We start from the raw sequence: 139,500 nt of genomic DNA on the forward strand, positions 1-139,500 counted from the left end.
AAAAAATAAATAAACCTGGGGCTGGAGCAATAGCACAGCAGGTAGGGAGTTTGCCTTGCATGCAGCCAACCCTGGTTTGATTCCCAGCATCCCACATGGTCCCCCCAGCACCGCCAGGAGTGATTCCTGAGTGCAAAGCCAGGAGTAACCCCTGTGAATCGCCGGGTGTGACCCAAAAAGAAAAAAAAAACTTTAAAAATAAATAAATAAATAAATAAATAAACCTGGGCTTATCTTCCAAGTCCAACAGACACAACTATGGGCAAGAGGTCAAAATATCTTGCTTTTCCATAGATCTTACTTATGTATTTATTTATTGTGGTACTAGGGATCAAACCCAGGGCCTTATCCATTCAAGGCAAGTGATCTATCATTGACCTACACTGCCAGTCTTTATAACCTAATTGCAAAGTGACATCACACAATTATTTTATTTTATTTTATTTATTTATTTATTTTTGCTTTTTAGGTCACACCCGATAATGCACAGGGGTTACTCCTGGTTTGCACTCAGAAATTACTCCTGGAGGTGCTCAGGGGACCTTATGGGATGCTGGGAATCAAACCTGGCTTGGCCGCGTGCAAGGTAAACTCCCTACCCACTGTGCTATCGCTCCAGCCCCATCATTACACAAATTAACCTTAGTACAGACAAGGTTCAGAGTCTGAATATAAGAAAATGGGGTCATTAGGGACCATTTTGGAAGCTGGCTACCACAGTGACCAGGGAAGACTTCATTAAGAGAATTATCTTGGGAGTGAACCTTTGAAGGAAGTGAGGAAATTAGGATATCGGAGGGAAGAGAGGGAAGATGGTTCTGTAGGGCTGGAACAGCATGAACGCATCCACGTTCCTGGTATATCTGCAAGACCCTAGGGCCAAAAGATGGAACAGAATGAAGGAGAGAGTTAGAGCTGAAGACATTTAAGAGGCCACGGGAAGGGGCTGCTCTCATCCTTACCCTGAGTAAATAATCTTGAGCAGAGATGGGAGGTGACCTGAGTTAGGATTTAGTAGAATACCTCTGGTTTTTTTCCTTGAGAAAAGACCAAATAGAGGAAGGGCAGAAAGACAAGTTACATGCTAAGAGACCGTGGTACAAAGGGTGAGGGAGAGATGATGGTGGTCTGGATCTGAAAATGTTTTATTGTTTAGTTATTTGTTGGGTTTGGGGCTACTCCTGACTGTGTTCAGGGATTCCTTCTGGCAGTAAGAGGGATATGTGGATTAAACTGGGGTCTGCTGCATGTAAGGTAAGAGCCTTGACACCTACACTTGTACCTGGAATCCCATATCCTTCAGGCCCCTGATTCTGAAATTGTTTGAAAGGTAGATCACAGGGAATTTGAGATGGGCTGGCTGTAGGATGTAGAGAAAGTTAGCCCCAGGGTTTTTTTGTCCAAAAATATTCTCCCCAGGACAGGACACAGATAGTGCCACTGAATGCAAAGGAAAGATGCTCATTCATTTCGCAGTGAGTATTGGGGGCTTAAGGCTTGCATCTGCTAGCGATTTCTGTCAAAAAGAATGCAAGCAAAAAAAGATAAGTCATCTTAGCATAGACTAGTGTGATGCTTTAGGGAGAGAATTTTTTAGTAAAAAATGGAAATAGAAATCAGATTCCTGGGATATTTCCCCCCAGGAACTGTTCAGATAGGTGACAGCTGACTAAAACACAAGTTTTGGGGCCAGAGTCATAGTACAATGGGTAGAGATCTTGCCTTGCACGCTGCCAAGCCGGGTTTGGTCCCCAGCACAACATCTGGTTCCCTGAGCCCCACTCAGAGTGATCTTTGAGAGCAGAGCCAGGAGTAAGCCCTGAGTCACCAGGTGTGGCCTAAGAACAAAGATTAAAATGAAAATAAAACAAAGCATAAGTCACTCTGGGTCAGTTACTGGAAATAAATTCATTGATAGAGGACTTGTCTCCTGACAAAGAGGTAGCAGAAAGCATTGTTTTTATTATATTTTGCTCTATTAATTTCTTTGACAAAGGAGAAGGAGGAGGAGGAGAAGGAAGATGATGATGATGATGAGGAGGAGGAGAAGAATGAGGAGAAGGAGGAGAAAGAAGAGGATAAGAAAGAGGAAGAGGATGAAAAGGAAGAAAAGGAGGATGAGGAAGAAGAGGAAGAAGAGGAGGAGAAGGAGAAGAAGAAGGAAGAAGAGGAGGAGGAGGAAAGGAAGAAAAAAGAAAGAAAGAAAGAAAGAAAGAAAGAAGGAGGGAGGGAGGGGAGAAAGAAAGAAGGGAGGGAGGGAGGAAGGGAGGAAAGAAAGAAGGAAGGAAGGAAGGAAGGAAGGAAGGAAGGAAGGAAGGAAAGAAGGAAGGAAGGAAGGAAAGAGAGAGAGAGAGAGAGAGAGATTAACGGCCATAGACCATGGGCCCAGTAAATGCTCAATGGCAAAAGTACCTCTGATGAAGCACAAGGCCAATGAAGCCATGAGCTTGATCCCTGAGACTGCCCACTTACGTGTGGTCCCTGCAGCTCTGTAGTTTGGGAGCCCCCACTGCAGCAAATGTATGTTTCATTGCTGATGTGCCTCAGTGTACCTCAGCCAAGTGTGTGCAAGGATCAGAGCCATGGTACAATGGGTAGGGTGCTGACCTTGCATGCAGCTGACCTGGGTTTAAACCCCTGCACCACATAGAGTCCCCCAAGCCCCACTTGGAATAACCCCAGAGCACAGAGCCAGGAGTAAACCCTGAGCACTGCTGGATGTGGCCCCCAAACAAAAACAAAACAAAAATGAAAATAAAGGGTTGAGTCCCCTTCTTAAAAAAAAAAAATAAAAAATTAAATGTGGGACCCTGCCAGGGAACACCGGAACCAACAACATGTGAGCACTGTGGCCAGGAGTTCAACAGCCAGCCAGTGAGTATGTGAGCACCACAACTGGGATGAGGGCGAATTCCAGCGAACACCACAAAGAAGTGTGTGTGAATGCATTCTCCTGCCTCATCACAGCAGCAACAAAAAGAGAAGGAAAGGAGAAAAATAATTAAGGTCCTACTGAATTTCCATTGTCATCGACCAGCACAGCCTTGCAGTGAGGATGATGCTAGACCAGCTCCCAGATGCTCTTTGTGTTTTCTGCCCTCCAACAAGACATAATTGAAAAGGACCAAAGACAGCAAATTTCACACAGTTGTATGCCTGCTGGCCAAGGGCTTTATACAAAAGCCACCGTGTCCTCAGTTCTGGAACATTCCATCAGTGCTCCATTCCCACCACAAAGTCCAGACACAGACTGCCAGGTCTTGCCCAACAGCTCAGTAGTGGGGACACTGTTGATCAGTTTTCCCTAGAAGTATGTAATTCTTAATCACGTTGATTTTCTGCTACTGTGTACTGACTCCCCACCTCTTGTCCTCAACAGCCGCAAGGCATCCTCTCCCAGCTTCTGAGAATTCTGGTGCGGAGAACTTGTTTGCAGGAGTTCTTCTGGGGCCCAGGCTCGAATTGTACCTGGATCGACCCCGTGAATTTGAAGACTTATCCGGGCGGGCATCTACCAACATGGCTCAGTCGTCTCCAGGGACCTCATTGTTTTTCCAGCTCTTGTGTGGAAGCCTCAGACCCTCCTGGTGTGTGCATATCCTTCCCCCGCAGCAGAAGAGGGATTTATAGTGCCTCGGCACTGCACACTATCTCACACGCCAAGTCACATACCATCATGTCTACTTTATTCCGTTTCTTTGAATCGAGTCAGTGAGTCTTGCCCACACTCAAGGGAAGCAAGCTAGACTCTGCTCTAGAGGGATGAGTGTCATAGGTGGAGTAAAGAACTTTTTCTCAGGGCTGGAGTGATAGCATAGCGGGTAGGGCGTTTGCCTTGCACGCGGCCGACCCGGGTTCAATTCCCAGCATCCCATATGGTCCCCTGAACACCGCCAGGAGTAATTCCTGAGTACAGAGCCAGGAATAACTCCTCAGCATCGCCAGGTGTAACCCCCCCCCCCCAAAAAAAAAGAACTTTTTCTGCCTGCTGAATTAGGCTTATTATTGGGGGTCCTACAAACTAGCCAAAGATAGAAACATAGAAAAATATAATTTTTTAACACAGACAGAGCTCATGAACTTGGGTTTATATCATCTTAACAAGTGACAGGAGGGGCCAGAGCAATAGTACAGCGGGTAGGGAATTTGCTGACCCCGGTTCAATTCCTGGCATCCCATATGTTTCCCTGAGTACCATTAGGAGTGATTTTTCAGCACAGAGATGAGAGTAAACCCCGAGCACTGCTGGGTGTGACCCAAAAACCAAAAACCGAAAAAGGAAAGAAAAAAAAAAAAGACAAGAAACTTGTAGTTAGTGACAAAGCTGGGGCCAGAGAGATAGTACAGGGATCAGGGGATTTGTCTTGCATGTAGCTGACCAGGTTCAATCATCAGCACAGCAGATGGTCCTTACCAGGAGTAAACCCTGCACACAGCTGTGTGTGGCAAAGAAATTAGCACTGTACTGTAGCACTGTCTTCCCGTTGTTCATCAATTTGCTCGAGTGGGCCCAGTAATGTCTTCGTTGTGAGACTTGCTGTTACTGTGTTTGGCATATTGAATACGTCACAGGGAGCTTGCCAGGCTTTGCCGTGTGGGCGAGATACTCTCGATAGCTTGCCAGGCTCTCTGAGAGGGGCGGAGGAATCGAACCCAGCTCGGCTGGGCCAGCTGCAAGCAAGGCAAACGCCCTACTGCTGTGCTATCACTCCAGCCCCCTCCCCCCCAAAAAAAAGAAATTAAAAGCAAAGAAATTAAAAAAAAAAAAGCCAAGGCCAAAACAAAAAACAAAGCAAAGAAACAAAGAAGCAATGTAAACATGATAAGGCCAGGCTTCCCAGAATGGCAAAGAGTAGGAAAGGGAGCTGGTGGGGACCTGGTGAGGGAGAAGGGTTATTCCAGCGCAATTTGCTAGATAAGTCTCTCTCGGGGCTGTCTTCGCTGTGAAGAGACTCTTGTGAATCAGCTTTCAGGGAAATAGTGGGGGAAGACAGAGAGCTTATTATTTATTATATTTTTGATTCTTGGCTACACTGAGCGGTGCTTGGGGGCCATTCCCAGAGCTCAGACAAACAGGAAGTGCCAGAGATGGAACCCAGACTTCGGCATGCAAAGCCTGTGCCCCCGCCCACTGAGCCATCTTCCTGGCCCCATGGCAGGGAGCTCTCATTTATTTATGTATATCTGAATGTGTTTCATCTACTGTTTCCTCATATCTGGGGGCTGTTTACAGCGTATTTGAGGCAGCATATTCTGACCTTCTACAGTATCAAAGACTTGGTGGACGTGTTTTAAAACGGTTACACTTGCCTACTGTCCTAAGACAACTGTCCCCCCACCTTCCGATGTCTCTGGTCACTCCTTTTCAATTCTTTTCTTACCACTTATTTCTATGCTTTCCTCTTGCATTTTCTTTGGAGGAGTTGATGAGGGTGCTGGGCTGGGTCACACCTGGAGGTAATGAGGGGCTACTTTTGGCTCTGTCCTCAAGCAAGGGTCACCCCTGGAGGCACACAAAGGACCTTAAATGGTTCCAGGTATTAAACTATGGTCCTTCCTTCCTTCTTTCCTTCCTTCCTTCCTTCCTTCCTTCCTCCCTCCCTCCCTCCCTCCCTTCCTTCCTCCTTTTTTTCTCCTTCCTTCCTTCCTTCCTTCCTCCCTCCCTCCCTCCCTTCCTTCCTCCTTTTTTTCTCCTTCCTTCCTTCCTTCCTTCCTTCCTTCCTTCCTTTCTTCTTTTCCTCCTTCCTCCTTTCCTTTCTCCTTCCTTCCTTCTTTCCTTCCTTCGATGAACAATGGGAGGACAGTGCTACAGTGCTAAGGTAGTTAACAATATTTGATTACATTTAATATTCAAACACCAATCACATCACCACTACACCTTCCCACCACCATATTTGGGATGTTTTCATCCCAGCCCCAATCCCTGTCCCAAAGCACAACTGAAATAATATGTTTTATTGTCTGTTATGAAAAAGCGCTGAAAATGCTGCAAAAAAGAATCCATAGAGGAAACAGTGTGAAGATTGTTCTATTTTGGCAGGGGCCATCAAGACATTCTTTAGGATATCAGTAACATGTTGTTAAAGGTTTAGTGATGTGAGCTTTCGTATATATATATATATATATATATCTGAAAATATGTATATATGCACACATAATATATATTTTCCTCTATGATTGGTTGCCTACTATTCGACCCCCATCAAATGTGGTGTGGTACTCTTGGAGAATAGGTAGGGAATGTATTAGGATGTGTTGCATTTGCAGCCGCACAGTCCAGAAATACGTTCACTTGTGGGTGAGGTTTGGCGTGTGGGGAGCGGCCTTGTGCATGGCAGAGGTTGGGTTCTGGAGGTCTTCAGCTGCGGGGTTGGGTCCCTTGGGGTGGAGAGGGCTCTCACCCGCCCCACTCTGGGGCGCCCGAGTGAAACAGCCTGATGCAGAGTCCAGTCTGGGCATGCCTATGGCCCAGAGTGCAGATTATTGAACCAGGGACCACTGCATGCAAGGCAAGAGCGCTGCCCACTGTGCTGTATCTCCAGCCCAAAATTAATTTTCTTTGGTTTTTAGTTTTGGGGGCCTCGCTCTGTTAGTGGAGCTCAGGGAACTGGGATCCTGAGGATCAGACAAACCCAGGCGGGCTGCTTACAAGGCAAGTGCCTGACCCTCTGTATTATGGCTCAGCTTCTTCATTAAACTCCCTCCCTCATTGTGGTGGATGTTGCTGAGTGACCCAGGTTGCAACCTCACCTAGCTCTGCAGCACCCATATTTTTTTAGCCATGGTATTCACTGGGTGTCTCACGTTAACCTGTGGTGCTCACCAGGGGTGGTACTTCCTGTTGGAGGGCTTGTCATATTTTTTTTTAATTGCAGGGCTTGCTGGGGGTCACATCCCTTTTGTTTTGCTTTTTGGGTTTTTTTTTTCTTTTTGGTTTTGGTGTTGATTTTGGATGTTTGGAGGGCCACACCTGACTCTGAACTCAGGAATTATTTTTGGCAGTGCTCCGGGGACTACATGGGATGCGGAAGATAGAACCCAGGTTAGCCAGTGCAAGGCAAAACCTCCATGCTATCTCCCCAGCCCCCATCCATCTATTGTACTTTTTCTCTTGGAAATGACATCTCAATCTTGTTAGGAGAGAAAGCTAAACTGATGCCTGTTCATTCCTTTTGCTCACCTTCCACTTTCAGTCAGTCACTTCTTTGTGGACTTGCTGAAGTCCCGCAAATCTCCCTCTTTTTGTTCCATCTGCACTGCTACCACTTAGTGTAGCTCTCATTATGTTCTGCCTAAAATACCACAATAGCCTCCCTAGGTAGGCAGACAATGGCCCAAGGATTACCACTTTTTTTTTTTTATCCCCAGAGCAGCTGAAATGTGTCATTTGCCGTGGCAAAAGCAACTTTGCAAATGTGACTAAGTTAAGGATACTGAAAAAAGTTCTCCCGATTTATCCTTCAGGATGCTCTTTATAAGAGAGAGACAGAAGCCAGCCCTCTGATTGGCAGGAGAAGTAGGGATACACAATGCTTTTTGATGTTAAAGGGGCCACAGCCCAAAGAATGCAGGCATCTCCAGATGAAAGAAAAGACAAGGAAACAGGGGCTAGAGTGATAGCACAGCGGGTAGGGCGTTTGCCTTGCACGAAGCCAACCCGGGTTCCATTCCCAGCATCCCACATGGTCCCCTGAGCACCGCCAGGAGTAATTCCTGAGTACATGAACCTGGAGTAATCCCTGTGCATCGCCCGCCGGGTGTGACCCAAAAAGCAAAAAAAAAAAAAAAAGGACAAGGAGATGAGGGGGGGCGGGGCTAGAGCGATAGCACAGCGAGTAGGGCATTTGCCTTGCACGTGGCCGACCCGGGTTAGATCCCCAGCATCCCATATAGTTCCCTGAGTACCACCAGGGGTAATTCCTGAGTACAGAGCCACGAGTATCCTCTATGCATCACTGGGTGTGACCCAAAAAGGCAAAAAATAAAAAATAAAATAAGACAAGGAAACATATTTTCCGTTTGGACCCCCAAGAGAAACTGGTTCTGCAACCCTCTGAAGTTCAGTCCAGTGAATCCGACCTTGGGCTTCCCACCTCCAGAGCCCTAAGGTTGTGCAGTTGTGTTGTTATTTAAGCCATCAGGTGTGTGTCGAATTACGGCTGCAACAGGCACTAAATACCCTCCTCCTGTCTGGCTCCTGCCTGCTCTCCGCACCATCCCAGACACATCCGTTTAGTGATTTATTTTGATTTGGGGGCTACACACTTGGCGGTGCTCAGGGCTTACTCCTGGCTCTGTGCTTAGGGATCACTCCTAGAGGGCCTCAGGAGACCATATGGAGCACCAGGGGTCAAATCCGTTGGCCTCCTGCAAGGCAAGTGCTCTACCCACTGCACGACTGCTCTGACCCCAGCCACGTCGGGGTTAAGTACTGCCAGGACCTTTCCTGCAGCCTCTGCATCAGTTTCCAGCTTCCAACATGGTCCCCTCACCTGGACCCAGCACTTCCCACTCCAACCGGAGCCTCTTCTCCTCCAGCCCTCCTCTCCTTGTCTCAATATCCATGCAGGCCCAGCCCCATTCTGGGGTCAGTCCCCCTGTGGCCACTAACCTGGCATTTCCCAATGGCACTTCCTGGCCCACACGTTATGGTCACGACTTATCAATTCATAGCTACTATCCTGTTTGCCTGGCCCCCAGGAACCACGAATCCATACATGAATGGGGGAGGGGAAGGGAATCCAGGAGTCTTAGTGGCAGGGGTCTGGAGTGAGGATCTCCAGCATTTCCCTCCCCCTGGAGAAAACTGGGGAAGCAAAGCCCCACCCCCCTCCTCTAGGATGGCTGGAGCCAGCTCCGCCCCCCCACCCCCAGCCCGAGTGTGAATTGCCCTCATTTCCCTTCCTGCTTGGGCCTGGTGGGGAAGACGTGGGGAAGGGGCGCCAGGCGCTCCTGCTACAATTAACTGGGCCTTTCATTCTCCCTCTACAAAGCCCAGAGAGCAAATCAAAGGGAGATAAAAGTGCACGTCCCACAAAGGACAGGGAGCCCAGAGGGAAGGAAGGGAGGGTGGTGGGAGAGACCCAGGCAGAGGCAGAGGGAAAGTCCTGGGGCCCAAACAAAAGCCCCAAACCAGCCGATCCCGAGGATCAGAGCACAGGAGACACAGGACAGGAAGAGAGGAGCCACGTGGACACCAGGCAGCCTCCTAGCTGGGGAGGAAGAGAAATGGAAGAAGATAAAATACCAACGTGAATGGCCAGGGCGGGGAGGGGTCCCACATGGACCGGGCATAAAAGCATGAAAAGATCCTGTCAAGTCATGAGAACCAGGAGCAGAGGAGCCAAGAGGAAGGCCACAGCAGGGGGGGAGGCGGGATTTAGGCCTGTGCAAGGCTCAGCACCCGGGGGTGGGGGTGGGGGGTGGCCACTGGGTCCAAAGGGAAGAGCGGATTGTCCAGGGCCTACAGCAGATGGATCAATGCTGTCGTTAGGTCTCGAGGGTTTGACTATCAGACACACATAAACCAAGGAAATGAACAAACAGAAACTGGGGGGCTGGAGCATTCTGAGAGGCGCCTCCTGTGTGTGGTCAACCCGTAGGGGGGGGGGGTGCAGCTGGACTTCCGGTCCTCCTGGAAGCCTGTGCGCTGACTTCCTGCTCCCCGGAGAGGGCCAAATCAGGAGTGCAGTCTCCCGTGGGAACCCAGGGCCAGATGTTCCAGACGTGCCCGAGGAGGGTTCGGTGCTGACGCTGTGTCTTACACAACCTCCCCTGCAGAGTCTGAGCAGATGGCCTGGCTCTCTGTGTCTGTGTCAGCAAGAAAACCGAGGGGCTCACCTCCTAGAAACAGGTTTGCGTCCATCTGGATCAGTGTTGGTCACCAGATGAGCTCAGACCGAGAAGGGACGGTACTTCCAAACAAGGAGTGACCACTTGTTTGGTTTTCAGAGCTTTCGGAGTTCTAGCATTAAACGGATGCGGTGTGCTACCACCTCCCAGCAGCACGATTTGCTTTGGGAAATCCCGGTAGGAAGGTAAATTGAATCCCACCTTGCAGATAATCAGCAAAAACCAGAACTCAAAACCCCAAAGGCCCATTGATGTTTAAGCAGGAAGATGGGGTCCAAGGGAGTTTTGGGATGGGGTGAGCCCTTGGGGGGTCACAGCCCTCCCCAGTGTGAGGTTTGAGACCCCAGTTCCATGAGGGTGCTGAGTTCCCTAGTGGTCTTTTCTACAGGACACATTCTGTGTTTTTGTTTGTTTATGGGCCTGGGATTTTGGCCACATCTTGTAGTGATGGGGAGGAGGGTGGAAGGAGAAAAAGTGTTCCTCGCCCCTGCTTCCAGCTCTGTGTCATTCCTTTTGTTTTGTTTTGTTTTGTTATGTTTGGGGGCCACCAGGTGATGCTCAGGGGCTACTCCTATCTCTGTATTCAGGAATTATTCCTGGCAGTGCTCAGGCAACTATATAGAATGCAGAACCCAGGCCAGCGGAGTGCAAGCCAAACACCCTACCCACTGTACATTACTTGAAACCTTGCTCGGTCTTCTTCTTCTTTTTTTTTTTTTTTTTTTTTTTTTTGCTTTTTGGGTCACACCCGGCGATACACAGGGGTTACTCCTGGCTCGTCCATTCAGCAATTACTCCTGGCGATGCTCAGGGGACCATATGGGATGCTGGGAACGGAACCCGGGTTGGCTGCGTGCAAGGCAAATGCCCTACCTGGTGTGCTATCGCTCCAGCTCCTTGCTCGGGCGGTTTTGGTGATGCTTGGGGACCACGCGGGGCTGGGGGTTTAACCCTGGTCTTCTGCATTCAGAGCCCTTTAAGCCCTTTCCCAGACCAAACTTCTTTGGTTTTATAACAGCTCCTGATCCTTCCAATGGTTGGTTATATATTTTTATATACTCTTAAAACTCTTTCTAAAAAAATCCTTTTAATCTGTTGGCCTTCCAGTTCTGTTTTACTTGGTCATTCCTTATCTCTGTTTCATCCCCTGCATAACTTTCTGTGTGATTCTTTGATCTCTCATTTTTATTGTTGTTGTTGCTGCTTTGTGTGAGGCTGAGAAGAGAGCCCCCGGGCTTGGAGGCAGGGGCGGGACCCAGTCCCTGGCCTCTCCCTCAGGGTCACTGTGCTTTGTACTTGAGAAAGTTTCTTTCCCTGAGAATTCTGGGTGTGTGGAGTCCTGGACATGGAAGGTCAAGTTTGAACTGAGAATTGATCCTGGGACTTTTGAAGTCTCAGGGAAACACGTGGTCCCAAAGCAGGAAACTGATCTAAGTTATGGTAGAGATCGACTTCTGGGCAAATATTTCTTTGTTCTGGGAGAGCAGCGAAGACTTTGTGGCCTTCCCTATCCCACCTCCAGACGCTCACCATTCTTTCCCTGTTCTAGAAGGATCCCGGGAAGGATGCAACAACCCGCATTCAGGCCATCTCCCGTGACTGCTTTGACTCTTCTCTATGGACAGAGGAGGCTAAAATCCCGGGAGCTGCACAGAGGGGAACGGAAACCATTGCTCATCAACAGGGTGTGGAGAGAAAGCTGCTGGCCGGGACCCAGCTGGGAGAGTCTCCCAGCCTGGCATAGATGCCCTTTCACAGCCGGGCTGAGGAACGGGGCGATGGCTCCAAGGATGCAGATGTGCCAGTATGGGCAAAGTCCTGAAATCAATCCCAACACTCCATGACCCCTCAAGGACCACCGAGTACTATCCCTGAGCCCCAGACGGTCAGGCCCACCTGGGGGGGGATCTTGAAGTCTCCTGATGGGGGTAATGTCAGTCTGAATACCCCTGACTTTGGGAAATATATTGAATGTGGCGAGGCTGGTGGAATCGTCGGCTCAGATCTAGATCAAGGCCAAGTGCATCACTTTGTGTGTATGTGGGGAGGGGGGGGGCAGACCTCCTACCAGTTTCCTAGGGGGAGTCCTGAGAGAAAGGGGGACCAGGAGAAGCAGATCGAAGAGTGTTTGGATCTTCTGTAAGGGCCTGGATATCCTCACTGTCACCGCAGGAGGAGAAGCATGGGCTACGAATGAACCCTCAGATTCTGTACTTGGGCACTTGCCTGCACCCCCAAGCCCCCCTTCCGGCATCCCTGCACTCTTCTTGGATGTGATCTTTGGCGGTCCTAGCATATTTCATCTCAGCAGCGTGCAGCTGGGAGTGTCCTCACAGAGCACCAGGCAGGAGAGAGGCCCTCGACGGATGCCCAGGTCAGGGCAGGTGAAACAAGGAGGACCCCCCAGGGAGCAGTGGTCCTGGCCCCCCAGCCTCAGGGCTGACAGGCTGAAGAGCTGTGGGCTGCACTGAGGTTATTTTTAGTTCAGCCCTTCGTTGCACACTGCTTTTTATATTGTTTTAATAATGTTTTTATTTCTTTTAATTTACTTTCTCATTTTTATAGACTGCTATATAATTTTCTCTTTCCTGTTTTCTATCTATTTGCCCTTAATAAACGGATGCTGGGACCCAGGCCTCAGGAGAGCAGTGAGGCAACCCGGGCCCCAGAAAACAAGTCTGCAACTCTGCTCCCCAAAACCAAACCTCAGACAATAGGATTTGCTTCCATAGATGGCCCCTTTGAACCCAGGCGAGGATGGTGACACTTTCCCTGCATTTATAATAAGAAAGTACACCCTCATCACCCAGATACAGAGCGGTCTGGAACAAACAACACCCCCGCCCCCCCCCCCCCAATCCCAAACTTCCCCCACCTTGCTCCAGGCCCAGAGTAACCATGTCAATCTATGTGCAGGACAGTTTCTGCCACAGGGATGCACACGTGCACTTACAATCTGCTCGCTGGGCTCAAGAGAGTAGAGTAGGCAGGTGCGTGCTTGCCTTGCACACAACTGACCTAGGTTCTATCCCCAAAACCCCAAACGGTTCCCGGAGCCCCAGCAGGAGTGTGATTCCTGAGTGCCGAGCCAGGAGGAAACCCTGAGCACCGTCAGGTATAGCCCCCAAACAAAGATTCTGATAGCTAAGGTCAAATTGTCCACCAAAAATGCTAAACCAAGTTCATTGCTCTTCTGCCCACACCCTCACCAGCCCAGCTGAGCATTCCAGACTGGTAGATCCCTTTCCATCCCGTTCCCAGGCGGTTTAGACAAAGGAAGTGGGGTCAGTGCTGATGACCCTTGTCTGTGAATCACTAGTAGATTCTGGAAGATTCTGGGAGAGGCCCTGTCCATGATCAGACTAGGCGACGGTTCTCCAGCTCCCAAAGCTCATGTCCAAGGCTGCCCTTCCTCCCTGCAGGAGCAGAAGTGCACTGCGCAGGCCAGGCACCCCCACGTATGCTTTGGGAGCAAGAAGGTGCTGTCTTGTTCATGTGGACACCCAGTGGGAGTCAGGCCTGCCACAGCCCTGAGGGCACAAGAGGGAGAAGGCAGGGCCCAAGTGCCCTGGGAGCTTTCCTTAGCAGACCCTCAGTGGGACAAGCAGAGGATGTGGGGAGGCCAGGAGTGCGGTCACAGATTTCAGGCTGCCCCTGGTGGAGCTGACCAAGAGAATTCATTCGGCAGGCAAGAGTGGCCCATGGGTGTGGCTATCCGGTAGGCAGAGCTGAAGAAGGGGGGAGGGGACACAGAGAGATACAGGCCCAGGGGTGCCCAGAGCTGGGCACCTGCTGGCTCAGAGAGCAGCTGCCCAAGGGGAGAATCAGCCCCTCCGGGCCCTCTTGCACCTGAGTACACTGAGCTGAAATTCTTTGTAGGTTTTTTGTTTGTTTGTTTGTTTGTTTGCCGGTACTCAGGGTTTACTCCTGGCTCTCCGATCAGGGATGACTCCTGGCAGGGCTCAGGGGACAGCCTGGGGTATGGGAGGGAGACAAAGATAGGTGAAACAAACAGGAAAAAACCCAGTTAGATTACTTGGCAGTTTAAGGCCCATGTCACCTCTCTGCTCCCTTGCCGGCCCCCAGCCCTGTCCCCGGGAGATGTTAGCAGTTGCTGCTCCTCTGAGGTAGGGCTGGTTTTTGGGGGGTGACCAACTGCTGGTCACCTGTAGGTGAGACATAAGCAGATGCCTGGTTTGAGTTTCGGGAAAAACTTGTTCTTCAAATATTATTATTATTATTATTATTATTATTATTATTATTATTTTGTCTTTGTTTGGAGCCATACCTGGTGATGCTCAGGGGCTATTCCTGGCTTGGTACTCAGGGGTCACTTCTAACAGTTCTCAGGGAACCAGGGATTGAACCTAAATCACTTGCACACAAAGCGTTTGCTCATCCCTTTGAGCCAAGTCACCAGTTACGACTCTTGAGATAAAATTATATATATGTATGTGTGTGTGTGTGTGTGTGTGTAATATATGTGTGTGTGTTTATATATGTTCTATACGTGTGTGTTTGTGTGTTTTGAGGCCACATCCATCAGCTCCTGGATGTTCCTGGCTCTATGCTCAGGAATGACTCCTGAGGGTGTTTGGGGTCCATAGTGAGGGGACCAGTGTGGGGTTGGCTGCATGCAAGGCTAGTGCCTTACCTCCTGTACTATCTCTCAGGCCCAAGAACCTTTGCTTTTTGCTAAATGGGACCATCTCTTTAGCAAATGGCACCTCACATACGGATGCACTTCGTAGAGCTGTGGCACTCATTCTTTTTATGAGAGACCAAGGCCAAGATAAAAAATCACATCCCACATTACCTCTGCACTACCACACCAAAACCAACCCAGCTGTTCACAGCTGCAGACTTGTCTTGTGAGGAAGAAAACCAGGAGAAACCATCTTCCCATGCCCCCAGAACCTGAGCCTCCTGCCTGGGCTCAGGGGCCCCAGGGAGTCCCAACTGGGCCCCCAAGAAGGGCTGTAGACTGTTCATCAGAGAGGCTGGATCGAGGCCCCTGGGCTGAGCGCCAAGGAAGTGCAAAAAGACAGTCCCAGCCTAATGGTCCCTCTGCCCCTGCCCTCCCTGGGGACCCCAGTGTAGGGCTCGGGTCTCCCTCCCGCTGCTGCAGTGGAAGTGAACCTGCTACCGTGCCCCTCCCCGCCCCCCCCCCCCCTCCTCCCGGGATCCTGGAGCCACGAGACTCCATCTCCGGAGCTTTTCCAGACAGACTCCAGGGATTCAGGCAACCTGGAAAATCAAGAGCCGACTCCAGGGACGGCGCAGAATGAAACCCGAGTCTCCAGCCCGTCCTTCCCCCCGCCTGCCGGGCGAGGATCTGCTAATCCCTAGTTAATCCGAACTAATTGTTCCTCCTCCTTGCAGGGCCCCTTAGCTGCTCCTCCTGGGCCCGCCTGCCAAGCCTCCTCCCTCCACTTCTCCTTTCGCTCTTCTGGATTCATCTGTCTGCCTCCATCCACATCTCGGGAACACTGCATCTCTTTCTTAGCCAGACTTCCCTTCTGGGCACATGGACACGGGCACCCTAATACACTGTTAACCTCCAGATTCATTTCCTGTTGCAGTTATAACCCATGACCACAAATTCAGTGTCTCATTCGCCCCACAAATGTATTACCTTTTATTTTTATTTATTTATTTTTTGAGGGGTGCGCACCTGGTGATGCTGAGGAGTTACTCTTGGCTGTGCTCAGGGATGTCAGAATCCCTGACATAAGGATGTCAGGGTTCAAACCTGGGTCTGCCACATGCAAGGCAAACACCCTACCTGCTCTAGTATCACTGCAGTGCCTGTATTACCATTTAGTTCTGGAAAGCAGAAACCAAAGACAAGCTGGAAAATCCACAGCCTGAAATTAAGGTTATGGGGTAAAGCACCAGCCCTGCAGGCTTGAGGCTGGGGTGCAGCGGCTGGCACTGCCCTGAAGGCTGAGCGCAATCCGCAGCACTGTAACTCAGTGAGCACCAACACCCCAGCACAGTGCACAGCCCTCTAGAAGCACCACAAATCAAGTGTGCGTCCCTGCTGGTCGTCACAACAACAAAGAGACAGAAGGATAATGCGCTCAACCTCAGGGCTGGATGGATGATAGCGTACAGCGTAGGGCACTTGCCTTGTGCAAGGCTCACCCAGTTTGATCCTCAGCATCCCATATGGTCCTCTGAGCCATGCAAGGAGTTAGTTCCAACCTCTGAGCACTGCTGGGTATGACCTAAAAACAAACAAACAAACAAACAAACAAACAAAAAACAAACAAAAAAGAACACAGGTGGGGGAAACTGACGTTGGAGGCAGGATTGGTGACAATATTATATTAATATTGCAAACTCTCCACCTGTTGCACTACCTCTCCAGGCCCTGTTACTTATTTTTTGTTTGTTTGGGAGCCAAACTTGATGTTGCTCAGGGTTTACTGCTGGCTCTGTGCTCAGGGGTCACTCCTGATGATGCTCAGGGAACTATATGGGGTCTAAACCTCAATTTGTCAATAGCTTTGTAAATCACAGTTCACTAATTTTTTTTTAATTGCAAAACTAAATCTATTCAAAGAGTTGTCGAGGTTACATTTCTTTTGGAGACTTTGGGGGTTGGAGGAAATCGACTTCCTGGCCTTTGTCAGTTTTCAGACCACCTGGACCTTGCCGTCTTCAACCTCTGCACCCTGCATTGTGGCTCGGCCCCTGAATCTCTTTCTCCTTCTTAGAGAAATTCTTGTGGAGCCATAGAACAGTGGGTGGTTGCACGTAGCCAACCAGGACAGATCCCCGGCACCCTATTTGGTCCCCAGAGCACCGTCACGAGTGATCCCTGAGCTCAGAGCCAGGAGTAAACCCTGAGCACTGCTGGGTATGGCCCCTAAATTTAAAAAATAAAAAAAAAAAACACTAAAATACCTTTTAAAAAAATTCTTGTGATTGGGGCGAAGCCATGGTACAACAGGTAGGATGCTTGCCTTGCACGTGGCCAAGTGGGGTTTGATCTCCAACACCTCGTATGGTCCTATTGGCCCCAGCAGGAACGATCCCCGAATGCAGAGTAAGCCCGAAGCATAGCTGGATGTGACCGGAAAACAAATAAAAAAAAAAAATTCTTGGCTCACATTGGACCCACCTTTGTCATCAAGACTGTCCCCATTTTAGGATCCTTCTTTCTGCTATCAAGTCTCTTTTGACACATAGGTAATGAATTCATCTTTCCAAGGATTTGGGGTGTGACCATCTTTTATTTGCGTTCGTTTTGAGTCCCACCCAGGGCTATTTAAGGGTTTACTCCTGGCTTGGTGCTGGGGGGAGAGGGAGCAGTTTGTGGCTCCCATCCATTGTTCACCATTGGGGGGTGGGGGGGCAGGTGCAGGGTGTTGGGCCACACCCAGTTGTGCTCAAGGCTTCCTTCTAGCTCTGCACTTAGGAATCACTCCCGGCATCTCAGGAGACAATATGGGATGCTGGGGATCAGACCCAGGTTGGACACATGCAAGGCAAATGCCCAACAATTCTATTGCTGAACTCCCTGTCCCTGCCCCATGGTTCTTCTATAAGGGCCCGTCGTTGGCTTTAGCCACACTCACTACATTTCTCTCTTTAATAATTTACTGAACAGGGTCTTGTTGATTTTCTTTTGTTCTTGAGCCATACCTGGTGATGCTCAGGGGTTGGTTATTTCTGGCTCTGCACTCAATTACTCCTGGCTATGCTCAAGGCTTAATTCTGGCTCTGCATTTAGGAATCACTCCTGGCAACTCAGGGGACCAAAAAGGGTGCCCAGGTCAGCCTGTTTGCACAAAGCAAACTCTCTACCTGTTGCACTACCTCTCCAGACCCTGTTGCTTATTTTACGTTGGTTTGGGGGCCAAACCTGATACTGCTCAGGGTTTTTACTCCTGATGATGCTCAGGGGACTATGTGGGGTTCTCAGGATTGAATCAGATTGTCTGAATGTATCAAATGTAACCGAATGTAACCTGCCCACACGCAGAGTCTGGCAAACTCCCCGTGGCTTACCCAATATGCCAAATACCAGTAACAATGATGGGTCTCATTCTCCTAAAGAGCCTTGAATATAGCACTTTCTTAAAAATCTCAGGGCTAGGATGAAGGAGACGTTACTGGGGCCTGCTCGAGGCAATCGACGAATAACAGGATGGTCGTAATTCGTATTTCATCTGAATGTAAAACAACTGCTTTATCCCCTGATCCATGAACAGCTTTTTATAGTTTAGCCTCTGGATGTTTTCTCCCCACCAAGTGCCTTTATACACTGTTTAGACAGTACAGAGTGAAGAAGTCTGGGAGAGAGACATAGTACTTCAGGTAGGGCACTAGCCTTGCAGATGGCTGACCTGGATTCAATCCCTGGCACCCCGTATGGTCCTCTGAGCTCTGCCAGGAGTAATGGCAGGGGCAGGAATAATCCCTGAGCACTGCAGGATGTGGCCCCAAACTCAGTAGCAATGATTTTTAAATAATAATAAAAATAAAATAAAATAAAGAAGACAATAGGTTGTAAAATACCTGCTAGTTTGGGGGGCTGGAGTGATAGCACAGCGGATAGGGCGTTGCCTTGCACGCGGCCGACCCAGATTCGATTCCCAGCATCCCATATGGTCCCCTGAACTACCGCTAGGAGTAATTCCTGAGTGCAGAGCCAGGAGTAACCCCTGTGCATCGCCAGGTGTGACCCAAAAACTAGCAAACTAGCTTGCTAGTTCGGAGCAAACTAGAAAAAGAGCTCGGTTGCAAAAATATGGTAGCTTTTGTGGAAAAGGACCAAGGTCAGAAACAAGAACTGAGAGCCAGGAGGCAAAGCAAGAAAGAATTATCCTTGCGCCTGTCTGGATTTCAGAACTGCTATGGACCACCTCCCCACCCCCTTTCCTCTTTGCAGGAGGGGTTGGGGTCGCACCTAGTGGTGCTCAGGGCTTACTCCTGGCTCTGTGCTCAGGGATCACTCCTGCAGGGCAAGAGTCCTCCCTGCTGTACTATCTCTCCAGCCCCATTTGGGAGTAATTGCTTATATCAAGGGGCTGCAGGGCCCTCTCCAGTAGATACAGCATGGGTATTTCCTCAAGGACCCATGTTGCCGCTCTCTGCAGCTATTCCCTGCCCAGAAAGCCTCTTCCACACAGACCCTCTACCTCCTGTTTGTCTGACTCCCGCTCACCCTTATTCTCACATGCTACCGTGACTCTCTTGTTAGCATTTGTCCCCCTCACACGCTGACACGTTGCTTTCTTCTGCCCTCAAACACTCAAACATGCCGCTCCATGAGCTCCTCTGGCTTGTCTTACTCAGCCCCAACAGTGCTCAGCCTGAGCCCTGCCAGCTCTCCTTGTGTGAGCTCGCCACTCCCTCACAGCCCGTTCTCCTCTTTTATCTTTATATTTGGGGGGGGGGGCAGGGGTCCCAAGCACACCTCAGGGAGCCCCATAAGCCACCTCCAACCAGGCCAGATAGTTCAAAGCTGAGGTCAGAGATGCTGGGGGCCACAGGGAGGGTCACACCCAGCTGTACCAGCTGTGCTGGCGGGCTGAGCATGTGGTGGCAGGAACTGAATTCGGTTCCCTGATGACTGAGCATCTCTCCTCTTCCACCTCCCCCCAGCTGACCAGTCTTGCTGAATTTTTCCCAGTTTCTTTTCAGTCCTTCTGCTCACAACTTGCTTTCTGCTAGAATACTTCCTTTCTCCCTGATGGAGGAAAGCACCACATCCTTTAAGAAAGTGCAACCTTTCACAACACATCAGTGATCTCTTATAGAAGGGCTTAGTGGCCCCTTCACCCAGCAATCTTCACCCTGTTTCCTCTAAGGATAATTTTTTTTTTGTAGCATTTTCAGCGGTTTTTCATAACAAACAATACAAAATATATTATTTCAGTTCTGCTTTGGGGTAGGGATTGGGGTTCGGGATGGAAACACCCAAAATATGGTGGTGGGAAGGTGTCATGGTGGTGGGATTGGTGTTTGAATGTTAAATGTAATGAAATATTGTGAACTACTTTATAGAATATATATATATATATGTGAAAGTGCAGTTCAGGACTGGAGTGATAGTACAGCTGGTTGGGTGTGTGCTTGCCTTGCAAGCAACCGACCCAGGTTCGATTCCCAGCACCCCAAGAGTAATCCCTGAGTGCAGACCCAGGAGTAAGCTCTGAGCACAGCAGGGTGTGGCCCCAAAATAAAACAAAACAAAACGGAAGAAAGTGCAGCCCCCTGAATTGGGGCCCTCCCGAGAATGTCCGAGGACCCCAATAGAGTCTTTGCCTCCAGGTGTTTCTGCCCGGCCACAGCCCGCCCACGAGCTGGCCATGCCAGGCAGTCTGGGCAAGCAGAGGCCAGCCTCATAGCCAGGGAGCTGAGTGGTGACTGAGCCTGGGTCACTCACGCTGTCTCCTCGCCCTGCTGAGGCAGGTGGGGGTGAGGGGGCTCACTCACTCTCAGTCCCCACAGACAGTAGTGTGTCCACTGCGTGAGGCAGCCCTGGGACACTGACCATGACCTGCCTTGTAGACAAAGGAGCAAGGCACTTGCACCCAGCAACAGCCTCAAGGGGTGCTACCCTGCCCCTTGCCGGGCCAGAAGGACTGTGGGTGTTTCCAATGGGACCCACACCTCCGCCATTCCTGGGGCCTAAAGAAACGCACCCCGGTCTGCATTGCTCTCACTCTGTAACACAATGCAGGCCAAACAGCGGGTGCCGGAGCCAGGGACCGACTCTGAAAGTGGGGAGAAGGAGGAGGAGAGGCAGCAGTCAGGGGTCCCTCGCTTGCTTGTAGATTTCAGATGCTCCCCTAGACGCACAACCCTCCCCGCCACCCCTACAGAAAAGGCCCTTTCTCAGAACAAAAGGCCTGTCACGGAAAGTACTTATTTCACAGCAATAACAGCAAAACACACAAGGTACAAAAAAAAAAAAAAACATTTTTCTCAAATTTTTTTTCCAATTCAATTCAATAAATATTTTCCTGGGGGAAAAAATAAATAAATAAAAAAGCAGAGATATATAAAGAAATAGAAAGATGTGGATTTTTTTTTCCCGCTTGTTTTTGATTGAAAAGCCTATCGGCACAACCAGGAGAACAGCGTTGCCCCAGTGAGCCAGTGCACAATGGGGAAGCATTTTTAAAATAGAAAAAAGAACACAAATATAGAAATACGCCCAGGTAATTGTGCAACACGGTGCCACCTCGATGCTGGCATGGGGGAGGGGGGCACGCAGCACCTTGGCTGCTCCTCTGCCTCTTTTGGGGGGTGGCACGGGGTGGGGGGGGTCTTCCACGTGATAGGAACACACATGAATGGCCATCCAGTCAGATGACCTTCCCTGGCAAAATGAAGTGCACAAGAGAACCTAGGGGACAAATGTGTGTCCCCAGAGCAAGCTTTGGGTCAGGAAGAAAACTCCAGTTTTGTCATCAGTGAAGATCACGAAGATGCTCTGGGTCCCAGGGGTCTGAGGTCTCTGTTCCCACCCTGGGCTCTGGGGCTCTGTCTCCACCCTCACCAATGAAGAAGGGACCCAGTCTTAGCCCCCTCAGACACTTCCTGTCAAACTGTTCCCAGGCTTCCTCATTTGCCTCTTCTCCTTCTCCTTTGCATCTCCCAAAGTCCAAAGACTCTTCCTATAATTAAACCTGGCGGGACCAGGGAGCAAGAGGCCCACCCCCAGGGCCTTTGGAACTGGGTTGGGCGATTAGGTCATAATTGATCTTTATTGTTGCAGCTGAAGATTACTTAGGCTGCTCCCGGAGGAGCTTGTGTCAGTGTGGGCCCCACCCCCACCGCGGCCTTCCAAGTCCTGGCCGTGCTGGGCACTAGTGGCTGGGCTCTGGATGCTCCCTCCGAGGGTCCCAGTGGTCGTGCTTCTGTCCTTCCCCCTCCCCCGCCTCTTTTCTTGCCTTTCTCGCTTTCCTTTTCGTTGCCTTTTGTGCTGGCCACCTCGGCTCTGGGCCTCCTCCCTGCTGGGTCCTCCCCGGGATGAGGGACGGAAGCCCTGCGTCAGCCAGCGCGGCTGGGCTCGAGAGCTTTCCCAGGCATGCCCTGGAAAGGAAACGGGGACGGAGGAATGAGGCTCCCTAAAAATACACTCGGATCTCCCAGTGGACAGACTAGTGGGAGGGTGGACAGCAGGACCATGAGCGGCGCTGGCCACGCAGTCCCCCCTCGGTCCCCGAGGTGCTGAGGCTCCTGTTGGGAGAAAGAAGCCTTGGCAGAGCACGGGAGAGAGAACATTCTTCCTCCCGCCGCAGTCTCCGAGGGCCGGCCCGGGGCCGTGGAGATTAATTATATTATTATTTGTGTTAATCAGATGTTTTATTTTTATAGAGAAGTCTAGAACATTTTTGCTGCTTTCATTTGCTCATCGCATGACCTCATCTGTCCCGGGCGTTGAGGCAGGGCCGAGAGGCGCCTGGGACCACAGCGGCTCATCTCTGGCCAGCGCCAGGGCTGACCCCGGCCCTGCTGCCCGCCTCTTCGCCTTGTGCATTCCATGGGACCATCTGCGTCTCCCCGGGGAAGGCCGTCCCTTCCGGCTGTGGGGGTGCAGTTCCCCAAGAAGGCTCCCTGAAGAGACGTCTCCCTGACGCGGGATTCAGGGCCCCCTCTCCAGGCTGCCCACAACACGCTGCCCCTCCAGAGCAGTACCCCCGAGGCTGGTGAGCAGTCCTGCCCCCTCTGTGTGCCGGAACACCCCTTCGTGTTTCCAGGAAGCCTGAGCGTTCCCCTCTTACTCTTCCTTCTCAGAGGAGGTGATGAGATCAGACACGCTACCACCGGGCCCCAGATCACACGGGCACAGCCCAGGGGAGGCCACGCCCGGTCTCAGCCACCACCCTGACCCCCGCCAAGTGACAAACACTGACCCATGTGGTGGCTTGTCCTCTCAGAGGCCTGAGGAGGCACCTCGGGGGTCTCCAAACCCTCTCGGTCCCCACCCCCCATCTTACATGGCCCTTAGACGCAACAGACACAGAGGAAGCCCTGGAGAGCCGGCGGTCCTCGGGCACAGGCTTGGTTGGGTCCATTGCCATCTGAGGTGATTTGGGGCTGGTGCCAGGCCATCATCTGGCCATCACCCCTGTGGAGAGGGGCCTCTTCTTATGGTTGAACTTGGCTCCTTCTCGGGGGTCTGCGTCCTTTATGGAGACGCCTGGCGGTGCAGTGGGTTCTGGGCAGTGCCACAGTGGGCCCTCAGAGACCGTTGGGGTAGGTGGGACGGGGGGCACCGTAGAGGCTGCTGGTGTCTGGGTGTGAAAACTCCCACAGCGGCTGATTGCCCACATTCCTGAGCCCTTACACTTGGGCCTCGAGAGCTGGCACCGGCAGGCTCCAACACACCCTCGCCCCCTCCCGGTGCCCACCCTGGGCTAGCAGATGTTCCTGACACGGGGGCAGATCTTTCTTTCGCCTCAGCCGCTGGCAGGTGTCTGACAGTCTCGGAGAGGCGAGTCCCAGACAGGCTCTCTCTGGGAGCGCCCGGCTGCAGCCACAGGGGAAAGAGGAAAACAGCAGAAAGCCTTGATGTCTGAAAGGGTTTTTTCTTCCAAGGAGTTCAAAGCCGTTGCTGCGTCTGATCTTCCCTTATCCTCCCCATACCCTGGGGAAGTGGGCAGACGGCAAGGATGATGTTGTATCCCTTCCTGAAAGATGGGGACACCGCGGCCCAAAGAGGGTCCAGGCCACTGTCAGGAGTGGGACTCGGCCCAGGGAGCCTCGCTGACCCCCCCAACCCCCCCCCTGCCCCCCGCCGCCGCTTCTTCCCCGGATCCCACGATGAGGATGGAGGCGCGGGAGACCTCCCTGCGGTTTTCCCAGACAGAACCCAGGTCTCCGCTTCCCTGCTCTCCCAGCCTCAGACCACACACCCTGAGCCTCCAGGGGAGCTGGCCCGACAGGCTTCCCTTGGGGCTGTGCCAGCCCCGTCTCCGCTCATTAGCAGGTCTGTTTCCAGGTGGATCCACCGTGGGGTCATTAAAGCAATAAACAAGTTCCCTTGTCGGTGGGCTGGACCACGCGCCCACCGCTCCCTGCATTGTGCGGCGTTCCAGCGGGCCCACACAGCCCCGAAACAATGCCTCACTTCCTCCCAGGAAGCCTCAGACCCGGGCCAGTCTCCTGGGCTCGCCCACGTGCTCGGGCCAAGCCATTGTCTCCGAGTCGGACGGGTGCAGCCATTCCCATGACCAGGGTAATTACATCCTCTCGGCCGTCCAACAGTCGGAGGACAGGGGCTCAGGGCAAAGAGTCAGAGCTCCCGAAGGATGCTGTGGCCCCAACCTCTCGCCCCTGGTCCCTGGCTGGGGCCCCGTGACCCTCAGTGCCTGGATGGACTCAGTCTTTCCCAGGAGCAGGAGGCAAAGAAAACTCCAGGAACAAATGCAGAGCCTTTCAGCCTCTTCTCTGTGTGCTGGCCTAAGATTGCTTCCTGTGTCCCTAAAGTGCTCGTGGACAGACCCCAGGGAGCTGCTAAGTGGTGGCAGGACCCCAGCAAAGTGAAGGGCAAGGGAATCATTTGCCTGGTGGCCACCACATGGCCAGCCTGGGAGGGCTGTTTCCCCAGGGCCTTGAGTGGGTTGTCAGCAGACCTAGGCCCCAGTCACTGCCACCGTGGTCGGCCTCCCTCCCCCATTTCTGCCCTCCTTCACTTTTCTCCTTCCCTTCCTTCCTCCCTCCCTTCACTTCCCTCCCTCCCTCTCTCCCTCACTTCCTTCCTCTTTCTTCCTTCCTTTCTTCCTTCCTTCCTTCCTTTCTTTCTTTCTTTCTTTCTATCTTTCTTTCTATCTTTCTTTCTCTCTCCTTCCTTCCTTCCTTCGTTCCCTCCCTCCCTTCCTCCTTCCCTCCTTCCTTCCGTCTTTCCTTCCTCCCTTCTTCCCTTCCTTCCCTCCCTTCCTCCCTCCCTTCCTTCCTTTCTTCCTTCCTTCCTTCCTCCCTGCCTTCCCTTCCCTCCCTCCCTTCATTCCTCTCTTTCTTTTCCTTTCCCTTTCTTTCTTTTTTCTTTTTCTTTCTCACTTTCTTTCTTTCTCCCTCCTTCCTTTGTTCCTTTGTTCCTCCCTCCTTCCTTCCTTCCCTTCCCTTTCCTTCCTTCCTTCCTTCCTTCCTTTCCGTTCTCTCTCTCTTTCCTCCTTTTTATTTTTGGGCCACGCTTGCCAGTGCTCAGGGCCTACTAAGTCTCCGGGGTCCTCCCAGCCATGCTCATGGAACCCTGAAGTACCAAGGATTGGATCTAGGGCTCCCACGTGCCCTGCATGTATTCTCACCCTTTGAGTCATCTCCCTGGCTCTGATTTCTTTCTTTGAGCTTCTCCCAGCGCTTCTTAGAATGGCATCTTGGAGACGGGAGAGGACTCAGCACAGTGAAGCAGGGATCTGGGAAGGGCTGGAGACCCGGGTGGGGAAGCTCCCCAGAAGCCTAGGCCAGGCCTGTGCAACCTTGGCTCCAGCCGAGGAGGGAGGACCCGCCTGAGGTGCGCTGTCCAGAAGTGCTGAGGTGTGAAGGCAGAGATGCCAGAGACTGTGTGCAGTCTCGCCCTTGCCAAGACCCCGTGAGGGCTGGAAGACGGATGCATTTAGTCGGGGGCCAACTCCACCTGCGGGAACATTGTGTGCTGAGCCCGCTGAGCTCTGGCCACGGGCCCGCACCTGGAGACGCACAGGCAGCGTCCTCCAGGCCAGTGGAGTGAGCAGGAGGTGGGCAGAGGGAGTGAGGAGGCTGGGGAGAAAGGCCGGGGCGGGGGCACAGGTCCACTGGGAAAGGAATGGGTGCTGGTTGGTGGGAGACGGTGCTGGGCCAGGAATAAGGGAGAGGTGCAGACAGATCAACTTCAATCACACTCTGCCTTAAAAATAACTTTTGAAAATATAACCTTATGGAGACACAAGCTGGCGAATATCAAATCTACCATTTTAAAAGCGTAGAGTTTAGGGGCTGGAGTGATAGCACAGCGGGTTGGGCATTTGCCTTGCACACGGCCGACCTGGGTTCGATTCCCATCATCCCATAGGGTCCCCTGAGCGCTGCCAGGAGTAATTCCTGAGTGCAGAGCCAGGAGTAACCCCAGAGCATTGCTGGGTGTGACCCAAAAAGGAAAAAAATGGTGTAGAGTTTAGGAACCAGAGTGATAGGACAATGGGTAGGGTATCTTCCTTGCATGCAGCCAACCTGGGTTCAAAAATAAATAATTAAATTTAAAAAGGAAAGTGCAGAGGGTTTTGTTGTGTTGTTGTTGTTTTGTTTTCTTACTTGTGGGGCCACACCCAGTAGTGCTCAAGGCTAATTCCTGGCTCTGTGCTCAGAGATCTAGTGGAACTCTGGGAACCATATATGGGGTGCTGGGGAAATATCCAGGAAATATCCAGGTCAACCATGTGTAAGCACCTGCTTACTGTACTATCTCTCTAGCCCCCCTCCCCACTGAAGTGTACAGTTTAGGGCTGGAGTGATAGCACAATGGGTAGAGTGCTTGTCTTGCACGCAGCAGACCTGAGTTCAATCTCCAGCACCCCATATGGTCTCCTGAGCCCACCAGGAGTGAGTCCTAAGTACATAGCGGCTCAGAGTAACCCCTGAGCACTGCCACATATGGCCCAAAAAAAAAAAAAAAAAAGGAAAACAGTACATCTTAGTAAGTTTTTGATAAATATACTAACCTATGAACTACCACCATAATCAAAATAAAGATCACTTCATGGGGCTGAGAGGAAATGCAGGAGGTAAGGCTCTTGCCTTGCACACAGCTGACCCCATTTCACATCTCTGGTACCATGTACAGTCCCCCAAACACCACCAAAGAGGGTGACCAGGGAGCCAGGATGAACCCCTGAGCACCTCTGGGTGTAGCCCCAAAACAAAAAGAGAGAGAGAGAAAGGGAGAGGGAAACTTTTTTTTCACCTACCCCCTTCCCAAGGTCTTTTCTGCTGACAATACCCAAAAAAATTACTGGCCCCAGGCAACCACAATTTCTGCTAAGACAGAATAATTCTTTTGTGAATTTAGAGATTCCCATATAAACGGAACATAGAGTAGGAACTTTAGCCCTGACTTCATCCGTCTGTCACATGTGCGAGTGATTCGCCTTGCTGAGTAGAAGTTGTCCCATTGTGTGGCTTCACCACAATTTATTTATCCGGCCACGTATTAATGAACATTGGGATTATTTCCAGTTTGAGGTTTGTTGTGAATAAAACTTCCTTCCTTCCACATTAGAGTAAAAGACTCTGTGAGCATACATTCTCATTTCCCCTGGGTAAAGATGCAGTAGGGCAATCCTTGGGTCATATGGTTACTGCCTGCTAACTTTATAAGAAATTGCCAAACTACCTCCCAAGTGATTCAGTGTAGATTTATACACCGACCAGCAATATGCCTGAGTTTCGGGTGCTCTCGGTGCCTGCTCACATTTTGTTAGCACTTGGTTAGGAGTCTGGTCAAATCTCATTACAGGTTTAATTGCACTTCCTTGACAACCAATGCTATTGTATCTGTTTATGGGCCATTCATGCAGTTTCTTTGGAGAAGTGATTTCCAGGAGCGGAGGTGGCTTAGAGGACTCAAGTTCATGCAGGAGGTCCAGGTTTGATCACCTACATCATCAGGTCCCCTGAGCACTGCTGGGAGAAGCACTTACACACAACTGAGTGGTCCAAAACCCTGCATTTCACTCAAAAAAAAAAAAGTTGGTTGTCTTTAACTGAGTTGTAAGAATTCACTGGAGAGGCAGTACAGCAGATTTGATAGCTGGCATTCCATATGATCCCCCCCAAAACCACCAGTAGTGATTCCCGAGCATAGCGCCAGTGAGTCCTGAGCCCCATATACCCTTTCCCTAAAGAATGTTTATTGTAGATCCTGAATTCAAGTCCCTGGCCAGATATATGAGCTGTAAGTTCTTTCTCTCAGGCTGTGACTTCATTTTTATTTTCTAAAAGTCTTCTTTAGAGAGCAGACAATTCTCCTGTCCGTGGAGTCAAACTTACTGTTTCCTTTTGACATATGCTTTTGGTGTCATAGAAAAATCTTTTCTTACGCCAAGGCTATCAAGATTTTTCTTCTATGTCTTCTTTGTTTTTGTTTTGGGGCCATATCTGGCGATGCTCAGGGGTTACTCCTGGCTCTGCTCTCAGGAATTCCTCTTGGTGGTGTTCAGGGGACCAGAAGGGATGCCAAGAACTGAACTCAAGTTGGCCACATGAAAGGCAAGCACCTTACTATACTATGACTCTGGCCCCCTCTTCTATGTTTTCTTTAGGATTTTATTACTTTAACTTTTACATTTAGATCACTGTTTTCTTGTGTATTATAGGGTTAAGGTATTCCCCACCACCACCTGCCCCAAGAATATACATTTGTTCTACATCTTTGTTTTAAGGGCTAGAGCAATAGCACATCGGTAGGGCGTTTGCCTTGCATGCAGCCAACATGGCCGACCCGAGTTCGATTCCTCCGCCCCTCTCGGAGAGCCCGGCAAGCTACCGAGAGTATCTCGCCCGCATGGCAGAGCCTGGCAAGCTCCCCGTGACGTATTCAATATGCCAAACACAGTAACAACAAAGTCTCCAATGGAGACGTTACTGGGCCCGCTCGAGCAAATCGACGATCAACGGGAGGGCCTTTACTTTTACTTACTTTTACTTTGTTTTTTAAAAAAAAGCCTTTCTCTTTAAATTACTATGACATCATGGTCAAAATTAATTGACAAAACAGGTATGGGTCATCTGCTGGAAAGATAGTACAGTGGGCAGAGCTCTTGCCTTGTATGCCTCCAACCCAGGTTCAATCCCTGTACCCTATATGGTCCACTAGTCCACCAGGAGTGATCCCAGGGTACAGAACCAGGAGCTAGCCCTGAGCACTGCTAGATGTGGCCCAAACATTAAAAAAGAAACTATGTACAGTCTTCCTTTTCTGTCTTACTATCATATACATCTCTCTTTATACCAATACCGCACTGATTTGATTATACCTTTACAGTTGATCTTAAAGTCTAATGATATAAATCCTACTTTGCTCCTTTTTTCTTTTTTTTCTTTTTTGCTTTTTTCATCATACCAGGCGATGCTCAGGAGTTACCCCTGGCTCTGCACTCAGGAATTACTCCTGGTGAAGCTTGGGAGACCATATGGGATACTGGGGATTAGAACTCAGGTTGGCCGAGTGCAAGGCAAACGCCCTACCTGTTGTACTATCACTCCAGCCCTCCTTTTTTAAAAATATAGTTTTCATCCTTTGAATTTCCATATTGATTTTCAAACAAATTTACCAATTTTTGTAAAACAATCCCTGGGTAGCCTAAGTCTATTGGTTCTGCACAGACGAGGTGGTTTAAACAACAGAAATTCATTTCTCACATTTCTGGGGGTTGGGAAGCCCCGGATGAAGACACTCAAATTTAGACTCTGGTAAGAACCAGATTCTGGTGCTCAAGTGGCCATCTTCTCTCTGTCCTCCCTAGTAAGGGATCTTCTTAATTTTATTTTATTTTGTTTGGTGGTGGGCACACTTGCTAGTGCTCGAGGACCATATTGTATGCCGAGGATGTTTTCCGGGCACTAAATCATTTCCTCAGCACAAATAAAGACAGTTTTATTTCTTCCTCTCTTACCTGAATATCCCGTGTTCTTCAACCACCCCCTCTTTGTTCTGATGATAGTTTATAAAGAATAAAGCAATATGCTTTTTATATATTTCTGACTTCTATTCATAAAGATTTCGTTGAGGATTTGTGACTGTTCATGAGGAATATTCATATGTTGTTTTATTTCCTTGCAATATCTTAGATGATGCCATTAGAAAAAGGTAGACTTAAAAATGAGTTGAGAAATATTCTTCCCTCTGTTTTCTGAAACAATGAGCCATTGGTATTATTCCATTGTTTCTTTTTTTCCCTTTGTTTTGTTTTGTTTTGGGGTCACAGCCAGCAGTGCTCAGGGGTTAGTTCTGGCTCTGTACTAAGGAATCCCTCCTGGCAAGCTTGGAGGACAGATGGGAAACCAGGATCAAACCTGGGTTGGCCACCTGCAAAGCAATGCCCTCCCTGCTGTATTAACACTTCAGTCCCTATTCTCCCATTCTTGAATAATATAATTTTGCCATTTTTTTATTACACTTAAAATCTTTATCAGAGGGCTCGTCAGGGGGCTGAAGTGATGGTAGTAGGGTGGTAGGGTGCAAGGCTCGAGAAGCAGCCAATTAATAAATTAGCTTATTTTGTGCCCAGCATCCTGCTAGGAGGCTTGGAGAATGCAGATTATGCAGATGATTATATGAGAGTAATTCCTGAGTACAGAGTAGGGGTAAACCCTAAGCATTGTCAGGTGTGTCCCTAAAAGCAAAATCCAAACAAAACACACAAAAATGAGATATTCAGATTTTCTATTTCTACTTATACTACTCTCCCCCACACATTCCAAGTACTTTGTCGATTTTTTGTATCTTCTACATTGTTGTTAATAAAACTCTTGTTACCCTTAACTGTCTGTGGTATCTGAAGTGATATTCCCGCCCCTTCATTTCATTCCTCCTGTCAGTCGTTTGTATATTTCCTCATCTGTTGTTGATCACTCTAGCTAGAGGTTTATCAATTTTATTGATCTTTTTGAAGAACCAAGCCTTGCTTACATTGATCTTTTTTATTGTTGGTCTGTTCCGTGTTTCACTGATTTCCACTCTGATCTTGAACATTTTCTTCCTAATATTGACTTTTGGAAGGTTAGAGAAGGGCAGAGGTTCTCCCTTCAATCTTTGATCTTCAATCTAAACCAAAGAAGGGCTGAAAAGAAAGGATCAGGCAGCTTCTTGTCCAATCTCTTCATCTTATGCTGGTGAATAGAATTCTCCAGGTGCAGGAATGTTTCTCAGGCCATTTAGAGTTCTTTCAAGACTAACACATTTATTCATCAATTGATTCCTTCTTTCATTGATAGGATCTAGTTTATTTGTTGAGGACATTTGTTGAGGTTATACTATGGCCAGACACTGTTCTGCTATAAAACCAAAGTGGAATGAGATGATGTCTGCCATCCAAGTTCCCTAGCCGTAGGAAAAAACTGAGCTGTCCTCAAATGACCATGGTACAGTCCAAGGATCCAATAGTGGGGCCATAGCTGCCCAGGAAGGACACTGTAATGGTCAGTTGAAGCCAGGGGTGGAAGTAGGGGTGGTCAGGGAAGATTTCAGGGAAGACATTTACATAGATTCACCCGCCAAAGTGTTGCTTCTTTACTCCAAAAGGAGCTTTGGGAATCTATTGTTTAAATAAGGCAAATTGAAAGCAATGCAAGTCAATTAATCAATTAGCTTATTTTGTGCCCAGAGTCCTGCTAGAAAGCTTTGGAGAATACAGATTATGCAGATGATCCAGTCATGCTTTCCAGGACTAAATATTCTCTTAGATGTCCATTACTGATTTTCTATTTTTTTATTTCTTTGTATATTTTTTTGTTTGGGGGCCACAACCAGCAGTGCTCAGGGTTACTCCTGTTCTTGCACAGAGAAATTACTCCTGGCAGTGTTTAGGCGACCAGATGCGATGCCAGAGCCTGAACCCAGCAGGTCAGCTGTGTGCAAGGCAAGCACTAATTTCCTTTTATTGTGGGCAACTGATCACACCCATAGACAGAAAGTATATTTTATATATATAATTGGTTTGGGGCCATACCTGGTGACGCTTGGTGTTACTCCTGGCTCTGCACTCAGGGATCACTCCTGGTGATGCTGAGGGGACCTTATGGGGGTGACAGGGATTGAACCTGAGTCTGCCACGTGCAAGGCAAGCCTTACCCATTGTACTATCATTCCAGTTCATAGAAGGAAAGCATATTTAGAAACTGGCATCTTATTGATACTGACATCCTTATCTAATAATCCCTTACCTATTTCCACATAGCAAATCACGCAAAACACAGAAACTCAAAATTATAAACATGTGTCACTGCCTTACACATCACAGCTCTGACGGTCTGTCATCCAAGAGTGACTTAGCTGAGCATTACTGACTTGGGGTGTCTTAGATGATCTCATAAGCTGTAGGTTGGGGCATACACAGGGCTGGAGGACCTGTTCCCACCCTCATGCCAGCCTGTAGGCAGGAGGCTCCCTCCCCACCATGGGACTCTCTCTACAGGCCCCTGGTCAAGTAGGCAGTTTTCTCTAGAGCAAATGATCCAAATGCCACTGTGCTTCGATGACCCGGTCTCTAAATCACATATTGTCTCTGCCTTTTTTCTCTCTTCTGGAAATGAGTCACTAAGTCTAACCCACACTCGACAAAAAGGGATTATTACATCAGAGCAAGGGCATGCACGCCAGTAGGTGGAGACGGTCAGGGCCCGATTTGGGGACTCGCAGTGCAGACAACCTTGTATGACTTTACAGCTGACTGTGGTGTTAGGATCTGGGAGTTAGATACTGAAACACAGTCAACTTACCTTTCCTGATACTCACACAGAAATGTCAAAAAAAAGGGTCTGACTCTAAGATATTATTTTTTTTTGAAAATTCTACTCTCTCCCTCTCTCCCTCCCTCTCAGTTTGAACCCATCCAACAGCCCAACAGTGTTCAAGACTCACTCCTGGCTCTACACTGGACTACTCCTAGTGGGTTCAAGGGACATGGTCACATGGGATGCTGGGGATCAAATTAGAGTTGGCCACATGCAGTGCCTTATCTACTGAACTTGCTCTTTAGTCTGCAGAACTTGCTCTTTAGGCTGGAGCGATAGCACAGCGGGTAGGGCGTTCGCCTTACAAGCGGCCAACATGGCCGACCCGAGTTCGATTCCTCCGCCCCTCTCGGAGAGCCCGGCAAGCTACCGAGAGTATTCGATATGCCAGACACAGTAACAACAAAGTCTCCAATGGAGACGTTACTGGGCCTGCTCGAGCAAATCGACGATCAACGGGAGGGCCTTTTAGTCTGCAGAGTATACTCTTAAAATATTATGCCAATGTATTCTAAAATAAAAAGTAATTTTTTGGTTTTGGTTTTTGAGGCCACATCCAACAGTGCTCAGAGACAACTGACTCAATACCCAGAGATCACTCCTGGTAATGCTAGAAGGATTTTTAGGTGCTAGGGATTGAACCTATTGCTGGAGTGATAGCACAGCGGGTAAGGTGTTTGCCTTGCACACAGCCGACCCTGGTTCAATTCCTCCATCCCTCTCAGAGAGCCTGGCAAGCTACTGAGAGTATCCTGCCCACACAGCAAAGCCTGACAAGCTCCCGTAGCATATTTGATACGCCCAAAACAGTAACAACAAGTCTCACAATGGAGACTTTCTAGTGTCCGCTCGAGCAAATCGATGAACAACAGGACAGTGCTACCGGGATTGAACACTAAGTTCCTGTATGCAAGACATGTGCTTGGCCCTTTGGAGACCAGAGTACATCAGGAAGGGCACTTGCCTCGCACATGGCCTACTGGGATTTGATCCCTCACATTCCATATGGTCCTCTGAGCCTGACAGAAGTGATTCCTGAGTGCAGAGCCAGGAGTAACCCCTGAGCATTACCGGGTCTGACCTCAAAACCAAAAGTAAAAACAAAAACATATGCTCAGCCCATTGAGATCTCTTTCTAACCCCTATAAAGTATGTCTTGAGCTGGGGAAGTAACTCAGTAGCAAAGCGCATGCTTCTCACTCAGAACTGGCTTTGGTCCCCAGAATTACAAAAAAAATATTTTTTAAGGGCTGTAGTGATAGCACAGCGGGTAAGGCATTAACCTTGCACGTGGCCGACCTGGGCTCGATCCCCAGCATCCCCTGAGCACCACCAGGAGTAATTCCTGAGTGCAGATCCAGGGGTAACCCCTGTGCATTGCTGGGTGTGACCCAAAAAGCAAAAAAAAATTTTAATAAAAATATAATTAAATGAAAGAAACTTTTGTCACTGAGAATGGCATATATAAAAGACTGGACATAATCTGTTAGCAAGGTTGTGGTGAAAAAAAGAAACTGCTGGTGGGAATGATGTTTGATTCAGTCTCTATGGAAAACAGAATGGAGGTTTCTCAAAAAAGTAAGATTAGTTCTTTGAGGGGCTGGAGTACAGCAGGCAAGGTGTTTGCCATGTGTGCAGCCAATCTCGGTTCGATCCCTGGCATTCCATATGATCCCCTGAGTACATGCACAGCACTGTAGCACTGTTATCCTGTTGTTCATCGATTTGCTAGAGCGGGCACCAGTAACATCTCCAATTGTGAGACTTGTTCTTACTGTTTTTGGCATAGTGAATACGTCATGAGTAGCTTGCCAGGCTTTGCCATTCAGGTGGAATAGTCTCAGTAGCTTGCTGGGCTCTCCGAGAGCGGGGGAGGAATCAAACCCAGGTCAGGCACGTGCAAGGCCAATGCTCTACCTGCTATGCTACAGAGACAAAATCTTACTGGCCTAACATACTTGCATACAATCTTTGCTTAATCTCTTGCTGAACAATAAACAACAGACACAGAGGAGATCCCTAGGAAACAAAGCCTGAAAATAAAAAAAAAAACAGAGGGGCTGGAGAGATAATTCATGGGAAAAGTACTTGCCGTGCATGTAGCTGCTGGTAGTTTGAACTCTGGCACCACCTGGTCACCCAAACACCACCAGGAGTGATTCCTGAGCACAAAATCAGGGCTGGACCCTGATACTACTGGATATGACACCAAAACAAAAATGAGAGTCAGAATCGATAGCACAGTGGGTAGGGCGTTTGCCTTGCACGCAGCATGGCCAACCCGAGTTCGATTCTTCCGCCCCTCTTGGAGAGCCCGGCAAGCTACCGAGAGTATCTCGCCCGCACGGCAGAGCCTGGCAAGCCACTCATGATGTATTCAATATGCCAAACACAGTAACAACAAGTCTCATGATGGAGACGTTACTGGGCCCGCTCGAGCAAATCGATGAACAACGGGAGAACAGTGACCGTGACCGTGAATAAGAACTGAATATAGCTTTCAGAGCCCACATATTGTATCATAAAGAGAACTTTATAGGGAGCTGGGTTTTATAGTCTCTGAGTCTTGGCTGTTGATGGGATTACATGGCACCAGGGACAGTTGGTGGGTGTAACGCCTACATACTGGAAGATGGGGGATCTGGGTGGAGGAGGCCCAGTCCCAATTCGAGCAGGCTTGGAGATCTATGCCCCAGGTCCCGCACACCTGGGTTACTCTGCTGGTTCCTTCATGCGTGAGGCTCGTCCGAACGTGTAGAGAGTAGTCTTAAGCATGGCTGTGGCTGGAACCGGAGGTCTTCAGCTGCTGGGGCTCTGCTCAGCAGAGTCTGGCAAACTCCCCGTGGCATATTCAATATGCCAAAAACCAGTAACAATGATGGGTCTCATTCTCCTGACTCTGAAAGAGCCTTGAATGTGTCACTTTCTAAAATCTCAGGGTAGGACGAAGGAGATGTTACTGGTGCCTAATCGAGGAAATCGATGAACAACAGGATGACAGTGATACAGTGAAAGAGAAATTACAGCTTTAATTTAGGCAAATAGCCAAACACAAAAACAGTAAAGTTCAGGAACAAAAATCTAACTACTGTGCCAGCAGGCAGGTCTCTTACCTTACATGCAGCAAACCCAAATTCAATCTCTGGCAACCCATATGGCTCCCAGAGCACTGCCAGGAGAAATTTCTGAATGCAATGCCAGGAGTAAGCCCTCAGTATGGCTGGGTGTAGTCCCCACACACCAAACAAACAAAAAATCCAACTACAGGTTCCTATACAACTTATAGAGTGGAGTGTCCCATATGGTCCCCTGAGCACCACCAGGAGTAATTCCTGAGTACAGAACTAGGAGTAATCCTTGAGCATTGCTGGGTGTGACCCAAAAAGGAAAAAAGAAAAAGTAAGAACAGTGTTTCTTTACAGGCCAGCAATCCTACTTCTTGGCATTTACCTCCCCCCGCAAAAACAAAATTACTAATTCAAATATACATATGTTTATTGCAGCCCTGAGCACACAAGCCAGGATACAGAAATAACTTAAATATCTGATGACAGATTAATGGAGAAAGAAGTTGTGTTTATGCACAATGGAATACCATAGAGCCAGAAAATGAATGAAATCATGCGTTTCACTGCAATTTTGATGGACCTAGAGGGTATCGTGTCAAGCAAAGTAAACTAGAAGGAAGCCAGAGAGATAGTAGAGTGCTCACCTTGCATTCGGTTGCCTAGGTTCCGTCCCCAGCACCCCATACAGTACTCTGAGCACCTCCAGGAGTGATCCTTAAGCACAGAGTCAACAGGAAGTCCCAAGAACAACCGAGTGTGGCCCAGAACAGAAACACCAAAAAGTGAATCCAGCCAGAGATTTAGTACAGTGGGGAGGGCGCTTGTTTTGCCAGTGGCAGACCCAAGTTTGATCCCTGGCACCTTCTACAGCCATCGTTCGCTGAGTCCTGTCAGGAGTGATCCCTGAACACAGAGGCAGGGATCTGAGTAGTAGACACTTTGGTGGCGGAGAGGTGAGCAAATTGTCCATCACAACAATAAGTATTAAGCTAGAGCATGGACAGGGGTTGACGCACTTGCCTTGCAATTCTATCAACGAATTTGATTCTTGGTCACCACATATTGTCCCCCGAGCACTGCCAGGGGTCATTCGTAAGCACAAAACTGGGAATAGTTTCTAAGAAGTGTGGAGTGTGACCCAGACCCATATCCACACACATACACACATCAAGAGTCAACTCCACAGTAAACCAAACTCTAATAACTTTTAATTTTTTTTAGAGTAAGTTTTTGTTGAGAACTCTGTCCAGACTCATGTTTGGAGAACATGTCAGATAGGAGCAAGACATTCCAGAGAATCTTCTGGAAGGACGTAACCATTATTAAATGGCAATTCAGAATTATGCAGGATTATGACTTAATTTGTTTATTTTGGGGATTGAGGATGTTTCCATCAATAAGACAGAGGTGAGTGGGAACCAGAGAAGTTACAAACAGTCTCCCCAAATCCATCTGCTAATGCCCTAACTCCCAGTGTGATGGTACTTGGAAGTGGGACTTTGAGAAGTAATTCAACTTAGATGAGGTCATGAGGGTGGGGGAATCCACACAGGAATTAATGTTATTCTAAGAAAAGATGAGCGTTCTCTTCCTTTACTGTGTGAGGATATAGGGATAAGACAGATACCAACTCTCCAGAAAAAGCCAGAGCTAGAGTACTAGTGGTTACGGTGTTTGCCCTGCATGTGACTGACCCGGGTTTATCTCCAGCATTCCATATGTTCCCCTGAGCACTACCAGGAGTGATCCATGAGCCAGAAGTCACCCCTGAGCATCACTGGGTGTGGTCCCAAAATGAACAAACAAAAAACAAGCTCTAAGAACCCCAATATGCCTGCCTGTACCTGATCTTCTAATTCCAACCAAGAACTAAATTTCTAGTGCTTAAGCCACCCAGTCCTTAGCATCTTGTCTAACTGCAGCAGCAAACTGACGAAAGGGGCTGCTGTCCCCTGAGACAGTAGATCAAATCCCGTGTCGGGTTCTACAGAGATTTTGTTGGAGTGGTTGAGTCTTTTGACCTCTTCCACAGCCTCCGTCAGCAGACGAATGGGACTGATGAGAGGTTGTTGCTCCAACAGCTAAGAAGTGACCGAAAATGTCACCAGGGAGCGTGGAAGTAAACATTTTCCTGGCCAACTTGGAGTTCCAAGGCAATCATAGAAAAGTTGAGGAGGAATCATTGTTGGCAGAAAGGTGTGGTCAGTATGGTTATTGGTGTGGATTTCACTGATGAAAGATTGTTTTTTACAGAATAGTTTCCTCAGCTTGCATAAATACTTTGTCATAGCAAAGATATTTAAAGCAGTGACAAGTACAAATACCTAACTTGCTTTTCTGGAACTCAGGAGAAAAGGACACAGTAACGAAGAGACTTACGTAGAGAAAGCTTTCCAGCAAGGTTTGCCCATTTGTACGCACCTCAATGGCCAGGAGAAGCTTTCTTATTCTGCCTATAGAACCGAGAAGGAAGAGATCGATCATTTATTTTAAGTTCTCAAAATGAAGAGCTAGAGAGATAATACAGGAGTCAAGGCTTTTGCATGCAACTGACTCCAGTTCAATCCATAACACTTCATATAGTGCCCTGAGCACTGCCAAGGGTTACTCCTGAACACTCCTGAACACAGAGCTGGGAACAGCCCCTGTACAATGCAGGATGTGACATCGGGCCCCCCACCCCCACCGTTTTTCTCCCAGAGGAATGTGATTCCAGGCTTACTCCAAATAAGAGAAAGGATGTTCATTTCATACTAATTTTTTTTAATATATATCAGAAATGAATGCAGTCATTCTGTATCTGAACCTCTCCTTCTGACTCATTTCACTTGCATGATACTCTCCACATCCGTCCAAGTGTAGGCGAATTTCATGACTTCATTTTTCCTAATAGCTGCGTAGTATTCCATTGTGTAGATGTATCAGTTTCTTTATTTTTTTAAAATTTTGGGTCGATGCTCGGGGGTTACTCCTGGCTCTGCATTCAGGAATTACTCCTGGTGGTGCTCAGGGGGAACATATGGGATGCCAGGGATCGAACCCGGGTGGGCCGTGTGCAGGGCAAATGCCCTACCCACTGTACTATTGCTCCAGCCCTAACCATAATTTCTTTACTCAGTTGTCTGTTCTCGGGCACTCAGGTTGTTTCCAAATTCTGGCTATTGTGAATAGTGCTGCAGTGTACACAGAAGTGCATATGGTGTTTCTGCTGTTTGTTTTGGCCCAAGAGAATGTTTTGGATGAGACCTACTTGCTAAGATTTGTGGTTATAACAAAGGTCAGTAGCAGCATGGCTATGCAAGATCACAGTCTAGGGGCCTGAATAACAGTACAGTGGGGAAGTGAGGAGGGTGCCTGCCTTGCACGTAGCCCACTAGACATCCCATAAGGTCCCTTGAGCACCGCCAGGAGTAATTTCTGAGTGCAGAGCTAGGAGTATCTCCTGAGCAGTGTTAGGTGTGGCTTCCAAAACAAACAGAAAAAAAACAAAAAAATCAGGTCTTCATAGTCAGATGAGTCTCCCTTGATTTTGGATCAGACAGTAAATATGGTGGCATTAAAGACTGAATGAGGGGCTGGAGCGATAGCACAGTGGGTAGGGTGTTTGCATTGCATGAGGCCAGCCCAGGTTCAATTCCCAGCATCCCATATGTTTCCCTGAGCACCACCAGGAGTAATTCCTGAGTGCATCTCGGAGTGTGAGGCAAAAAGGAAAAAAAAAAAAAAGACCGAATGAGAGGCAACTCCATGTGAGAATTCCAGGAAAGCCTCATTTGTGCTTCTTTCCAGGGACTTTTTGTTTTTGATGCACAGGGGTTAATTCTGGCTCTGCACTCAGGAATTACACCTGATGGTGCATGGGCGACCATATGGGATGCTGGGGATTGAACCTGGGTTGGCCACATGCAAGGCAAGCAACAACCCACTGTACTATCACTCTGGCCCCTTCCCAGAAACTTTTGATGCTGGCGTTAAGATGCTGGGCCAAAGAAACTTGCATTTCATGGAGCCAACTCCCAGTGATCCCTTGCACATTGCCAGAGGTATCTCCTGAGCACAGAGTTAGAAACAGCCCCTGAGCATCATAAGGCATGTACCCCAGACAACAAAAACAAGACCCAAGAAACAAAAAAGATCATTTGGGGAAGAGAAGATGGATACAATGGTGGAGGGAAGCAGATACTCTGGTGGAGGGTCTGGTTCTAGAACATTGTGTGCGTGAGAGTCTGTCATTAACAGTGTTCTAAACATAGTTTCTAAAATTTTTTTAAAATGCATTTTGAAAAATCAAATAAAGAACTGTGATTTACAAAGTTAACAATAGTTGTACTTTAGGCATATAATATGTCAACACCAATGTCACCACCGGTGTCAACTTCCCTCTTCCAGTGCTACCACACTCCATCCCCACCCCATCCCCCCACCCCCTCTCTGCTGGTCAACTTGACAGGCACCTTACAAACGTCCAGTGGTCCAGTAGTTGCAGCTTAGATCTCATGTTTTCAGCATTGAGTCTGTGTTTCAGACATATACCACTCACCCATATCACAGGGTGCCTAAATTTTTAAATATATATAAAAGTAAGTAAAGTAAAGGCCCTCCCATTGTTCGTCGATTTGCTCGAGCGGGCCCAGTAACGTCTCCATTGGAGACTTTGTTGTTACTGTGTCTGGCATATCGAATACTCTCGGTAGCTTGCCGGGCTCTCCGAGAGGGGCGGAGGAATCGAACTCAGGTGGGCCATATTGGCTGCGTGCAAGGCAAACGCCCTACTGCTGTGCTATAGCTCCAGCCCTATATATTTTATTTAAAAAGAAATAAAAACTTGGGTCATTGTTCAAGTTAAACCTGAGGAAATTTATTGAGGATGCTCCCATGGTGACATTTCCTACCCATCATCCTCACCTTGACAACTACTGTCACGTCCAGTGGTGCTCAAGGTCACTCCTAGCTCAGGGGTTGGGGTTGTTCCTGGCAGTGCTGAGGTGACCTTGACTCCTGCATGTAGACTACGTGCTTGAGGCCATCTCCCCGCCCTTCGTGTGGGCCCTCCACAGTCGCAGTCCTGTGCCTGGTTCTTCCTGAGAGAACTTCCTCCTGGGGTCTCCTCCAGGCAGATTCATTCCTGAGAAGAAAAACCAGCTTTGGGGAAATGGGAGAAACAGCTTTTCTGGAGGTGTCTGGGAGGGCCTGAGAGGGAGAGGGTCAGTGTCTCTGCCCGGGCAGGGTCAGGCTCACAACCCTCCCCCACAGCTTTGCTACCAGCCTCTGCATTTAATAAGCCGAGAGAATCGAAAACAGTAAAAAGTGGAAGATAATCCAACAGTCAATAAAAAGATAAAGTAAGCTAAGAAGAAATAAAAAGATGGTAAAAACAGGTTTTTTTTAAGGCAGCAGGCAATAAAGTGATAATATGAACTAAAAATAAACCAAATAAATGAAAAAGAAATTAAAAGATAGAACAAAGAGGCGATAAGGCAAAGGTTAGAAGTAAAAGATGGAGAATACGAAGATAATACAATAACAATAAATCTAGAGGATGAGATGAGATAAAAGGAAATAGTATAAAATAGCTTGAAGAAAGACAAAACAGAGATTAAAAATGACTGAGATAAGTAAAATCATTAAAACCAGAAAAATAAAAGACCAAAGGGATTAAAACAATAAAATGTGCTAAACTGATACCAAAGGAAATAAAAAATTGAAAAGCCTGGACTGTGGGGGAAATGAAGTAGATCTACCGTGTTTGGAGTTAAAGCTGGGGTCCTGGAGCGATAGCACAGCGGGGAGGGCGTTTGCCTTGTGCGTGGCTGACCTGGGTTCAATCCCCGGCATCCCATATGGTCCCCCAAGCACAGCCAGGAGTAATTCCTGAGTGCAGAACCAGGAAGAACCCCTGAGCATGACCAGGTTACCAAAAAGCGGCAGGAAAGAAAGTCCTCACCCCCAGGAGCTGGAAGTTCACTGACAGGAGCCCCAGGCCAGACCCTGACTGAATCTTGTCATCCTCCCTCGTCTGTCTGAATCTCTTCTTCCAATCACACCAGATCAGCCCCCCACTCGTGACATCCCTCTAACCTCACACCCTCTGTCAGGGTTCTGGCTCCCAGCACAATCCCATTCTGAGGTGCTGGGAACAGCGGGGCATACAACTCCTATCAGCTGGTGGAGTTTTGTTTGTTTGGGGGGTGGGGGGCACACTATAAGTGCCCAGGGTTTACTCCTGACTCTGTACTCAGGAATAGCTCATGGCAAGCCCAGGAAACCAGATGTGGTGCTGGGGATCAGCTGCATGCAGGTCGGCTGCATGCAAGGCAAAAGCCCTGACTACTGTACTCTTCTTCTGGCCCCTTGGCCTAGCATCCCTCTTGTGCCTATAAAGAGATCCTGGGGAACAGGTGTATGTGTGGGTTGGGATCACCCTCTATTCAGAGGTACAGCCTTCGACTTCTTGCCTGATTTTTGAGGGTGGGGGGCTCACTCTTGGCTGTCTTAAGGCCTATTCCTGGCTTGGACTCACCTTGGCTGTCTGAAGGTCTATCTCCCCAGCCACTCCTTGATTTTACCTTCTAATTCAAAAATGTGGCTCACTTAGACCTTCAGGACAGAAAGGCTGAACCCTAGAAGGATGATTCAGGAGTATCTCACCCATTTTCTTCTCTGTCTCTGTCTCTGTCTCTGTCTCTGTCTCTGTCTCTCTCTCTCTCTCTCTCTCTCTCTCTCTCTCTCTCTTATCAACGGATTTGGGCCACACCCTGAGGCGTTCAGGGCTTACTCCTGGCTCTGAACCAGGATCACTCTTGGCATGAGCTTGGTGGTGCTAGGGATTGAATCCAGGTCGACAGTGTGCAAGGCAAGGACCGACCTGCTGTACCAACTCTCTGGCCCTCTAACCCATTTTCTTCTGTGATATCAGGTTTGCTCTGAGTAAATGTCCAGTGTCTGTGGAGGATGGGAAGGGCTGCTGGGAGACCAGGTGTCAACGCCGGCTTCTCTGACCAGACATTTCTGCTTGAGCAAGAACCATACTGTGAGGTTGAAAATGCCACCTCCTGTTCCCCATGCCCACAGCCTACGTACTGGGACTTCTACGTCAGCCTCTGCCTTTTCCAAACAGCGAGGCCTGGGAGAGCCGGGGAACAAGTTTTCTTGGTTTCACTCTTACTCCAAAGATGGAGCTCAGAATCATGTGCAATGAGAGAAACCCGAAAAATCCTTCCTTCTCTGGTTCTGGTGATGAGAATCCGCACCACCACCATGGGGAAGACGAAGAGAGACCGTGTCAGCCTCTGTGCTATCAGCTGGGAAACACAAATCCAAGAAGGAAAGATTAGCCCCAAAAAACGTGGCCAAGGTGGGTTCAATACCCTGCATTCCATATGGCACCCTGGGCACCGCTGGGAGTAATTCCTGAGTGTAGAGCCAGGGAGTAAGCCCTGAGCATCGCTGGGTGAGACCCTAAAAGACAAAAAGTAATTAATGAATGAAAAAAAAAGAAAGTATTCTCTCTCTCTCTCTCTCTCTCTCTCTCTCTCTCTCTCTCTCACACACACACACACACACACACACTGTGCTCAGACAGGTGGGCACTCACTCACTGTGCACCTGCACAGGTAGGGTGTTGCCATTGAGTTGGGTTCCTTGCCGCCATTTTGGATCCTTCCTGATGTTAGACAGTGTCCTGTTGTGGTAGGCCCCCTAGTTGTGCACAGTCCTGCCACACACACACACACACACACACACACACACACACACACACCCCCGCCCTGACTGTACTCTCCCAATGTGGTGGTGAGGAAGGAAGCACAGCCACACAGACCTGAGCTCTGCAGGGTGGTGAGCCCGGCCCAAGGGGAGGGCGCCTTGGCTCAGGTCCCATATCTTCCCTGGACTCACAGTTCCCTAGTGACTTCTCCACAAGGCCTAAGCCGAGGTTCCCTCTCCAAGTCCCCTGCCAGCACCCTTGGCCTTTCCAGCCTTGTTGCCTTCAAGATCCCTTTGGTCTCCCAGGCAGAAACCCAAGAGGGCGGGAGAGGGGAGGGACGAAAGGAAAGTGAAAGTATCAGCCTCTCTGGATGGCCCCTTCTCCTCCTCCTCCTCCTCCTCCTCCTCCCCCGTTGCCATGGAGACCAGAACAAAGCCTCTCTTTCCCCTCTTTTCTGGATTGTTAATTGTCTTTACTCCATGGTGCCTTTGTCAATTGTAGCCAGTCCCTCCCAGGATGAGGATCTAGGTCTCCTCAAGACAGGAAACAGGTTTTAAAAAAAGTTAGGTGGTGGGGGTGGGGCATCACAGACTGGGGGGGGTGGAGGTGGGGGGGGCTCTGCGGGGGAGGGGAGGAGGTAACAGCCAGATTTTCTAAATTGCTCAGACATCAGGAAAGGGAACTCCCTCTCCACCTCCCCCACCCCTCACCCCCAGTCAGCTTCATTTTCAGGTGGGGCTCAGTGACCACCCTCTGTGGGACTGGGATAAAATGCAAGAGAAATGTGAAAACAACGTGTGTGTGTGTGTGTGTGTGTGTGTGAGAGAGAGAGAGAGAGAGAGAGACAGAGACAGAGACAGAGACAGAGACAGAGAGACAGAGACATACAGAGAGAGAGAGAGAGAGAGAGAATGGGTGCCCCCTCAGAGGGAGACAGTCTTCTCTTACCAGCGTCAGTTTCAAACACTGATATGCAGGGCCTTCAGCTGGAGTTTTGGGCTCCTAGAGAATTAGCTCGGAAGATCCATACCATCCCCATCTACCTAGTAGACACTGAGCCTGTGGTCGCTAAACATGTAGAAATGGCAGTGGAAGTTTTGCAGGTGTATGTGAACTTAGGTGCATGTGTGAGCAGGTGTGTGTTTGAACATGTGTGGGTTTGTGAATTTGTGTGTGAGAGACCAGCAATTGCTGGGCACATGCTTAGGGTGGGGATCTGGTGTGCGTGTGTGCAAGTGCATGTGCACCAGGGTATGGGCTGGGTCCCCGGTAGAAAGTTCTGCCTCCAGGAAACAGGAGGCCGACTGTCAGAAGCAGACAGCTGCTCAGACTTCCAGAGTCTAGCTCGAGGGAGCGATAGTACGGCAGGGGGGGCATTTGCCTTGCGCGTGGCTGCCTCGGGTTCGATCCCCAGCATCCCATATGGTTCCTCAGAGTACTGCCAGGAGTGATTCCTGGGTGCAGAGCCAGGAGTAACCCCTGAGCATTGCTGGGTGGACCCAAAAAGCAAAAGCAAAACAAAAGAAAACAGAATCTAGCTCGAGTCCAGGCTGTGGAACAAGACACATGTGCTGTCTATACTTGGATTCTAAGGACCATTAAACCCAGAAGAAGGGAAGCAGATGGCCTAGCAGAAAACATAGATTTGAAGGACAGAAAGCTTGGGTCCCTTCATCATCACAGAAACTCCCCAGCCCTTTCTGACTGTCATTTCCTCATCTATAAAGTGGAACTCTGTCCTCCTCACAGAGAAGCAGGTAGATAAAGGATGCTGCGTGCGCAAAGAAGTGTCCTGGGGCAAGATTCCTCTCCTTTCTCTGCACAAAAAAAGCAATGGGAGGAGAAGGTCATTCCTTCCAGATCTTATTATGGTCTCAGATTCTGAGGCAAATAAAACATTGTGATCTATATCACCTTGACTAACTTGCGTATCCGTGTGTGACTCTCTGGAAGAGCCCGAGCAGACTAATAAAACACCTTCCTCTCCACAGAAGCATCAGCCTGAAGAGAATGAGGGAGTGCCTGTGGGCTACAGTGAGGCACTAGGCCCGCCTGAGAGGAGCTCCTCTGACTGGATTCCAGACTCCTTCTCCGACTGGATGTCAGACTCATGTCTCCAGAGAAGTACTTCCTCAATCAGTAGGATGAGGAGTGATGTCCAGACAAGAACTCTTGGCCGTACCTGACCCATTCCACAAGCACCTCTGAGATGAGCCTTAGTTAGGTGCCAGGGATCCCCGGGAGAAGCCACAGCACTTCAGGCAGAGCAGTGAGACAGGGCCTCCATGACACAGGGCCTCCCTATGTCCACCTACTCCTCAGCTCACTCTTTTCCCTCACCGAGGAGCCCCTCACCCTGAGGAAAGCAGTTCACACCATTTTGTGAACTTAATCCTTTTATTACATCTCCTGAGCTGCCTTTGCATTTTACACCTTGTCTCTAACCTTGGAGATTAGAGATAGGAATCTCCACACTCAGAGTACCTCAACCCCCAGCAGAAGTCATTTTGGTGGCGAGGCCCCGAGAATTGGAATGACCACGCTCACTGAAGCCAGCCCAAGTCTTTCCTTCAGGAGCTGGAGCCCAAAGTGCAGTAGGAAGGGCTCTTGCCTTGCACATGGCCATGTTCGATCCCCACCACCTCCTATGGTCCCCTTAGCTTACCAGGAATGATGCTGAGCACAGAGCCAGGAGTAAGCCCTGAACATCGCAGGATATGCGGCTCTCCCACCCCCCACCCCCACCCCCCCACCCCCCGCCGCCAAAAAAAGGGGGGGAAATAAACCAGACTGAATAAATAGCCGTTGTGGTCAGAGCTAAGAATGTAGGGATGGAGAAGGGAGAAAATAAGCAACAAATCATTTTAGTTAGGGTAAGATGGGGGGGAGAGATGAGGAGCATAGCCATTGCATGGAGAGCAGAAAATGAACAAGAACTGACTTTGGGAACTGAAGAACTGAAAAGGATTTCCAGGCTGAGGAATTTTTATTGGGTTAAAGTAGATCCATCACAACTAAACTCCAGGGATGTAAAAAAAAAAATTAATTAAAAAGAGAAACAAAGTGGATCCTCCCATCTGGAGACTTCGCTGGGAGTGGATAAAGCATGTGAAGTATTAGTTTCGGATTGGAGGACACAGCCACGGGGAGGGTCTTGGAAAATAAACAATTGCTTCATAAATCTGCGCTTTGCCAGGTTAACAAACTCTTGTGCTGAGAAAGAGGTTGTTTGAGCAGCCTATTGTTCAGGTAAATTGATTTTCAGGGAGTTCCTGGAGCAAATAATGAAGTTATTTATTGGTTTATGTTCTTATCTTCTGGGGCAAGAAATTTCAGCAACAAATATTAAAGTCTTGTTGCTCTAAGCAGCTTTAGTTAAGTGATGTGGTTGCAGGTGGCCTTGGTTCTCAGAAAGAGAGAGGCTGTGGTGGTCAGTGGCCAAGGCCAGCTCGGGGACAGGGCAGGCCATCAGGCCTGTGGGTTGGCTTTGGAGAGAAATCAAGACTCCCTGATGTGATTATCGGGCAAGGAGGACTCAAGGAGAGCATCGGTTTCAGGTTCCAGCCACTGGGCGGGGAAGATGATACAGAGTGTGGACAGATTGGGGGTCAGCTGGGAAAGGGCTCCATCTTGGCTTTGCTTTTCAGCCCTTCCCTTCTCAGGCGTTGCTCTTTCTGTTGTGAAGACTGGGGTCTCCCACTGACTGGGTTGGGGTGCTGACACTCTGCAGTGCTTACCGCGTCAGACACTTGTGTTGTAGTGTTAGCCAGAGGATCCACACTCCTGCCATTTTGGGCTCCCGAGCATCATAGTTGAAAGTGTTCTCATGGGGGATATACTGTCCAAGATGTGGGAGCAGGCACTCTTGGGGTGGGGGTGGGGGTGGGGGGCGAGAGGAGCATTTTATGAAGTGGACTAACGGGGAAGGATATACATAAAGCGTTGGGAAAGAATAGCATGATTGAAGTGGTCATGCATGCATATCCAAACTACATGGGATATGCGCCCATGGGGGTGCTCAATTTTTTTTTAATTGAATGAATCACAGTGATTTACACAGTTACAAAGTTGTTAGTGCCTGGGCTTCATTCGTATAAGGTTCCATCATCCGTCCCTTCCCAGTCTACATTTCCGACCACCAATTTCCCCTGTTTCCCTCCTGATCCCCCCACCTCGCCCCCCACCCATGCCTGCCAGGAGGTGCTCTTTTGATCACCGTGCTTGCACATATGTAGTTGTCAAAGGTTCCCTTGAGAACACTCTGGGCTCAGGATGTGTGTGAGGTCTTTGGGCAGAATTGCTGGTTGAGTAGCCACACGGATCCCAAGTGCATTAAACGGTCTGAGGAATTTAAATACAAGTTTTGGGGAAAGTCAGCAGCAGACTAGTTGATACTAAAGCTGTGGAAATAGAAAAAAAAAACTTGACTTGGAGGGAGAAGGGAGAGGGAGGGAGCATGCAAGGCAGGAAGAGTCAAGGGCAGCCTGGAGTCAAGTGTGGAGGGAGGGCTGTAAGTATGAGAGGCTGAGGAAAGGCAGCCACGAGACCAGAAGACAGTTAGGAGAGTGTGGGATCATAAAGCTACTGTTTCAAGGAGGGTGTGGTCAGTTGGGTTAAATGGTGGAAGTTATTTTTGTTTGGGGGCCACTCCAAGTTGTGTTCAGAGGCTACTCTTGCCTCAGTGCTCAGGGGTAATTCTCTGCAGTGTTCAGACGACCGCGTGGAGCTTAGAATCAATCCCAAGCACTCCTGCATGCTTCAACCCTAAGAGAGCTATTTCTTTGCTCTAAATGGTGAAGATTTTATGTGTGTTCCCAAGATATGGTGCAGGAATGTAGAAAGATCAAGGACGTTCAGTTATATAACTTACTGGCTTTGTTTTACTCACCGTGAAATAAAGGGCTAGGGGAGCGGAGCAATAGTACAGTGGGTAGGGCATTTGCCCTGCAATCGGCTGGCCTGGGTTCAACCCCTGGCCTCACATATGGTCCCCTGAGCACTTCCAGGAGTAATTCCTGAGTGCAGAACCAGGAGTAACCCCTGGGCATCGCAGGTGTGGAGAGAGAGTACAGTGGGGAAGGTGCTTGCCTCACATGTGGCCAACCTGAGTTAGATCCCTAGCATGCCTAAGTGTCGCCATGTGTGAACCCTGAGCCCTGAGCACAGAGCTAGGAGTAAGCCCTGAGCACTGCTGGGTGGTGAAAAAATATATATATACTGCCCAAGATGTGGGAGCAGGCACTCTTGGGGTGGAGGTGGGGGGCGAGAGGAGCATTTTATGAAGTACTAATGGAGAAGGATGCACATAAAGCGTTGGGAATGAATAGCATGATTGAAGCGGTACTAAGGTCATGCGTGCATATCCGGACTACATGCTTGCTCATATGTTACACGTATCATTAGCATCTGGTCATGCAGTTAGGAGTCATGTGTAGATATGAATTTTGAGTTGAGCGAGGAGAAAGGTGAAATAAGATTTTGTTTTCCCTCTGAATCTATTCCAATAACTTCCCCAAGGTTCTCTATCAGGAGATTGGTGACTGGTTGTCTTTTCCTTTAGACATTCTGTGGTCGGTTATGTTTCTTAATACACTTTTCCATATTGCCTCTCCTACATTTAGAAATATCTGCATATAATGGCACCGTTTCATGGATGGGGGGGTGGAGTATTGGAGAGAGGAGAACCCTCTGCCCACTTCTTCTTCTCAGTCTTTTGTGGATAAGGACCCATCATAAAGTTGCCCACTGCTTCTCAGGGCCCAGAGCGAGAGTACTGTGGGTAGGGTGTTTGCCTTGCATGTGGCCAACCCCAGTTTGATCCTCAGCACCTCAGGATTTCTACAACTTTGCCAGGAATGATTCATGAGTGCAGAGCCAGAAGTAACCCTTGAGGGGGGCTGGAGCGATAGCACAGTTTACCTTGCCGGAGGCCGACCAGAGTTTGATTTCCAGGTCCCCCAAGCTCTGCCAGGAGTAATTCCTGAATGCAAAACCAGGAGTAATCCCTGCTGAGCATCACTAAGTGTGACCCGAAAAGCAAAAAAAAAAAAAAAACAGATGTAACTCCTGAGGATCCAAAATGTTAGACAGAAAAACAAAAAGAGTAATATACAGAGAACAAAGTTCTGGTAGTTGGGAGAAAGGATGACTTGGAGGTTCCTAGGTAACCCAGTGATGGTCCTTGAAATGCCTTTATCTACAGGTCATCCAAAAACCAAGAGTTACAAAAACCAAATTAATTCAAAATCAATTTAGAAATTAAATTGGCTTCCTGCAGCATTTTATCTGCAAGGGGCAGTGCAAAATGGAAGGTTTTTAACAGTTCGGAAGAGGGTGGAGCAGGTCATTAGCATAAGAAGAAAAGATTATTTCAGACAAAGCCTCCGAGCTTGAGGAAAAGGCAGGGGATTCTTATCACAGATTTACTCATTGGTACAGAGCAGGAAACTTCAGATTAGTTGATTTAAGATTACACCCATTTGAGAGGCAGAAAGTGCAATTAGATTAGAGATTATTAATTGCTTCTGGGCGCCTGGCATGAATGGACTCCATTTTGGGTATATTAAAAAAAAATTCCCCCTTTTGACCAGACTCAAATTTGATCAAAATTTAGGACATCAGTGCGGTAAGGATTCAGCACCCCTCCTAGCTACCTCATCATTTCTCCTGGTTTCCATGGACTTTCTACATGCTATTCAGACATCACTTAAATCACAACTTCAGGCCACACTCTTTAAATTAGTCATCCTCCTTCTCCCTTCCTAAGACTGTCCCGACCTTAGTTCCTTTGTTTAGTGGTCATAAGCTGCAAACATGCATTTAAAGCTTTCGTGCGACTACAATGTGCCAGGGGGAGGGAGTTATTATAACTCAAAGAGGGATAATTCCCAGTGTTGGGGGAAGGGAGTGATGCTAAGGACCCAAAGACTCCAACCAATCTAAGAAAAACTCTGTTTTATGAGTCACCCTTTGGAACAAAGCGACTTACTCAGTGGTCTTATGTAACTGAGTTTCAGCTTTTTCAACCATGTTAATCCAGGTGTAGCACACAGGGCAGGCTATAACACAGACTACTTCTTGCTTAACTGAAAAACAATCAAGTCTAGAACAACTTCTCCCAAAGAGTCTAAAGATTGAGCAGCTGTTTGTCAGACAGCTATTGCTTTAGCATGAGATTCTGCAATATTGTCCAGAGTTAGAAGATTATAGCTACAGAAGCCAGTAAAGTTTAAGGGTGTGCCATCTCCACAGGTGTTTGATGCTTTTTTTTTTTTTTTTGCCTAGAACTGGGAGTTGGTTTCCTGAATTTTGCATTATTGCTATTATTATTTTCTGGTGCTGGATATCAAATGCAGATCATCTGCATTCAAGACAAGTGTTCTGCCACTGAGTCTTGGGCTTGGTGGATTATTAACCGAGTAAAAGAGTTTGTGTGCGGAGCGTGGTCTCAGCATGGTGGTGGCTGGTCCCGGAGGTCTTCGGCTGCCGCACACATGAAGGTACTGGCAGAGGGACAATGCCACGCGGGTTCCGGGGCCGAGACCTCCAAGCCTACTCGAATTGGAGTCGAGCATCTTCCACCCAGATCCTCCAAATTCCAGTAGGCGGGGGTCACACCCACCACCTGGCCCCCTGGCGCCGTGTAATCCCATCAACGGCCAAGACTCAGACACTATAAAATCCAGATCCCGGACGAGAAAAGTGCAGTCTCTGCCCCCGTGCCTGGGTGTTCCTTCCCGGAGTCCCTTGGAGGGGAGCGGGTTGAGCTTTCCTCCCCACCCCGACCAGGGCTACGGCAGCCGAAGACCTCCGGGACCAGCCACCACCATGCTGAGACCACGCTCCGCACACATGAAGGTACTGGCAGAGGGACAATGCCACGCAGGTTCCGGGGCCGAGACCTCCAAGCCTACTCGAATTGGAGTCGAGCATCTTCCACCCAGATCCTCCAAATTCCAGTAGGCGGGGGTCACACCCACCACCTGGCCCCCTGGCGCCGTGTAATCCCATCAGCGGCCAAGACTCAGACACTATAAAATCCAGATCTCGGAACCGCGCGGCCGCATTTGCGGCCGCATGACATCTTACTACCTCATTCCTACTTTGGACAAACTTGCAGGCTATCCGAATGTAGCCTGCCCACAGGGCAGAGTCTGGCAAACTCCCCGTGGCGTACCAAATATGCCAAATACCAGTAACAATGATGGGTCTCATTCTCCTAAAGAGCCGTGAATATAATCTCAGGGCTAGGATGAAAGAGACGTTACTGGGGCCTGCTCGAGGCAATCGACGATTAACAGGATGATGAAATGAAAATGAAAAAAAAAAAGAGTTTTGGTTGTTTATTTTTTGTTTGGGGACCACACCTGGCCATGCTCAAGGGTTAGTCCTGGTTCTGCACTGGGGAATTACTCCTAAGCAGTGCTGGGGGAAGGAGTGGAGGTGGGGGGTTACCATATGGGATGCTAGGGATTGAACCTGGGTCAGTTGCAGGCAAGGCAAGTGCTCTACCCCATTAACCAAATAATAGGGAAGGGGAAATAGATGAGCAGGATTAGGTAGTCTGCCACTATGGAGAGTTGCTGCCAATGCTCCAGAGAAACAGTGGGACAAAAGCATTGGAAATTAAAAAAAAAAATGGAGGCAGAAGTATAGAACTACCAGCATAATGGGTGAGCTCATAGTCTGAGAGGACGGGCCATGCTTGAGGGACACAGATAAGGGCATCATAGGCCACTGTCAGGGTAAAAAAAGTTAGAGAATAAGAAAGGGTGTCAAATTTTTTGGCCAGAGGGGCTAGAGCATTAGTACAGTGGGTAGGGTACTTAATTTGCACCTGGCTGACCTGTGCTCAATCCCCAGCATCCCATCTGGTCCCCTGAGCCCAGCCCAGAATGATTCATAAGAGCAGATCCAGAAATAAGCCCTGAGCACTACGGGGTGTGGGCTCCCCAAAATACCAAAAAATGAAAAACAGACAAACAAAAAAGACAAATAAAAACTTTTATCAGAAGCAGTTTGGCACCTGTGGGCCTCCCGGGGACTGAACTTGAAGCATCACACTTGCAAGGCATCTGCTCCAGTCACCGAGCCCTCTCCCAGCCCTACTTGTCTTCTTTGTAAATGTGTAGGTCTTCTGGTCTATACGAGCACCAGGTGTATCTCTTGAGCCGCGAGCTACTATATATCCACAGTTTAAGTGTGGGAACTGTGACTGTCATCTGGGTCCCTCCTAGGGAAATTCAACGGTGGTCTTTGCTGTCCTTGACTCCACAGCAGGAGAGGGGAGGAAAACTGGAAACGTGATTTTGGAGCGTTGTAGCCAGATACTTGAGCAAACAGAAAGAATTCCAGATCCAGTTCAGGTTAGAGGCTTGCAAAATCGCAAAGATAGAAGAATGAGGATAGCTACAAAGGTTTAAATGTCATTTTTCTCTTTATGGTCATCTCCGTTTTTATCAAAGACAGTCATGGTGGAATTAATTTGTTGGGAAAATAGGTCCAGTTTCAGTGAGCTTGTTCTGTTATTTGCATCGGTACAGTAAGAGTAACCATAGAGACTTTTAAAAATTTGCATCACTGCCGGGTCATAAGATAATACCAGTAATACCTAGACAAAGGGAACAGAATTTTCTTGCCATGACAATAATTTTAAAACATTAAATTTCAAAATTTGGAGGGGTTTGTCAGGGAGAAAAAGTAAATTTTTTTTAATCTTTGTGATTTAAAAAAATTTTTTTTCCTTTTTCTTTTTGGTTTTAGGGCCATACCCAGAAGTGCTCAGGGTTCACTCTACCTCTGGACTCAAGGGTCATTTCTAGCAGAGCTCAGGGGACCATATGGGGTCCAAGAGATGGAACCCTGGTTGACCTTGTGTAAGACAAGCACTTTACCAGTGAAACTATCTCTCCAGCTCATCAATGTCTTATCTTTGTTTACAAAAGTATAAAGTAAAGTAAAGGCCTTCCCGTTGATCATCGATTTGCTCGAGCGGGCCCAGTAACGTCTCCATTGGAGACTTTGTTGTTACTGTGTCTGGCATATCCAATACTCTCGGTAGCTTGCCGGGCTCTTCGAGAGGGGCAGAGGAATCGAACTCGGGTCGGCCATGTTGGCTGCGTGCAAGGCAGACGCCCTACCCGCTGTGCTATCGCTCCACCTATACTTTACTAAATTGTTTTTGGTTTTGTTTTTTTCTTTCGGCCATACCTGGCAATGTTCAGGGCTTGGGGTTTGCTTCTGGCAGTACTTCTAGCACCATATTGGATGCCAGGGATTGAACCTGGGTTGTCTGACATGCAAGGTAAGGGCCCTACCTGCTATCCACTTGCTCCAGCCCCATTAAATTGTTATAAACCACAAAGAGCCTAAGAGAAAACTCTTCTTAAATCCAGCTTGGTTTTGTAATCTTACCGCAGACCTGCGTTTTTTTACAGTGCTTGTCAAAATTCTTTCCATGAAACTCCTTGAGGATGACGTATTTTTGTAAGTTTCTCTGAAAGAATTATTTGCAAATGACAAAAGTTTTAAAAATACTCAAAGTTGGAGCTGTAGAGATAGTCCAGTGGCTAAGGTGCTTGGCTTGCATGCGGCTAACTTGTGTTCAAGTCCCAGCACTGCTCATGATCTCCCTGGGCTCCACTGGAAATAATCACTGAGCACAGAACTAGGAGTAAGCCCTGAGCACAATTGAATGTGTCTCAAAAGCCATGCTTGTCCCCTCCAATAGTCAAAATTAAATATATGATGAGAGTTTCTGCATTTGACTAAACAATTTTGTTATTTCTATACTGCATAATATTTCAAGATCGTATTTATACAGGTAATGACACTGTATAGTATTATTAGGCTATATTTAACTTTTTTTTTTTTTTGTCGAAAATCAGATGGGCTGGTCACATAATGAGATTTAAAGACGACCCCTGGACTAGAGCTGTCACTGACTGGATTCCACGGGATGTCAAAAGACTGCGTGGCCGCCCACCTACCAGATGGTCAGACTTCTTCGTCAAGATCATGAACGATCGGTTTGAGGCCCTTCATGTTCCCAGAGCAAACAGATACCATTGGGCTACACTAGCACGTGACAGGGACAAATGGAGACGTTACTGGTGCCCGCTCGAGCAAATCGACGACTAACGGGAAGTTAAGTGATTAAGTGATTTAACTTTTAGAAATTTCTGATAATTTCTAAAGGACAAGTAATATTTAAATACAACGTAAAGAGTCAGTATTATTTCATTTGACCATGCACTTCATGTAACTGAAGATTGGGCCGCATCGGCAGAGGGCTCAGGAGCTAGGGAAGATCTGTGGTGCTGGGATTTGAATCAGATTTGGAGCCAGGCACGTATCTGGTAAGCACCTTAACCTTTGTACTATCTCTTCACCTCCACCCACCGATATCTCTTTTTATAGTGAACAAGAACAAATATTCCAAGACATCCCAGAGATCCTCTGGTAATTCTCAGTCTATGCTTCTATGTGTTTTTTTTTGGGGGGAGGGGGAGTCGCACCTGACAATGCTCAAGGGTAACTCCTGGTGGTGCTTGGGGTACCATATGGGAGGCCAGGGATCGAACCCAGGTTGGCTTCGGGCAAAGCAAGGGCCTTACCAGCTGTACTATCTCTCCAGCCCCAATTCTCTTAGTTTAAGGTAAGGTTTTATGTAAAATTTTATTTGGGGGAGTGTCAAAAATACCAAAATTGGGGGCAGGGTAGAGTGATAGTACAGTGGGTAAGATGCTTGCCTTGCACTGGGCAAACAACAAAAGGAAACGTAAAACAACAAAACCAAAGTGACAATGAAAGATTTCAAATGAAAATATTTAAGCTTACATGTTTGATAACCAGACAGAGATCTTTTTGTTTTTTGCTTTTTTTGAGCGGGGGGGGGTCACAACCAGCGATACACAGGGGTTACTCCTGGCTCTGCACTCAGGAATCACTCCTGGTGATGCTCAGAGGATCATATGAGATGCTGGGAATCGAACCCGGTTTGACCGCGTGCAAGGCAAACGCCCTACCCTCTATGCTATCGCTCCAGCCACAAAACATAGATCTTTTAAATTTATTTTTTAACCTTTATTTGATAATTGGTTAAGACTTGGTGGTGTTCAGAAGCTACTTCCAAGATCAGTGCTCAGGGGATGCAACTGGAGGTGTTTGGGGAACCACGAAATATTAGGGATCAAACCTGGGGCCCCCACATGCCAATCACGTATCCCAGCCCTTTGAGTTGTCTCCTCTGTACAAATTAATTCAATCTTGTTGAGCTTAATTACATAAAAATTTTGAGGGGGCTACACCTGGTGGTACTCAGGGCTCACTCCTGAGTCTATACTCAGGGGTCACTCATTGTGGGGCTCGAAGGACCATTTGGGATACCCAGACAAGCCAGTGTTGACCACTATCACTGTCACTGTCACTGTTCTCCTGTTGTTCATCAATTCATGGGAGGCAAATGCCCTACCCACTGCATTATTACTCTAGCCCCTTGATTACATAAAATTTATTTCCTGAAAGAACTCTTCTCCATACTTTCTATAACTTTCTCTTTCTACATTCTGATTTTGTCTTGCACCCTTCAGCAAACACTTTTCTCCTTTTGCAAAACTTTATCTCCATTTCTTATATGTACACTTACTGAAGTACACTTGCTAAAAACACACATGGCCATTTCCTTTCCTATCAGAATGTTCCCTTGTTATTTCTAGTCACTTTGAGTACACACATGAATCCGAATTCTCAAGCCTCAAAAACCTCAGTTCCTAGGGAAAACTGAGGAATGGGCAGTTGTATAATACCATCATGCTTTAGATTGACAAAAGACCTAGATATGTTCAGCTTCTCTATAAAAAGACGCCCCCCTCCCAATTTAAAAGTTGTGTTCATTTCTGTTAAGCTCCGGCATTTTATATTATTTGGAAATTATTTAGATATTCATTCAATTTGTATCACTTAGCTTGATTTTGCAATGACAGAAATTGAAGGGAAGAAAAAGAAAGAAAAATCTTTTGGCAACTATTTTAAGACCATAAATATAGGGCTGGAGTGTATTTGCATGTGGGAAGCCAGGGTTTGAATCCCAGCATTGTACGATTCCCTTATCATTACCAGGAAGGATGCCCAAGCACTGCTGAGTGTGACCAACAAATCAAAATTAAATTTTAAAATTAAATTTTAGATTCCGCCCCCCCCCCCCCCCCCCAGTTCAGCAGAACAGATCCCTGAACGCAGAGCCAGGAGTAAGTCCTGAATATGCCAGTCTAAAGCTTCCCTCCACCAAAAAATTAAATTTTAAAATGATTATTGTAGCACTGTCCTATAGCACTGTCCTCCCCTTGTTCATCAATTTGCTTGGGTGGGCACCAGTAACATCTCCATTGTGAGACTTTATGTAATTATTGCTGAAATGTTTTCCTAAAGATGGTCATGTTATTTATATCTACTTAAATATTCAGATATTCTTCTTGTTTACAGATTTTGTAGTAGTAGGAATAATATGAGCTTATCTGATCAAGGGGCTGGAGCTATAGCAGAGCGGGAACGGCGTTTGCCTTGCACACGGATTCCTCCGTCCCTCTCGGAGAGCCTGGCATGCTACCGAGAGTATCCTGCCCTCATGGCAGAGCCTGGCAAGCTCCCTCCCTGTGGCGTATTCGATATGGCAAAAACAGTAACAACAAGTCTCACAATGGAGACGTTACTGGTGCCTGCTCTAGCAAATTCATGAACAATGGGAGGACAGTGCTATAGCGGACAGTGCAGTGCTATTTGATCAAGAAACCCAGATAAGGAAAAAAGTTGCATGTCTACCTGTAAACTCTGAAACCATGTCTATTTTATAAAAAGTGGACAGTTTTAGGAAAATCAAATTATAATAAGTGCTTCTACTGAGGTAGGTAAAAAAAAGTTTCTTACGTTACCACCCAAAGTTAAAAGTTAAAATGTACAGGCGCCAGAGAGGTAGTACAGTGGGTAGTGCATGTTTTGCATGCAGATGACTTGGATTTAATACCTGGCATTTCTATGTTTCCCTGAACCTGCTAGGAGTGATTCCTGAGGGCAGAGCCAGGAGTAAGCCCTGAGCACTTCCAGGTGTGGTATCCCCATCACCCCTCCCCCCAGAAAAGTTATCAAGTTATCATGTACACATTAAATATATGTGCACAGAGGGAGTGACACATGACATACAAACGGATACAGAGATCTCCTACTTTTCTTTTGAACTTATCTGTGTGTGTGTGTGTGTGTGTGTGTGTGTGCGCGCGCACGCGCACTACACCCAGCTGTGGCCACTCCTGGCGGAACTTTGGGGACCTCAGGTCAACTATTCTCTCTCTCCATGCCACCAAGTTTTCATTTGCAGTGTTAGTAATGAAACAGGTACAATATAACTTCAATGTAAGTTTATAAAGGCATAGAGAAAATATTTAAGAATGTTTCTACTACTCGGACATTGAAAATAAAATTTCACTTTTCAGTAATTCCTTTTTCTTTCTTGATTTTTCTTTCTTTCTTTCTTTCTTTTTCTTTTGGTTGTGGTTTTATGTTTTGAGCCATAGTTGGCAGTGCTCAGGGCTTGCTCTGGATCTGTGCTCTGGGATCCCTCCTGGCTGAGTACCGGGGATCAAACCTGGTTGGCCTCATGCAAGGCAAACTCGGTCCCCTCTCTCTCTCTCTCTCTCTGGACCTCCTTTCCTTTTTCTGATGATAAATTTCTCCCTAAAGTTAACTTTTCAAGTATTGGTTTAGCTCTGGCTCAGAAAAACTATTACGGGGCTGAAGTGATAGCTCAGCGGATAGGGCGTTTGCCTTGTACGTGGCCGACCCGGGTGCAATTCCCAACATCCCATATGGTCCCCTGTGCATTGCCGGGTGTGACCCCCCCCCCCCCCAAAAAAAAGAAAGAAAAGAAAAAGTATTCCAACTCCAACATGAGGAATTTTGCAAATTTACAAATCACACAAGCATTTGAGATGACATGGGATAGGAAGGGGCTGTAGAATAGTAGGTTTTGAATGATTTTTGGAGTTAGGCCTCTGGTCTTTCAAAGATTTGATGTATAAAAAAAAAGATAGCTTTTTCAATATTTCAAACAGTTGCTACTTAGGGGCTGGGGATGTGTTCAATGAGAAAGTCTTGCATGCATGAGACCCGAATTTCCTCCTTGGCACTGCAAACAAAAATGCTTATGTCAAAGGATTGACATACCTATTTACCTCTGTTAGCTTTTTTTTTTTTTTTACCTATGAACACATGTTGCTTGGATTAAGAAAAACTACTTTGAAAAAATCATTTAAAATATTTGTCTGCTTTTATCATCAACAATAATATTTCTTTTTGGTGATGCTCAGGGATTACTCCTTGATCTGCATTCATGAATCACTCCTGATGGTGTTCAGGGGACCATATGGGATGCTGGGGATTGAACCCAGGTCGGCCACATGCAAGGCAATCTCCCTACGGGCTATATTAACTATCCAGCCTCAAACAATAATTCTTTTTGAGTCACCCCAGCGATGCACAGGGGTTACTCCTGGTTCTGCACTGAGGAATTATTCCTGGCGGTGCTCAGGGGATCATATGGGCTGCTGGGACTCGAACCCGGGTTGGCCGTGTGCAAAGCAAACGCCCTACCCGCTGTGCTATCGCTGCAGCCCAACAATGATATTTCTAAGGATATCAAATGACCCCTTGACTCAGAGGCACACTGCCATCCTGCTAGCCTCAGAGTCAGTTTTACTCCCGTTAGCTATGCCTGAAGCTAGTTTCAAAGTTATCCCCAGACCAACTCAGGCAGTTGGTGGGTTCCTGGCACAACTCAGGCATCCCTTCAAGCAGTTTCCAGTGCACACTAAACCAAGAGATGACAGTCTACAAAGTCACTAGCTAGGAACAGGTAGAGGATGCCACCATGAAGTTGCCAATGAGAGGAAGGGCTGTTTCAAGAACTTAAGGCAAAGCTTAACCCAAAGTGTCCAGGAAATGAGGAAGAGAATGCCACCAAGTTCTCACCTGAGAACTGTATTTCTTCTTGTCCCTAAATGATGCTAAAAGCTCACTTAGCATTTGAATTTCTTCCTGCCACTAAGGGCTGAAGCGATAGCACAGCGGGTAGGGCATTTGCCTTGCATGTCTGGCCAACAGTTCGATTCCTCCGCCCCTCTCGGAGAGCCCAGCAAGCTACCGAGAGCCTGGCAGGCTACCGGAGACGTACTTAATATGCCAAACACAGTAACAGCAAAGTCTCACAATGGAGGCGTTACTGGGCTCGCTCGAGCAAATCGATGAACAACGGGAGGACAGAACAGTGCCACAGTGCCTGCCACTAAACTTGTAGAAAAAAAAATTCCCTTGGAGTTTAAAGATCGACTTGGCTTTATTTGTGAATCAACAGCTTCGTATCCAGCAAATGGAAAGACTCTACAAAGAGCATTGTGCAAAATGGAAGACTTTTACTGTTAGAGGGTGTGACAGGTGATTAGCAGAAGGAAAATTTCAGGAAAAGCCTGCTTCTACAGGGGAAGATGTCCTTGTTAGTGCAGATTAAGAAACTTCACATGGAGGGTCTAAAGTGAAAATACAGCAGGTAGGGCTTTTATCTTACACTTGGCCAACCCAGGTTTGATCCCTGGCACCTCTCATGTTCCCTGAGCACAGTGAGGAGTGAATCCTGAGCACTGCCCAGTATGACCCACAAACAAACACAAAAGGCAAAAAAGCAAACTTCAGATTGATTGGTTTATAATTTACACTGTTAGAAAAAGTGCAATGTAATCCTGGCTCTGCACTCAGGAATTTCCCCCGGCAGGGCTTGGGATGATGGGATTGAATGGGGGTCTGTCTGTGTGCAAGGCAAGTACCCTACCTGCCATTCTATGTCTCCCCTCCCTGGCCTGCCTCCTTTTGACCCCCATCACTACTACTATCCCAGTTCTCCCTTACTTCTGCCAAGTTGATTTCACAGGAGGCCCTGCTTAGAATCTTAGAGGTCACTGGGCCTGAATCTCTATTAAGGGTCTGTTGTATGCCTGACTGGGCACAGGGTCTAGCAGCGCCAGAGAGACAATTCCTGCCCTCATGGAGTTTAGAACAGCCTGGGAGATAAACCAACCAGAATCGCTGATGCTGGGGGGAGAGGGGGCGCTGGCCAAGGCAGTCTGTGAGCTCCAAAGGTCCCCAGAGCCGGCCAGAGCACCCCCTGCCGAGACATTGGCGATTCTGTTTTCACTTTCACAACTGCCCTTCCCTGCCCGGCTCAACATTAGCCAGCAGCCTGGTTCATGGACACCCTCTGACCCGCATCCCCACCTTCAGGTGGTCCCTGGAGCTTGGCTGGACTCAGCACTGCAGCCCACTGTAAGGATAGGGCAGCTCTTGACTCCCACAGAATGGGAATCCCCAGAGAGCAGCGCGGATGGCCTCGCTGGGCCAGGCAAGTATGCAAGTATATAATAAATACGTTGAATCAAAGGAACCCACCCTTTACCTCGAAGGGTGGAGGAGAGGGAGGAAGAAAGGAAGAACTCGTTGGCAGGTGTGTATGTGTGTGTGTGTGTGTGTCTGTGTGTGTGTGTGTGTGTGCGCGTGTGCGTGTGCGCGCGCGCGCGCGCGCGCCAGGACTGGGCACGGTCCAAGGCTCCACAAATCTGTCCTGCAGTGGCCGTGGGACCTGACCCTCATCAGGGAAGCTCTGAAAACGGTGTTTTGTTGTTGTTGTTGTTGTTGTTGTTGTTCAAACCCTGAACCCGGGCTCCTTGCAGCCCGAGCTGCAACTTCTGGGGCCTCTGCGCGCAGGAGGAGGGAAGACTGCGGAGCGGCCGCGTACCTGGCCGGTGGCGGCGGCGGGTCGAGCCCACCTCCCGCGGGCGCGGTCCCCACCCCTCGGCACCCCGCCCGCCGGGAGGCGCGGCTCCCGCCGGCGCCCAGAGGTTTCCAGCTGTTGATGCCTGGATGGACCTGGCTGCAGGGAGGAGGAGGAGGAGGAGGGACCTCTGTGTCCCTCCCTCCCTCCCTCTCCCTCTCCCCACCCTTCCTCCCTCCGCCTCCCCCCCGCTCGCGCTGTCTCCCTCCCTCTTTCTCCTCCGAGGCTGGCGGTGGAGTCGCCTCGCCGGCGCGAGCGGGAGCGGCCGGCTCGGGACCGGAGTGTGCGCGCGCGCGCGCGGGTGCCGCCGGCCGGCCCGGGGCGGCGAGCCGGGCTCCGCGCTCGGGGGCGCCGCCGTCGGCCGCCGGGGCCGGGCGCGATCGCGGCGGGGCGCGGAGCCCGAGCGCCGGTGCGGGCGGGCGCGCGTTGGCGGGCCGGGGGCAGAGGGCAGAGTGCGGAGAGCGGCCTGGCCGCGGCCGCGGCGGCGCCGCCCGGCCGGAACCCAGCCCGCCCGCCCCGGACGCCGGCCCGTCGCGGCGCGCGGAGCCCGGGTGGCCGCGAGTGGGCCGGCGACTCACTGCCCGGCCGGCCGACGGACGGCGGGGGGCGTGCCCCCTTGCGGCCCCGCCGGGGCATGTGAGCGGGAAGCCGGGGCTGCCCGCCGCGAGGACCCGGAGCCCGGAGCTGCAGGAGCGCCCGGCGGATAGTAAGTGCGCCCCTTGCCGCGCGCCCCGTCCCCACCCTCGGAAGTTTTGACACTCGCGCCCCCCCTCCACGCTGCGGGGCCACACGCGCGGCCGCCTGGCGTGCTCGACAAAGTTTTAGATCGAGGAGGAACGGGTGCACCCCCCGCCCTTCTACCCGCGACGGCGAGGCCAGCAGCGGCTCCTCGCGGGCACCCCCGGGGCCCCGGTGCGGAGGGAGGGCAGCCTGGCGAGGCTGGGGGTGACGGCGCGCACCACCCGGGGCCGAGCCCCGGGCCCCGCTGAGCAGCCTCTTTGCGGCCGGGCAGCCCGGCGGAAGCCCCCGGCGAACCGGGTGCGGGCGCTGGCCGCGCGCGCAGACCCCCGCGCACCCCGCGCCCCGGGTCCCGGCGGCGTGGGGTGCCGGCCGCGCGCGCGCCGCCCCGGGCACCCTTCCGCTCCCACCCGGGCCGGCCGGCCCGGCGCTGCTGCTGCTGCTGCTGCTGCTGCCGCCGCCACCGCCTCGGGTTTGTTGGCTGCTCCCGCCGCTGCTCCCTCCCGTTCCAGCCCGGAGCCGGTCCCCCCTTTCCCCCCCAGCCCCATTTTTTTTTCCGCCTTTGCACGTCGGAGGTGAATCTTTTCTTTTTCCCCCCCACCCCGATTTCACTGCAAATGCAAATCGCGCCCGGCGGGGAGGGAGGTGAGGAGGTGGGGAGGAGGGCTAGTTGCCGGGTTCCCGGCGGCTCGCCATTGTTTTCCCACCCCGCGCGTTCCGTACGTAAACACACACACACCACACACACACACACACACACACACACACACACACACACACACTCAAGCGCGCACACGCACACGCGCGCGTGTGTCCGTGTGTGCGCATCGGCGGCTTCACCCCCGGCCGTGTGTGTGTGTGCGCGCGTGTGTGTGCACGCACGCACGCCGGCAGTTCGCAGTCCCCAGACACGCAGGGGGTCGCCCGCGGGATTCTCCCGGCTGCCCGCCCACCCGCCCGCCCGCCTGTGCCGCCGCCTCCAAGCAGGAGGTGCCCCCTTTCACCCGCGCTGGGGAGGACGGGGACGTGGGGGGTGGACGAGAGCCCCGGGCGGGGCCGCGAGCCGTGCCTGGGCGGGAAGCGCATTTTGAACTTCAGCCCTGGACCTTTCCGGGAGGACCCCGAGTTGCACGGGCAGCGGCTCCCGCCCGGGTGGGCCGCCGGCAGCTGCAACGACTCCAGCAGCGCTTTTGGCAGCCGCCTCCTGTGACGGGGGCGAGGAGGAGGAAGCCGAGGAGTTTTCCTGGGAAGTTTGCTTTGACTCTGTGGGAATTTCCGGGCAGGGCGCCTGGTGCTCTGGAGCTGGTGAAGGGGGTCTCGGGAAAGACAGCCAAAAAAAGATGCTGCTACCGGCTGTGGTTTCCAGAGACCCCGGGTTCCCACCGTGCTCTCACAGGAAGTTGAGATTGGGTCCTAATTCTATCCTAATTCTGCGGTGAGCCGGGCGGGTCTCTAAACTTTCCATATATACATATATATATATATATATATATATATATATATATATATATGCTCCATGTGCAAAGACAGGCTGGAAACCGGCCACGGGTGGGCACTTGGAAGCTGCTGATTCCCACCCCGCTCCGGGCTGGGCCACTTAGAGTCAAGCATAGTGCCCTGGCCAAGGCTCTGGAATCAGGTCTCAGTTACTCCACTGGCAACAAGATCCCCAGCAGTTTGAGCTTCTTGGCCCGCAGCTGACTGCGTCTCTGTCTGCGGGGTTGAGTATAAACAATACCTGCTCACAACTGCCCCGGATGGCCAAAGGCCTCTGGACTCCTAGAGCAAGTGCTGGAGAAATGTTAGTTGCTTCTACGGTCTTCCCCTGTGATTCCACTGCCCTCTGTTGCTGGGCTCATTTAATCAATTATAATAATTTTCCGTGTCTGGGCAGGAGGCAGGCTCACACTGCTTCCCTGGCTTCTCTGTTCTCCACGCTCCCATCTTGCACCTTGTCCGATAAATACCACCAGCGTGTTAACTCTTTCATCTTTTCCCCCCTGTGCAAAAGGTTCCTCCGTCACTCCTCACTCCTGCAAATCATTCTCAGCCCCATTGATACTGCTTTCTCGTTGGGAATGGGGGCTTGGGAGGGGGCTAGCCAGGAAGGAAGCGTCCCTTCAAGGGCATCCCTGCAGTGTCCTGGCCTGGGCTGCTGGCTCCGGATTGGATGTGCACTTGTGTCTCTGGGGCTGCTGGATTTCCGGAGAGAGGAGCCCAGGAGTCTGGGTCCCCCGGGGCAGAGGCAGGTGGGCTGGGCGGGGGGCTGCTCCTGTGGGAGTAGGGCTCTTGGGCAGTGGCAGTGTCTGCGTCGCCTGCCTCCAGGGCTCACTGGGAAAGCTAAGAACACCCAACGCCTGGCTGGCTGGCTGTCGATGTGGAATTTGGGGTAAGTGAGGGGAAAAGTTTCACCTCTAACTTTCCGCTTGCAGTTGCAGGGAATCTGGGTTTGTCACGCGCTCGGGGTCTGATTCTGGACCCTGCGAATAATGCTACCCTCATAAGCAGTGAGCTGGCGAACCGGAAGAGTCACTTCTGCCTAGCCCCACTGCTTGAGGATGCTTCCTCTTTCCTGACCTCTAACCCCGTAGCAGGCGTTGAGGACCAGGAAGGGCAAAGATATGGCTGAGAAAGATGATTTCTTTCTGGGGGGTCAGGGGTGGGTTTGGGGTTGGCACACCTGGCAGTGCTCAGGGCTTCTGGTAGTGCTGGGTGTGAGGAGACCCTCTGGGGTGCCAGAGATGGAACCTGGGTCAGCTGTCGCCGAGGCAAGCACCCTATTCGCTGCGCTATCTTGCTCCAGCCCAGTTGGTTCTTAAGGCTTCGTGATCTGCAAGTGGGCAGTTTTCACTGAGGACAGCCTGGTGGTCGTCTTCAGCAGAACTTTGTTGAGTGCCTGAGACGCCAGGCCCTGTGCTAGGCCCTGGGGGTTGGGGCAGAACCAGTTGGGAGTCTGTCTGCCCCCCAAGGAGCTGGGCAGGGAGCTCCTGGCAATAAAGAGCCAGGACAGTATCTGCTCACCTGTGATGTGAAGAAATGCTGCATGTAAGGTGAGGCATGTGTGTGCGTGGTGTGGGGTCCCCGCTGGGGAGGGCATGGTGCTGCTGACACCAGGGGCCGGACTGTGCAAAGCCTTCTTGGGGAGAAGGAGCAACGGAACTGAGGGCCCCAGGAGCAGGCCAGTCTGCTTGGGTTTTGTTTTGGGGGGGTCACACCTGGCAGCGCTCATGGATCACACCTGGTGGGCTCAGGGGACCATATGGGGTGCCGGGGGGTGAACCTGAGCCGGCCATGCACAAGGCAAGTGTCTTACCTGCTGTACTGTCTCTCCAATCCCTAGTAGATCATTCTGGAGAGATCGAGATGCCAGTGACAGAACCTGGAAAAAAAAAAAGCTAGGAGTCTGGGTTTGGTTTTGTTCTTTGGTTTGGGGCCCATACTGGCAATATTCGGGGCTTACTCCTGGCTCAGCACTCAGGGATCCCTGCTGGTGATGCTCCCGGGAGCACTCTTGGCTCAGCACTCAGGGATGACTGCTGGTGGTGCTCCCGGGAGCACTCTTGACTCAGCACTCAGGGATCATCGTTGGTGGTGCTCCAGTGCCAGGGATCTAACACGGTTTGGACACGGGCAAGGCCTTCCCTGCTGTACTATCGCTCCTGCCCCAGAGTGGGTTTTGTGACCTGGGAGGCTGTCTGAGGGGTAACGGAGCGGGTTGGGTTGAAGATTGACCCTTTTACCTCCCGTCCCTGTGTTGCTGCTGTTGTTTCAGTGACCAGGGGCACACACTCCTGTTGTGTGACTGGGCGGGGTGGGGGGGGAACCATGCAGTTTAGTTGTGATTGCCTGGCTATCGCACACTTGGTTATGGTATGGGCGCGGTGGTCACCAGCAGTGCCACTTGGAGCGCATGGCATGTGGGGTAGCACCAGGGTTGGAACTCATGGCCTTACTCCCGTAATGCAGATTCTCTCGCTCTGAGCTGTCCCTGGGTCCTGACTGGACTTTCTTTCTTTTTTCCCTTTGGTTTTTGGCTGTGCTCCAGGGGCTTATTCCTGACTCTGTGCTCAGGGATCACTCTTGGCACCTTCAGGAGGCCGTATGGGGAGCGGGGATTGAGCCTGGGTCGTTGCGTGCAGGGCTACCCTACCGCTCTGTACTGTTGCTTCGGCCCCACTGCTAAATGATTTTCAAAGATGGGTACACAGGACATCAGAATTCTCCTGGGGAAGGAACATGGTGACTGAGGGGTAGGTTGGAGACAAGACTTCTTTTTTACCTGGCTTTGGGGCCACACTGGTAGTGCTCAGGGCTTACTCCCGGCTTTGCACTCACTCCGTGGTGGGGTTCAGGGGTCCACATGAGTCAGACCCCAGTTGGCCACGTGCAAGGCAAATTCAATCCTAACCACCTTTTGTTCTTTTTGAATGTAGTACGGTGTGCTTGTGTGAGTTCTATCTATATAAACAAAATCCAGAAAGCATGGCTTATTACTATTTATCTTGAGCTTTGGGGCCCACACCCAGCTGAGTTCAGGGCTTAGCCCTGGCTCTGCGCTGACGTCATTCCTGGCAGTGCTCGGAGAGTCCACAGGCAGTATTAGAGATACCAGGGTTGGCAGTGGGCAAGGCAAGCTTAAGACCTGTACTATCTCTCGCCCCCCCCCGCCCCGTTTTAAAAAAGAATCACTTACAACCTAGAAACTTAGCCAGTCAAAAGGGAAAATGGTATAAAGCTATAGCGTAGTACCAGACTCAGGCAGATAATTACGTGTCCGCGTGCCCCTCACCCACTTAACAGAGAGATCAGACGGCCGCCTCGAAATGTTTACAGAGCTAATCCTTCGCGCTGGACATGTGGGTGATTTTTGTTTATTTTTTGATTTTTTTTTTCTTCTTTTAAGTCTTCTACAATGGTCATGAATTACTTGGGGAAGTGGAAAATTGTGGATGAGAGGGAGGTTCTGCGGGTGGTGAGAACAGTTAGGAGCCCAGCAAGAGGGGAAGCAGAGACGCTGTGGGGGGTGGATGGGGCCTCTGATGGGGCTTGAGATTAGGGTGGGCCAGTCGGAGATTTGTTTCGGGGGTAGACAGTCTCTGGGGAGACCCGCGCAGCCTGGCCCTTTGCTCCTTTCCTGGAAAGAACCTTGCTCGACCCCCCCCCCCCCCCGCCCCCAACTCAGAGCTGGGCCTGGACGCCCTGCATCAGTCGTGGTGAGGAGTCCCTATGCAACCCAGCCTGGGGACTGTCCCCTTTCCTGATTTTCCTCCTCCTGGGGAAGGGGACCATCTGTTCCATTGATAACTAGTGTGTTCAGGGAGAGGAATTCCGATCCAGGAGAGAGGTGACATTTCCCTGTTTTTGTTTGTATTTTTGTTCACACCCGGCAGTGCTCAGGGCTTACCCCTGGCTCTGCACTCAGAGATCACCCCTGGAAATTTTCAGGGACCATATGGGGTGCCAGGGAATGGTACCCAGGGCAAACACCCTACCTCCTCCTGCCCCGGGAAGGGACATAGCTGAGCCTCTCTTTTCCTGCCCGTGAAATGGGGCCATAGCAGCGCCTCAGAACCCAAGAGGCTTGTGTCTGTGCATGCCTCGTTCTTGGCTCCTTGACTTGGTTCCGGTTTGGGCTGGCTGTGGCTGGACGCGTTTGCCTGGGTGAGGCCTTGGAGGGTCTTGGCATCACTCTCTTGAGGGGGAGGTCGACCCTGATCGCGCAGCCCCCACCCGCCCTCCAGCAGGTCCCAGGAAGTTGATGTGTCTGGAAAAAAAAATGGAATTTAAATGCAGCTGTGTTGGGGGTGAGACCGAGTGTTTGAAAAGGATTCTGTGCAGGAGGGCTGGCCCGGCCACCCTCCCCAACCCCCCCCCACCCCCCCCCCACCCCCCCCCGCATTAATCGTGCTCTGAATGGGAATCCTTTTCGTGTGCACTGTTTACTTAAGAGGGCTCGCTGCTCCTGCCTAGACTCGCTCAGATCCTCACCCTTTGCTGGAACCCGGATGTGTGACCCAGGAGGGCCGTCACCAGGGACCTGGCGATGGTGGCCTTCATGGCTCCTGTCGGCTCTCTGCTCCCCACGCAGGACTGAGGGGCCTTCCCGGGTGCTTCCTTGGTCTCACCTGATGTGGGGGGGTGGGGGTGGGGACTCGGGAGGGGAATGTGGCCGGCAGCCTGGATCAGGGTGACGCGTTCCCTGAGCAGTAGCTGTCTGCTCCCTCTTCAGATTCCCAGTCTGCCCCTTTCCTGTGGAGGACGGGTTCCATCTGGCCCCAGCTCTCTCTTGTCCTCCCTGGTCCACTCTTGCTCTCCGGCTTCCGGGAGATGCCCCTGGGGAGCAGGGAGCTGCAGGCAGAAGGATCCAGCAAGTGGTCAGGCTGGGAGCAAGTAGCCAAGTGGCCAGGCCCTTCTTCCAGTTCATCTGGGAGCCTCCCCCCACCCCCCAACTGTGTAGCCCAGTGGCTTCCCATGGGCGAGCGGGAGAGCGGGGGAGAGGGGGTGTGATTGTAAACGTTGAGGATTCTACCCAAGGACAGTCTTTTGGTCGGTCGGTCGGTCGGTCGGTCGGTTGGTTGGTTTCTGTGCCCGCCCAGAGGAGTAACCGCTCTGGGGTTACTCCTGTCCCTGCACGCCACAGTCTATCCTGGCTGGGGTGCCCGGGATGGAACCCGAGTCAGCCATGTGCCAGCACCCTACCTGCTGGACTGTCTCTGAGGCCCGGAGCCAAGAGCAGTTTTGAGGGGAGAGGTGTGTGTGGAGGGAGTGGCAGAGGAGAGAGAAGAGGGAAGAAAGAAATGGGGGCACTGCCACCCTCTGCCACCTACTCCTGAAGTGGCTGCCCCACCTGGCCCTTCTGGCCACCCTGGGCAGCCCTAGGAGACCGGCTCTGGAGGGGGGGAGTCTGGGATACTCGGGCCTCCCCCTCCCCCTCGCGGCCTTAGCATTTAAAAGGCCTTGGCCAGAAGCCCCAGAGCAGCGCCTGGGGATTTTGCCTCCCTTGGGGGAAGGGACAGAGATGTCGTGATAAACCGGCCCCCAGAGTCAAAGGTGGGGTTCAGGCCTGAGGAAATGAGGATGGCCCTGGCCCGCCGGGACTGGGTCTCCCTCCTCTCCCCCCCCCCCCCGCCCCCTAACTCCCCCCCCCCCGTTTGGGCCTGGCTGAGGTGGGGGGCAGGCAGCCCTCCAGGCTGAGCTCTCCTCCCCCAGGCCCGCCCTGGCCCCATGTTGCCTCCCAGTGGAATGTGCGCCTGGGAGCAGGAGGGGCTGAGGGCTGCAGCAGGGGTGGCTGGCATCCAGGGGTGGAGAGCCTTGGGGTGAGGTTGGATGGAGGTGCTGGTGTGGGGGGCCGGTCCGAGAGGCCAGCCCGGGATGCCCCGACAGCATCTTGGTTTTCTTTCTCTACCCCCCCACCCCCGCCCCAAAGAGTAGCTGTTTTTCTTTTTTTCCTCTGCGTGTCTGTCCTTTGGAAAGGAGGACAGTGAGCGTATTACTAATCAGAGTGGATTGAACACACTCAGAACCGCCCGGCACGGGGGCAGGAGCGGCAGCCCGTGTTCCTTCCTCCGGGAGGAAGGGCTCCAAGAGGAGCCTGGGGGAGGGAGGGAAGACACCAGCGGCCGGGGACCCCGCGGGCTTGACAGAGGTGGGCAGCCGAGCCTCCGGTGTTGGCTGGAGGCGGGGGCAGCAGGAATGGGAGTGGGGCCTTGGCTTCAGCTGCCCTCAGAGGACACCAGGGCGCTGCCCGTTCTTGGCCCATCGCAGCTCTGTGCTCGGGAAGAACTTCCTGTCTAGGGTATGTGTGTGTGTGGGGGGGAGGTAGTCTCAAACCCAAACTGAGGGGTCCTCAGTCACCCTTCCTGAGAGTTCCCCTCTTGGCCTGGACCTTGATGGGGTGCTGACTGGCGAGGGAGCTGGTGGAAAGGGGTGTGGCTGTGTGTGAGTGCGGGGTGAGTGTGTGTGTGGCATGTAGGCGACGTGTGTTTGTGGTGTGTGTGTGGTACGTGTATGTATATTGTGGGGAGCTATGTGTGGTGCATGTGTTGGTGTGTGGAATATGTGTGTGATGGGGGGATGTGTAGTTGTGTGTGTGGGAGCTGTTGTATGAGAGGTGTGTGTGCATATGTGTGTGGGGGGCGTGTGTGTTTGCCTGGTGGGGCTCCGTCATACTAATACTTCAAAGGCAAAGGGAGAGGGGGCTGGAGGGGTGAGGCCAGCCAGCGGGGCGTCCCCTCTCTGGCCCCACTTTTCTCCCGTGTAGCACCTGAGCAGGGACCCTCCAGGGTACCCGTGGGAGGAGGAAGGAAGGGCAGGGTGGGTCAGCTGGGCCCCTGGCTGGCCCGGTGAGGCAGGAGTGGGCCGTGTCTCCGTGTAGTCAGGGCCAGGGGCTCAGCACCCAGGGCCGGAAGTGAGGTCCGGGAGTAGGAAGTGGGGCTGGGCAGGGAGGCAGGAGCTGCGTCCTGGCTGTCTGCGGGAGTCCGGGCTGGGCCTGCGATCCAGTCCCTTGTGCCTGCCATCGAGCCCCTGCTTTGCCTGCTGCCAATTCCCTTTTCCCTTTAGCTCACCCGACCTCTGACCCATACCCCTCGACATGAGGTGGGTGAGGGGGATTGGGGCTCTTTGTCACCCTGTCCTGGACACTGATTGGGTAGGGGTGTGGGGCCCAGAGCTGCAGGAGATGTGGGGGGCAGGCTGTGGTCCTCACGCCGTCCCTGGGGGCTTCGGCCCCTTGGCTGGGCAGTGGGCCAGGCCGCACAGCCCCCCACAACCTAAGGCGGGGAGCACCCCGGTGGAGCAGGGGTGGGGGTGAGGGGCTTCCCGCCTCCCCCCAAGCCCGCCCTCCCCCAGGCCCCACGCCGTCTGCAGCCCACGGGGTCTCTCTTCACCCCGGCCTTGCCCTCTGCCAGTCAGACCTTCTCTCACTCCTCCTCTCCGGCCTGAGTTGTGGAACTAACTTGGCGTTTGCTCTTGGCTCAGCAGCAGCTGCCGCCCCAGAATCTCAAGTCAGAGAAAAAGGAGTCTGGGCAACGAGGGTGCTCCCCGAGGAAGGAGGGAACACCCTGGGCGGGCTGTCAAGGAAGACTCCCTGTAGGAAGGGGTGGTTTGGCAAGGACTGGAAAGGAGCAGGTGGTCAAGTCCGATCCCACCTGTCTCAGGGGTTTCCCCTGATCTGTCAGAGGAGCCTGTCCCATGACAGGGACCCTCAGCATCGTGGCTTTGAGGAGGAGAAGTTGTGTTTTTGTTTTTATTTTTTTATTTTTTTTTTTTTGCCGGGGTCAGTGGGGAGTGGGGCACACCTAGCTGTGCTCAGGGGTTACTCCTGGCTCTGTGCTCAAGGATCACTCGGACCGTGCTTGGGGGGCCCATATGAGATGCCGGGAATCGAACCCCGGTCTGCCATATGCAAGGCAAACGCCCTCGCTGCTGTGCCGTGGTTCCGAGCCGGGGCAGAGATGTTTGAACCCAGGCTGAGGCGAGTTCCCGCCACCCGAGGCCTCCTTCAGCAGCGAGCCCGTCTACCCGCATGCAGAGGAGGTCTTGGGGACACAGAGCTGTGGGTTCAGGAGGACGTGGGCTCCCGTGACGGTGCTCTCAGCTGCTCAGGGCTGGAAGCCTCCCCGGCAACCTGGGGGAGAGGGTGTGGGCCGGCCAGGCCGGCTGGCCGGTGTCAGTGCCTGCACTGTCCCCTCCCTGCGGGCCTCCCTGTCCGCCCGAAAATCAACAACTGTGTCAACAGCGGGTGATTGTGCTTGGCCAGCAGCTCAGGGCTGCCAGGGCAGGGCAGGTGCTGGCAGGGCCGACCGAGCCCCACGCTGGGCACAGGCCCCCGGCTGCCGGATAAACAAGGCTACGCAGGCTGGCCATGAGGGAGGGAGGCCACGGGCAGGCAGCAGGGGGACAGGTGTCCCAGGAGGCAGACACAAAGGCGCTCTTGTCCCTTCTCCCTGGGCGGGGAGCCCCGAGTCCAGTGCCCAGGTCAGCCAGAGGGTGCGGGAGAGAGTTCGGCCAGGTGCCGCTGGCCAGGCCCGCCTGTTGGGGCTTATTCTTCTCTAGCTCAGGACAAGGTGAACCAGACCCCTGGGGGTGGGGAGTCAGGCACGCTGGCGCCCCACCAGGAAGATAGCAGGACCCTGTGCCCTGACTCCGGTAGCCAGAGATGCAAGGGAAGAGCTCTCGGAGCTTCCTGCAGAGAGAAGGGCTGGATGTCCGGACTAGGGGGCAAGAGTGGCCCCCTCCACTCTCCTTATTTATTTATTTTTGGCTTTTTGGGTCATACCCAGCGATGCACAGGGGTTTACTCCTGGCTTTGCACTCAGGAATTACTCCTGGTGGTGCCCAGGGGACCATATGGAATGCTGGGAATCGAACCCGGGTCGACTGCGTGCAAGGCAAAAGCCCTACCCGCTGTGCTATTACTCCAGCCCCCTCTCCTTATTTTTTTTGGGGGGGAGAGTTGCACGTCCAGTGGTATTCAGCGTACTTGTTGCCCTGTCAGTGACTCAGGGGTCACTTCCGCTGGGCTCGGGACCATCTAGGTTGCTAGAGATTGATTGACCCCTGGTCAGCTGCGTGCAAACGCCCTCTCTGCTTATACTGCCTCTGACCGAGCCTTCGATGAGTAGCTGCCATGTGTCAAGCCTGGCACGAGGGGCAGAGAAGCGAGGGACAGTGCCCACTGTTCCTACTGGGTCGTCTCTGCCCCTCCATGTCCTTCCTTCTCTGTGATGAAACAGCACCGTGAGGGTCAGCCCTGTGCCAGCACGTGGGGCAGGTAGGTGAGGGGGTAAGGCTGGGTGAGGTGGGGTCGTACTGACCGCTCCTGTCTTTCCTCCTCCCGCACCCCAGCTCACCTGTCAGCCCCACTGTCTCCAAACACCCAGACCCAGAAAAACGGCAGAGGTGGGTGAAGTGTGGGGGGCCGTCCCAGTCACAGAGTTCTGGATGTGTAGTGCTATGCATTTGAATCTTGACACTGGACAGTTCGCCTCTTTTTTTTTTTTTGACCACACCTGGCAGTGCTCAGGGGTTTACTGCTGTCTCTGCACTCAGGAATTACACCTGGCAGTGCTCTGGGGACCACACAGGATGCCAGGTTTGAACCCTGGTTGGCCGTGTGCAAGGCAAGCGCCCCGCCATGGTATGCTCCAGCCCCGATTCACCAATTCACCCCGATTCACAAAACTGTTGAGCCGCATTTTCCGTCCGGTGAAATGGGGTCACGGCGTGTCCTGTGTGGTGGGGCTGTGGCCCCCAAGATGCTTGCGGTTGGGGTTGGTGGGAACTGTCAGGCCTGCTTTCTGACTGGGCTCGTTTTGTCAGGAACCACGTGGGCCTCGTGACTCTGTGTCTGTCTGTATGTCCTGCAGGTCAGGGGCCACGAGGCTCCATCTCTCAGCTCATTCGGCCATGCCTGAGACCCAGGACCAAGAGGGCCAACCCTGGCCTTTCTGGGGCTCCCCGGGTGGCCAGGGGCAGTGGGGGGCTCTGCTGCATCCTATCCCACCTTGCCTCTGTGCCACCGATGCAGAGGGCGCCGAGCTCCTGGGACCCCACTTTCCAGTCTGCACCTCAGGACGGACCCTTTCGACCCCGCCTCATGTTTCTGGAATGGTTGAGTCAGGGGACCGCCCTGGCAGCCCCGTGCCCCTTGGGTCGCAGTTTCGGAATTTAGGTACAGTTCACTCTCACACCCTGCATCCGGGCTGGCCACTGCCCCCCTCGGGTGCCCCTGTGTGTACAGCCACCCTCGGGGGCGCGTCCAGCCCTGTGCTCGAGATGGGCAGTGTCTGACTTGCGGCTGTGGACTTGCAAGTGGAGGGAGGGCTGAGGCCCAAGCCTCCCATTCACCCTGGTTGGCAGTGGAGGCGGGAGGGGGTGTCAGGGCCGGGCCTGCCTGTGCAGAACTGGGGAGACCCTGCAGGGGTCCCAGACACGCTCAGTTGGGTCCTCATGGGAGCTCTTGCTCTGCCTCTGGTGATGAGAGCGGCAGCGAGCTCTGGCCATCACCGGCGGGACCGTCCCGAGATCCCATCTGGACAGAGCCTTGAGCCCCCCGTTCTCACTCCTCCTGAACACTCACATTTCTGAGACAAGGGAGGGACATCACCGCAAAGGGGGTGCTGGCAGGGGGCCAGGACAGTGCAGAAGGGGTTACAGCAGTGGGCATTGGCAGGGGCCCATGGGTCTTTTTCCCGGCGATTTGGCTGCTCACGTGCCTGACCTCTCCCCAGGCCTGGCCGGACATGCCTCACCATTGATTCCTTCGATGGCGCTCAGGCCTCATGCCTCCATCTGCACTGCCCACACCTGCACCTCTGACGGAGAGTTGGCTGGGGTCATTCCTGCTGTGCAGCTGCCCGCCCTGGGTTGAGCGCAGAGGCCAGGAGATGCCACCAGATGCGGGATGGATCCGAGGGTCAGCGAAGCCCGACAGTGTGGACCCGGCAGCCTCCTGGGGCCCGGCTCTCATCCCAAAGTGGGGGGCTCGGGGGGCTCGGGGCTGCCCCGCCCAGAGCCCGTCTTCCCCGAGGAGGCCTTCCTCTAGGGGCCTCCCGGAAGCCAGTGGAGGATGAGGAGCACAGAGGAAGGGCCAGGCCTCCTATTATTTTGTTTTTCAGACCGAGAATCTGTGATTAGCGATTTATGGCCTCCACATCCGTCGCCAAGCACATTCTGTTCTCCGGCCAGGGGGAAGATGCTCGGGGTCCCAGGCGGGAGGCGGGGCAGGAAGGAGATGGTGACAGTCGCTCCTGCTTGGCTGTGGGGTGCTGGGACAGTGTCAGGGCGACAGGCTGGAGCCCTCATCCACGTGGGGTGAGGTGGGGTAAGGTGATGCCGGGCACTGAGGGGTGCTGTGGGGTGCGGCTGGGTGCTGCGGGGAGACGTGGGACCATGTGGGGTGATGGCAGAGCACTGTAGGGTGTTGCCGGGTCTTGCAGGCCGTGCAGGCTGACTTTTGGGTGCTGTGTCTGCCCACGTGAACCCGAACGGCCCTCATGGTACATTGCCGCCTGCGTCCACCCGGGCTCCAGGCTTCTCTGTGGATGGGGTCAGGGTGCGGGAAGACCCCTGCTCCCACAGGACAGCGGCTGTGCGTGAGGGGACCCCAGAGGGCAAGATGGCAGCCCCCGCGGGGGGAGAGGCACAGGAGCCCAGCCACCCCCTTTTCTGCAGAACTGCTGAGCCGGTGGAATGTTCCTCCCTGCTCACCAGATCGGGGTGGTAGATAGGGCTCTGCGGGTGCCTGGGCGCTGGCCATGTGGGTTCCGGCAGACAGACGACAGCCGCCATGGCACCCCCTCCACCAGGCTGGCCTCCTGGCTTCCCCCCGGCATTCATCACTGGTCTCCGCTCCTGGGAGCAAACCCCTTTCCTCCACCCGCCCCTCACGTAAGTCGGCCCCAGAGTCCCCTCGTTTCTCCTCCTTCTCTTCCTGGGTGTTTGGCTTTGACCACAGTCGAGCCCCATGGGCCAGTCTTCCACCTGACCCTCCACTTGGGGTTGGTCGTTTCTCCTTCTCCTCCCGGGTGGGGAGGGGAGCTCCGCGGTGGTGCGGTGTGGTGGTCAGGGCCCGTTGGAGGGAGAAAGCCGGGGGTGGGTGAGACTGGCTTCATCTCCAGCTGTGGGGAGACCCTTATCGCCCCCACACCACTGGTGGCCGCTCGGGCGGTGTCCTGTCCTCTGCTCTCCACTGTCTGGGATTCGCAAACGGTCGAGCTCTGGGGTTCGATGGCTTCCCCTGGGCTTCCCAGCACAGCTCCAGACCCGGCCATCAGCACCCGGGTCCCACCCCAGGAAATGCCAGGAGCTTTAAGGAAGGAGGGTGCTGAGCCTCCAGAACAGTGCTGGGGGTCAGAGGGAATTCGAGATTGCGGGGCCAGGAACAGGCCCGCCCACCAGCTCAGTGTGGACAGGGAGGAGCTGACCAGCATCTCCAGACGTCCAGGATGGGGCCGGAGATATGGCACAGCAGGGAGGACGCTATAGCTTTGCACGCGGCCCACCCCGTTTGACTCCCGGGCATCCCAATGGCCCCGCCAGGTGTAAGTCCTGAATGTAGAGCCAGGATCAACCCCTGAGCATGGCCAGGTGTAGTCAAAAAAACAAAGAAACAAACAACAGTAAAGAAGTCCCAGGGCAGTTAGTGCACACTTCTCTCATCCTGAAAGAAAACAAAAATCCTGCTGTTTCTTTCCAAAGGACCTTTCCAAAGATTTCTTTCTTTCCTTCAGATTGTGCTGAATCTGGTAACCGAGACAGCCCTTGGTTTCCCAGGATCGTGGGGTGCAGGGCCCGTGCTGGCTCAGCTGACCCATGCTATGGCCCCTTTGGTCGCTCTGGGGCCCCAGTGAGCGAGGGGCCATGTGCCCAGGAAACCCCACACGGTCCTCTGCTCCTGCCAAGAAGCCCCGGTCTTGGGGGCCCTTTCCAAGGCTATCGTAGTTTGGGGACAGGGAAGGAGGCATTCAGGGACCTGGTCAGCTTTGCCAAGTGAGGGCCCGGGATGAGCCCGCCGTCCAGGAGGGGCAGAGAAGCTGGAGTCGGGGCTCCAGGTGGAGGCCTACAGGCCTGGCAAGTCCCAAGCTATGTGGCCTTGATTCCTTTTGTCTGTTTGTTTCGTTGTACCTGGTGATGCTCAGGGGTTACTCCTGGCTCTGTGCTCAGGGATCACTCCTGGCAGTACTCAGGGGGACCGTAGGGAGTGTCGGGGATTGAAATTGGGTTGGCCACATGCGAGGCAAGCGCCCTACCTGCTGTGCTACCTCAGCTGTGCTTCTGTTCCTCCCAGTGTGGAGACGGTGGAGCCGCCCCAACCGAGAACCTTAGCCCGGGAATACGCCACCGTCATCCCCTCTGCATGAGGGAGCTGGAGGCTGGAAGGGCAGGTGACGTGACCCAGGCTTTCCCAGGGACAGAAGGTGCCCGAGCGGGCGGGATATGGGGCTTTGCAAACCCTCCAGCAGAGGAAGACCTGGAGCTCACGGGCAGCTGGGGTGCAGGGGTCAGACGTGTGTGTGTGTGTGTGTGTGTGTGTGTGGTTCGCCTGGTGTGGCAGAGCAATGCTAGGACTCAGACCCAGACCCTATGGTCCTCTCCTCATCAGCAGGTCTGCTAGGTAGGGCTGGCAGCCAGGAGGGAGAGGGTTAAATTTTTCATGGAGCTGGGAGCCCTGTGACCCCATCATTGACCCCCATCCCCTGGGTCAGGCGACTGGCTGTGGGGGGAGGGGGACCGGCATCTCTAATGGGGGCCCAGAGGGATCAGGGAAGTGGGGAGGGGACACTGATCTCTCTTCCTCTTGGGTCGGAGATGGACAAAGAGAGGTGGGGGGCTTTTTCCCATTTCCACAGCAGTTCCCTGAGGGCCCTTGGGGTGCTCTGCCCTGGGTGGGCTACACGGCCCATGTGGAGCCTGGGGTCACCTTTACCAGGGATGGGCCAGTCAGAGAAGAGGGACAAGCAGAGGCCCTGCAGGGGTCCGCCAGGGGGTGGAAAGGATGGGGGGGCGAAGTGTCCCCATTCACGGGATTGGCCAGTCCCCCCAACCCCCCCTCCCGTCCCAGCCTGTCCAGGGGGAGCACTGACCTGGGGTGGAGCTGCGTGGGGGCCCAGGGCTCTGCTCCCAGCTGCCTCTCGGGCATTGGAAGGAAGGATTTCCGGGACAGCCTGAAAACTGACATTAAGGGGAGACTAAGTCTCTCCCGTGCCCCATCTTCCTGCTCCCAGATCCCTCTGCCTCCTGCAGAGATCCCTAAATCCATCCTGTCTCGGTGGAGGGAGGGGGCAGGGCCCGGCTGGCCCGCTGGGGGGGCAGGTGTCCCTGTCTGGCTCTGGGCTCCCCTAGACACTTCAATTAGTGTCGTTAATTATGGCTTTGCAAGCGAGCGAGTGAGCAAGCTCGGGCCCCCCCAGTGCCTGCAGACGGCCCGTCTGGGAGGCTGTTTATGCGCTCGCCGCTGCCCCTCTCTGCGGCAGGACAGAAGGGGCCGGCATAGAAGTCACTGGCAAGTTCTCATTATCTCCATCCTGTGCGCGTCCATGTGCGTCCAGCTCAGGGAAGTCCATCCTCGCGTGTGGCGATGGCCAGTGACTCCCTCCAGAACGTCACATCTTCCAGCCGAAACTCAGTCCCAGGAGAACAGCCCACCCCAACCTCCCTTCTTCCCCGTGTCCCCTCCCCAGCCCCCCTGGTCACCTGGCGCCTCCGATGGTGGATCATGAAGTTCTGGGCTTGGTGTACTGACCCAGTTCCTCCAGCATGTTGGCGGGCCCCCCCAGCTGGTGGATTGCATCACATTTCCTTTCCCATGGCTGATTGTCTCCCATTGGATCCCTGGTGGGGAGTGGAGGGTGGGCGATCACCCCTGCTCAGAGACGGATGTCCGAGGCCCGAGGCGGGGCGGGCAGGCAGGCTAGCGTGACACCCCCCCCCCCCCCGGGCCTTCCCACCTGGCATCTCTGGGGGGTTTACCCATACTTCTCCCAGTCTCTGCTTTCTGGGGGTTGGGAAGCAGATTGGCTGCCTCGGAGGGTCAGGTTGGGTTGGGTTTTGGGGGAGCTGACGTCTGTTGCAGCAGCACTATTTCACCAGCAATCACCCACATCCTTGCCAACACTTTTCTGTTTCGTGCTCACCATCATAAATACCCCCGTAAAAGGCATTTCTTGGGATCCCAGACGTAGTACGGTAGGTAGAGCTCTGGTTTGCGTGCAACCCGGGTTCGATCCCCAGCACCCCACATGGTCCCCTGCACCTGCCAGGAGTGATCCCTGAGTGCAAAGCCAGGAGTAAGTCCTGAGCATCACCAAATGTGCCTCTCCACCCAACCCTCAGGAAAAGGAGAAGAAAAGAGGGGCTGGAGAGATAGTACAATGGGTAGGAAGGGCACTCGCCTTGCATTTGGCCAAGCTGGGTTCAATCCCTGGCATCCCATATGGTCCCTGAGAGTCGCCAAGAGTGATTCCTGAGGATCGCCTGATGTAGCACAAAGAGAGAGGTGCGTGTGTGTGTGGTGGGGGGGGGGCATTTCTTTGTGGTGCTCCATCGTTTATGTATTTAGATTTAGATTTTTTTTTTTTTTTAGCTTTTTGGGTCACACCATGCGATGCTCTGGTGTTACTCCTGGCTCATGCACTCAGGAATTACCCCTGGTGGTGCTCAGGGGACCATATGGGATGCTGGGAATCGAACCCAGGTTGGCTGCATGCAAGGCAAACTCCCTACCCGCTGTGATATTGCTCCAGCCCCAGATTTAGACTTTGGAGCCACATCCAGCAGTGCAGTGGGGCGGCTGCTCGAGGCTTGGTGTCTGGGGTCCTGTGGTGCCAGGGATCGAGCCCAGGTCTCTGGTGCGAAGCATGCACTCACCATTGAGCTGTCTCACTTGCACACCATCTTCTCAGGGCTCGGAACTGTTGAGAGAATCAGGAGGAGCCGGTCCTGGACTCATATTGCAGCCTCGAGGGCCGGCTGGTCAGTCCTAGACGCCCACCTGCCTGGGCCACTTTGGCCCCCGCTCTGCAGCCTGCTGTCTCAGGAGCAGAGCATCTGTGGCCCACCTAGGGCCCAGTGCCCCTGCGGGGAGGAACAGGTCTCGAGTGGGTGCAATAGTGGGAGCAGGCGCTGAGGGGGTCTGTTTGAGGGGTATGCCCAGTGCCTGGTATTCATTCTGTCTGTGCCCGTGAGGTGGGCACTGTGTGTTCGTCGCACCCGGCTCCTGGCCTGCTGCGCGGGAGGGAGTGAAGCCAGGCTCTGTTCCCGCCCATCTGCCCTTGGCTTCCCTCGAGAGGCAAGAGCCTGAGCTCAGATGAGTCACTGGGCAGCCTAAGTCCCTCACAGTTTAGACCTGCAAGGTGGCTCTCATTGGAAGGAAAGGGCCGCAGGGCCCCTGGTCAGCCACCACCCACTGTCTGGGACCCTGGGTGGTTGCTGAGACTTTTGTGTTTGGGTTTTGCTGCTGGGAGGTTACCATGCACTCGGGAATCACTCCTGATGGTGCTGGAAGGGGGGCATATGAGATGCCGGGGACCGAACCCAGGTTGGCTGCGTGCAAGGCAAATGTCCTCCCTGCTGTCTTACTGCTCTGGCCCCATGTTCTGAGCCTTTTTAAGCTGCCGTGTGCTGAGCCATGAAACAGATGGTCCCTGTTTCAGAAGCGAGTGGAGGGAGTGGAGAGCAGGGATCCCTCGTACGACAGACAGCGGGTTGAAGGTCCCGTTCCTATAGTCTCACCGGGAGGGTAGACAGTGACCCTGGACTGCCCACTCTGAGGTCACCTCTGAGCCCTCAGCCTCACCATCTGTGAAATGGGGCCAGCGCCTCTCCGGCTCAGACAGCTGCATTACGGATGAAGTAAGTCAGTGTTAGTCGTGAGCCAGCCGGGATTTGGATAGAGCACCGCTCTCCAGCGTCACCTCTCGCCCGAGGGAGGGCCTTTAAAAGCCAGTGTGACAAGCATTTGTGTCTGACATCTGCCAACTCCTCGGATGGTCCCAAGAGGCCCGTCTAATTGGTCGTGCTCATCACTCAGTATTTATTCGCAATGTGCCCATGATTATTTTATTATTACTAGCATGGGGACTCCAGATGTCCGGGTCTCTTGCAGAGCCATACTTCATTCCACCCCCTGTGTCAGGACTGTCTCTTCTGGTCGGAAGTTAGCCTGCTTCTGTTTCCAAAGGGCACCGGCCGTGGAATTCGGGGGTCCCAGGCAGAGTGGGGAGCAGGCTGGCCGCTCGGGGGGGAGCATTTCGGGCGAGACTGTTCTCCCCTGGCTTCTTCCAGGCCCGCGGGGGAAGACACTGAAGCAGCTCCCCCACGAGGAGCCATTAAGAAAGGGAACCAGGGCCTGTCTGCACCTGGGCTGCTGATGGCTCAGATAACCGAAGGGAAACCCTCTGTCCCTGCAGCCAACAGGAGGCGCTGGCCGGGGAGGGACCGCGGCTCAGTGGGGGGCACTAGGTGATGACCAGACCCACACAGGTCCAGCCCCGGGTTGGGAGGAGCTGGGGTTAGGGGGGAGCTAAAACTGAGCAGGGGGTCCACAGGGGGGAGGCCAGGGTGCCCGATCCCTTTATGAGCGCCCAGACCTTCTTCATGCGAGGTGTGGACTTTTAGGGACATGCACCCCGGAGGAGAGAGGGTTGCGGTATTTGCCGACCCAGCTCACCTGGCTACTGACCCGTTTCCCGGGCCCTGCAGTGTATGGTGAGGCAGGAGGCGGGGAGGAAGCAGACGCCTTTCCTGAGCCTGGAGGCGGGGGTGAGGGCGTCCAGGATGCTGTGGGGGTTCCCCATTCTGAGAGGGGTGCGTGGGGGTGTGGGGGGGTAGGCCCGAAGCGCCCTAAGAGAAGCCCTGGAAACTTGGGTGCTGGGGCCGAGCGCTTGGCTGGCGGTTCTCTGGGATGCCATTGATGGTTCATTGATTCATTCAACCACGCCAACAAAACCCGGTCTCCGTGTGCTTTCTGCCAAGCACTGTGCTAGGAATCTCACACAGTCACATGAATTCTCGCCCCCAGGAGGGGCGGGGATTGTTCGGCCCTGAGAGAGCGAGTCTGAGGAGTCTGGAGGAGAAGACTCTCTTTCCTGGGTTCCTGCCCTATCAGCCTCTGGCTTTGGGGTCCAGCAGTTTAGCCACAGGTGTCAGCTGGGCTGCGTGCCAGCCTGGGCCCAGCCTCCTCCGTCTCTCTCTCCCCCCTCGGCCACACTCTCTCTCTCTCTCTCTTTTTTTCTTTTTTCTTTCTTTTGCTTTCTTTCTAACGGGTTACTCCTGGCTCATGCACTCAGGGATTACTCCTGGCGGTGCTTGGGGGACCATATGGGATGCTGGGAATTGAACCCGGGTTGGCTGTGTGCAAAGCAAACACCCTACCCACTGCGCTATCGCTCCAGCCTCCCCTTGGCCACTCTTGACGTGCCTCACTGCATTTGGCCATGAAGGAGAAAGTCAGCCCCCAGAGGGCCGGAAGTGGCTCCATCTGTGCGGTTAGGAAGAGGTGGGCAAGGCCACAGCGCTGGTCTCAAGCCCTTGTTGTGGCCTTCACTGGATACCGTGGAACTTGGACTGACGGGGCAGGAGCCAGCTGCCGCCCGGGTCCAGGAGGAGGAGTCCAGCCTGCCGGTCAGCAAGGCCAGGCCGCTCCCGTCCTTCGAGCCTGCCTGCCTGCCCCCCAGGTCCCTGCCTTCCTGTGCCCTGCTGGGGGCCGGGGGGGGGGAATGTCTGGGTGGGAGGGGGGTCAACGGCACTTCCTTGCCCTCTCGCTCCAGAGGAAACGGAGGAGCTCGTGAGTTGTCAGAGTGTCTGTGTCATCGCAGGCTGGGCCAGATAAGCAGCTCGTGCTCGAGGGCCTGGGGTCTCCTCGGCAACACGTGGTGTGCAGCCTGCTCGGGGACCCCTAGGCTCATTCCACAGAGGAGGCCTGCAGAGAGCAGCTGGGAAGGGGCCTGGCCCCGGCAGCGACTTTTGGGTGTGGGGCCTGCATCTCTGACCGGCCGACGTGGGGAAGGCTGATGGGGTGGGGTCAGCGATGCCCAGGACCACTCAGGCTTTGTACTCAGGAATTACTCCTGGCAGGACCCAAATGGGATGCTGGGAAGTGAACTCAGGTTGGCCGCAAGTGACCCACCTAGTCCCCAACCCCCCCCTCCCCTCCCCCCTCCACTCCTCTTCTCTCCTCTCCTCTCCTCTCCTTTTTTTGTGACAGGGAGTTGGCATACCCAGTGGTGCTCAGGACTTCTGGTGGCTCCGCGCTCAGGGATTATTCCCAGCAGCTCAGGGGAACATGTCGGGATGCCAGGTTGGCTGCATGCAAGACAAGGGCCCTGCCTGATGTTCTGTCACCCTGATCCTCCAAGCCGCCGTTCTTTTAGCTGTGCCAGGTCACACCCGCCCTTCACCTCTGGACGCACCTGCTTGGGGAGAGGCTGTTGCTTCCTCCCCCTCTGCCGCACCCAGCCATCCCTGCCTCTCCCGGGCTGCCCGAGTGCAGGCCGTACCCCCACTGCTCACAAGAGGACACAAACCTGGGAGAGGTGGGGTCCGGCCCCGGTGCTCACACCCGCCTTGTTTCTCTTGGTTCTTCCTTGGCCAGGACTCGAGTCAGAAAGAACTGGAATCTCCGTCTGGGGCGGGGACAGGACGGGGGCAGAACCCCCTTTACTCGACCTCAAGGCAGAGGGGAAGTGGTGGGCTCGGGTGTCCCCGGCCCCACGACTGCTGAGGGCCTGAGCCCTCTGCTCCTTCTCATGCTAAGTGCCAGGGCCACACCAGGATCTGGCTTTGGAAGCCTTTCAGGCCGGGCCCCAACGACATTTCTACAGGTGTCAGGCTGACCCTGCGGGGAAGCCAGACACACATCCCTGCCCCAGACAGGCCTTGCCACTGGGGAGTGGGCGGGGCGGGGGGGGGGGGGAAGCAGACCCTGGTCTCTAAGGCCTTCCAGGCCCCAGGTTCACTCCTCCCCCTGCCCAGAGGGGAGGAAGCAGCCTGGAGAGAGGCTCGCAGGGGCCAGCCTGGCGCCCTCCTGGTCTGGCCAGTACTAGACTGGGCCCTGCCCTAGGCCTGGTCCCCCCATTTCCCCCCACCACCACTGCCTCCTGGCCGTGGCAGCCAGGGAGGATGAGGGGCCCTGTCGGGAGAGCTTTGTCCCTTGCCCAGCTCCCGGCGCTGAGTAAACACACAGATAGGATCGGGCGTAGCCAGGAAGGGTGGCAGGGTGCGGCCTGGGAGAAGAATGGCAGGATGTGGCACAGGGGCACCATTCTGGGCACCCACGCCTTGGGCTATTGTTCATGGCTGCCCGAGGCTCCCAGTCTCCGGGGCTCGGGGAGGAAGTGACATTCCCCCCGGGGCCTTGCGCCCGCCCTGCCCTGCCGCTCAGGTCTCCCCTGGCACTGCTCACTGGGCGTGAGAGCCGTGGGTGAGGCCAGGGGGGTGGGGCCCTGGGCTCACCCCGCCCCCCGGGGTCTGCCCGTCTGCCCAGCTGTCTTCCTGTGCCCCTGGGTGGGTCTGAGTCACTGTGTGCCTGCTGACTGGACTATCTATCTGCATCTAGATACTGGGGTGGGTGCTTGCTGTCTGGGGACCCGAGGGGGGGGAGGGTGTAGGGCTGAGGCTGGAAGCTGCTTTGATCGTGGTCCAGCTGGGCCTGGTGGGTCGGGGGCCTGGGGGTGAGCGGAAGTGACAGGCGGTTTGTCTGGGCTGCACCACGGGTGAGTGGGTGAGGGCCAGGGATGTGGGCAGAGGTGGGCTTTGGGGGATGGAGGTGGGATGGCCACCCTGGGCATTGGCGTCCACGGGCTCAGGCTCATGTCTTAGAGACTCAAAGCCGGGCATAGGGGGACAGTCGCCGTCCAGAGGCCTCGCCCCTGCACCCAAGCAGAATAGGGAGGGCGTCGGGGAGCAGACGGGGTTCTGCTGGGCGGGGACACGGTGGGGGAGGAACCGCTTCTGAGCTGCGGGTTCCCACCCAACTGGAGTGGAGGCAGAGCACAGGAGCCCTTTGACCCCAAGGAGGCTGGGGCCCGTGTCATGGGGGCTTGTGGGCACTGAGGTATCCAGTCACTCACCATCTCAGCTCCTGTGTGCCCAGGGAGAGGGGAGCAGGCTCCCCCAAACCTCAGAACCTGTGTGGGGGTCCCAGGCTCCAAGCACAGGCCTCTTGGAGCCTGGGCTTCTCGCGACCCAGGTCACTCACCAAGAACAGGGGTGTGAGGGGCTGTGTGGGGAGTCCCGGGTCCTCTCGGCCCGCCCAGCCTCCCTGCTGTGGCCAGAGGGCCCGCCAGAACCCCTTGCCAACGCGTGCTGCCCAAGGGACGGCCGGAGGGTTCTGGAACCCCCAGCTCCGCTGGGACCTCTGCAGGCCGAGGTCTGGGAAGGAGAATGCAGGAGCAGGCCGGCTCAGGGTCTGAGCCCATGGAATGCTCCCTGCTTCTCCCTGGCCGTCCCTGTTCCCATTTTACTGGATCTCGAGAGCCCGCATGGTGGGCTCTCCGGGCAGTCAGGCCTGGCCCCACAGCCAGTCAGTGGCTTTCTTGGGATTGTGCGATCCCTAGGGCAGATCTGACCTTGCGACCTGCCCGGGTCTGTGTGAACCCGGAGCTTTTCTTGAGCCGCCCACCTGCAGGGGCGCCCTGGGCAGTGCACGACTGAATGGACGTCCCTCTTCTGTCCCTGACCCTCCATGGAGACCTGGGGGCCGTGGGCATCGTGTCTACTCTCCGGGTGAGGGCCAGAGGTTTTCGATCCGTGTTTTTCACCTGGTGTCTCCTGGGTCAGCTGGTGGCCAGTCAGGAATCCAGACCCTGTGAGATCCGCAAACTGCCCGTCATCTCCCTGCCCCGCTGCCCGCCATTCATTTCATAGACAGTCGCACAGGTCCAGGGGCCCACCGGGCTGTGACTTGAGGACGTGGACACTTCATGGCACCCCTCCCCCCACTGTACTGTCACCAGCTGCTCTTGCCCCTCAAGCTGGAGGGTGCTGGTTGGAGCCTGGTGGGCTCTGCGGGCAGGTCGGAATCTCCGGGCGCCCCAACCGTGCGGGCAGAGAAGGGCGTGCTCTCCCACGCTTGGCAGCGCCCAGGGAGCCTGTCGGGCTGCTAATCCATCAGCAGGTGGGGAACTGTGCCAGGCTGCAGGGAGCCAGCCAGGGGCACCCGGTGGGTCCTGTCCCCTGGCGCTGAGCTCCAGGAGGCAGGCTCCCCACAGTGATCCACGGTGCCCCCCTGGAAGCACTCTCGAAGGTGAAGTGTGGGGGTCAAGCCCAAGGCCAAGGCACAGCCACGCGTGACCTTCGGAGCCGCCCGCACACTTCCGCTCTCCAGAGGCCCCATCAGGTGCACTAACAAGGGTCGCAGTCGTGGTATAGCAGGGAAGGCCGCTGGCCGAGCATGGCAGACTGGGTGGGGTTTGATCTCCAGCATCCTATATGTTTCCCCTTGCACCTCCAGGAGTATCTCTGAGCACTGCTGGGTGTGCCCTCCAAAACAAAGCTAATCAAAAAAGCGAGAAAAGAAATCGATGGAATGACTCTTAGTGGGGCTGGAGCAATCTAGCAACAGCGGTAGGGCGTTTGCCTTGCACGCAGCCAACATGGCTGACTCGAGTTCAATTCCTCCGGCCCTCTCGGAGAGCCCGGGAAGGAAGCTACCGAGAGTATCTCGCCCGCACAGCAAAGCCTGGCAAGCTACCAGTGACGTATTCGATATGCCAACCACAGTCACGAGTCTCACAGTGTTACTGGGCCCGCTCGAGCAAATTGATGAACAACGGGAGGACAGTGACAGTGACACTGACTCTTAGTGATGCTCTGTATTTGACTTGGCACTCCTAAAACATGCATCAAGAGTTGATCGAGCGGAGCTGTTGGCATCCTGTTAGGAAGCAACATCTTGAGCTGGTGACCTGCTTGTAGGCCTCAGACACACACAGACACGCACATGCACACACACACGCGCACTCAAGCACATGAATACACACACACACACACACTCATGCACTCCCCTTCTCCATTCTGCTCAGGCACCGTCTGCACAGTCCCCTGGGACCGCCCCGGGCCTGAGGCCTTGGGGGCTGGGAGGCGCGCCCCCCCCCCAACGGAGGAGGAAAGGCCGGGGGACTCAGGGCCCAATCAGCGGAGGTGAGCGGTGGCCTCCCACGCCTGCCCTGGCCAGGAGCAGTGGCTGGGGGCCAGCCCGCGGCTGGGGGTGGGGGCAGCACACAGGCCCGCATTGTTCCCGTCACACTTCCTTTGGCTTTATTGCCTTTGTCCGACACCCTATTGTCTGCTTCCTTTTGTCCCGCGCTCAGCGCTGTGCCTTTTATTTTCCAGCCAGCCTGGTTGTTTTCATTTCTTTTGTCTGAAGTTCCTGAGAGGAAGGTTTTATTTTCAGCGGTTTGATTAATTCACAGCTTGAGCCCGGGGTTTGTTTGTTATGTAATTGCTGCCCTCAGCTCCAGGATAATACCCGCGCCCGCGCCCCTCCTCCACCGCCCGGATGGGCTCCGCTTCCTGGATGCCCTCCAGGTTCCCGGGCCCTGGGGGCGACCCCGCAGCCCAGCACAGCCCCCCTCGGCCAAGGTGGTCTTCTCTCCCAGACGGCCTTTCCGGGGTCACCCTGCAGGGCCGGCCCAGCCTCGGATGGTGGCAGGAGAGCCGGCTGGGTATATCCGAGCTGGACTGTCCTCGAGGGCATCTCAGCCCACAGCCACTTCCCCCCACGGGTCCCGATAGTCCCTTCGGTTCTGTCACACCCCGGCTGTGGCCAGCAAATGGCCGCACCTGCTCTTGGACTCCAGGGAGGTTTTGCTGTTGTGGGTTTTGTTTTGTATTTTGTTTTATTTTTGCCCCAAAACTGTGCCAGGTAGAATTTTTATTTTTCAGTTTAATTTTCAGTTTGGGGCTTGTTTGGGGGGGGCCACATTGGCGATGCCCAGAGTTGATTTCTGGCTCTGCACTCAGGGATGAATCCTGGTGGGGTTCCGGGGGACCATATGGGGGTGCTTGAGGATCAAACCTGGGTGGGCTGTGTGCGGGGGCGGGGAAAGCGCCCTCCCCACTGTCCTGCCTCTCCCGCCCTGAAGTTTATTGTTTTCAGGCCTATTTAATGGCTGAAATGTGTCACCAGGAGACCTTGCTGGCAAGCTCTTGGGCTCCCACCTGCTTTGTGCGCAGGGCTCTGCCTCCAGGTGGGTAAGCGGCCACCTTGGGTCGCCTGTCCTCCAGGGCCAAGGCGATGAGGTGGAAGACAAGGTGGGACCCACGGGTGATGGAAGTGAGCAGCCACACCTGAGCTGCTCCCAGCTGCCTGCTATTCCTCGGCTCCCCTGGTCCTCCCTGGCTGAGGCTGGCCAACGGAAGGCCGTAGAGAGCGCTGGGTGCAGACTTCTGTACCCTGCAAGGGCCAGACTCAGGCGGGAGACTCCAGCCATCCAACACATGGGCCTCTGTCATTTCTGTTCCGACTTCCGGTCCTTACATAATACACAGAGCGAACATCACTCATCTGTCCCCAGTGCAAGACAAACGGAATGATGGCATGATGGGGTTAGTCGGTCCTCGGTTTCCCTTCAGGGAAGTGGTGGGGACTTGTGGGAAGTGACGGAAGCAAACTGGCCTTCTGCCAAAAACGCGGCTGTTGGTTCCAGCTGAGCCCCAGCTGGGACTCGGGCCCGTGCGGCGGCTTCATGTGTCAGCCCTGCCAACTGCACGTGTGTGCACCTGGACACCGGGGGCTGCACCCATGTGAGTGTGGGTGGGCCTATCGGCTGAGGCCAGGCAGCCTGCTGCCCTCCTGCGCTGGACCCGTCAGCTCCTCGAGGAGCCGCGAGGGCGGGGGTCTGGGCAGTGTCTTCATGCCCCACGCACCCTCCCTCCGTTGCTGCCGTTGTGAGGACCAGGGGTGGGCTGGGAGGGTGTCGCCCACGTCTGGTTGTATTGATGCCTTCGAATGCCGGTGGTGTTTGCACCCTGGGCCTCAGGGCCACACTTCAGTGCCTGCGATGTTTGCACACGTGCTTGCCAGGGCTCCTTTCTGCTCTCAGCTGCTCACACACCCCCGACCGCACCAGAGACAACCTCTGGCAGTGCCCACCAGGGGTCCCAGGCAGCAGAGCCACCGGTATGAGCGCCTCTGGGGGTCAGACTCAACCAACGAGCCATTCCCTGGGCCCTAGAGCGTCCTGGCTGTGTTTTTTTGTTTTTGTTTTTGCCTTTTAATCTTTAGTTTTGAGGCCATACCTGGTGATGCTCGGGGCTTACTCCTGACTCTGCACTCAGGGAACACTCCTGGTTGTGCTCAGACCATATGCCGGGAATCGAACCTGGGTTGACCCCATACAAGGAGGTGCCTTCCCCCCACCCCCCCTTACACACACCCCTGCCCCACACTTCTGCCTCTAGACTTTAATATTTGTTGTTACTCCCGGCTTTGTGCTCAGGGGTCACTCCTGGCATTGCTCAGGGGGACCCTGTGGGGTTATAAAGATGGAACCTGTTTCCTTGGCGTGCAGGGCAAGTACCGTGCCTGCTGCACTGCCGCTCTGGCTCCGAGACTTTCCCGTTTACAGAGAATGAAGGACATTTGGCTGCGTGCGGGCATGGCGTGGGGCGGGCTCTGTGCCCTGGGCTCAAGCCTGGATCTCGCTCACTCGGCTGTTCTTCCCCCCCCCCCCCCAGGATGTCCATGAGGAGCCCTGGCTCTGCCCAGCTGGCCCTGGACGGTGCTGGCACCATGGTGAACTGCACAGTCAAGCCTGAGGGGCGGAAGGACGTCTGCCTCGAGTCCCCGCCGGGCTCAGCCGCCGCCACCGCTGCCTCCGAATCCCAGCCTGGAGACTCTGCCCGGGCACCCCAGGATGGCGCTGACCCCCAGGCTCCAGCCCAGGTGCTCAGTCCATCCCGGGGGCTCCTGGGTGCATGTCCTGTGCTACAGCCTCCGCCCCTCCCTGGGGACAGAGGGGCCAGTGGAAATGGTTCCCCCCAGGGCAAGTTGGGTGGGAGGACAGTTCCAGCCGGGAGGGAGGGGGTAGTTCAGGGATGTCTTCCTGGAGGAGGGAGCAAGGCCTCCAAGCTGGGCCACTGAAGATGGAGGAGGAGGAGGAGGAGGAGGAGGAGGAGGAGGAGGGAGGGAGGCTCTGAGGAGGAGCAGTGGGTGCCTGCAGGGAGCAGACTCCTGACATTAATTAATGATTATTCTCAGTCCCGTGGCAGCGGCGACAGTCCTGAGAGGGTGTGTCCGGATTTCCCTCTCGGAAGGGGGAAATCAGGCAGAGAAGTCTCCTGCACGGTTCACAGCCTGGCTGAAATTTGACTCTTGTCTTCAGACCTTTTGTTCTTTCTTTTTTTTTCCCTTTTTCAATTTTATTTTTTCGGTTGTTGGTTTTGGGGTTATACCCAGCAGTGCTCAGGGCTTGGTTTTTGGGTCATACCCAGCAGTGCTCAGGGCTTCCTCCTGGCCCTGCACTCAGGAATCATTCCTGGTGGTGCTCCAGGGGCCCTACGGGATGCCGGGAATCGAACCAGGGTCGACACCGTGCAAGGCAAACACCCTCCCTGCTGGCCCTTGTTCAGTATTTTTGTCTGTTTACTTTGGTGCTGGTGCCCGCTTCCAGCTCTGTCGATGGCGGTGCCGGAGATGGAACCCCGGGCTTCCCATGGGGCCATCTTCCTAGCCCGTTATTTTCACGTTGCCAAGAGAAGCCAGAGTGAGGTTGGGAGGGAAGAGAAGGTAGCCCCTGGGACCCTTGGTGGTGGTGGGGGGGCACTCAGCCCTCCCTGCCACCCCCTCCTGGGTGATGCTCACTGTGTCTGGCAGGATCGCAGCTCGCCCAAGAGCCGCGGGTCTCCAGAACCCAAGAGGCCAGCAGGCTCCGACGTGGCTTCCGGAAGCCAGGAGAAGTTGGACTTCAACCGGAATTTAAAGGAAGGTCAGCTCGGGGCCAGGTTGGGGGCCAGCAGGGGGAGCCGAGAGGGCCGCCCTCACACCCTCTCTGCTCTAGTGGTGCCGGCCATTGAGAAGCTGCTGTCCAGTGATTGGAAGGAGCGGCTTCTGGGACGGAGCTCTGTGGAAACCAAAGATGTCAAAGGTGAGGCCCGGGCAGCGTGCGGGACTTGGCCTGTGCCGCTGGTCACTTCCATGCAGCAGAGATCGGAGGTAGTCCAGTGCCCAGGCCCTTCTGGGGCATCTGACCCAGGACCCCCCTCCATGTTCACCCACTAGACTGATGGGAGCGGAGCTGTGTAGGCTACCGCTGGGGTCATCGTGGGGCGTTCCCCCGGGGGCTTCTCACGGTAGTGCCGAGACCTGTGCTCCACTCCCAGGCCTGCAGGCTGCCCTCTGCAGCTGCCCACCTGGATGCTAGCCCTCACAGGAGGACAGGACAATGCATTTTTTTGGTCAGTGGTCACGTACCAGAGCCTGGCTAAGAGTTTCCCATGGTGAAGGCTGCAAGGCACATTCATGAAAATTGAGTGTGGAGCTGGAGTGATAGATAGTACAGAGGGGAGGGCATTTGCCTTGCACATGGCTGACCCGGGTTCGATTCCCGACATCCCATATGGTCCCCCGAGCACCACCAGGAGTCATTCCTGATTGCAGAGCCAGGAGTAACCCCTGTACATTGCCGGGTGTGACCCAGAAAGCAAAAGGAGAGAGAGAGAGAGAGAGAGAGAGAGAGAGAGAGAGAGAGAGAGAGAGATTTGCCTTGCATGCATCTGACCCAGGTTCGATCTCCAGCATCTCATATGGTCCCCTGAAACACCGCAAGGAGTGAATCCTGAGTGCAGATCCAGTATTGCCCTAAGCAATACTGGGTGTGACCCAAAACCAAGAAGCAAAAAAAGAAAACAAAACAAAAATAGATAGAGCAAGTGCAGGGTCCTGAGTAGTAGGACAGTGAGGAGGGCGTTTGCCCTGCACATGGCCAACCCAGGTTCGATTCTTGGCATTCCATATGGCCGCCAGAGCACCGCCAGGAGTGATCCCTGAGCGCACAGCCAGGAGTCAGCCCTGAGCCCCGCCCGCTGTGGCCCCGCAAAACAAAAGTCAATAAATACTGAAGAGGAAAAGGCCAGGACAGGGACGCCTGTGACTGCCCATCCTTCCTGGGCAGGGGCGTGTGAGACGGGGTAGCCCGGGCAATTCTGACCTGCTCCGAAGGCTACCCGAGGTGTCGTCCGCCCTGATCAAGCAGGGCTGCATCCCCCGATGGCCGTCTAGCAGGTCCCGGTCTCCCCCGTCACGGGCTCACCCCCGGTGGGCCTGGGGGATGGGGCTCTATTGCTGCCTGGCGGATGGGGGGGGGGGGGACAGATGGACAGAGGCGCGGGGCTGCGGCGTGACATGTGCCCGCAACAGGGACTCAGGAGAGCCTGGCGGAGAAGGAACTGCAGCTGCTGGTGATGATCCAGCAGCTGTCCACCCTGCGGGACCAGCTCCTGGCCGCCCACTCGGAGCAGAAGAACATGGCCGCCATGCTGTTCGAGAAGCAGCAGCAGCAGATGGAGCTGGCCCGGCAGCAGCAGGAGCAGGTGAGGCGGCCAGGTGGGCGGGCGGGCGGGCAAGCGGCCACCCAGTGGGGACGCCGCCGTCCAGGGGTGCAGAGGGGGCTGTGGAGCAGCACTCAGGGCTCTGCGGAGCCGCTGCCGTCTCTCCCGGGTCCTGGGGGGGGGTCACCCCACCCAGACCTCAGCGGGCTCTCCCGGGCTCTGAGGGGGGACAGTCCCGCCCAGGCCTCAGTGTCTCTCCGCTGTCCCCCAGATCGCCAAGCAGCAGCAACAGCTCATTCAGCAGCAGCACAAGATCAACCTCTTGCAGCAGCAGATCCAGGTACCAGAGCGGGTGGGCGGCTGGGGACACGGGCAGGGAGTGGGGGGACATGGGGGTTGGCAGTGGGGAGACATGGCCGCAGGGAGTGAGGGGATGTGCAGTGGACCGTGAGGGGCTCTAGATGGGCCCTGTCCCCTGCGGGGGAGGTCCCGGCACGCTCCTCGTTCGCAGCCAGGAGCTGGGTGCCGTGGGGTGCGGGGGAGGCGGCGGCTCGGAGACCCCCAACACCGCGGGCCCTCACACCATGGATCTCCGCCCCCAGCAGGTCAACATGCCTTTCGTCATGATCCCCGCCTTCCCCCCCAGCCACCAGCCTCTGTCTGTCCCCACTGACTCCCAGCTGCCTCTGCCCATCCAGCCCATCCCCTGCAAGCCAGGTGAGTGGACACATGTGCCCAGGCCCTGGCTGCTGGGCTCCTGCGCCGCGCCCTTTGGGGCTGGGGGGTGGGGTGGGGAGAGAGGAGGGAGGGAGAGGGGGAGGAAGAAGCTTCTTTCTGAAGTCTTGGGGCCCCTTGGGAACCCCCTCACCTTCCATATATGAGGGGGCGTGACCTGCTGGTGTCCCCTGCTGTTTCCTGCTTGGAGGGGCTGCCTGGGACAATAGCCGAGGTGTGACCCCCCCCCCCCCATGCACCCTCCTTCCTACCTTCACCCCTCTCTGGTTCTGTACTTGTGACGTCACTGCTGAGTCAGGAGAGTGCAGGGAGCCGGGCCTGAGTAGAGCGAGGGTGTGGGGGTGTTAGGAGCTGGGTGCTGAGGGCGGGACCCTGGGGTGGCAGGTGGGAAGCAGCGGGGGCTGGAGAGCAGGAGCTGGGTCGGGGGTCGGGGTGCTCTGATGTCTGCATGAGTGTCCCGTGGGGGCTGTGTGCAGACAGCACAGGGTCTGGGCTGCTGAGGTGCCCCCTACTGCCCGGGGAAAGGGGCTCTGGCCGGCTCCCTCTCCCTGGAGGAGACGCAGTTGGGGCTGCCCTGAGTCCTGCTCATCCTGGGCACCGTGGGTGAGAGCAGGCTCTGAGTCGGGACAGGGGTGCGGCAAGGAGGGCGGGCCGAGCAGGGTGGGCCTGCAGGCAGCCCTGACCCTTCCTGTTGCCGGACAAACAACACCTGGTGCCTTTCACAAGCCCAGGGGTGGGGGTGGGGGGTGCTTGTGGCTGTCGCTGTAGCCCTGACCCCTAAACACAACCCTTCAGTGGGGACCCCCAGGCCCGTGCCATCACAGTGCCCACATCTCACCCCACTGTTGCCCATTGCTCCCCGTTCCTGCTCAGCTGGGTGCATTTGGGCACGGAGGGGCTTTGGGGGTGGGGAGCCCAGGCCCGACGCCGCCTTCCTGAACTCAGGGTTTGCCCACTCAGTGTCCCTGGGTCTGTCCACGGAATGTCCGCAGGTCTTCCCACTCAGTGTCCCTGGGTCTGTTTTTCAGCGGGGGTGTGGGTAAGGGCCCCTCCGTCACCTGTCCGTCCCCCATAAGAGCCGGGCCGCCAGAAGGGTGTAGCCTGGCGGGGGTGGGCACAGGAGGGGCCCTGGGTGTCCCCGCTGCGGCCCGCCCGCCTGACCTCGCCGCCTCCCCACAGTGGAGTACCCGCTGCAGCTGCTGCACAGCCCCCCTGCGCCCCTGGGGAAGCGGCCTGGCGCTGTGGGTGCCCACCACGCCCTGCAGGTACCCCCCCCCCCGGCTCCTGGGCTCTGTGCAGTGTTTGTCGCTTGCCCACCACTGTCCTGGTCTGTCACCGTGGTCCCCCGTCATCCCGTCATCATGTCCCCTGTCACCACGTCTCCTCTCTCACCACATCCCTCTCTCAGGAGGATGTCACGACATCCCTGTCTCTGTGTCCCTTTGTCACCACATCCCTTTGTCACTGACCATGTCCCGGTCACCATGTCCCCTCTTGTCACTGTGTCCCTCTGTCACTAAAAATGTTCCTCCATCACTATGTCCCTCTGTCATCATGTCCTCTCTGTCACCGTGTCTCCATCACTGTGTCCATCTGTCACCATGTTCCTCTATCACTGTGTCCCATCACCATGTCCCCTCTGTCACCGTGTCTGTCACCGTGTCACTGTCACTGTGTTCCTGTCACCGTGTCCCTCAACATGTGCCCTGTCAGTGTGTCCCCTGTCACCATGTCTCTCTGTCACTGTGTCACTGTCGCCGTGTTCCTCAGTCACCGCGTCCCTCACCGTGTCCCCTGTCACTGCGGCCCTCTGTCAGGAGGATCTCCCTGGGGATCTCTCACCTTCTGGCCTTCCTGGTCTCCCCCAGGAGCCCCCCCAGCCCCTGAACCTCACAGCCAAGCCCAAGGCCCCGGAGCCGCCCAACACGGCCAGCTCCCCCAGCCTGAAGATGAGCAACTGTGGGCCCCGGCCGCCCAGCCACGGGGCCCCCACGAGGGACCTGCAGTCCAGCCCCCCTAGCCTGCCTTTGGGTGAGCCCCTGCCCCTGGAGTTCCCCCGTGTCCCCTCTCAGTGCCGCCCCCTAGGGGAGGGCCGTGACGGTGCCCGCGCTGACTCCCCCCTCCGCAGGCTTCCTGGGCGAAGGGGACGCGGTCAGCAAAGCCATCCAGGATGCCCGGCAGCTGCTGCACAGCCACGGCGGCGCCCTGGATAGCTCGCCCAGCACCCCCTTCCGCAAGGTAGGGCCCTGCCCCCGAGGAACTCCGAAGGGTGGCGGGGGAGGGGCGGGGGGGGCGGGAGAAGTGGCTGAAGTCGGGCTGCCCTGTCCCCTCAGGACCTCATCAGCCTGGACACTTCCCCAGCCAAGGAGCGGCTGGAGGAGAGCTGTGGGCACCCGTTGGAGGAAGCCATGCTGGGCTGCGACGTGGACGGTGAGGCCCCCGCCGGCTCATGAGGCCTGGTCTCTGCGTGTCCCTGGCCAGACCGGGAGACCCCCGGGGCTGTCCCCCCCACGGGAGCCTGACCCTCACTTCGGTCAGTGGGAGCTCACGGTCTGCACCTGGGCCCCGCTGACTCGCCCCTGCTCCCCCTGTCAGGCTCCCGCCACTTCCCTGAGTCCCGGAACAGCAGCCACATCAAGAGGCCCATGAACGCCTTCATGGTGTGGGCCAAGGACGAGCGCAGGAAGATCCTGCAGGCCTTCCCCGACATGCACAACTCCAGCATCAGCAAGATCCTCGGTGAGCCCCGGGGGTACCGGGCAGGGCACACGCAGGGGGCAAAGGGGGAGGACAGCGGCACTGCCCCGACCCTGCTGACAACCCCGCTATCCCCCCGATGCCCTAATGGTCCCAGTTGTCCCCCCTGTTACCCCGGCTGGCCCAACTGCCTCCCCGTTCTCCCTAACGGTCCCACTACCTGCCCAGACCATGCAGCTGGCCCTGTCGGGGACAGGTGTGACGACAGGTGCGCCAGGCCCTGCCATGTCCCTTGGGGATTGCCCCTCCCTAATTCCACCCTGCCCAGCACATGGGTCCAGGACTTGCACTGGCCTTGGCCACCCATTTCCATGCCTGTGTTATTCGGCCACGTGCTGGCCCGTCCCTGGGGAGCCCGGGTGCCGTGCCGGGGAGAGGGGTGCGGCCCAGAGCCTGCCCTGACCGCCTGCCCCGGGCTGGGCCAGGCTCCCGCTGGAAGTCCATGAGCAACCAGGAGAAGCAGCCGTACTACGAGGAGCAGGCGCGGCTGAGCCGGCAGCACCTGGAGAAGTACCCGGACTACAAGTACAAGCCGCGGCCCAAGCGCACCTGCATCGTGGAGGGCAAGAGGCTGCGGGTGGGCGAGTACAAGGCACTGATGCGGACCCGGCGCCAGGATGCACGGCAGAGCTACGTGGCCCCGTGAGCCAGCCTCCGGGGGGGTAGGGGCGGGGAGCCAGAGGGGGCGGGGGTGCAGGTCGCAGGGGACGGGCCCCTGGAACCACTCCTCTCTCCCGCCCCGCAGCCCGCCGGCCGGCCAGGTGGCCATGAGCGCCTCGGAGGTGCTGTACCCGCGGGTGGCGGGCATGCCGCTGGCCCAGCCCCTAGTGGAGCATTTTGTGCCGCGGAGCCTGGACCCCAACATGCCCGTCATCGTCAACACCTGCAGCCTGCGCGAGGAGGCCGAGGGCACGGAGGACAGGCACTCGGGCGCCGACGGCGAGATGTACCGGTACAGCGAGGACGAGGACTCGGAGGGCGAGGAGAAGAGCGACGGGGAGCTGGTGGTGCTCACAGACTGAGCCGGCCGCGGCCGCTGCTACGTGGACCTGCCCCAGGACCCTTGCACAGACCCCAGAGGGGCGCCGCGGGGACGGGCTGAGGGCCCCCTCCTCCCCGTGCGTGGCGTCCTTCCCGCCCTCCGCGTCCTGGCTGCAGAGGGCTCGGCTGGCCCTTGGCGCCCGTCCCGCGTGCGCGTTTGGTTTCTCTGTTCTTCTCACGCGGTATTTATTGAGCCCCCTGCTCCCGGCCGGCCAGCGCTGTGGCCGAGTCCCCGGCGGGCAGGCGGGGTAACCCCGCGCCCGCACCGCTGGGGGCCTCTCTCTGTGCTTCTTTCTGCTCCACGTGGCTACTACCTCTGTCGGTCTGAGTGTCTCAGGTTGGTGTCCTGTGCGTTCCTGTGCGTGGCCCTGCAGGCCACTGTCCACTCCTTGCTGCGTCCCCGCCCCTGTCCCTCCGGGTCTCTCCAGCAGCCCCTGCTTCTCACAGAGCCATTTTTAGCTCCCAGCAGCCTGGGAAAGCGTTTGGTCTCCAGCGGCTGCGTCCGGGGTGCCCGCCCCAGCGCCCAAGCGAGTGCCCAGAGGGAGGCGGGCCCCTCGCCCGTGAGTCACCCTGAGAGTGCTGCTCTCCGCCTGGGGCGGTCCTCATTTGGGTGGGGGGGGGAGTCACGTCCCATGGGTACCAGGCTCTGATGGTCCAGGTGGGAGGGGAACCCCCGAATGTGGAGTCTCTGCCTGCTCCCCCCCTCCGCCCCTCCCCCGAAGCCCAACTTCTCTCCAGGCTGTTTCTTTTTTTATGACTGTAAACATAGATAGTGCTTTATTTTGTTAATAAGATAACGATGAGTAACTTAACCAGACATTTCTCCTGTTTACACTGGGGGAGTTTTGTTTTCTGTTGGCATAATAAAGATGGACCGTTTCTGAATCCAGCCCTTGCAAGGGCAGGGAGGCTGGCCTGGGCAGGACGCCTGGAATGGGCCGCCTGGCCTTCACGCTGCCTCCTGGTGGCGGCTCCCGGAGTTCCAGCCGCGCAGCCTGGCAGGAGCGGGAGGGTGGGGTGACGGGCGCCACCCTGTGGACACACTTGAGTGAGGCCTCTGACCTGCCTCAGGCTGTGCCTGCGCTCTGGCGTCTGGGCTTCTCACAGAACATGGCTTAGGAATGGGCGTGCGGGGAGGTCACCTGTCCCCTTGGCACCTCGCCAAGCTGCCACCTGAAAACAAGGGGTCCCGTCCCACTTTACCCAGGCCCTTGAACCTCTGAGAGAAGAAGCCTTGAGAACTGCAGGTGAAAGCGGTGGGCGCCCGTCAGAAAAGGCTCATTTCTGAGCCCCCACACCCCCACTGTGGTTAGTGAGGCCCAGTCACCCTCAGTGGCTCTCTGACCCTTCGTGCCACACAACAACAGCGGTCCTTTAGATCTGAGAGTGGGATGACCAATGGTAACCCTGGAAACACAAGGGTAGATAGGACAGACCAACTCTGGGTCAATGATGTGGTGGTAGAGAGCCTGCTTCATGCATACAAGGCCCGGGGTTCCATCGATAAATGGGAAAAACTCTGACATCATCATCATCATCCTGTTAATATAGGGAGGAGGCAGCAAAGCCAAATGGCAGCCTGAGACTCAGGTGAGGGAAACCAGTTATGTGAAGGAAACCAAGTCTGTGAGGGAAACCGAGTATATGAGAGGGAAACCAAGTCTAAGGGAAATCAAGTCTGTGAGGGAAACCGAGTATGAGAGGGAAATCAAGTCTCTGAGGGAAACCGAGTCTGTGAGGGAAACCAAGTCTGAGAGGGAAACCAAGCCTGTGGCCCATCACGTGAGATGATGGGCCAGAGAAGGCCACACAGACCTCACCCCTCTGAAGCAGCTGCTGTCTCACTGTGCCCCAAGAAGACTGAAGGCACCTGGGGTGCATCCCGCAGGGAGAGTTCAAAGGGCGGCGTGGGGGGACTCGGTGGGGCTGGCAGGACTAGGTGTCAACACACAAATCTGTGTCTCAGGAGGTGGAACTTGGCCCCCTGGGGGAAAGTGTCCAGCGTCAGCACAGAACGTGCTTCGGCGAGCTTCCCAGCAGCAGCTCTGGCGCGGGAGAGATTCCTGATCTAGAGGGGGTTGGCGAGGCTGTCCAGGGAGACACTGAGGGTTTCCACCTTGTTTGCCCTTTTTTTGCTGTTGTGTTCCTGGTGGCACTGATGAGGATGAGGGGCGTGCGGAGCAGGACCTCAAACCCACAGCCTCCGCCAGGCAGGTGCACTAACACCTGAGGGCTCCATCCTCTGACCCGGGGCCCTGACTGCCCACTGCCCGGCCGGGAGCGCCTCCCCTCTGGGCGGGAGGTTGGCTCCCCCCAGTGGCCATGCGGGAACACTGCAAGAACCTGGGTCCCCCCCCCCCCCCCCCCCCCCCCCACTGGAACACAGGCCCGGGTGCTGCCAGCATCGCTTCCTCTGTTCCCAGTGGCCTCTGGGCTCCCCTCCCGCATTCTGGGGGCTGAGGTACCGCAGGTCCCAGGAAGAACGGGGCGGGCTCGTGGACGGAGGCCCTCACGTGGTTGTCTACCCCCAGGCGAGGGCACACCTCATGCCATCTGCACGCTGTCCTCCTGTCCCCCGCCCAGCACCCACCCAGGCCCAGGAGTGCCACCCAGAGCCAACTCAGGTCACACTCTGTCATCGTGACCTTGAAAAAAAAAACGTGGCTGCTGGTGCCATCAGCCCACGGTTGTGATGACACCTTGGCACTTCTGCAGGCAGAAGCCAAATCATGAGGGTCCACCTGGCAGGTTTCTGCTGCCAGGGTGGGCGCCCCTGCAAGCACTAGAAACCTCTGCGGGGGTGGGGGTTGGGGTAGGGAGTGCTGGGTCAGCCCTGGAACTGGTCCTCACAGCTGAGCCGGGGAGATGGGCATCCCTGCCCTCCTGTGAACTCGCTCTCTCCTCCCCTGCCTCCTGAGAAGTGGCAGCTTCCAGAAGTCACCCCAGCCTGCTGGGGGCTGGGCAGTCACTCCATCACCCCACAGCGAGAAGCTCGAGGTGACTTGGGGGACAGGAGGGTGCTGACCTGTTCACCCTAGCAGCCACGGTGACTTCCTGGGGTCCCCTCTGCGCAGCCCACCCCCATCACCCCAGCAAGATGGTGAGGACAGCAGCTATGATGAGCCCAGCTCAGCCCGGACACGGGGCAGGACTCTAGTCTCCCTTAAGTTCACGCCATTGGCACGCGGACACAGTGCCTAGAATCTTTTTAATGCAGAAAACCACGGTCATTCACAAAGGGGTCCGCACCAGGAGGGGCCCCCCGGGCTGAGGGTAGCAGCTGGTGCAGGTCCCAAGAGGCCCTCATGGGCCGGAAGGTGCCTGGGTGCAGGTCATCACTGGAGACCGAGGTGAGCTGACAGGAGGGGGTGAGGGGGTGGGCAGAGAAGCCGCAGGCTGTGGGCAGGGCACCCCGTGGAGGCCCTGGGGCACAGTGGGCAGCACTGCCCGTCCACCACTTCCCAGAGGGTGGGCATAGCACAGTGGAAAGGGTTCTCTAGTTAGGTCCAGCCGGGAGCCAGGGAGCCTGTCAGATGCGGTGGCAGCTGGGGGAGCCAGGGGGGGCCCAGGCGCCGGTACCCCATGATCTGTCCATCCGTCCGGCAGCTGGTGATGCTGGTTAGGGCCAGGTGCCGCCCTGGGAGGCTCCGGAAACTGGAGGTAGAGAGGAGACCCCCACCCCTTCCCCTGCTGGCTTCCTGGGGCTGGCCACAGACACTTCCCCCGCCCCCAGTCTGGCGGAGTGAAGGCGACTCCCACCTCCAGCTGGGACCAAGTTGCCCCCTCCCCCATGAGGGCCCACAGCAGCATCATGCTTGGGGAAGGCCCAGCCTTCACCCCCGAGGCCCTCGTGCCCCGACCCGTACAGCCTGAGGGTGCCCCCCCCCCCAGAGCGGAACACCACCGGGCAGGGGTGGGTGGGGAGGCTGGTCACTTTGGCATCTCCAAGGCCGACACCTGAGGCTTCACCTTGAAGTACTGGTTGAATCGGATCACTGCGTACCTGCCAGAAGCCAGGGGGCAGGGGTGAGGCTGGGGGGTGGGGTGCAGCAGGGATCAAAGCGTGCCTGCCAGAAGCCAGGGGTTGGGGGGTGGGGGTGGGGGAGGCAGAGTGGGGGAATCTTGTTCGCCCTGGGCTTTGCTCGTAACTTCTCCCTTGGGTCTGAGTAGGTCACTTCCAGCCCAGGCGACAGTTTTTCCACTTGTTTATTTTTGTTTGGGACACGCCTGACCCTGACGATGCTCAGGGATCACTTCAGGTGGTACCCGGGGGACCCAGTCAATGCGAGGTGGCACCCAGGGCTCTGCTTGTGCTCTGTCCTTTGCATCAGCTGCCTGGCCCCGCGCTGTACATCTCTTGGATCAGAGACACAGTCTCTCCCCAAAGCTGCTGAACTCTGTCCCAGGGGAGCACTCGTGCATGTTCTCCCTGCTGGACAGTCCCCGGGACTTGCTCACTGCCGAACCAACGCTTCCAGCCCCCGGGGCCAGCACTCTGCTGCCTTGGGTGACGCTACAGAACTCACGCGTAGGGGTGGGGAAGATGCTTGTCTCGGCTCACTGCACCCAAAGTTCACCCGAACTGCAGCACGTGTTGTGCAGTGAGGCGCGGCCTGTGGCTGAGGTTGGGTCCACTTAAGGTGGACTCACTTCTCATGCTGTTCAGTCCATGTCAGAGCAGCCGCTCCTCCATCCCTGGACGCCAGGGCAGCTTCTGCCTCCGGACTCCTGGGAGCAGGCCCTGACCAGGAGCCTGCTGACCACACGTTCTGGTCTCGCTGGTCGAGGTGTGGGATGGCTTCCATGGGGGCCCATTCTCAGGCACAGCACACAAGGGCCAGTTTCCCCATGACCTCACCCACACCCTGCTGCCGGGGTAGATGTTAACCCGAGGGTGGTGGCAGTGTGAGGGGCCACGTGGCCTGCTGCTGGCAGGCACTGCCCTGAGGGCCGTGAGCTTCGAGGCCCGGGTGGGTGGAGGAGACTAGAGCCAAGTGGAGGACCAGATGAGACCTGCCCCTCGGGGATACGTGGACTTGGCACCAGGGCGCCCAGTGTCCAGCGCCCACCAGAGGGGAGGTGGGGTGTGCCGTGCCGCCCCCTCTGGGAGCACTCAGCCGCCCTGGGGCCTCTGCGAGTCCCTTGTGCTCTCCAGAGCTCTGTTCCCTTCCTCGGCTGGAAAATGAGGGTTCAGTTTGTGATTTCATTAGAGGGATCCCAGCAATGCTAGGGAGATAGCGGGGGGCCATTCCCAGGGCTACTGAGCTGAGAGGCATCAGACTCGATGCTCAGGCCTAGCTCAGCACTGTCAGGGGCCACCAGGGCCCTCGTGACGGTGCTCAGGGCACTCCAAGGCTGCACCTGTCACTGTGGGACTGGAGGAGTCACGGAGTCAGCGTGCCAGGGTGCCAGGGTTGGGACAGGGGGCAGCGCCCAGCTTGGGGGGAGCAGCACCTCCTACTGCCAGAGGTCAGAGGGACAAACGGACTCTGACCCTTCTGCTCCCCTACCCTGCGCCCCACACTGCAGCCCCCCCAGCTGCTCTGCACACTCTCCTGCACTCACCTGAGGAAGTCGAAGTCGATCGTGGAGAACTGGTTCTGGATGAGAGCCCAGAGCGCCCAGAAGAAGTGAGACGCCTGGGAAACAGAGAGGGCCACGCTGTGAGCCCCCCAGACACAGACCATGCTGAGTTCCCGCCACACACCACACAGAGGCCCTGGACACGGGCGTTCTGGAAGGGAGACAGTGTCCCCTGTACAAGTCGGGGCGATCCAGAGGCAAGTCCCTTGGCAGCGCTGGGGGAACACCATCCCCCCCAGCAGAGGCAGCAGAGATGAGTTTATCTGCCCTGAAGGGGTTTGCAGGGTGGGGCTTCTGGAATGTTCAGCCTATTCCCTCTGTAAGCAGGACCCCAGCTCCGGCCTCGGCTTCTCCCCCTACCCAGAGAAATCCTCTAGATCACAGAGTTCAGGGCATGGCGAAAGTCACAGCTTACCCCCTAGTGTACTGGACCCACAGTGGTTCTGGGCCAACGTCACAGGACCCCTAAACTCACCTTCCCATCCCTCTCATTCTTTCCCTGAGGGGGATAGTGGGGAAAGAGTCCAGGTGAGGGAACAGGCAATTCCACATCCAGCCACTGACCAAGGATCCCACAGGCGTTCCTGCACTGCCCATTCAGCTGGCAGCCTGGCCCTGATCCCTGCACACGGGGCTGCTCGCCCACACCCCCTAGTCTTCTTCTCTGGCCACCCGCTCTAGGGCTTTAGGAACCAAGACGAATCCCAACATGTGGAGCGGGACAGGAGGAGGCAGCTTGACCAGGAGGGAAACCCCTGGGGGCTCCAGTGAGGGCCCCTGCGACTGCTGGTGCATGGCCAGGCCCACCTGATGCTGTCAGCAGGCCACGCCCGCCGGCAGTTGTCTGCAGGTCACGCCCACCTGCAGCTGTCTGCAGCCTGCAGGCCACGCCCACCTGCAGCTGTCTGCAGCCTGCAGGCCATGCCCACCTGAAGCTGTCTGCAGGCCACGCCCACCCGCAGCTGTCTGAAGACCACGCCCACCCGCAACTGTCGGCAGGCCACGCCCACCCGATGCTATCTGCGTGGCCACGCCCACCTGCAGCCCAACTCATTCTTTGCTGAGGCCCCACCGAGGGCCAGTGGTCAGAGCCTCCACGGAGGGCCCAGGAAGGACCCTGAGTGGGAGCGCAGAGTTAATTAGGCAGGTGAGCAGGAGGCTGTCAGGGCCCCCAGGCTGGGGGCAGGAGAGAACAGACAGCAGGAAGCCTGTCCAGAGGGAGAGACAGCAGAGAGCAGAGCAGAGGCTCCTTGCCAAGGGGGACCTGGGGTGGGACCAGCCCTGCCATCGCTGCCCAGGCACACACTCACCAGGGCGAACTTGTTGACTTGCACGAAGAGCCTCTCCACCTCCTGGGGGGTGACGGCCGAGCCCTTCTGGGCCTGCAGGTAGTAGCGCAGCCACTGCAGCTGAGTCTCCCGCGTGGGGTAGCGGGAGTAATCGACCTCGCTCACGCCTGCGGGGGAGCACAAGGCGCTGGGGGCTCTTCCGGGGGGCGCCTGCTCCCTCCAGCTCCCGCCCTCTGTCTCTCAGGGCAGGGTCCCGGCCCCCTGACCCACAGGGCAGTATCTGGTTCCTCTGTCCCACAGGGCAGGGTCTGATCCCTCTGTCCCACAGGGCAGGGTTCGAACCCTCTCTCCCACAGGGCAGTGCAATCCCTCTGTCCCGTAGTGTCCAGGACAGCCCTGGGACAGGACTTCGTCATACGCTAGCCCTAGAAGAGTGGATAGGTACAGAGTGATATAGCACAGTGGGCAGGGCACTTGCCTTGCACGTGGCCAACCCGGGCTCAATCGCAGCCACCCCATAGGGTCCCCTGTGCATTGCCAGGAGTAATTCCCGAGCACTGCCAGGCACACCCTTCGCCCCTCAAACAAGTTGAGAGAGGGCCAGTGGGGTGGGGGACCCGAGAGGTTCAGGGGCAGAATATATGACCAGTGAGAAACCACGTGACCCTGCCAAGGCCACGCGGGCATGGAGCCCCGTCCAGTGCTACCCCAGTTCACTGCAGCGTGTCCTTTCCTCTCTGCCTCAGCCTCCTCGCTTATGGCAGCAGGGTCCCAGAGCATGCCCGGGAACTGCCCCAAGCCCCACAGGGTGCACCCCAAAAGGAAAGGTAGAATGAAGTGAGGGGCTGGTCTGGCGGGGGGGGGGTGGGAAACTCAGCTGAGCTGATGCATCAAACTATTTTCTGCGGGTCATGGCAAAAACAGATTCCGGCCTCCCTGACACCTGTCTGAGTCTCGGGGTGCTTGGGGGAGCAGCTGGGTTTGGGTCCCTGCCCCAGCAGCCTCTCTATGCCCCTTGCCTTGGCCCAGCAGCAGAGGCCTGGCCTGAGGGCAGTGGGCAGCAGGGGTTCCACACGGGGCCCTCTTCTTCCCTCCCGGGGTCCCCTTCAGCTCCTGGCACACACTGTCTCTGGGTCCAGGAATAGGGGGCGTGACAGCAGAGACACCAAGATTTCCGGGGGTCAGGGGGCCGGGGGTGGGTTCTGCTCTCGGCTCTGGCCTCTGTTCCGTCATACCCAGAGACCACAGGGGCCTCTCGTGGGGGACGTGCGGCCAGCTCAGCGAGGCAGGGGCAGGCAGGACCCACTGTGCAGGGGCCAGTCTTTTCAGAGGGGTCAGTGGGCCTGTGGCCAGCCTCTGGACCCAGCACCTTGCCACTGCCACTGGTATTTGGGCCAAGCCCATGGATGGCCCTGCTGAGTGTGGCCACTCAACCTTCAGGATCTAGTAATAGCAGCTGGTGGCCACCTGGGGGCGCCCTACCCTCAGGGACAGGCTGGGCCACCTGGGGTTCCCGAAGGGAGACTGGGCTGAGGCGTCGGGGGTGGAGGCTGCCCTGTGTCCCTGCCAGCATCTCCTCCATCCATGGGGCCTCCTCCCTCCCTCTGAGCCTTTAACATTTAAGTCCTCGAGGTGGAAAAACCTGCCCTGCCTCCCAGCACAAGTGACTCCATTGTACCCGCGATGACCTTCGAGCGCCCCATGGTGTCCCCTCTCTACCTCCTCCCCTCCGGCGCTGCGACCCAGCCACCCAACCACAGAGGTTTCCCCGCACAAACAGGAGCATAGGGAGGACTGGAGTGGGGGTGAGGACTCACTGCTCCCCCGGCATAGAGAAGGCAGCCAACCTGGCCAGGGTCACACAGCGAGGAAGGAATGATACGCAGATTTGAACTTGGTGGTTGGGACGAGAGCCCCCACCTCTAAGTGGGGTGGACACCTGTCCACCTCTGGGACACCTGTCCTCTCTCAGGAAAGGGCGAGCTCCAGCCTGCGCTGGGCCCTGCCTGCACCCAGGACCTGATGGGCAAAATAGGGCGGCTGATACCGTCCTAAGGAGCCTTGGCTGGGGGGCGTGGGGAGGGGGGAGGGCCGGCACCATCCTGGCTACCTGCGAGCACCCCTGTGTCCGTGCCCTCGAGAGGGTCTGTCTTCCTCATTGGGACCGAGCTGGCAGAGCTCGCTCAAGGGCAAGCAGAGCTGGGCCCAAGTGACAGCACAGCGGGGAGGGCCTTGCACACAGCCAACCTGAGTTTGATCCCTGGCGCCCCGTAGGGACCCCATGCACTGCAGAGGGTTAATTACTGAGCATAGAGCACAGAGCCAGGAGTAACCCCTGAGCACTGTTGTGTATGCCCCCCCCCCCCAAAAGAAAGCAGTGCCTTCCCCCGTCACTGACTTATTCGGACAGAATCCCACCCTGCACCCAGATCCAGGCCTCTGTGGTAAGGAGCATGACCAGCGAGATGCGCCCCTCACCTGCAAACTCATTGAAATGGTTGCCAATGTCAAAAGCTTGGTAGTTGTAGCCGGCGTACTCATAGTCGATGAACCGCACGTGACCTGCGGGAAGGCGGAGGAAGATGGGATGGCGGCCCCTGAGAGATCTGGCTCTGAGGCCACCTTCCTGCCCTGGGACCAACGGTCCTCCGGCCCCTTGCCCAACTCCAGCTGGCCCTGTGGCACAGAGGGGGTGGGGGGCTGAGGGGGTGGGGGGGTGGGGAGGTTGAGATCCCCATCTCTGTGATGGCAGAGTTGCAGACAGCAGCCGCTGTCACCTGGCATGGGGCTCCAGGGGGAACCCTGAGGGTCTCCGAATGCAGACGCTGGGGTGGCTGAGACGTGGCCAAACGTGGGCCCCAGGGCTCAGGCTCTTGGCAAACCACAAGATCTGGTTCTTTCTTGGCACAGTTTTTTTTTTATCTTATTTATTTATTTGCTTTTTGGGTCACATCCAGCAATGCACAGGGGTTACTCCTGGCTCTGTGCTCAGGAATTACCCCTGGCGGTGCTCAGGGGACCATATGGGATGCTGGGAATTGGCCGCATACAAGGCAAACGCCCTACCTGCTGTGCTATTGCTCTAGCCCCGGCATAGGTTTTTTTGTTTGTTTGTTTGTTTTCTTTGTGGTGGTGGTTCTGGCCATACTCAGGTGATACTCTGAAGTTACTCCTGGCTCTGTGCTCAGGAATCATTCCTGGTGGTGCTCAGGAGACTATACAGGATGCCGGGGATTGAGCCTGGCCCAACCATGTGCCAGGCAAACGCCCTCCCGGCTGTCGTATTGCTCGGGCCGCCGTACGGGCTTGTGTTCTGAGTGGGGGCTTCTCGTTTCCTTCCCTCCGCCACCCCCCCCATCTCTCCTTCACGCAAACAAGCCTGCAGGCAGGTGTGAGGTATGAGACACGACCGAGGGCCCTGGACGGAGGGGACCGGATGGAGGGGATCATACCTTTGGAGCTGTCATAGATGATATTCTTGCACAGCAGGTCATTGTGACAGAACACCACGGGGGAGTCCAGCTGGGACAGATGCTCCTTCAGCCAGGCCAGCTCCCGCTCCAGCTCCTCCACCGCGGGCACATCTGCAGAAAGCCTGGACAGTGGGAGGAGGGCTGAGAGCGGAGAGGCGGCTGCTGGCCTCCGCCCTGCATGCCAGCCTTGCCTTGCTCTCACTGGAGAAGGGCCCGGCTCGCAGACCCTCACTGGCACCAGTTGTCACGTGGCACTTGGGCTTCTGGGCTCCTCAAAGAAGCTGATTCAAACAGGGCCCAGGGGCAGAGATGGAGGACCCAGGGCTCCAGCCGGGCCCGCACGAAGGCCTGGCTTCCAAACCTGGTCCCCAAGTCCTGCCAGGAGAACCCCCCACGCACTGCTTGGGGAGTAGCCCCTGAGCACTGCTGGCTGTCCCCCCCCCAAAAAAAATAAAATGCAAACACAAGCAAACCAATGACCAATGATTTCTATACAGGTGAGTCCCAGGGTCAGAGAGACACTACAGCAGGGACGGCGTTTGCCTTGCACGGAGCTGACCCAGGATCAATCCCCGGCATCCCCTATGGTCCCCGAGCCCACCAGGAGGATCCCTGAGCACAGAGCCAGGAGCAAGCCTGGAGTTCTGCTGGGTGTGGCCCCCCCAAACTAAGACGAAGCGAGCCCCACCCAGCGCTTTCTATCAGAGAACTTTCTTTGCCACTCCCTGAGAAGCTTCCCTACTCCCTGGATCTCAGAGTGCTTCCTGTTCCCGAGTCCTGCCTAGACATGTGTGGGCAGTGGAGGACAGTGGCAGATTCCTAGAAACCATCCAGAGGAATGCCGGGCTTGGGAAGAATGAATGGGCCTTATCAGATGCCACAGGGACAGCGAGTGACGCTGCAGTGATGATCCGATTTCTCTGGACACCGAGACACAAAGGTCTATTTGCTGAAAAGCCATGGAATCTGCCCAGTCCTGAAAAGCCCCGGCACCCATGGGTGGGTGGTGGTGGTGGGGGGAGGCCGCGCTGTCTCCATGTGTCTTCTGCGGCAGGAGGACATGTGAGAGGACATGGGCAGTGATGTCCTCGCTCTCAGGGGGAGGGGAACTCGGCAAGGTGCTCACGCAGCCCCCTGCAAAGGAAGGTGTATAGAGGGCTCCATGACCGGCAATGCGAAAGAGGTGCCTGGGTCTGTGGCCAGTTCAGTCCCCCAGGGAAACTGAGGCTCGAGGGAAGACGAGGCTTCCTCCCAGCTCACAGCCTCCAGAATTTCTGACACAGCGGGGCCCTCCACTTCCTCACCTAGGAAGGGTGTCCCTGGAATGTCCTGTAGCTCTCCTGGGTTATCCCGGGTTATCCTGGGCCCCACTGCCCACCAGGGCGCCTTTTCCTGGCCCATTTATTTATTTATTTATATTTATTTATTTTGCTTTTTGGGCCATACCCGGCAATGCACAGGGGTTACTCCTGGCTCTGCGCTCAGGAATCACCCCTGGCATTGCGCAGGGGACCATACGGGATGCTGGGAATTGAACCCGGGTTGGCCGCGTGCAAGGCAAACGCCCTTCCCACGGTGCTCTTGCTCCAGCCCTTCCCAGCCCTTTTATCTCCACGCTTGCCTCGGCTTCAGAGATGTTTCCATGTTGGCTCTCCTTAGGAAGCAACTTCTATTTGTTAGTTTGAGGTTTGGGGACAACTGGTGGTGCTCAGGGCTTACTCCCTGTTCTGTGCTTAAGAGCACGCCTGGAGAGGTTCAGAAGAACCACTTGTGGTGCGGGGGTTGGAACCCGGGTTGACCAGATGCAAGGCAAGTGCCCTACCTGCTGCGCTACTGCTCCAGTCCAAGAAACAATAATTTAGGACTTTTTTTTTCTTTTTGGGTCACACCCGGTGATGCTCAGGGGTTATTCCTGGCCCTGCACTCAGGAATTACTCCTGGCGGTGCTCGGGGGACCACATGGGATGCTGAGAATCGAACCCGGGCTGGCCATGTGCAAGGCCATGCACTATTGCTCAGGCCCAAGAAACAATAATTTAGAAATCCTTTTTATTTTATTTTATTTCATTGGTTTGGGGGCCACACTGGGTAGTGTTCAGGGACTACTCCCAGCTTGGCAATTGGGGTCCCTGCTGAAGTCCTCAGGGTTGGACTCAGCCCAGCACGCCCACACGCTCTGCGCAGGCTCTGAACTCCCAACCCGGCTCCCCAGCCCTAATTAGATTCCTTTTCCAATCTCCTAAGATAAGAATTAGGAGGTTTCCTCTGCTTTGCCCAGGTCTCAGCTTGGAAAAAAACGGGTCTGTGACATTCGAGATGCCCGCTGCACCAGGCCCTGACCTCCGCCCGCCCCTCACCCAAGGCCACGCAGATGGCCACTGCGGGAAGGATCCCAGACTCCCTCCCGCTCGGCCCACCCGCTTCCCTCCTGAACACTTGACACAGCGCCAGCTCCGCTACCTTCCCTCCTGACACTGCCGGGCTTTCAAGGCTGTGAGACCCGGGGGACAGTAACCACTGCACTACAGCATTCAAGAAACTCTCACGCCCTGGGCAGAACAGGTTGAACCTCTCTGCCTCCGCCCTGCCCATCCCTCAGAGGCCTTGGAAGGGGACAGAAAGCAGGCTGGCCCTGCCTGGAAACTTCTAGGATTCCAACTCTGCTGTGTGTGTGTGTGTGTGTGTGTGTGTGTGTGTGTGTGTGTGTGTGTGGAGGGGGGGGGGAAGAGTATTTCCTCCCCATCTGCTTTCTAAGTATTTCAGCTCACTGGCTCCTTTGTCCTCGCAGGCAGTGATGAACCAGCCCATCTAGGGCTCCTCCTCATGTTCTGGAACCTCCAGGAATCCCACATTCTCCCAGCCACCTAGCACAGCTCCAGGCTACTAAATCTATTTCTTTTCTTTTCTTTTGGTTTTGGGGGGGGGGGGGTCACACCTGGTGGTGCTCAGGGATCATTCCCGGCGGGGCTTGGGGTTGTGCTGCCAGGTGCTGAATCCCGTCAGCTGTGTGGCAGGAAAGCGTTCAATCTCCTGTACTACCTCTCCGGCCCCAACCAAATCTATTTCGAGGGAGTCACAAGACCCCCATTCGCCATCCCCCACAGGGAAAGCTGAGTGTCTCAACTGGATGTCACAGGTAACATTGCACACGTGGTGGGCCAGGACACATACAGTGATAGTACAGCAGGTAGGGCGCTTGTCTTGCATGTGGCTGACTCGGGTTCGAGCCCCAGGATCCCATATGGTCCCCAGAATATCACCAGGAGTAATTTCTGAATGTAGTACCAGAAATAAGCCCTGAACTGCCAAGTGTGGGCCCCAACCCGTGACCCCCAAATAACCCAGATTAGGGAGGCCAGTGCCAGGGCAGGCTCCTCAGAAGGAAGGGGGGAAAGACTGAGACTGTGCTAGGGGACAGAGGTCCCCAAGCCTGCTCCGCGGCTCCCCTGAATTATCTGGAGAGCCGGGCAAGATGCAGCTCACTGAGCTTACCAGCCTTCACCCTCTGTCGGGCCCGCCAGGAGCCTGCGCTTAGCATGCCTCAGGGACGTCTCGGGCTCAATTGCAGAGACCCCCTTCCTAGGCTGGCCCATTTGATGACACGACCCGCCTCCAGCTGCTCACCCTCACCCCTGCCCCATCCCAAGCATGTCCCTCACATGCAGCCCTGAAGCCTTGGCATGGGAACCGTCCACGGGCTACTCAGTGACACTCTCCTTCCGGATAAGCCACCTCAGCCCCACTCACCTCTGAGCAAACTCCTGGTCTCTCTGACCCCAATGCTCCCCCCACCCTCCCATTCAGTCCTGCTAGGCTAGACGTTCCAGGCTCTTCCACGTACCCTATGCTTGACTGCACTTTCTTGTGGAGTCGCGTAAAGGCACGTCCTGTTTACCCAGAAGCTTGCCAGAGCTCCTGGAGGGCGGGGCCAAGAGCACACACATGTTTTCATTGTCTTAAATCCCAATCAATCAAAGTGTATGAAAGGGAGGCTCCACGAAATCCGGCTTATCTGGCAACTTGGAGCTCCAGAGCGCTTTACCTGGCCCAAGTGATTGTTGGTTCACCCGCCGGCTCTGGGCGGGCTCCAAGGCTGCCAGCAGGTAAGAATCAGGAAACTGCACCTCAGGCCGGAAGTCTAAGGGCCCAGACAGGGGGGCAAAGGGCCGGTTCCTCCAGGGACTGCTGCTCTGCAAGCTCACCCACACGGGGTGACACGGGGACACTCCAGTCACAGCTGCAGCGCCGCGGTTATGTCTGAGCCTCAGTGGCCAGTTATGAGAGTGGCCAGCAATCAGGAAGGACCCTGAGCAAGTCCTGTTGCCTCTCTGGGTCCCAGCTGGCCCAGCTGTCAAAGGGCAGGAGGGCTGGATCGTCAAAACCTTCTACCCCTCTCCTGCTCTGCCTCAGCCTGCAGGCGAAGGACCCTTGCCCCAGAGAGGCCGCTTGGCACAGAGGGCCTGAGCCTGGCTACACCCTGGGCAAACAGTCCCCGGGCAGGTTTCGGTCATTACAAAGTATGGGGCTGTAGATAAAGTCATGGTTATGTCTGTGTGTCCCAGACACACACACACGGCTGGGTTATTTGGTCACACACACACAGGCTGGGTTATTTACTTACATACATACACATATGCACACATACACACATGGCGGGGTTGTTTTGACACACACATATGCACACAAACACACACGGCTGGGTTATTTGGTCACACACATACACACACAAACACACACACGGCTGGGTTACTTGGTCACACACATATACACACAGATACACACACGACTGAGTTATCTGGTCACACACACATACACATGCATGCACATGGTTGGGTTATTTGGTCACACACATATACATACACAAACACATACACGGCTGGGTTATTTGGTCACGCACATACATGCACACACAAAGCTGGGTTGTTCCTTGTCACGTCAATGGAAGGGACGAGATCCCTTCCCACCCCCGCCCAAGCTCTCTGTCCACTCTTGCCATGAACATTAGGGACAAAAGCAAAGGTCAGTCCCAGGAGAGGGTGATCAGAGTCCCCATGACCTCCTGGGCAGGAGGGGTGCCACCCTGTCCATGTCCCCTTCCGTCAAAGCTCTGCTGGGGGTCACGGCTACAGAGGGAGGAGCTCAGGCTGCAGCTCAGGCTACTGTCTGGCCTGGAGAGACCATGCAGGGGGGAGGCGCAGCGGGGCAGCCCTCTCCAGGAGAGAAGGGGGAGGTGGACAAGGAGGAGTGCAAGGGCCCCCAGCAAGGCTCAGGGCCGTAAGGTCCCAGGTCTGTCGCCAGCTCTGGACTCTCTCCTCATTCTCATCCTCCCGACCCAGGACCTCCTGCCCTGCCCTGCCCTGCCCTGCCCGGCGAGGCCCTGCCATCTGTTTCAGGACCCGTGGCGTGAGAGGGGGCAGCGGTGTGTCCCGCCAGAGTCCGGGCCCATCAGCCCCCCGCCGAGTACCTGGGGCTGATCTCCTCCTTCACCAGCGTGAAATACTTGTGCAGCTTGGGCCAGAGGACCGGCTTGGGGAGGTTGCCGTTGGCATGGATGGTGTGAATCTTGGCCATCTCTAAGGCGATGAGCCTGCAGCGGAAACCGGGAAGGGGCGAGTCAGTGTGCCGTCAGCTGCCCCTTACCAGCAAGGGGCCCGCGGGGGTGGGAGCAGCCTGAAGGCTCGAGTCTGGGCCCACCCAACTGCTCCTACCGGAGGGTGCCCCAGCAGAAGTCATGGGACGGTGCCCCAGAAGAAGGCACAGGATGGCGCTGAGGCCTTGAGCCAAGCAGTCCCTCTCCGGAGCTGCAGTTGGACCAGGGCCAAAGTAAGCTGGGACCGGTGGACTTAGGCCGGTGACTGTGTCCCCTCTAAGGGACAGAGGCGTCACCTGGAGATAGGGGCGGTGGCCCTCCACCCCCTGGACTCTGGTCCATGCCCCCTCGGGAGGTGAGCACAGGGCACCATGGGACCAGGGCCTGGTGCCATGGGGGGGGGGGGGAATGCCTGGTCTTATCGGCCGAGGTGGGGAGGGGAACGGTGGGCCCGCAGCCCCTTCCTCTCGGCGGGGACTGCAGGCAGGCGGCGGGCGCCAAGGATGCCAAACAAGTCGGAGTTCTATTTTCAAGTTCTGTGGACCTTCTCCAACGTCCTTGGAGAGAAGAGGGGGCGGTGGGGAGCAGGTCTGGGGGTGGGGCTGCGAGGAGACGGGGCGCGGGGAGGAGAGCCATGATAAGGACCCCCGTGGATCCGTGGATCCGTGGATCCGGGCAGGCCCTGGTCCCAGCTGGGCTCCCGGGGTCGGAGTCGCCCCACCCCCGCCGGGCTGCCAAGCCTCTGACATTCAGGCTTCCTCGGCCTGTTGCTCGAATAATAATCACTGGGAGAGCCAACAAAGGCCTGGGCTGTTGGAAACCTTGTTACCGAGATGCTCCCGGGACACCCCTGGCCCAGGCCAGGTCCTGGGAAGGGGCAGACGGACCCCACAGGGGGACTGCAGCGGCCCAGGGGCTCTTCCGGGAACTCCCAGGTTCCCATCTCCCCCAGGGGGCAGGGCGCAGGGCCCCCCGGTGGGAGAGAGCTGAAATGGCCCTTTCAGAAGCCAGGACCCGGAGGGGCAGCAGGGAACTGGCCAGGGCTCTGCAGGGCCGGAAAGCAGACCCGAGACCCAGGCTTTCCCTCCCCAGAGCGAGATTCCCGACCGCGCAGGAGGCGCCCTTCCTTGAATATCAATGGAGCCGCTGTGTGTGCAGTAATGAGAGTGACCTCACGCCCGCATTCACACAGGACAGACGCCCCAGCAGGCAGGGGCTGCAGCTCAGGGCAGTGCGGGAGGCAGGGGTGGGGGGCGGCGGGGGTGCTCCTCCCCCCCCCCCCCAAGTGCCTCGCCTTGGCTGCACGCGGGCCATCAAGCAAATGGGAAAAGGGCCATCTCTGCAAAGATCACTCCCTGAGTCCATCTCGGTCCTTCCTGTCACTGGCAAATGCTCCCCCGGGAGCAGGGAGGAGGGACCAAATGTCCCCCACCCCTGGGGAGGAGGGACCAAGTGCCCCTGGGGGAAGAGGGAGGAGAGGGCTTGTCAGAGGCCTTGAGGTGAACGGGATTGGGGGGGGGGCTGCTTATGTCTGAGCTGGGAGGAGCGTGATGAGAGAGACCATCTCCGACCTCAGCTACGGTCACAGGCCCCGTCCCAGAGGCACCCACACAGCTGCCACACATGACTCACGGTGAAGACTGCAGACGGAGCCCGGGAGCTCAGAATTCCTTCTAGATCCCTAGAGAGCCTGGCAGTAGCCATGGCCAGGAGCAGGACCCTGGGGCTAACTGGGCCTCAGATAAGGGAGCACAGCCAGGGAGCACAGGTGAGACAGTTCCTGCCCACTCCAAGGCAGCAACCAGGACAGACAAGGCGCCTGGGACTAAAGCTCACCCTGCCCCAGGCCTCCCTCTAGTCGGGGTGCTCAGCTGTGGTCTGGGCTGGGGTCCAGAGAGGTCCGCTGACACCTCTGCCCGGAGTGGTCAGTGGAAGGAGAGGGGCGGGGAAAGGGGTCTCCCACTGGCACCCACGACTAGAAGGGGAAGTCAGTCCCTGAGTCCCGCTCAGGTAGGCTAGTCAGGCAACGGGCTCCAGGGGGCCTCTAGAAGGGGTCTAGGTCTCTCCCCAAACCTGGGCTGGCCCCCTGTCAGGGAGCGGTTCTGCGTAGGAGGGCCAGCTCGTGGCCAAACCTTTCCCCCTGACCACCGGCAATCAGAACTGGGTTGTGAGGCCTCTCCAGGTCTGAGCCCAGGTCCCGGCAGCGAGGAGGCTGAGGCAGGAGCAGAGCCCCTCCGCCTGCCCTGTGCACCCACACGCAGGCACCCCCCACCCCCCCGAAACCTTCCCAGCTGGCCAGCTGAAGGTCTAAAGAAAGCCAGGGCTCCTCTGGGCCCAGTCACCATGCAGCCGCCAGACCCGTTTTTGCGTGACTTCATGAGTCCAGGTTGGACCCACTTGCATTCCTGGACTCTTTCGTGGAGGACAAGGCTCCCGGAGGAAGCTGTTTGGCCATGTTCTGAGCACGGGGTGGGGGGGGTCGGGGGCGAGGAGGGCAGCCCCCAGCACCCCTCTCACCTGAAGAGCCGGGGTTCCTGGATGTGCTCGGGGCCCAGGGCCACGCCTCGCATGTACTCGTAGCACACCCCGTTCTGGAAGGTGCAGTAAAGTTTGGGGGCGCAGCCGTGCGCACGCAGCAGCTGGAAGTTCCTGACCTCATTCTCGCGGTCCACGAGCAGCTCCGTCCGCTCTCCGTACACCCGCACCAGCACGCAGTCCCGCATGTCTTCCTCCACGTAGCAGGCCACCAGCTTGTTGGTGATGCCGTCAGTGAAGCGCTAGCGTGGAGGAGACAAGGGGCCACAGGGTCTCTGCTCCGCCCAGCACGCGCGCCCCGCTATAGCGCACCCCACTCCCATCACAGCACGCCCGCGCAGAACTCCTGAACCTTCTGCCACGCAAGAAAGACTTTAGCAACCCAGTGCTAGGGATGCTGTTGCCCTCCCGGGCCTAGGGGCTTTCGGGCAGACCAGGAGCTCCAGGCGGACAAAACTATCTTGAGCTCCCGGCTGGCTCCCTCACCTTGCCCAAGTCAGCCAGAGGATGGAATAAGGCAGGGAGAAATCTGCACGCTGTTTGGACACACAGAGTCCTCTCCAGGGGCCGGAGCAAAAGTTCAGCGGGTAGGGCACCTGCTTTGCAGGTGCTAACCTGTTTTATCTTGGGTACTCCATATGGTCCCCTGAATCTGCCAGGAGTGAGCCCTGAGCACAGTGCCACGAGTCAGTCCTGAGTACTTCTTGGATGTGTCCCTAAAACCAACCCCCCCCCCAATCCCAATACAGTCTTCAGCTCCTCCTGCCATGTAAGGACGTGCCATGGACCACAATGGGAGCTCAGAGAAGGGCCCAGGGGCTCCTTGGGTGCCTAGCCCCCACCCTGCTGCTCTCTGCCTGTGGGCCCTGGACTCTGCCCTGCGTCACCCACAGGTGGAGGTGCAAGAGGGAGTGACCAACCCCCAACCCCCACCCCGGGGCTGTAGCAACTTAGGACCCTAGGGTTCTGTTCCAGAAGAGAGACTGAGCTGCGAGGGGGCTCTCTGGGTGAGGTGATGAGGAGGAATCAGGCTCCAGGCGGGAAACCCCTGGAGGTGGGGAAACAAGAGCTGAGAAGGGAAGGGACTGGCTGTCCAGGGCTGGGGCACCTTTAAGCCTTGGTGTGGATGGATACTTATTCCAAAGTGGGTTTCCTATGGGAATCGCTACCCCCACTCCCGCCCACCAGGGCAACATCTGTGGATACCCCCAGGCTGTTCTGGGAGGGGAAGGGGCAGCTCTGCCCACAGCTGTGTCCCTGCAAACCCGCTCGCCGGCCTGGGATGGTGTGGGCACCTACTGAGCGGAGTCTCACGGCGGCCCCCTGGGACGGACCCTAGCCTGGCCCCCACCACTGGAGGCAGCAGAGCACAGGGGTCGGGGGTGTCCTGGAAAGTTCCTGCCTTCTGCCGTTACAGGGCCAGCTGGGCGGACGCTTCTGGGCACGGAGGAGCGCCAAGACTCGGGGGCAGGGTGGGAGCAGCCCCTGGCGCGGAGGGCAGGTGGTGATCCGGGGTGCCCGCCTGCGGACCCCAAGAGCCGGGTGTCTGTGCGTGCGTGTGTGCGCGCGTGTGTGCGCGCGCGCGCGCTTGCAGGGCCAAGGGGGGTGGGACCCCAAATCGAGGGGCAAAGAAACGCACCGCCGCCACCCACCGCACCCTCGGGCGCGCCCCCCAGCCCCGGCCCCGACAGCCGTCCGCGCGCCCCCGGGGCTACCTTGGTGCGGACTTGCTCGGGCTGCCAGTGCGGCCGCAGCTCCCGGATGAGGCGCAGCGCGCCGGGGAGGATGTCGTCCTGGTGCACGGAGATGCCGAAGCACGGGACCCTCGGGGGGCCCGGCGGCTCGCGGTCGCCCGCGCTGGCCGCCGCCTTCTCCTCCATGCTCCATGAGCACTGCGGGCAGCGCGCCTGCCTCCGCAGGTAAAAGGGCGAGCGCGGCCGCGGAGCCGAAGGGGGCACAGCCATTCCCCGCAGCCCCACCCCTCGGAGCCGCCGCGCCAGCGCTAGCCCCGGCGGGGGGGCGCGGCGCAGGCCGAGAGGAGGGGCCAGGGGCCGTCCATGACTCAGGCGCCCGCCGCCCCGCGCCCCGGGCCGCCCCCGGAACGCCCGAGCCGGCCGCTCCGTGACATCACGCGCGGCGGGCGGGGGCCCCGGGAACGCCCCCCGCGCCCCGCCCCCGGCCCGGCCCGCTACCTGGCGCGCGCGCGCGCGCTCGCGCGGGGGGCGCCCCCCGCGAGGCTGGAACCCCGGGGCGGGGCCGGCACCGTCCCGCCCCCTCCGGAGGCCACGGCCGGCCCCGGGGGCCCGCCAGGTGGCCGCGTGCGTCCCTCCCGCGCGTCCTCGCCCGCTGGACAGCCCAGGCCCGGGAAGGCGGGGCCTGCGCCCCTTCCAGCTCGGAGTCTGGAGATCCCAGGCTGCGAGGAGTCAGCTGAGGCTCACCCACCCACCTGTGCCCGGCTCGCGGCCCCCAGGCCAGGCCCGAGCGCCCCCAGTCCTCTCGAAGGCCTCTGCTGCAGGGCACCCCTGTAGGAGAGGCGCGCGCGCGCGGGGATGGGGGGTTCCCGGTCCCCGGCCGGGCGCTCCTAATGCCACGGCGCTGGGGTGGGGTGGGGGACACCCAGGGTGCTGCCCCCGAGCCACAGAAGGTTCCTAGGCTCTCCTCTGGGCCTGCCCCACCCCCCTCCCCTTCCGAGGGCTGGGTTGGGGGTTCTGACTGAGCTCAGTTGGGCTCAACACCTCAAATGGGCGTGGGTGAGGAGGGGTGAGAGGGTGTTGGAGAGTGAGTTTGGCCGTGGGATTTCTCATTGTCTCCCCAACTGGCTGGTAGCCCCTGCTACTCCTTTCACCCCAGCCCCAGAAAAGCACCTGCACTGAAGGGGTCCTCTCTGTGACCCCCTTCTATCCTTTGGTTCGTCTCAGGAACCTCTGGAAAGGAGCCCACCATCAGCACTGCCCAGTAAGGAACTGGGCACCAGTTCATGCACCAATTCTCCCGGTAAGGAACCGTCTCTGCGGCTGGGGGGAACTACCCAGCCCCTTGAGATGTGTGACCTTTAAAAAGTTACGTTTTTAAAAAATTATTTTGGGGGCCGGAGCGATAGCACAGTGGGTAGGGTGTTTGCCTTGCACGCCGGCGACCTGGGTTTAATCCCCGGCATCCCATATGGTCCCCCAAGCACCGCCAGGAATAATTCCTGAGTGCAGAGCCAGGAATAACCCCTGAGCATCGCTGGGTGTGACCCAAAAAGCAAAAACAAAAACAAAAAATTATTTTGAAGTACAAAATTATTATTCAAGACTGAGAGCTTCAGGGGTCCAGTGTTTGAGCACCCATCCCTCCACCAGTGTCACCAGTTTCCCTCCTACCTAAAAGGTTAGTTTGAATGTACATCATCGAATGTGATTGGACAGCCAAGATGATGAGTGCCAACTTCACACAGTGAGCCCCAGAGTGTGGGAGCCGGGAGAGACCCCTGCAGCTCCTTTTGGCAGAGGAAATCTGTCTAAGTGGGCACGTCGGCTCAGAGCAGCCGCCCGCTGAGGTCCTGGAGGACACAAACTCTGGCTGTGCCCGGACACTCCATGGTCTGTAGGGTTGCTGCCCTCCAGCCTAGTTACTTAAGCCACTGCTGGTCAGTGACCCCATGTGAGGTGCAAAACTTGGCAGCAGGAAAAGGTGCAAGGACAAGAGTGAACTCGAAATCGGACCTGTCAGGAGCCCGAGGTATTTCTGAACTGTTCACCTGTGTTGGATTTCCCGGGCCTAAAGGGGTCTCGAGGGGAAAAGTGGGCGAGGTCCCGGTCTGGCAGCCACTCAGATAGGGGTCACCCTTTGTGTCTGGAGCAGAGTGAGCTGCTCATGTTGACCGGAAGCATCAGCTGGCTTGGGGGCCGCAGCTGCCCACTGCCCGAGTCCCACACCCAGGTAGATAGGAGTGGGGAACAGCCCATCCCACCGGGTCCCGCACTGGAGAAGTAGAGACTGGCAATGAGGGGGTGTGCACCTGTTAGCCCATCGAGAGTGGGACTCGATACCTGGGAAGATACACCTGGCCAGCTGGGCTAGCCCCCCGGACCTGCTTTGGGTGGGCTTCAACCTGGCCTTGCTTCACAGCCATGCCGGATAGATGCTTTTCCTCTCAGGGTCCAAAAGGCATATCAGACAGATAATCAAGTGGGTAAGGCGCTTATCTTGCACATGACTGGCCTGGGTTCTGTCCCTGGAACCCCATGTGGGCCCCTGAGCATCATCCCGAGTGCCCTGAGCACCGCCAGGTGTGGAAAGTAAAGGGGTATCAGCTAGGGGGCTGGAGCGATAGCACAACGGGTAGGGCGTTTGCCTTGCACGTGGCTGACCGGGGTTCGATCCTCAGCATCCCATATGGTCCCCTGAGCACCACCAGGAGTAATACCTGATGCATGAACCAGGAGTAACCCTTGAGCATCGCTGGGGGTTTGTCACCACAAAAAGAAAAAAAAAAGAGAGAAAGGTATCAGCTAGATCTGGGCGGGGCAGGGGGGGCTGGGGATTCACTGGCTTTGACTACAGTTGGGTGGTCTGGGGCTGGAGCCACATGCAGTAGCTGTGCTAGCCCATGAGCTCAGCCTGCGGTGGGTTCCAGGACCCCAGACTTCCAGCCCGCAGTCAGGGGTCTTGCCCAGCTGGCCAGGTACTGCTCAGGCAGGAAGGATGTGCAGACTCTGCATGGAGCGGTTGGAAGCGCCTCTCCCAAGCCCACCTACACTGCACTGCGTACAGGCGAATTCACACTTGCTTTGTCATTCTGTGTCTCGGCCCTATCCGTGCAGAATCACGGGGCCAGAGGGTCCCTGTGTGTCCAGTCCCACCCAGCCCCCGGAAGGTCAGGCACTGCAACACTGTGACCACTGAGTCTTTATTATTTGTCCTCAAAGCAGAGAAGAGCTGGTGCTGGGGGAGGGGGGGGGGGGCAGGGCAGCTCCAGAAAAGAGCTCCACCCCTGTAGCCGCCCCTGGGTGAGGGTGGGGGGCAGAGGTGCGGGGGCGGGGTCCCAGAGCCAGCGGCCTCCCTGGGCGCAGGCCGTGCCTCAGTGGGCGCAGGTCGAGCTGCTGGCTGTGGCGCTCAGCGGGCTAAGGCAAAGCCAATCCGATTGTTGCCCCGGTCAAACTCTGTGTAGAACTTGCGGATGAAGGTGGCGCCGAGGACCCAGACGGGCCCAGTGGGTGGGGGGATGTCCATGCCGTGGAGGGCCAGTGTGCACTCGTCGTCGTTGCTGTAGGAGTCCTGGCAGGAGGCACAGAACGGTCAGAGCTGTCAGCCTTGTCATAAGACTCTCTTTCCCGCTGCCCCCACGGTGACCGCCCCCCCCCACCCTGCCCCCTGACTCCACTTGGGGCAGACGCACCTGGAGGAGGGCGTAGTCGAAGCTGGTCAAGGTGTAGGCGCTGTTCCCGAGGTGGAAGGAGATATTTGGCAGCGTGGGCAACTGGTTGCAGCTCACCACATACTAGGGCAGGGGAAAGGGAGCGACTCTGAGTGTGGGTCCCCGCCCCCCCCCCCCCACCATGCAGGGGTCACAGGGCAAGCCTCGATGGCCTCCTGGGTCCTGGCTCTGCTGAACGCTCACTGACCCCCCCCCCCCCCAGCTCCTTACTTCGTAGTTGCTCAGCTCCTTGGCCCCCAGGGTGTCCATGAGCACCCGCAGGGAGCTGGTGGGGCCCGAGATGTAGGAGGCGCCCGTGTCCACCACTGCCTTGCAGCCCTCTGCACACAGGAGTGTGGCCTCGTTCACAGACACCCTGCGGGCGGGGGAGGGGGGGCATGGTCACACACACACACACACACACACACACACACACACAGTGCAGGACCCGTGAGGAAAGGTACTAGGACTTGGGTGGTTCCCATCTGGGGGTCCCCCTCCCTGGACAGAGCAGGCAGAGAGCAAACGTTGACAACAGGGGCTGCGGAGTAACCCCGCCCCTCTTTGAGCCAAGCCCGTAGTGGGGGGTGGGGAGGGGTCCCCACCCCCGGCAGTGGCGTTTGGGGGTGTGGGGAGGTCCAGGATTTCTGACCCTTTCATGCTGATCTGCCAGGAGTCGGTCTTGCTGACGCTCACGTAGTGGAAGTTGCCTTGGTAATACTGGGGGTCGCTGCCCCCCAGCACAATCTCTCCGCCCACTGAGTGGGATTTCCTGAGGGAAGAGAAGACCTTCACCTACAGGCCCCTCTGCCCAGCCCTGGAAGCATGCGTGAGCAGAGGGCATGGCTGGAGGCTGTGGGCAGGCAGTATTCGGAACATTCCTTCCTTGCCCTTCTCCAAGCGTAACCTGGACAGTCCAGCTGCGCCCAAGAGGGTACCCAGTGAGGCCACAGATTGGACAAGGACAGTGAGGACGACACCAAAACCAGCCAATCAAGGACTGGAGCGATAGGACATCAGGTAGGGCGCTTGCCTTGCATGCAGCTGACCTGGGTTCAATCCCCGGCATCCCATATGGTCCCCTGGGTACCGCCAGGAGTGACTCCTAAGTGCAGAGCCAGGAGGAACCCCTGAGCATTGCTGGGTGTGACCCAGAAACAAAAACTCAAGCAACAAAAAATGAAGGGACAATTGACCCCACCCTCACTTGGGTTTGGGGTGAGCAGGTGCTGGTGGGGTGGGCGACAGGGTGCAAGCAGGAAGGGGGGTGCTGGGCTGGGGGCGGAGTCTGGCCTCTGGGGGTGATTGAGCAGGAGAGGCAGGAGGATTGTGACTCAGCCGGGTGGTCTGGCATCCACATGGGAGACTTCTGCCTCCCTACTTGGAATTTCTGCAGAGAAAGAGAAGGCAGAGAGCCGGCCTCCCTGGGCTGGCGGGCGTGTCCCCTTTGACCTTCAGGCCAGAGGCAACGTGACTGGCCCAGTGTCACCCAGGCCTGGACAGGAGCCAGAGCTCTGAATGTCCCGTCCAGAGCCCATCCTTTGCGCTGCATGAATGTCCCCTCAGCCCAGGCCGCCTTCCAGAGTGCGCACCTTCAAGGGTCACTGCATGCCCAGCACCCACAGTATGTGACCGTGCACAGTGGGACACATGGGGACACACAAGGAGGCCTCTGCTCAGTGGAAGGGGTGCCTGGATTCTCCCAGGCTGGCCAGCACAGACTTCCACTAGTCTACACGTGCATGGACCTCACACCTGCCCCTTCCTGAGCCCTTGCAGACCTGGACAGTCTCTCCCTCTGGTCCAGGGAATGGAAAGGCCACCCTCTCCTCTCTCTGCTTGCAGAATCCTTCCTGCTTTGCCTTCATTCATCTCCTTCTGCATTTTCTTTTCTTTTTTCTTTTTTTTTGGGGGGGGGTCACAACTGGTGTTGCACAGGGATTACTCCTGGCTCTGTACTCATGAATTACTCCTGGTGGTGCTCAGGGGACCCAATGGGATGCTGGGAATCGAACCCGGGTCGGCCGCATGCAAGGCAAATGCCCTACCCGCTGTGCTATCGCTCCAGCCCTCCTGCATTTTCAAGCTCCTGCTTTTTCTGACTGCACTTCCCGCTGTGGCTGTTCAATGCAGTATCCTTCCCTGTGGAGTGGACCCCACATGCCACGGCCTACCCCCTGCGCCCACTCAGAGCTGCTGGTTGAAGCCTTGCTGCGTCCTCTGTGAGGACCGCTGGGCTGGGAGCCAAACAGGGGGCCCGGGGTGGGGGGAGTTTTCTCTCCCTAGTCCCAGCTCCAGGCTCCATACAGACTCTCATGCCCCAGGACACCCAGCTTCAACCCCCAGCCCCGGCCTGAGCTTCTCAGCCCAGTCGTCCAGAGCAGATCCCAGGCCGGCTGCCGGCTGCCATGGCTTCCTGGGCTCTTGAACCACAGGCAGGAGGCCGTGCCCAGTGAGCTCTGCTCTTCATCCTGCCCTGGTGGCTTCCATGCGTGCCGGTGGTGGGGAGGACCCTGCAAGGGTGGGCCTCTGTGCGCTGTGTGCTGTGACCTCAGCACCCTGCTGGTTGGGATCAGTGAGCAGGCCACAGAGGGGGCGGGGCTCACGTGAGCACTGACCAGATCGCTGCCCAGCCTGTCTCTCCTGCACCCTGTCCAGCTGCTCTTAGCCAAGAGCAGGGCCGCCCGACAGGACTTTCTGCACCACTGCAGGCGCTGACGAGGCACAACCAACATAGAACCTTCTAGCCTCAGAGGCCACTGGGCAGTGGAATGTGGTCTGGCGGACCAATGAAATGGATGCTTCTTTTTATTTTGCGTTTGGGGGCCAGACCTGGGGGGAGCGGTTGTTCAGGGGCTACTTCTGGCTTCTTGCTGGAGAATCAGGGGACACATCACTCCTGCCAGTGCCCGGGGTGGGGGGACCATGTGATACCAAGCATGGAAACAGGGGATCCTGCATTCAAAGCCTGCACCTAGCCCCACTGAGTCCTCTCCAGCCCTTGACTGCTGATTTGTTATTGCTATTGTTTTTTGGGGGGGCCAGGCTAGAGTGATAGCACAGCGGGTAGGGTGTTTACCTTGCATGCTGCCGACCCAGGTTCGATTCCTCTGCCCCTCTCGGAGAGCCCAGCAAGCTACCGAGAGTATCTCGCCCGCACAGCAAAGCCTGGCAAGCTATCTGTGATGTATTCAATATGCCAAAGTCAGTAACAGGAAGTCTCATAATTTGTTGTAAGACTTTACTGGTGCCTGCTCCAGCAAATTGATGAACAACAGGAGGACAGTGCTGCAGTGCAGTTTAGGGGCCAGACCTGGTGGTGCTCAGCGCTAACTCCTGGCTCTGCACTCAGGAATAACTCCTGGCAGGGCTTGGAGAACTGTCACGGGGTGCTGGGGATCCAATCCAGGGGGCTCGTGTGCAAGGCAGGCATCCTAGCTGCTGAACTACGGCCCGGACCCTGTTGACTGCTGATGTTTATGTGATTTTTATTTAATTCCTATCTACGTGGAGGCTCCCATCACGGGTAGAGCAGCTCTGATTTGGGGTTGAGTCCCTAACCAGGAACACTCCCAGATCCTGTGCCATGCTCTCTGACAGCGTGCACCCCTGCCGTGTCCCGGAGACCTACCTGCTGTAGTAGACAGAGAAGACGTCCCTATTTAAGACCTTCTGCGAGAGGATGTTGTCAAAGACGGGGGTGACCCCTCCAATAGCCTGTGCGGGAAAGCCCATGCCCAGGACCCCATCAAACTTGGCCAGCATGAAAGGGATGGCGGGCAGCTCCGTGACCTCGCCGAACGTCTGTGTCACCGTGATTCCGCCAATCTGTGGGAGGAGGGACCAGAGCCCTAGGTCACTGCTGAGCCCCCAGTCAGGGACAGAGAAGAGCTTCCCCTTGGCCTGGGGTCCCCAGAGACCCGCCTTTCTAGGGGACAAGACCCACACACAGCCTTTCTCCAAAGCTGCATCTAGGCCGGAGGGTTCAGAGAGGAGGGAGGTTACCTAGTGGCTGAGAAGGTGGCACTGCCAGGCACTGCCCTCCTTCCCCGTGGCCCCCTTTCCCACTGGGCAGGCCTGAGGCTTCTTCCCATGCCCGTCTTGGGGCTTAAGGATTCTCTAAGCCACCCCTTCTGCTTCTTGCCCCAGTTTCACAGAGGGGAACCCACATTGGTTTAGGGTCCTTGGACCCCTTACCTCACCCAGACAGCAGAGGCTGGAGGAACCCCAGATCAGGGAAGGGGGTCCCACACAGAGCAAATGAAACAAAAACCAAGACCCTGGCTCTGTGGCAGAGCCTTTCCATGTGTAAGGTCTTGGGTTAGAGCCTGCACTACAGAAGCGAAAAAGCACCAGAGGGATGCCTCAGAGAGTGGACTCCTTGCATGCAGGTTCGATCACTGGCGTCCACCTGGTCTCCCAAGCACAGCCAGGACTGACCCCGAGGGAGTCAGGGCAACCCCTGAGCACCGCCGGGTGTGGCCCCTGAACAACAGTGAGAACAACATAATAGTAGACAACAAAAAAATAAAGTGCAATTTAGGGGCCAGAGCAGCAGGACAGTGGGTAGGACACTCGCCATGACCCACTGTGCTAGTGGTTGGGGATTGATTAGGTTCAAGCCCGAGCACCCTATATGACCCTCTGAGATCCGCTTGGAGTGATCCTTGAGCACAGAGCCGGAGCGTGGCCCTAAACCAAACAACAACAGAAGTAAAGAGCATTTTGGTCCAGGAGAAAGAACATGTTTTGCTTGCAAGAGCCCCGAGTCAGTCCTGGCACCACATGGTGCTCAGAACGCCAAGCCAGGGTGACCCACGAGCACACAGGGTGTGACCGCAGAGTCCAATCAGGTCTCTGGCCGATGTTTGAACAGGCCTGACCATATCAGGATCCCTGGCCCGGCTCTGGGTTTAGTGTGACCTCTGACCCGGAGCCCATGAAGCATTGGTGAGGCTGGGGGTGCTCTTGACAAGCCCTCAGGAGTGGGGCAGAAGCCTGTGACATCACCAGGGTGCCAGGCACTCGGCTGTGCCCCATCCCAAGGGCTCAGCTGGCAGCCAGGGAGAAGGTATGGACCCCCAGAGGGCTGGGGAAGAGAGGACCCAGGGCGAGCTAGCCCAAGGCTGCCCCACTCACCGTCACCACATCCTGGCTCTGGAAGCCTTTGACCCTCCCGGACCCGTAGTGGATGGTCAACTCGGTCCCATTCTTCAGGTAGCTGGAGGATTTCTCGGAGTCATAGAGATTGTGGATCTCTGGCAGAGGGAGTCAGGCTCAGCCGGAGCCTCCCAGGGCATGGAGGTCCGGCTCAGGGGCAGGGAGCGGGGAGCCTGGAGGCTGAAGGCTTGGAAACTGGGTCTCATCAAGCAAGAACTATGCTGGGTATTCATAGCTCTGAGAATCTGGTCTCCAATGGAGCATTTTATTTTTCATTTCAATTTATTACTATTATTATTATTATTATTAGGCTGGAGTGATAGCACAGTGGGTAGGATGTTTGCCTTGCACACGGCCGACCCGGGTTCAATTCCTCCATCACTCTTGGAGAGCCCAGCAAGCTACCGAGAGTATCCTACCCTCACAACAGAGCCTGGCAAGCTCCCTGTGGCATATTCAATATGCCAAAAACAGTAACAACAAGTCTCACAATGGAGATATTACTGGTGCCCGCTCGAGCAAATTGATGAACAACGGGAGGACAGTTTACAGTGCTATTATTATTATTATTATTTTGTTTTTGGACCACACTTGGAGATGCTCAGGACTTAATCCTGGCTATGCACTCAGAAATTACTCCTGGTGGTGCTCAGGGTCCATGTGAGGTGCCGGGGATCGAACCCTGGTCTGTCACATGCAAGGCAAGTGCCCTACCCACTGTACCTCCCATGAAACATTTTAAAATCATTTCTGGCACTAAGACAGGGAAAAGATTCTGGGAGGAGTTAAAGCTGGCTGAGGGCAGGAAGAGCCCGGGATGGCGACTGGGCGGGTGTGAGAGCCTTTCAGCTCTAGGGAGCAGGACTTCTGAGTGGGCAATTTGGTAACCGAGACCTGGGGGCGTCCTCCCCTCCCCTCCTGGGGCAGGGGCTAGAAGCAGAAGCAGTGGGTGGGCATGAGGTGCATCTGGCTCACCACAGGCAGAGTAGAGAGGGCTGCATTTGCTGGATGGCACCCAGAGGTTGGCGGAGCCCGTGTCGAAGATGACTTTGAAGGGCTGGGGTGGGGTGCCGATGCTGATCTCGCCGTAGTACTGGGTCTGTTGGGATGGGAAAAGGGGTCTGGAGAAGCTTGGGGGAGCCTTGGGGTCTTGCCTGATGACCCCCACCCAACCCCTTGGCCCTGGGGGTAGATTTTTTCTTTTTGGGTCATACCCGGCGATGCACAGGGGTTACTCCTGGCTCTGCCCTCAGGAATTACTCCTGGCAGTGCTCGGGGAACCATATGGGATGCTGGGAATCGAACCCGGGTCGGCTGCGTGCAAGGCAAATGCCCTACCCGCTGTGCTATTTCGCTCCAGCCCCCTCCCCCCCCCCCCCCCCCCCCCGCCGCCTCGGGGTAGGATTAGGCAGTCACCGGCCCTTCTGGGATCCCATTTTCCAGCAGGAACAAGGGTAGAGTTGACTCTGTCATCTGACTTCCCAGGAAATGAGACTAAGCTCCTAAAATAGGCAGTCCCCCCGTCCCACCCCAGACAGGCCCAGAGCAGTGAGCCCGGCCCGATCAGGCTCGTTCCCTCGCAGGGGCACCTGGGCTCCAGCTGCCAGCCTGCATCCCGAGCTCCAATCCTGGCCCGGCTCCTTCCTGCTCGGTCTCAGGCATCTCAGTCAGAAATGGGAGCAGGGTGAGGTGCTCCGTGCTCCTCATCTTCTCAGCGACCATGAGGAAAGAGAGAAAGCGGGGCGAGGAGAGGGGCCGGGGCCAGCACTCACATCCAGGTAGTTGGTGAGGACCACGGTGGAGATGCTGTTACTCAACGCCAGTCCCATGGCAGAATGGCTCTGCTCAGCTCCGAGTCTGGCCACATCCACGCCGCGTTCCTGCAGGCTCTCCCGCACCGACGGCATTCTTTTCAGGAAGATCCTGGCCCAGCCCCGAGGGAGAGAAGGTGGAAGAGGCTACTGCCTCCATGAAAACATGCTCGAAGCTTTAAGGATGACCCCAGCTTAGTCCCTGCCAGAAGCTCCTCTCCCTCTCTCTCTCTCTTTTTTTTCTTTTTGCTTTTTGGGTCACACCTGGACATGCTCAGGGGTCATACCCGGCGATGCACAGGGGTTACTCCTGCCTCTGCACTCAGGAATTACTCCTGGTGGTGCTCAGGGGACCATATGGGATGCTGGGAATCGAACCCGGTCGGCCGCATGCAAGGCAAACGCCCTACTCGCTGTGCTATCGCTCCAGCTCTTCTCTTTTGCTTTTATTTTGGGGCCACAACTAGCAGTGCTCTGGGGTTACTCCTGGCTCTGCACGTGAGAATCAATCCTGGCAGAGGACCTTATGGGACGCTGAATATCAGACCCGGGTCTGCCGCATGTAAGGCAGGCCCTTGGTCCACTCTACTATTGCTCCAGCCCCCCTAGCTCTCTTTGAATCCCCAGGCTGGCATTCAGTCACCGCCGCTCTCTTCTCGATAAGGTGTCACTTTGCTTCCTGCCCCTGTGTGGTTTTCTGTTTGTGATTAATTCATTCTCTCCCTTCATAATCTTATGCTGCACCTATGCCCCGCTGGCTACCAGAGATAGAAATATTGTCATCACTGTTGGGGCCAGGAATGTGGCTCAAGCGGTTGAGCACGTTCCTTTCATGTACGGGACCAACATTTCCCCCCTCCCCAAGCCCAGCTGGGGCAATCCCAAAATGATCAGGATTAAAAGTAACTCTTGGGGAACAGATGACTGGTTAAAGAAACTTTGGTACATCTACACAATGAAGTACTATGCAGCTGTTAGAAAAGATGAAGTCATGAAATTTACACACAAGTGATACTACATGGAAAGTATCATGCTAAGTGAAATGAGTCAGAAAGAGCGGGATAGACATAGAAAGATTGCATTCATCTGGGGAACATGAAGTAACAAAATAGGAGACTAACACCCAAGAATAGAGGAGATAAGTACCAGGAGTTTCACTCCATGCTAGGGAAATAGGCAGCTCAGATAGAGAAGGGAGCACCAAGTAAAGGGTTATGGAGAATCCTCCCGGGATAGGAGATGCACCCTGAAAGTAGATTATAGACCGAACATGATCGCCACTCAATGCCTCTTTTGCAAACCACGGTACCCAAAAAGAGAGAGAGAACAAAAGGGAATGCCCTGCCACAGAGGCGGGATGGAATGGCGGGGGGGGGGGGGGGGGGGGTTGGGGGTGTGGGAGGGATACTAGGATCATTGGTGGTGGAGAACGGGCACTGGTGGAGGGATGGGTACTCGATCATTGTATAACTGAAACACAAGCACAAAAATTTGTAAGTCTACAACTGTACCTCATGATGTTTCACTTATAAAAATTAAAAAAAAAATCCCATGCCAAATAAAAGAGTTGACAAAAGCTAAAAAAAATCTCTTGGTGGGGGGGGCAGAGCCATAGTACAACAGGTAGGGTGTTTGCCTTGCATGCTGCCGACCCTGGTTGAATCCCTGGCATCCTATATGGTCCCCTAAGCACCGCCAGGAGTTATTCCTGAGCACAGAGCCAGGAGGAACCCTTGAGCATCCCTGGGTGTGACCCAAAAAGCAAAAAAAAAAAAAAAATCTCTCAGTGTTACATGGAGGTGGCTCAGAGGGCTGAAAGGCATGGCTGGGGGTTGGGGGGGGGGGGGGTAGGGGGTGGTGGGAGGGGTGTGTGTGGGGGGGAGCTGGGTTCTACTGCCACACCTGGAATTGGCCCCAAAGCTGGGAAAATAAACAGGATCCAGGGGCTGGAGCAATAGCACAGCGGGTAGGGTGTTTGCCTTGAATGCAGCTGACCGGGGTTCGGTTCCCAGCATCCCATATGCTTCCCTGAGCACCGCCGGGAGTGGTTCCTGAGTGCAGAGCCAGGAAGCCAGGAGTAACCCTATGCATCGCCAGGTGTGACCCAAAAGGCAAATAAGTAAATAAATAAATGAATAAATAAACAAACAATCATCACCGCCTTCAGGGAAACCCCCGCAGAGGGGTGGCAGGTAATGAGGCCCCTCTAATGAGAGGACGAGCGCCTCCGCGAGGCGGGATAGGAGACAGCTGTACCAGGTACGGCCTGTAGGTGGCAGCAGATACCCGCCGCAGCCACCCGCAGGCGCTCAGCCTGCCCAGGGCACAGGCTGTGGGTGGAAGTGAAGGGGGTGTCCCCGGGGGGAGTGGCGGCTAGGTGGGGATGGGGTGGGGGGGCTGCTACGTGGGTGTTCTACATGGGGAGCCCCAGCCCTGACTCCAGACTGCTCCAGCTCATGCAGCCCCGCTGTGGGAACCCTGTGCTTGCAGGGCGTGCCCTTTGCTGCCTGCCTCCAGCGTGGGCGCTGGGTTCTTGGCGTCTAATGGGGGGGCTGGGCGGGGGAGCGTCAGAGGATGGATCACCAAGCAGTGCCGCAAGGAGGGGCTCTTGGAGTCTCAGCAGCCCCAGAGAAATCGGGCTATTCCCCTTTTACAGGCGGACAAACAGAGGGACCGAGAAGGTCTGATTCCAGGAGGGCGCGTCCACTGCTGTAGGTGCTGAGCTGCTCTGCGCCCCTCCCCACACCCCACTCCTTACCTCCGTCGTGGAACTTTTCTCTTCCTATTGTTTCTGGAGGGGGTCATGCCTAGCGGTTTGCGGGGGACCGTCTGGGGTCCCCGCCCCATGTTTTGCAAAGCTGGCTCCTGCCGCAGTGAGGTTTGGTGGAGAGGGCATAGTGGTCGTGGGCACGCACTTGCTCCTGTACTCCCTGTGTGGTGGCTCTGAACAGCTCACCTAACCTCTCTGGGCCTTTCCAGAGCTCCAGTCATGCCCTGTAACAATGGACTGTACAATTAGATAGTACAAGAAGTAGGATTGCTTGCCTTGCCCACGGCTGACCAGGGTCTGATCCCCAGCATCCCATGCCAGCATCCCATCCCAGTACCACCAGAGTGCAGAGCCAGCAGTAACCCCTGAGCATTTCTGGGTGTGGCCCCCAAACAAACAAACCAACAAACCAAAGAACTCAATGGTAGTCTCTGCCTCAGAGAAGGGCCATGTAGATGATAAAGATGCTCTATCAATAGGGTATGGGTGCAGGCAGGCAGCTGCACCCCACAGCTGTCCCAAGGCCGCCCCCTCCATCTCTGCCCACCAATCCCCTCTGCACTTGGTTTTTGCTTTGTTTTGTTTTTTGGGGACCCCACCCAGTGGTACTCAGAGGCTACTCCTGACTCTGGACTGGGTTCACTCCCGATGGTGCTAGGGGCCGACACGGTGTCAGGGATCAAACCTTGGCCTTGGAGCAGATGCTCAGGCCTCTGAGCGTCCCCGGACCTCCCTGCTTCTCTGGAGCCCAACACTACCATCAACATATCCCGACGTTTGATTGGTTTAGCTGCATCACCCCGTCAACATATCCCAGCATTTGATTGGATTAGCTACACCACCGTTAACATATCCCAGCGTTAGATTGGCTTAGCACTGCCTACTTCTCCCGCCCTCTTGTCCTGGGTCCATCTCTACTCCCCAGAGGGACCCGCGCCCATCCTGCCTCTCCCTTCTGTAGTGAGCGGGCTCTACCCACCCCACGGAATCAGCCACATCTGGCTTTTGTCAATGCATTGGCCTCATGCCAAGGCTTTGCAGGTGTTAAGTCTCATTAAACTTTCAGAGCAGCTTTGTGAAGCAGGGGCTGTTAGTATATTAAACAGAAACCTGGAGGTCAAATAGCTCTGCCCTGGTGCCAGAACGAGTAGGCTCTGCGGGGTATCAGAGGAAGACACAATGGCGTCCATGCCACCACGTGGCTGTGACTTCACTGTCACTGTCCTCCGGTTGTTCATCAATTTACTCTTGTTCATCAATTTACTCGAGCAGACCCAGTAACGTCTCCACTTTGAGACTTGTTGTTCTGTGTTTGGCATATCGAATATGTCGCGGGGAGCTTGCCAGGCTTTGCTGTGCAGGCGAGATACTCTCAGTAGTTTGCCAGGCTCTCTGAGAGGGATGGAGGAATTGAACCCGGGTCGGTCGGGTCAGCTGCGTGCAAGGCAAACGCCCTACCACTGTGCTATCTCTCCAGCCCGGCAGTGACTTAGTTAACACAAATTACAGCACTGGAGTCAACATGTTAAACTAGGACAATTCCCTCAACTGGTAGGCGATGACCACACCACACGTGCCCTTCTGAACAAGGGTTGCAAACCTCTGAGGTCAAAGTGGACATCTTAAGGGGCCAGAGCCATAGTATGGCCATTTGGGTGCTTGCCTGGTGTGCAGCAAACCTGGGTTCGAATCCCTGGCATCCTATAGGGTCCCCCAAGCACCTCCAGGGGTGATCTCTGAGTGCAGAGCCAGGAGTAACTTCTGAGCACCTCGGGGTCTGGCCCAAAAACCAAAATTAAAAAAGGGGGCATACATTTTGATCCTCTCTGAGCTCCCTTTCCCAGTGGTGATCTGGGCAGGCATCAAAAGACAGGACTCCCAGTCTGGTTTGTGCCACCCTTGGGACCGCGGCACTGAGCCAGCCCCCTGGCCTCTCCGACCAGGACAGGAACTCCCTGGCCAGCTTCTCTGGGGAACATCACAGACCAAAAAACTGGGGGAAGAGGCCAGAGTGATAGGACAGCGTGCAGGGCGTTTGCCTTGCAACACGGCCGACCTTGGGTTCAATCCCAGGCATCCCATAGGGTCCCCTGAGCCCCACCAGAAGTAATGACTGAGTGCAGAACTACGACTAAGACCCCCCCCCCCGAGCAAGCCTGGTGTGGCCCCCAAACAAAGAAACAAACGAAAAAGAAAATTGGGGGTTCTAGGAAGGAGGGAGCCCTGTACCCACACCCATCGCCCCGTTACCGTCTGAAGGGGCTTCTGTCTGTGAGGACGCAGATGACGGAGCAGCCCCAGAGCAGGACCAGGACGCCCCATCTCGCTGCTGTGCTGCTCCGGGCCATGCTGCAGGCACTCCCCGTCTCTGGGCTCCTCCGAGTCCCAGGGTCCCCTTTTATTCCCTCCGGTCAGCATGGCTGCATCCCTGCCCAAGGCTGATTTATCACCAGGGCCAGATGGCAGGGCCCGAGGCAATAAATCCTCTAGCGGGGGCAGGTGGTTACGCATGTGGGGGGGGGGAAGGCAGCTTTGCAGTGTGGGGGTGCTGCCCACCAAGAATGAGGTGCGGCAGCTGGTCCCCCAGAGCCTCATCCTCTGCCCAGCCCTAACCCCTGGGCCACTCTACCTCCTTCTCTCACCACTCTGCCTCCTTTCTGCCACACTCTCTCCTTCCTCCCTCCCTCCCTCCCTCTCTTCCTTCCTTCCTTCCTTCCTTCCTTCTTTTCTTCCTTCCTTCCTTCCTCCCTCCCTCCCTCCCTCCCTCCCTCCCTCTTTCTTTCTCTTTCCTTCTTCCTACCTTTCTTTCTTTCTCTCTCTTTCTTTTGTTCTTTTGGTCTTCCTTTCTCTCTTTCCTTTCTCTCTCCTTCTTTCCTTTCTCTCCTTCCTTCCTTACTTTCTTTCTGTCTATCTGTCTTTCTTCCTTTCTTTCTCTCTTTCTTTTGTTCTTTCAGTCTTTCTCTTTCTCTTTCCTGTCTTCTCTCTCCTTCCGTCCTTTCTCTCCCTCCTTCCTTCCCTCTCCTTCCTTTCTCTCTCGCCTTTCTTTCTTTCTTTCTTTCTTTCTTTCTGTCTTTCTTTTTTTCTTTATTTCTTTTGTCTTTGGGTCACATCCAGTAACGTTCAGCAGTTACTCCTGGCTCTGCACTCAGGGATCACTCCTCGTGGTGATCAGGGGACCATAGGAGGTTCTGGGGTTCACAGGTTTATTTTTATCCCAGGGATCAAACCTGGGTCATATCAAACCTGGCAGACCTGAGTTCAATCCCTAGCATTCCATAAGGACCCCTGAGTACTGCAGAAGTGATACCTGAATGCAGAGCCAGTCACCCCTGAGCATCAGCAGGTGTGGTCCCAAAAGCAAAATGATAATAATATAAAAAATAAATAAACCTGTGAACTGGTGAACTGCTAGCCCAAGTTAGCCCTAGGTCAGTGCTTGGGAAACTGGAGTCTAGTTCTGACAAATTTGCTGTGTGATATTGGAGGCCTCCCTGGCCCTCTCTGATCTCCTTTCCCAAATCTGTAGGATGAAGCAAACAGCCTCTAAGATGTCTCCCTGCTCTGATGCTCTAGGGAGTTTATATTCTGGGCTGCCCCAACTGTGAACAGAAAAAAAAAAAAGATCGTTCAGCAGATAAAGCACTTGCCTTGCATGCACCAGACCCAGGTTTGAACCCTGACAGCCCATATGGTCCCCAGAGTGATGCTGAGCAGAGCACAGAGCCAGAAGTAAGACCTGAGCATTGCCAGGTGTGGCTCCAGAACAAAAGAAAAAAAAAAAAGAAAGAAAACTCCCTTCACAGAGAACTTATCTCCACTGCTGCTGAAGAGAGTAGGAGCACATTGATCAGCAACAGAGGATTCTGTGGTTGGCAGTGTGGGGAGTATTTGGGGGTGGGGGGCCACACTCTGGAACCTATCACAGTGGGGGGTTGATCTTTGTTAGATCGGATGAACATTGGCCAAGCGCCCCACGGGCCTCAGTGCTGTTTGGAAGCTGATAGTCACTGAGTATTTCACTTTAGGATGCTGGAGTCACAAGGGAGACAAACACAATCGTTTCTGCTCTTGGGGGTTGCAAACTCTTTCCGGAAAGGGAGATGTGAGCAGGGGGAACCGGGACGAGGCATCACGTGGGGATGGGGGGTTGCAGGAAGGTTCCCATGGCAAGGAGCAGGTCCGTTGGGAGCAAGGCACCTCAGCGAGGTGAAGGAGAGCGGGAAGGGAATCCTGTGTGTGGCTGGGCACGGGGACGAAGGACCGAGGTGAGAAGGGGTCCTCGATCCTCTGCCCATAACCCCCTGTCTCTGGCAGCTCAGCAGTCACGCCCACAAGCCACCCCTGGCTGGCGCCAGATAATCTTGTCATCGGCCACCATCCAGATCACATGCCCTTCTCTCCCGGAAGGGAGCATAACATGATGCTCGCCATAACCATGCCGCCGGACCCTGCACCAGGCTATTTCACTCGGGGCGCCCCAGAGGGGGGCGGGTGAGACCCTGCCCATCCCCAAGGGACCCAGCCCTGGCAACCGAAAACCTCCAGAACTCAACCGCCGCCATGCTCATGGCCACTTTCCACATGCTCTGGCCAAGCCTCACCCACGAGTGAAGCTTTTTTTGGACCACAAATGTGGCTGCGCAACACTTCATAAACCACATCCTCCCCATACTCCAAGAACACTGCACCACATTTGACGGGATTCAAAATAGGCGGCAACCAACCTTAAAGGTAAAGGCCCTCCCGTTGATCGTCGATTTGCTCGAGCGGGCCCAGTAACGTCTCCATTGGAGACTTTGTTGTTACTGTGTCTGGCATATCGAATACTCTCGGTAGCTTGCCGGGCTCTCTGAGAGGGGCGGAGGAATCGAACTCGGGTCGGCCATGTTGGCCGCTTGTAAGGCGAACGCCCTACCCGTTGTGCTATCGCTCCAGCCCTTGTGCTATCGCTCCAGCCCTTGTGCTATCAGGCGGCAACCAACCTTAGAGGGAAATATTACGTTATTTTGGTTCTGCTTTGGGGCAGCGATTGGGGTTCGGGATGGAAACACCCGAAATATGGTGTTGGGAAGTTGTCATGGTGGTGGGATTGGTATTTGAATATTAAATGGAATTAAATATTGTGAACTACTTTTTTTTTTCAGTCACACCCGACGATGCACAGGGGTTACTCCTGGCTCTGCACTCAGGAGTTACACCTGGCGGCGCTCGGGGGACCATATGGGATGCTGGGAATCGAACCCAGGTCAGCCATGTGCAAGGAAAACGCCCTCCCCGCTGTGCTATTGCTCCAGCCCTGTGAACTACTTTATAAAATAGAAAATTGTAAAAAAAAAAGAAAGAAAGAGAAAGGGTCCCCGAGAGGTCCTGTGGGGGGACAGAGAGGGACAGAGTTTCATCTTCTGTCTCTCTGTGGCTGGAGCACTGACCAGGCCGTGGCCCCACACTTGGCTGTGGGGCTCTCTCCCCCGGCAACTGTGTTCGTGGGGACGCACGCTCGAGGACAGAGCATGTGCCGGCACTGGCCAGGGATCATGTGTTATACGGTTTTCACAGCATTCTGGTTGTGATGCATAATCGCCCCATGCTGCTGGGGTGGTACTCGTAAATACCTGGCCGTGGGTGCCAAAGAGCATGCCCTCTGCAGTGGCACCAGCCGCCACAGACAGCAGAGCTGCCGGCACTGCATTTGGCATATGTGGGCCGCCCAGGGATCAAACTCTTGATCTCCTGCTTGCAGTCAAGAGTATTTGCCCATGGGCCATCCATGGACCCCGAGAGCTAGTGTTTTATGAAAGCTTCTAATCCCAGGCACTGTTTTAACAGATTCTTGTACTTTTCACAACAGGATGAGGCAGAAGCATTCTCACCCACTCCACAAAGGAGGAAACTTCGTAGCTTTCCCAGGGTCTCTCCAGCATGAAGTGATGGAGTCAAGCTGCAAAGTTTGGCAGCAGGATCCAGAATCGATTTCAGAACTGACTTGAGAGTCCAACCAGAAAGGTTCCTCAGGGAACTGGGTGTGGTGGGGCTTAGGGGTGCGGTCATACTCCTGAAACACAGAATACTTTATTTATTATGATTTTTTTCTTTTTGGGTCACACTCGGCGATGCACAGGGGTTACTCCTGGCTCTGCATTCAGGAACTACTCCTGGTGGTGCTCAGGGGACCATATGGGATGCTGGGAATCGAACCCGGGTCGGCCACGTGCAAGGCAAACGCCCTACCCGCTGTGCTATCTCTCCAGCCCCCTTATTATGATTTTTGAAAAGTAGTCACCATGAAATTACAAAGTTATTCATGATTGGTTTCCAGGCATTCAATGTCAATGTTTCCACACCTCTCCCTTCCCTGGTGTCATACTCCTGACACATCGATTACTTTATTCTTATTTATTTAGTCACCATGAAATTACAAAGTTACTCATGATCAGGTTCAGGCACACGATGTTTCAAGCCGGGCTCCTTTTAGCAGGGTCCACTTCCCTACTTCCCTTCACCAATGCCCTCGCTTGTCTCCCTCCCACCAATCTGCCTCCAAGACAAGGAATGCAGAGACACAGAACGCTTTAAATCAACAAGTCAGTAACACTTTAATTGAAAAAAAGGAAGAAGGGTTGGGGCCTAAAAGATGTAAAAGATGCAGCAGTAAAAGATGCTGCCATGCTAACAAGAGACCGTCAGGGGCTGAAGTGATAGACCAGCGGGGAGGGGGGGCGTTTCTCTTGCATGTGGCCGACCTGGGTTTGATCCCCGGCATCCCATATGGTTCCCCGAGCACCGCCAGGATGAGTGCAGAGCCAGGAGGAACCCCTGAACATCACCAGGTGTGACCCAAAGAGCCAAAAATAAATAAATAAATAAATAAAATAAATGCACTGTCCTCCCGTTGTTCATCGATTTGCTTGAGTGGGCACCAGTAATGTCTCCATTGTGAGACTTCTTGTTCCTATGTTTGGCATATCGAATACGTCACAGGTAGCTTGCCAGGTTCTTCCGTGTGGGCGGGATACTTTCAGTAGCTTGCCGGGCTCTCTGAGAGGGGTGGAAGAATCGAACCCGGGTTGGCTGTGTGCAAGGCAAACGCCCTACCTGCTGCGCTATCACTCCAGCCCAAATGAATAAATAATAATAAATATCCTAAAAATGAGACCGTGAGTTCAACTCCTGGTTCCACCTGCGGATGCCAAGTGGGGTCCCTGTAGCTCCACTGTCTGGGACCCCTGGTACCACTAGAGTGTGTGGTCTCTAAGCCTGGGGTGTGCCAACTCCATCGGGGGCACCTATGTGAGCACTACCACGACGCCTGGGGAGCACAGTAGCCCGAGTGTGACCCTGTGAACACTTGTGCAAGCCCTGCCACGAAAGTGTGCAAGCCTTGGAGGCACAGTGGCCTTGAGTGTGTGAGACCAGGAGCAAACCCAAGGCAGCTGCCAAAACAAGCATGTGTGACTCCAGTTTGGCAACATCGACCAAGTGAAGACGAGAGCGGGCGGAGACTCCAGAATGCCAGGCTGGTCCCCAACAGTGGTGGATGCGGCGGGTGGGTGGAGAAGTGGGCACGGATGCCACCAGATGGGTTTTGCAGTCAGGGGTCAGTGGCCCTGGAGCCCAGCAGGTAGTAGGCGTGGTCCCCAGTCCCAGGGCTGCTACCAGCCAGGAGGCCACAGGGGCACAGCTAGGGGGGAACTGCGGGTAGGGGTGGGGGGGGTGAGGATGGAGAGGGAGACAATTGGGTGAATTTCAGAGAAGTCCTGGAAATAAAACTGGTATGACTGTGACAGACGATGGGACAGGGGGCATGAGGGAGGGAGAAGCCTGTGAGATATACAGGGCACAGACCGAGAGACCCAGAGCTCAGAAGCAGAAAGGGCTTGGGGCGTGTGCGGTGGGGCACTTGCTGTGGCCCAAGGGACAGTTCCGGTCACCTCACAGGTGTCCCAGAGGAGGCCTCACCTTCCCTGGGTAATACAGCCTGGGAGCTGGCGGGGGTGGGGGGGGTGCGTGAGGAAGGGCAGGTAGGGCAGAGGAGGAAGAGGTTCTCCTGGGCAGAGCCCGTGCGAGGACACTGGCCACTGGCCCGTGTCCATGGTGGGAGATGGGGGGTGTTGTGGCAGGGGACGGGGTGCTGTGGTGAGGTCAGAGCGGGGGCTGTGGGGAGGAGGGAGAAGAAGAGGACCGGGAACACAGCGGGAGCTGAGCACTTTGCTCAGAAGGGAGCCTGGGGCTGTCCTTCGTGCCCCTCATCTCCCCTCCCCTGCACTCCTCTTCCGGCTGTCTCAGTCCTGCCCTCTCAGAGGGTTTAGGAGCCTGGAGAGAGACTGGAAGGAGAATGGGGTCGGGGGGGGCACATCCCTGCTGGGGAGCACTTCCCTGGGTCCTCTCAGCTGCCACAGGAAGTCACGACCTCCACCACGGTGTGGGCAGGGAGGGAGGTGGAGGCCGGTGAGGGGGGGTGTGGGGACACGCAGGCGGCTCTTGGAAGATTTGAAAAGTGGGGCAGCTGGTGGGACTCTGGGGAGCATGAGGCCCCCCAGGGGCTGGTGTGGTGCCTGCCACCCACCACCTGGGGAAGTGCTGATGCCCGAGAGGAGGGAGAGCAGTGGCCTGGCTGTGGCTGAGGGGGCCGGGCTGGAGGGCCGGGAGTGAAGGGGGGTGTTGGCGGAGTAGGGGAGTCGGGGGTCCAGGTGGGGTGAGACAACAAGAGAAGGGAGGTGCAGAAATATGGAGGGTGGGAAGCAGTGCGCCCGTGCGTGTGTGTGTCAGTGTGTGTGTGTGTGTGTGTGTGTGTGTGTGTGTGTGTGTGTGTGTGTGCAGAGCTGACACAAAGGAAACAGGATGTCAGTGAGAGGGGGGCACCTGGGAACTGTGAGTGTGGGGGCTGGCCAGGTCATTGTCTGCGTGGATGATGGCGTCATCAGGGGGTCAGCCCTGGCTGAGCACACGGGTGGGGGAGGCCCTAGACCGGACGCACAGTTGGCCTTTGGGTGTTTGGTAAAGAGTGGGGCAGGACCCCGTGAGTCTCACAGCGACAGCAGAGAAAGGGTGGGGGTGCTTAAGGCTGAGGCCAGGGAGAGGCCAGGGTCTCCGGATGGCTGGGAGCACAGCCGGGCCCTGGACATCCTCTTCCCCAATGCCTCCAGTTGTCAGTGGTGTTGCCGTGGTGTGGTGGGTGCCCTGCCAGGCTCCCCCTCGGCCCCCGACCCCATCGTTCCCGTCCGACTTTCCTGGAGAGTGGCCAAGAGGGAGGGAGGTGCTCTCTTTCCCGCAGCCACAGCCGTCTGACAAGGGGGAGGCGTGTCGCCAGTGAGGGGGACATCCACCCCAGCCCCAGAGGCCAGGGAGGGAAGGGGCACTCCCCCCGGGAGTGGGGGCCAGGAGCTGGTCAGAGTGTGAACACCCTCAGTGCAGCTCCATGAATGGTGCTCGCACCCCCACTCCTTATGGCCAGCGCCTGAAACCTTAGGCAGAGCTTGGAGGGGTCCCTGCAACAGGCTTTATAGAGCATCATTGCTTCCTCATCATTGCTTCGCTGCACGCTCAGGCCGTGGGGGGCACCCACACGTGATGGTATCTTATCAGGGAGTTTCCCCAAATCAGCATTTTCTTAGCTTGGAACAGAGAGGTTCATCATAAGTGCAGAGAGGGTGGGCATCTTTTTAAAACTTTCCACCCACAAG

At 55.3% G+C, this 139,500-nt stretch overlaps 3 protein-coding genes across 5 annotated transcripts; 1 reads left to right on the top strand and 2 right to left on the bottom strand.

Moving 5' to 3' along the window:
• The first annotated feature begins 61,538 nt into the window (after positions 1 to 61,538).
• SOX13 (SRY-box transcription factor 13) lies at positions 61,539 to 97,020 on the top strand. Of its 2 annotated transcripts, none has more exons than XM_056118998.1 (14): positions 61,539 to 61,655; positions 88,865 to 89,072; positions 90,003 to 90,114; positions 90,187 to 90,273; positions 91,545 to 91,717; positions 91,947 to 92,015; positions 92,278 to 92,392; positions 93,590 to 93,675; positions 94,279 to 94,441; positions 94,539 to 94,648; positions 94,744 to 94,840; positions 95,006 to 95,149; positions 95,593 to 95,809; positions 95,913 to 97,020. In XM_056118998.1, exons 2-14 carry the CDS (start codon positions 88,866 to 88,868, stop codon positions 96,187 to 96,189), a joined length of 1,857 nt encoding a protein of 618 aa, XP_055974973.1. In that variant the 5' UTR covers positions 61,539 to 61,655; position 88,865; the 3' UTR covers positions 96,190 to 97,020. The 2 variants fall into 2 exon arrangements, with proteins under 2 accessions (XP_055974973.1, XP_055974974.1); XM_056118999.1 differs by having other exon boundaries at positions 92,281 to 92,392.
• Positions 97,021 to 100,028: 3,008 nt separating this feature from the next.
• On the bottom strand, positions 100,029 to 116,820 carry ETNK2 (ethanolamine kinase 2). Of its 2 annotated transcripts, none has more exons than XM_056119153.1 (8): positions 116,394 to 116,820; positions 114,661 to 114,920; positions 112,018 to 112,140; positions 106,533 to 106,675; positions 105,559 to 105,642; positions 103,102 to 103,247; positions 101,774 to 101,847; positions 100,029 to 100,211 (listed from the first exon to the last, which is right to left on the bottom strand). In XM_056119153.1, the coding sequence occupies exons 1-8, from the start codon at positions 116,640 to 116,642 to the stop codon at positions 100,139 to 100,141; spliced, it is 1,152 nt and encodes a 383-aa protein (XP_055975128.1). In that variant the 5' UTR covers positions 116,643 to 116,820; the 3' UTR covers positions 100,029 to 100,138. The 2 variants fall into 2 exon arrangements, with proteins under 2 accessions (XP_055975128.1, XP_055975129.1); XM_056119154.1 differs by lacking the exon at positions 116,394 to 116,820 and adding an exon at positions 115,165 to 115,339.
• A 2,936-nt stretch (positions 116,821 to 119,756) lies between these two features.
• On the bottom strand, positions 119,757 to 132,168 carry REN (renin). The gene is made up of 10 exons (XM_056118812.1): positions 132,071 to 132,168; positions 127,012 to 127,162; positions 126,215 to 126,338; positions 125,219 to 125,337; positions 123,711 to 123,907; positions 121,461 to 121,469; positions 120,732 to 120,851; positions 120,311 to 120,455; positions 120,062 to 120,163; positions 119,757 to 119,940 (listed from the first exon to the last, which is right to left on the bottom strand). The coding sequence occupies exons 1-10, from the start codon at positions 132,166 to 132,168 to the stop codon at positions 119,779 to 119,781; spliced, it is 1,227 nt and encodes a 408-aa protein (XP_055974787.1). The 3' UTR covers positions 119,757 to 119,778.
• Positions 132,169 to 139,500: the final 7,332 nt, after the last annotated feature.

Source organism: Sorex fumeus, unplaced genomic scaffold (genome assembly GCF_029834395.1).
Source record: "Sorex fumeus unplaced genomic scaffold, SorFum_2.1 ptg000039l, whole genome shotgun sequence".
NCBI classification, from domain to species: Eukaryota; Metazoa; Chordata; class Mammalia; order Eulipotyphla; family Soricidae; genus Sorex; species Sorex fumeus.

Bases quoted from the DNA above. Each gene is read 5' to 3' on its own strand.
- SOX13 (XM_056118998.1), top strand. From the start codon at position 88,866: ATGTCCATGAGGAGCCCTGGCTCTGCCCAGCTGGCCCTGGACGGTGCT. The intron at 90,115-90,186 runs GTCAGCTCGGGG...TCTCTGCTCTAG, and splicing joins CAACCGGAATTTAAAGGAAG to TGGTGCCGGCCATTGAGAAG. The intron at 95,150-95,592 runs GTGAGCCCCGGG...GGGCTGGGCCAG, and splicing joins CAGCATCAGCAAGATCCTCG to GCTCCCGCTGGAAGTCCATG.
- ETNK2 (XM_056119153.1), bottom strand. From the start codon at position 116,642: ATGGCTGTGCCCCCTTCGGCTCCGCGGCCGCGCTCGCCCTTTTACCTG. The intron at 106,676-112,017 runs GTACTCGGCGGG...CCCACTGTCCAG, and splicing joins AAGGAGGAGATCAGCCCCAG to GCTTTCTGCAGATGTGCCCG. The intron at 103,248-105,558 runs GTGAGGGGCGCA...GCTCCCCCGCAG, and splicing joins CCATTTCAATGAGTTTGCAG to GCGTGAGCGAGGTCGATTAC.
- REN (XM_056118812.1), bottom strand. From the start codon at position 132,168: ATGGCCCGGAGCAGCACAGCAGCGAGATGGGGCGTCCTGGTCCTGCTC. The intron at 126,339-127,011 runs GTGAGTGCTGGC...CCATCCCAACAG, and splicing joins TCCTCACCAACTACCTGGAT to ACCCAGTACTACGGCGAGAT. The intron at 119,941-120,061 runs GTGCGTCTGCCC...GCCTCCTGCCAG, and splicing joins TCGACTACGCCCTCCTCCAG to GACTCCTACAGCAACGACGA.